This window comes from Pseudopodoces humilis, chromosome 6, assembly GCF_049639895.1.
Source record: "Pseudopodoces humilis isolate 2021_Gansu_Grassland_sample_001 chromosome 6, ASM4963989v1, whole genome shotgun sequence".
Classification (NCBI taxonomy): Eukaryota; Metazoa; Chordata; class Aves; order Passeriformes; family Paridae; genus Pseudopodoces; species Pseudopodoces humilis.
The window spans coordinates 18,605,905-18,750,083 of record NC_142205.1 but is presented as its reverse complement, the minus strand read 5'-3'; the positions used below and the strand labels follow the sequence as shown (position 1 = coordinate 18,750,083).

General features: G+C 38.1%; 1 protein-coding gene across 2 annotated transcripts; it reads right to left on the bottom strand.

Moving 5' to 3' along the window:
- Positions 1-64,643: 64,643 nt before the first annotated feature.
- On the bottom strand, positions 64,644-128,744 carry STIM2 (stromal interaction molecule 2). Of its 2 annotated transcripts, XM_088056154.1 has the most exons (13): positions 128,429-128,744; positions 93,644-93,774; positions 82,824-82,938; positions 75,812-75,923; positions 75,054-75,169; positions 73,631-73,808; positions 72,523-72,700; positions 71,791-71,958; positions 71,496-71,596; positions 71,020-71,258; positions 67,168-67,369; positions 66,746-66,894; positions 66,180-66,356 (listed from the first exon to the last, which is right to left on the bottom strand). In XM_088056154.1, the coding sequence occupies exons 1-13, from the start codon at positions 128,610-128,612 to the stop codon at positions 66,319-66,321; spliced, it is 1,911 nt and encodes a 636-aa protein (XP_087912280.1). In that variant the 5' UTR covers positions 128,613-128,744; the 3' UTR covers positions 66,180-66,318. The 2 variants fall into 2 exon arrangements, with proteins under 2 accessions (XP_005517842.2, XP_087912280.1); XM_005517785.3 differs by lacking the exon at positions 66,746-66,894 and having other exon boundaries at positions 64,644-66,356.
- Positions 128,745-144,179: the final 15,435 nt, after the last annotated feature.

The following is a 144,179-nucleotide window of genomic DNA, read 5'->3' as shown; positions in this document are numbered from 1 at the left end:
TAGGCAGGTTTAAAACATGCCTAGTAATTTATCTGGACAGGTTGCTTGCATCTCTGAGTTAATGAGTTATTTAGCATTTAAAAACAATATAACCTTAGCACCCAGGAAGAATATACTTGCTTTAGCACTTTTCCAAATGATTTTACAAAGGGTTACTTCAGTGATACTGCTGCTGTTCCTACATTTGTGTCCAGGTAGGAGCACCATGATCTGCTAGGGCAATGGAAAATATTTCCAATTATCTTCACAAGATATTTCAATTTCAACTGAAAAAGACATTTAAAAGGGTTTTTTGTATCTAAAACTTATAGATATCAGTAAAAATTGAAGCACTGAATTGAGTAATTGCACAGAATTTTAAAGAAGTGCTAATATTTGAAGTAAATGTCACCCCAAATAAACATGTTAGATGCAGACACCTTATGGAAATGCAAGCTTAAGTTATCCTCCCTTGAAAGATAAAAAAGGGCAGGGGATCTCATCACAGTCTCAAGCTTGTTATACATACACACACATGACTAGTTATAATCTGAACTTAAGACTTGAATTCTTTCTTATTGAACAAAAGCTTAATCCTCCAGACTCTTTGGGAAAATAGCATTAAACAGGTGAAAATAAAATACAATTAACAAAGAAGTGAAAGTAGATGAAGAGCCCTTTGAGACTGTAGAGAGAGGAAAAAAAAAAAAGGCAAAACAAATTAAATTCTCCAACCTGAATAAATCTGTAAGAAATAGTAAAACAAAAAAGGATATGAAGAAATTAAATAGATCCAAAATTATGGGTGCACTAGAAAACACAGTACAATAAACTTGAAACCAGCCTCTTGGGAAAAGATTAAAAATAAGAATTGTAAACTATACAAGTACTTTGTAGAAACTGCATCTTGTTCAAAGATAAAGCAATCTAACTTAGCTTTCCAGATGCAATTTTCTACAGTTTGATTTGGTAGGCTAAGTATTGGTTTTGAACTTTTAGCTGATTTCTGTCTAACTAGCTTTAATTGTTATGTTTACTTCTAATTGAAATCCAGAAATTCCATGAGTTATTCACTAAGAGGCTCAAAAATATCTCAAAGCCAGAGCAACCAACTCAAACGCTGTTCAAAATTTCTCAAAGTATTAAACAGGTGCCAAAATGGCTACAAGCTTTTACTATCAAAGGAGTAGTCCAGAATGATTTACAATCCACTTGTGTAGTTAATGGCTCCCAAACAAGAGAAGTAAAGCATACCACCATGTCTCCAAAATTGTTTATGATTGAACTGTAATTTGTAAGATAACAGTATTTCCAAATATATGTCATGTGATTAGGAATGTGCTTTTGTGCATTGTACAAAAATCACTTTTGTGTGTACAGTAATTGCTTTGAAAGATCCAAGGGACAAACCAGGTATCAAGGATTTCCAAAATAATATGGTGAAGTCTGCCAGACCAAGATTCCTTCCTATCTGATCCCCTAGGATTACAGTCTCCATAAGAGCAAATTCCTATTTATAGGACAGAACTGGCAGAGCATGGAACCACTGGAATACCAAATCCTTTATCATTAATTTGGCAGCTAGAAATTAAGCCGTGGTCTCCAGTTTATAGTTGAAATTGGAGAAAGAAATGTCCATGGGTGTCTTTTTTCTAGCACCAGTGTGCACAGTAATGCAGCACTGGCGATGCAGTCACAGACTGGTAGCCGTGTGCTTCAACTCCCAATTTGAATTTTAGTTATTAGTCTCTGTGGTGTTGTACACGTAGATACAGAGATACAAGTATATTCATTTTATTCTTAGTGTGCTGCAATCACACCTACATTTTACTTTGTAGTTATACCTTCAGGGAATAGCTTTCAGGAATATTATGCTGGGAAACTTCCCAGGAAAATGTCATTAAATGTCTGCATCTTCTGTCCTATCCCTCTCTTCCTCCTGAAATTTTCTCCTTCACATCAAAAGTTTACTGTTACTTTGAAGTAATAGGAATCAAAGAAAAGGGAGAAATCTGGCTCTATCAGAGCCAGTGTTGAAAAGTTCCCGAGGATGTGGGAGAGATGAAAGAAACTGGAATTGTTTCAATCAAAGATAAGAAGTTAGAGGTGGGAATGCAAGGATTTTTGGACAAGCCCGTGGAAAGATGGGGGAGGCATACATATATTTACACACATATTTGAGGGGTGAAAGGAAGTAAGATAGCATGAAGTTTCTGAAATCTACTTCAATATGTTATTCATTAAATCCTTGCTTTGCCTCCTTTCAGTCAACTTCTTGATACTATTTCAAAAATGAACCCAAGCTTAAATAAAAGAGTAATAGAAAATATCTGCAAAGCCCTTCAGAGTGTGTACAATAAATGACAGCTTTCTGGAGTGACAGAAAGACAATGTTGATATGTTTAAGCATTTCATCCATTTCAAACCTTCCTTCAAAAATATTTCAATCTTTATCAGTTCCGAGAGCTAAAAAGAGTGGACAAATAAATACAACTCTTTAGATTGCAACACTTTTAGGTTTAAGAATAAATGTAATCTAAAATATTCTTTTATTGCATATCAGTTTTTAGTAAGTGGAAGTCAAAGTCAGCAAATTCTGAAAGAAGGTAACCGGTTTGGCTCTGAGAAATTCAGGGCAATGGAGAGGCTCGTCTCAAAGACACAACATACAGATGTCCTAGAACTCACCTGGAAGAAATACTGTCCAATCTACTATGGATTTCTGCATGTATCAATCCACTTTCTCTGCTTTCCGTTTGCAAAACCCACTCATTGCAATTCTATAAATATCCCTTTAAATCAAAAGGAGGTGTAGTTGCTAATATCCAGACTGATGTCCCATCTTTGAAAAATCTCAGAAGAGAGAAAACTTTCTTCCTTTTCTCTTTGTCACTACAGGAATAATTAACAAAGATGAGAAAGGACAATAATAATAAAGCCTCAGTTGTGTCTCCAAATACATGTGGATGATTCCAGACTCCAAATTCATTATCCCAGGCTTCATCCAGCTATTAATGCAGCAAGACAGAGATTGCATTTAATTGATAGGAGCAGACAGAACCACAGATCTGCCAGTCATGTCACCATCTGGGCTTGTATGAAGTGGGGAAACAGTCTGGATGTTGTAGTGCATCTGGAGCACATATTTCCCATAGCCAGATGTATGCATCATAGCAAAGGAGAGGAAGTGGAACGTGTACCTTTATGCTAATCCTTCTCCTCCAAATAACAGCAGCTCTGGCTTCTCTGAATCACTTAGTCCAGAAATGGATAGAAAATGAAGAAGGCAAGCTGAAGATCAGTTGCTCAGTGATATCAATTGAAAGTGACTCCACCAGCTTCTCCATGGACCATGTATTGAATGTTCATATCTGTAAGTCTGTATCAGCAACAACAGCATGAAACTTCAGTGTTTTGCTGAGGTATAACAGGAGGAATAGGTATGGAGCAGTGGGAGTAAGGAAAGCAGAGAGAGAGTATGAATTATGCATATCATGGATGGTTCCTACACATTTTTGCAACTTTATTCTGATTATATAGAATTTCATCTTTAGGGGGGTTGAGGAGGAGAAGGCAAAAAAAAGAACAGGACTACCCATCACAGTAACAGAGAAATCCTGTAAGTTTAAATTATGTTCAAAAAGCAAGAAATAAATGCATAGATGCATGCATTTCATCAGAGATGAAAAGCTGTGCTACTCATTACTCCTTCCGTGAGCAACACCAAAGTGGAAGTGAGAGTTATACCCCCTTTCCCTCACCACAGCCTGACAAAGAATACCCAGTTAGAAACTAAACTGTGAAACTGTACCATCAAAAATGAGATGTCTCTTCTGCTTGGGGCCAAAAGGGGTAACAACCATTGATTCACTTGAATTCATCAGCTCTGAACTTTCCTTCCATCGGATTCTCTTCACAAACTTCTGCTGACATCATTACATAGATTATAGTGGTCTCCTCTCATAACCAGGATGGCAAGAAACATCATGACCAAAGATTCAAGCCTAATCAAATTCATTCATATTACTGCCATTTGATATTTCATAAGAGGAATTATAATCATCTTCTGACCAAATATAGAAGCTGTTATGTGAGGATTGTGAGGTAATTCAGCTTGGAAGGAATCTCAGGACATTTCTAGTTCAACCTCCTGCTCAAAGCAGAGCCAACTCTGAGTACTGATTCCTGGAACCTGACTCCATCTCTTTTGTGATCTCTCTGGCACTTGAAGCTGATATTAAGTGTCCTCATATATACTGTGCCATCTTTTCTCCAAGCTGAACAAGCCCAGTTTCCTCAGTCTCTCCTCACAGGACAAATGCTACAGCCCACCTACCATTTTCAGAGTAGCTGATTAGCTTCTAGATGGAAATAGAGCACATCACAAATTCCTTCATTCAGCCAGTAACAACTTACAGAAGAAATGCTACAGAAAGGTTAGAAATTAGGTAAGATACTTTTTTTTAATATAGTGGCATTATGATCTACACTGGTGCAGTTAAATACCAAACTGCTATACTGAAAATATTGCTATAGAATCTCTTATCATTCATACAATCAGGTTCATAAAAGTCAGGTTGGAAGGTGATCTAGTCCAGATTTTGCCCAAAAACAAGGTCAGCTGTGAAGTCAAGGTTTTAATTCCTCAGTCATCTATTATCACTGGCAGCAGATGAAGAATTCAACCTTATTTTCAAAAATTCCATTTCTTGCTAACTCACATTTCATTATAGTATTCTAAGGAATGAAAATATTTCATTATGAGCATGGAAATTGTAAGGCAAGAGGGAGGGGAAGCCATCTGTAGTAGAATATACTGTTCCTGTTTACATTCTCCCATCAGTTTGTTTACAGTGAACCCTCCTGAACCTCTCCTTGTTAGATAGGATGCCTTCCCTTTGTGTTAAGCAGGCTTATGCTTTAAGTCAGAATGAGCAGATGGAAGGAAAACTTTTAACAACAAGAGTGCTCTTCCATTGTACTTACGATAATAAAACAGTACAAAGTGTCAGCAGTAGGCAGTCTCCTGCCATCTACAATATTAGGTATATTTCTGGTTTTCTTCAATCCAGAGTAGGCTGTTTCTGAGCAACTTGAAACATGCAGAAAATGATTTTAAAAAAACTAGTCAACTGAGGACAAAATTCAAAGGAAGTCTTTCATTCCATGTCCTATCCTTTTGTGTATAATAAATACAAAAGAAGCAGTCAACCTACAGCCTTGGTTCAGAGGTAGTGCACAAGTACAATACATTTACGTCTCCACTTGCTGTTTTGCAGTCAGGGCACCTTAGGCACAGACAAGAAGAGAAACAAATGCCTCAAATAAGCAATTAGAACCTGCTTCTAGCCAGCCCTCTCAGTGCTGAATTCAGACACAGCAGCTTGCACAGCAGTTTCTGGACCCTGCTTCTATATCCCCCTGAACCCCTGGGATTGCTGAAGGACTACTCTGAGGAGCACCAAGGCTCCTGCTGCTGCCAGCTAAGGATAGCTACAGGAGACTGAAGTCTCTAGCAGCTCCTAGCAAGATCTCATAGCTGCTTGTGGTCAAAGGTTGTTCTAGTCCTAATCAGGATGTTAGGAAGGGTTAAGCATCATTTCAGCAGGAGCTACAGAGAGTGCATTAGTCTGTGGTTAAAGGAGCTAAAAAAATTTTTATACATACCTAGCCAGCAGTAATGACATGGCATAAGGCACAGAGACTGAGGCAACTAGTCCTGCTATCCTCTGGTTACTGAGGACTGCTTCAAAGAAGCAGGATTCACTCAACAAGTGGAGCAAAAGTATCTTTACCAGCAGGTTGGCCAGCCTGGTAAGGAAACCTTCAAACCAGGAACAAGAGGGCCAGGAAGCTGGCAACAGACAATGCAGAAAGGAAATGATGGGAGGGGGTGTTGGTAAGTGTGCAATGTGATCTGGATGGGAAACACCTCAATTTTCCTGAAGAGGATGCCTCAAATCTATGCAAACAAATGAAGTGCCAAAAGGACAGAAGATTGCATATGTTTTCTCTGAAGTCAGTGAACTGGTGCTTGTCTGAGGTGCCTGTACACCAGTTTGCAGCATGGGGAACAGGTAGGAGTAATTAGACATCTGTTACAGGGCTACAACCTCCTTTGATTAGAGATGTGGGGTAGCTCACTCAAATGTTGCAATGGGTGAACACAGGCTTATTAGGAATGGTGGATCCAGATGTATCCACCATTTGGATGGTCAGGTTGGTGAGAAGGGAGAATTGCCCTTGATGTGAAAACAGCAGATGGGTGATGAGCCAGATGACAGCTTGTAAATCAGAATCATTGGGCAGACCAAAATCAGTAATATCATGAGGAAATACTGGATATTGTGGCCTTCTTCAGAGAGCTGTAAGAAGCCTCACATGCACAGGCCCTCTTGCTCATGCAGACTTTGACCATTTTTCAAGGATCATTTCCCTCCAAATTCAAGAATGGTCCACCCCAATGTGCAGAAAGTCAAACAAAGGTAGCAGAGAGCTCCTGAAAATCTCAACTATAAAAAAAGAATAATAAGAGGCAGCAGAAGGAACAGATGACCAAGGAGGAATAGAGATACAACCCAAGTGTGGAATGATGGTGTTAGGTACAACAAAACCCATCTGGAGCTGAATGTGGTACTGACCCATTCACTTCTACACACATCTACAAGCTAGTCAGCCTCACTTCAATCTCTGGGAAGGTAGTGAAGCAAAAATTTGGAAGTACTTTCCAAAAATATGAAAGAAAAGGTGAGAATAGGCAGTACGCATTTATGATGATATTTTTGTGTTGACTTTAGCAAGGATTTTGACACTTTCTCCCATAACTTTCTCATAGACATATTGATGAAATACAGAGTAGATTAGTGGATAGTAAGCAAGGTGGATTGAAAACCGGCTGAACTGGCAGGATCAAAGAGCTGTGATCTGCAGCACAAGGTCCAGGTGACACCAACCCCTAACAGTGTCCCCTGGGGTTGATACTGGGTCCAGTGTTGGTTAACATGTTCATTAATTACCTGGAATATGGGCCTGAGTGTACATGAATGGGAGGAGTGGCTGGTAAGCAGATGTCACCATTTCAGAGCCACCGCAATACCCTGGACAAATGAGCCAACAGAAAGGTCATGAAGAGGGAAGAGCAGAAGTCCTGTATCTAGGGAGGAATAATCCCATCCATCAGCACAGGGGGCCAACTAGCTTGGAAGCAGTTCTGCAGAAACTGCAGAGGAAGGAATGAACAGCTTGATCATTAACCAGCAATGTGCCTTAAGGCAAAGGCAGTCAGCAGTCACCTGGTTTGTGTCAGGGAGAGTATTGCCAGGAGGCTGAGAGAGCTGATCTTTCTCCTTCACTCAACACTGGTGAAGCCACTGAGTGCTAGCCACAGTCCTGGAATCCCCAGTGCAGGAGAGCCATGGACACAGGTACAGCAAGTCTGTTTACAGGCTGAGGGGACAATTAAGGGTTACGTGAGGAAAAGCTGAGAGCTGGCACTCTTCAGCCTGGAGAAAAGAAGGCTCACCTCTGATCCTGTCAGTAGAGAAGATGGAAACAGATTCTTCTCAGTGGTACCAGTCACAAGTTAAATACACTAAGTCCTGTTTAGCCATTAAAAAAAAAAAAGAGAGAGAGAGAGAAGAAGACAGAAACCCCACATTTTTAGATGAGGGACATGGACACTAAGCATTGGAACAAGTTTCCAAGAGAGGTTGTGGAGTCTTGGCCCTTGGAGATACTAAAGATCAGATGTAACACAGCCCTGAGCAACCTGCTCTATCTGGCCCCTTCTTGGAGAAAGGGGGCTGGATGATCTCCAGACATGCCTTTCCACCTCACTGAGTCTGTGGTTCTGTGATCAGTTTGGTCACCTTCCCAAACACACAACCAAAGTGCAGGGACTTTTCAGTGTGTTACGTGTAGACTTGTGTTCACTTGATGGGAACACTAATCTGTTTTAGCTACATTACAAGAATGCATTCACATCCATAACAGAAAAGGATCATGACCTATAAGCCCTGGAGTGCTGTAGGAACATGTGTACGCCGCACTGCGCCGGAAACATTGGGAACTGCTGATGGAGTAGATTCTTCTAGTTAAAAAGCCTAAGCAGAGACATTATAATTAGCTATGGACTCAAAGCTATATTTGCTGGCAGTAGAACTCCCAGGAAGAATTACTCTGATTTACAGTAATTTTCCACTGAGGATTTCAAACTTCAGCAAAAAAAAAAAATTATGAGTTTATAATATAACAGCAGAGATGAGAAAACTCCCCAGGAAAGTTTTCTGTGCTGGAATATTTTTGGAATATTTTTGCATCCTTTCTCCACTCTGATTACATACAAGACTGTATCTGTGAGCAAAAGGATTAGGAAAACTGAAAAACTATTTTCATACTTTCTAGAACCAGTGGTAAAAAGAAATGGCTGTCTAGTTCACAAAATTTCTGTTAGTCAGATTTTTTTTTTTGACTTTTTTTTTGCATTTTTGAAACAGAAAAGGTGGGGTAAGAAGGAAAAAAAAAATACCACTTGAGTCTATTCTGTTGACTGTGGTACCTGCAAAGGAAAGTAAAGCTCCAGGTTCACTCTTCTACTCTGAAATAAACAAAGGACTTGAATTTAAGTCTGAAGTTAATGCCGTATGGGTTAATTTAGAAGACTATATTAGGCAAAATAAACCAAAATTCTATGGGGCTAATATGACTTTACTATGCCTTTACAATATCAAACATGAAAATAAATCAAAAACTGGCACACTTCAGCTTTTTAGCAGAAAATAGCCATTATATTTTTTAACATTTTATGGAAAAGAGAAAAACAAGCAAAAAAGAAGCTGAAACCTGAAAGGAGGTATTTCTAGGTGGAAGATTGTTTTAGCATGAAATCTTTTCCATCACCAAGCACATTGTACAGGATGATAACAGTGCTAAAGGCAGTCCTTTATAGGAGAGCAAACCATTCTGTGGGATGTTGATTTAAGAACAAAAGAGAACAAGACAAAATAGGAAGTACCAACAACATCAAAAAGGTAGAACATAAAATACCTGCTCATGAATCTTACACCACATGGTACAGTTATATGATATACATACACATACTTGCACATATGCACTGCCATGTCCTGCATCACTCCTGTTCACACAGACACACCAAATCTATCTTTAAGATACCTACATAATTGTTGCTGTCAGCATAATCACAGCATCTCAGTGCAGACTGGAGGACCTACAGGAGAAATTTACTCAAGGCCCATTGGTAATCTGTGCCAAGACCAACACTTCCAGAGCAATACTAATAACTATATTTGAAATAGAACATTTAACTTCATATATTGGCACAAGACATACTTATTCAATACTACTGAAAGATATTCTCTAACACATAATTCATCATGGACAGACAAAGAAAAGGAGCAGATTATAAAGCTGACAGTGAGGCAGCAACCTTGTAAGTTTATACCGTTTTTACCATCACCTAAGAAACATCTATCTGCATCTTTGTTTGAAGGTATCCAGCACAATATTTCAGAAGAGCAGTCTCACCTGGCTAGGAAGCAGTCACAGCAGAGGTCGAGGAGCCTGTAAGAGTGAGACATTAATTTCAGACAACCAGACATTCTCCAGGATCCCTTCTTACTCAAACTGTCTGGTCAATCTCTGTCTTTCTCCCAAGTCCAAGATACTCAAAGCCTCAAATACCATGAAGGATCCCAGGATGTGGCAAGAGCCATGAAATTCATGCTCTTCAACCTAGCTTTCCCTGCAGAAAGGAGAGAGGTAAACCGATCAACATCTAATTGTTTCAACCACCGTGTTGTTTAATCACCAATTAGACCTCATTTCTCATCTGCTAAGTTCAACCTATTGATTTCCAGTCACACTCTTCTTGTTTACTGTAAAGACAAAGGCATGCCTCCTGTCTGCTCAGAGGAAGCAGTAGCTGTGGCCCCATGTGTACCCCAGCAGCCCCAGCAGCACACATCTCTGTCTGTGCTGTGCCCAGATGCCCATGTCAGGAGCAGGGCATTTTATTGCAGGCGTAGCTGCACAATAACAGGACTGAAAGCTTCAGGCTGAAGCTGGCTCAGAGCAAACATCTGACTATGCAGATACTACAGTCAAAAGCTGCCCTGGGGTTGTGCCTGCAGAGCTCTCTGTTCGCATTAGTTTTCTGACTTTCTCAGACTTTTCTTAGAATAATTTTACATAACTGATTGGGATGGCACTTGGGGTAGGTGCAGCTACATAGCCATTTATATAGGGATTGTGTAGAGGCCTCTCTCCAGAATAAGTAGCAAACTAAAAGCAACACTCATCTTCAGTGCCTGGCTGTCAGCTGTTCTTGGTGAACATATTTTTAGCACTTTGTCCTGATGCTCAGGCACCTTCCTGAGAAAGTTTTCAAAATAGTAATTCCTGACCAAAAAAAAAAAAAAAATTTACATTCATTAACGTTGAGCAGTCCTACCAGTGTCTTAAAATAAGCAAAAGTAACAGTATCAAAAGCAGTGAACTGCAGCCATATGCATAGTAGAGGCAGGAAAAAAGGCAAAAAGTGAAAATGTGGCAGAACTCTAAAAAAGGTTTGCATTTATTACCTAGCTATTTTATATACTGACCAGCATAAACCTACTGTTTTTGCAAGACATTAATTCATCTTAACTACATACTGTACATTTTCTTATTGCTAAGATCTGAATGGGTCATTCTTATCTACCATTTCACAGTTTATACATCTTATTGATACTACAAAATCAGATTCTTAGCAAAAGGTTGGTCTGTCATTTTGTGGAAAGTAATCTATAAAAAGCTATGCTTCTGTTAGCTTATCTGTACCTATCAAATTAATCTGATTACTTCTAAGCTTCCCTAAACTATTCAGAAGAAGAAAATTCTGTTAGAATTAGGAGTTATGATTTTTATGCCATTCCAATGTGCTTAACAAGATAAATCATTACAGAATTCAAACACTTTGGCAACACATATCTCTGGCAGGGGAATGGACATTAAAATGGCAACAAAACCAGTTTCTCATGCTCAGGAGACACCCTAGAGGGCTGTCCTGGAACAGAACTTCAGTTCTGCATGGGCTTAAGTCAGATAAAACCAGTTGAAGGAAATAAAATAGAATGTTGGAAAACAGACATTTCAGCAGTTCCTATGAAGAAATGAAAAAATTGCAAACCTACCATCACAGATAGCTGTAGAGACACAGGCTGATTAACGAAAAAATATAGCACCTGATCCTGTGTTTGGCTAGATGCTGAAAAGCGAAGTCCATTTATTTAGAAGAACAAGACGGCAAAGATACAATCTGTTTAGAACAAGAATGTAATTTTCAGTTGCATGTCCACTTTCAGCAAGTGCAGTTGCTGCGGGAAAAACAGAAATCGAATCACACTTGCTGCTAAATACATATTTAATTGCTTATGGTTTTTTTATATTTTGTTTTGCACCAGACTGTTTACTCTGCTCATGATGATGTGGAATTAGTGTTGCTAAGTTTTCTGCTTCCTTTAACCAGTCTTAAAGTGCCGCCTAGTGCACATTTAAGGCAACATCCCCACCTAACACAGTAGTGCCAGGGCTGAGCGTGCAGAATATTCTGGCAGATTTTATTTCATGTAAAAACATTTCATTATCTTCCTCCCATCAATTTCATCAAATTTTCAAAATTCATCAAATTTTGAAGTGGATTCTGCATCTCTGGGAATATGTGTTAGTAGAAGTTAATCCAGTAAGACTTTGGACTGACATAACATAAGATATTGTACTAGAGCTGTCTAGTCTTCCAACCTGCACAGCTGTGACAGAGGGGGAAGAGCTTGTCAGGGAGGCTGGAGCACTCTGGGACCTGCTCTCAGCACCAGCTCCCACCAGGACACTTGCAGTAACATCAACCTAGCCCAGCAGGCTGGATCTTGCCCAGGGGCCATCAGCCCACAGAGAACATTCAGGCCCCACACCCTCTGTCCTCTACTCAGCAAGAAAGAATGAGCCCTATGGCTCTGTTTGGACTTAGGAAAACAAACCTTAAGGAGTGGATTGATCTCTTCTGAGGCTTTGGAAGAGAGTGCCAGGGATGATACCCTCCCTAGAGTCACAGCTGCCTGCATCAAACTAAGCAGCTACAGCAACAGATATTGCTGAAAACCGCAGTTATTTAGCCACACACAGACCTAGCATTGTACATCATCCTAACTGCTCGTGTTTTCCTCGGGAGTGAACAAATCACCAGTGCTCTGTGGCACAGTGAAGGAAAAGAAAATAGGAGTTGATCCTTGTTTTTAATCACAAAGATAAAAAGCTGAGACTTACTTAGAATCCTGTCAAGAATTACATGAAAAAATCTGAAATTACCTGAGCTTTTAGTTACTGACATTTGCTTGGGCCCCTGTTGAGGGTTAGGTGTCCTTTTTTTTTTGTTTTTGTTTGTTTTGTCGTTCTGGCCTGCCCGGGGAATTTTTACCCATTATGTGCTGGGGCAACCTAACTACCGGTACTTAGGGGTGATTGACAACGGACAAAGAGTAGCCGGGCCCAGGGAGGAGGGGAAGGGGGCAGAAAAGGAGGGTGGGGACAGTTTTTTAGCTGGTTTTTCTCCGGCTTCGGGGAAGGACGTTCGTGTGCTGGGTCGCGGAGCTGCTGCGGTGGAGAGAAGGGATTTTCGCCATCACCCAGACGGAGCAGTTGCTTCTTCTCCTTCTCCCCTCTTGGTTGGTGGCCTCGCATCCCCTGCCCTGCCGGGACGTGTGGCAGCCACCGCCGCAGAGCTGCTGATACACCTCATCCACCGGCCCAGGATCTCAGCTCATCCCTGCTGTTCCAGCCGACTGTTCCCCGGAGCCCTGCAGGAGCACCGGGACTGACTGCCCGAGGGGTTTGTGAAAAACTAAACCTCTCCTCCACCCCATCTCAGCTGAGAGAGCTGTCCCGGGGTCCCTGTTTCTGTGTTCTTGTTATTGCTGTAGTTATTGTTTGTTTGTTTGCCTGGTTATACTAGTAAAGAACTGTTATTCCTATCCCCAGATCTCTGCCTGAAAGCCCCTTGATTTCAAATTTATAATAATTCGGAGGGAGGGGGTCTACATTCTTTCATCCCAAGGGAGGCTCCTGCTCTCCCTAGCAGACACCTGTCTTCTAGAACCGAGACAGCCCCAGACTTCTTTCTTCCTTACAAAACCATGTATTCTCAAAATGAGGTCTGCTTTCTTTTCACTAGTGATTTTAACACTGCAGTGTATGAAAGAGCTTGTTTCTCAAATGCTTAAATATTACTCTTGATGTATAGGGATCTACCTGTCTTTTGTGATATGTTGTGATAAGCTAATTTCTTCTGCAGAGCTTTTCTGACAATAAATTGTACTGCAGGAAATCACAGAATAAGCTGAGTTAGAAGGGACCCATAAAGATCCTCAAGTCCAACACGCAACCCTTCACAGCACCTTCCCCAAGAGTCGCACCATATACCTGAGAATATTATCCAAACACTTCTCAAACTCTGTCAGGCTTCGTACTGTGACCACTTCCCTGAGGGGCCTGTTCCAGTGCCCAACCACCCTCTGGGGGAAGAGCCTTTTCCTCATATCCAACCCAAACCTTCCCCGACACAACTTCAGGCCATTCCCCAGGATTCTGGTACTGGTCACCACACAGAAGAGATCAGTGTCTGCCCCTCCTCTTCCTCTCACAAGGAAGTTGTAACTGCAGTGAGGGATCCACTCAATCTCTTCTTCCCCAGTCTGTGCAAGCCAAGTGACCTCAGCCATTCCTCATACAGCTTCCCCTCAAGGCCCTTCACCATCTTTGTTGCCCTCTTTTGAACACTCTAATAGGTTCCTATCTTTCTTACATGGCAGTGCCCAGAAGTGCCCCCAGCCCTGGAGGTGAGGCTGCCCCAGCTCAGGGCAGAGCAGGACAATCCCCTCCCTTGCCCGGCTGGCCATGCTGGGCCTGGTGCACCCCAGGACACGCTTGGCCCTCCTGGCTGCCAGGGCACTGCTGACTCGTGTCCAACTTTCTGTCAACCAGGACCCCCAGGTGCCTTTCCTGGCACTGCTTTCCAGCATTTCACTCCCCAGTCTGTACATACACAGAGTTACCCCATCCCAGGTGCAGAATCTGGCACTTTCACTTGCTGAATGAATCTTTCACTTTCACATGGTTGGTGATTGCTCAGCCCTCTGTTTTGTCAAGGTCTCCCTGCAAGGCCTCCCTGCCTTTGAGGGAGTCAAAGCTCCTCCCAGCTTTGTATCATCTGCAAACTTGCTCAGTCCCTTCCAGTCCTGTGTCCAAGCCAGTTATGAAGATGTTGAAAAGCACAGGGCTGAGGATGGAGCCCTGTGGAATCCCCCTAGTGACAGGTCCCCTGTCTGATGTCACCCCATTAACTATAACCCTTTGTGCCTGACCCATGAGCCAGCTGCTCACCCACTACATGAAGTGTTTATCCAGCTGTGTGCTGGAAATTTGGTAAACTGTTACAACATTTTCAGCTGGATAATCATAAAAAAGTATCAAGAGAGTCCTTCGGTCACCACTATCATAAGCAAACCCAAAACCAATTGAGGATCAATAAATACATACAGCTGGCAAATCTCAGCGACAAGATGTCCATATAATTAGAACAGCAGCATCTGCTTTCCCCCTCCTGCATCACAGAAATCACTTCGATCCTGCCTGTTTAGATATTTAGCATTTACATTGATGAGATGAATCTAAACTCCCAGGCAGAAGTCACTGTACATATACATCAAGAATATTTTAGCTCCTCTTAGTTTTCTCTTCTCTTTCAGATTAAATCAGAGTTCATAGTATGCCTCTGCCTTTTGTGGTTTTATTAATTTGTGCCTAATTACTTAAAGAGCTATTTTGGTTTGACATTATTCCTACTTGGGTTCTGTTAAAAGATCTTCAACAGCTGTTCCACATCAGAGTAAGCATTATTTCACATCCACTTTATCATTAGAATTAATGAAGAGAAAGAAGCACCTGATTTATTGTGTAGTCCAGGGCAAGGGGTTTTCTCTCTGCTTAGTTTCTACATCAGTATCACCTTCACAAAGACTTACCAAAAATCACATTTTTCCATTCATACAATACTAATCACACCCAAAAAATGCCAAGAAAATAACCAGCACTCTCATATGTGTCTTCTAATGGCATGTTTAAAATTGGTGTAGTGTAGAATTCAAATATTTTAAAGTGTCATTAGACTACAGATAACAGGACCCAAAAGATCATTATTCCATCTGGTCAAACCAAGACAATAAGACTTAATACTACAAGATTTGAAAACACCCTATAATGTCACAGCAAGAACTGCTATGCAGTAATGAATTAATTTATTTATATTTGCCACAAGCAGCTTGTTCGCTCATTCTCTTCCCTGTAACCAAATTACATATGCAAAGTAGGATCTGGTAGGATTGTTTTTCCCTGCATAAATATATACATGCTGCTGTGTGCCTATTTTAGAGAAGTCAAGGTCAAAAAAGTATACTTTCCATTTGAAGCAGCAACTCCCACTGTGGTTCCAACAGAAGATCATTAAAAAATCTCTGCTGAAATTAACCTTACTTGCCTGACAGCCAAAGTGACAGTGAAGGCTCTGAAACTTGTACTTGGGTGGAGTGCTGAATGGACTCAGCCTTTAAACACCTTCAAGCTCTTAGTGGTTCAAATTTGGTCAAGGAGACTGAGAAAAATATCACTGAAGGGCTGTTTGCAAGAGACCACTGAAGATGTCCAGTCCACTCTGACCCTCCAAGCAGGATTATCAGCAGAACTGAATCAGGTGATCAATAGAAAATGCCCCAAAGATAGCCACTTGGCTGGGTGCTGTACTGCATTCCTGGGATGAAGGGCTGGCTAACTGGACCCTCCCCATGCAGAAATCACTGCCTCTGATACATCTCTACCTTCTGAGGAATTTTGGTTCTCTCATTTTCATAACTCTCCATATTGAAGTAGTTATAAATACCTACTAGATCACTTCTTAATGTGACTGTATACAAGCCCAGCTCCCTCAAAGAGCACATATCCTGCAGAACATCTTGGTGGCCCACTGACAGACTATCAATAAATAATTTATGCATTTACTTAATTGAAACATGTCTGTGTTCTGAATAAAACTTCCTAAGTCACTGGGATTTATGTTTAAACATGCTCTAATGCTGTAGACTCCACAGCTGCATCATCTGCAGGACAGCACAGAGAATGATAGAGGGTCTTTCATATATTATTATGCAAGAATATTCAGATACTATTATGCATGAATACACACAGAGAATTCACCCTCCCCACAGAGAATACTGAACTGAAATTACTTCAACATACACTTCAGGTCTAGACTAAAACCCTTGCATGCATCTTTTTAACATTCCTTATGGTTGTGGTTTGGCCCCCATTCCCAGATCATTTGGATCGGAGTCATATCACTTTATACAACTGAAAAATGCACTATACCATGCATTAAATTGCTCATATCTTAGCTCAGCTCTTTCTAGGTATTGTCAGGTTGCACAATGTCAGAGTCAACTACACCATCCCAATGGATCTTTGTAATAACTCCAGGTAAACTTTCCGTAGGTCTGGAAGGGGATTGACCCTCTTGAGAGGATGGAGCCATATGAAAGATCAGTTAGCAGAAGCATGCTTCTTTTGATACTATTGTTTGTCTTGGACCAAATATTTACAAATTCAGGATCTACAACTAAAATCTAAAGAGAACACATCAGTAGAATCATCACAGCCACAGCTTCGTTAAAAAACTGAAAGGCTAGAAATTAGAATGTGGAATGTCTTTTCAATATACAATCTAGTGTTTAGCTCAGAGCAAGAGCAGCAGAGTCTGGCCTGCAAAGTACCCCTTGAATGCCACCTAACACTTAGGCCAACACAGGATCTACCTCTTACAGCTCTTGTGTCAGTCACTTCCTTTCCAGTCATTGGTCTAAAAATTGCCTTTTTATCCCTGAACATTTTTACTTTAGAAAACCACTTAAGTAGCTTTAGTTCAGGACTGTGTCAGCTCCACTCTAGCCTGAGCTATATCATATTTTCCTCAGTCAGACCTTTTTGATCCAATGCATCCAGTTCACTGGTTGCTTTGACATCTGCATTCTGAGAGCAATACTCTTCCAAAATGGCAACAAACAAAACAAATTAAAAAATAAAAATAAAATATAAAAAAATCCACAAAAAAACCACAAAAAAACACAAAAAAACCCAGACTGACAAATTAACATACTGCTAGAAACAGAGAGAATCTGCAACAAGATTTATTATAAGCACCACATCTCAAAATTTCATGTTAATCATTGAAGGATGGAATTCTATTCGTAGGTTGTATGGTCCAATTTCTAATTGCTTTTCTGTACTTTTGCACATGCATGCAGGTAAGTGAGAAAACAATATTTTACTTTTCTGTCCCAAAAGAAAAGCATCTTAATCCTGGATCTGAAAGTTTTCTGGCTGCTTAAAGACAGTGATAAAAAACTTAACACCTACCCTACCTGCCAATATTTGTGTGCAGATAACTGAGCTAGAATCACCAAGGGTTTGGCTTAGTTTTAATGTAGCAACTGTTTCAGAGGATTTCCATTACTTTTATACAAATGTGAATGTTTTCCATGCATCATTGCATACCAGCAACATTTTCCAAAGTCTTTCTTCAATAAATTTTTACAGAAGACCACAGCAGGAAATTCTGCATGCCCCATTGGGCTAGCAGTCATTAAATATACAACATCCTACTGAAAGGCAGTTTAGAGTACCAGCAAAGAACTTTTCACACATTGACAACCAGTTTCTCAGCTTTTGAAAGCCTCATAAAAAGGCTTCCAGCTGCCATATAGTATTTGCAACCAAACAAAAACTAATCCTTGGCAAATGTCTTTGCAAAAAATAACTACAGAGGATAATAAAGTGGTTAAAAATGGAGTCACACCAAGAGTAAAAACAAACAGTAAACCAATCCTTTTTAGCCTTCATTCCTATTTCAAATTGATATGACTCATTCTTCCACATCATTCTCCCACCTGTGCAAACTTGGAGGCAATATACCAATTTTCAGCCCTTCAGCACAGACAAATATGATAACAACTGTCCTGTACTCAGCCAAATTTCACACATCTCAGCATTCAATAGTACAGAACCCAAATTTAGTTCAGCTGAAGTCTAGTACAGACTGACACAGTAGTATTTTGACATTCAACTATGTTTTTCATAAATTTATGATCAATTCATGAGTAAAACTCATTTCATAAACAAGACAAGGGAGTGCAGTTTCTCAAGGCTCTTGCCTTCCCTTTCCCCTTGGCTGCACAGGAGCCTGTGACAGCCCTCAGGGCAGCAGGACCATGATTATGGTCTGGACATCAGCAATAGAGAGCAGAATCCTTTTACAAGTGCTTGCATTTCAGTTTTTCAACTGCAGAAGCCAATCAGCAAGGCACACAGCAGTATTAACCCTCTCCAGCACAGGAAGGGTAAGGCCTGCACCCTGAAGGAGAACGCCAAGGGACAAGTGAGGCCAGGAAGGTTGGAATGGAGAGTTTGGGGTTGGTATGGGCTGGGTATCAGCAGGGCAGCTGGGCCTGTGCTTGGCAATGCACTAATGTACGAATCCAACCTGGCAGGAGTAGCAAAAGAGTCAGATGATTTGAATCAGCATCAAAGGCTTTATCACAATCCCCCATCCAAATCCTACCCAAAATGTATCTTGGCATTTGGGAAGGGAACTCAAGATGATACTTGTAGAAGAAGGCCTTGTGGTAGCTGGGCTACCATGCCACACTCTTTAAAAATCAGTCCTTTCCTCAGCCCAAGCCTGTATTCCCAGACAGCAAGCTGCAACTTTCTCAGAGAAGACAGTGGGTTTGAAGCTATGTGATAGGACTCAATACACAGCCGAAGGCAATGGCACATATCTGACCTATTTTAAACCGCAAAACGTGGGAACAACTCTCAGCAAGAAAATATGAGCTTTACTTTCAAGAGCAGGGAGGCCAAACTAGTTCAATTATTTACCACCCAAGATGCTAAGGAGGAAAATAAGTCTCTCGCTTCCAGCGTTTTTACACAATCTCAGAAATATTCATGTCTCTAATTACTAGACGTTGTCCCTAATATTCATCACTAATGCTCCCCTCTCGTTTTTTAACTGGTCACCAGCTAGCTCAAACTACAGGTATCTTGAACTGATCCCATTTAATATAGGAACATTTTTTTTCTGGATGGTGTTGCATATTTTCTTATTTACTTTGGAAGTAATACATTATTTAAACATAAATTAGTTTGGATCAGAAAAGTGCAATTTTAGAAATATTAGAAAGACAAATGTATGTTTAACTTTCAGCTAATTTTTAATTTTGTAGTTCCACAAAAGAAAAACAGGATTTTCCTGCTCCCTATCAAAGTAAGCAAAAATATCACTAATGCAGAAACAGTATAGAGTGTATACAGCAAGTGTATAGAAATTGTTTCTCTAATCCTTTTAGCCTACCCCAAAGAATTCCATGTTAAAAACGAAACAAACAAAACAAAAGGAAAAAAACCCACAAGTAGAGACTTGTTTTAAGCATTTTTTATTTAAACTTTTTCTATTTTGCATTTTTAAGTATAGGGAACAAAATTTTTATGTGGTGAATTTGTAACTTGTGCTTAAAAAAAAACCCAATGGCTATGTATTTTTTCATTTCCTTCTCTCTCTCTAAGGAACTCATGCAAGAATCACCTTTTTAGCATATCTGCTAAGCTTATTGGCCTAGTCATAAAAAAAAGCAAAATAAAAGCACAGATGTCTGCCACTAGAACTACCTAAGATAGCAAGAGTCAGCCAGGAGCTTGCCTCCAGTGACATCTATGAAGATGTCCTTTCAAAAAAAGGAAATGTTTGCTCCCTCTCATCACTGGTTTAATAAGATTCATTGGCTGAGACAGCTATTCATGCACAGCAGTTATGATCCCCTCAGACTTTCACTGACCTTCAGGGAATTATAAAAGGAGGAACCAATTTCCATTCCTGTAAAGGAGAAGGGAGAAAGGAAAGCCCCATCTCACCGTGCAAAGGTAAATACTTCAACAGAAAGAGCTCTGATGTTATAAAAGAATTCGTAGCAGCAGGAAAGAAGGCATCAAATCAACTGCTGTCATTTTAAATATTTCCTACAAAGGAGGAAATACACTTTAGTGCAATGAGATATCCAGCAGTGGATTTTTATGTGGCATGCTCAAGAATTAATCTCCATGTTCAACCCTGCAGTACTACAGCTGAGTCAGCACTATTCTTTTAAATGACCTGATTCTGCAATCGCATTATTAATATCATGAAAATTACTTTCTTCTTTGCTGTTTCGTGCTATCAATGGAAAGCCACAGAAGCAAAATGCATTAGCTCTCACAGGTCTCCTCCAGGATTATTTGCATCAATACAAACTGAATTAATCATGGAGACATTTGAATAATCACCAGTCGCGTGATAGTGCCAGAGCTGCGTTAGGAGCTGTGGTTCACTTCTGTAAAATGTTGCATTTTATTTGTGTTATTGTCATCTGAACCATGCATATTTTATCATTCTCTATCAAGATGATATCTTGCAATCTACACTGTTATTCCTTTTTCTTTCTTGGCATATTTTATATACACTGCCTGCTTTGTGTTCCCTAATATTCAATCCTAAATTTTGAAGTGGCTTATACTTAAATTTATGAATCTGAAGAGGAGAATTCATTGCAAGAAACATCAGCATAACAGAGACCCCCTTTGTTCTGAAAGACATCAACTCAACCTTTGATTTGTAGTATTTTGTATAACAGTAGGCTTTAACTGCAAAAAGGAGAGCAACTTGGAACCAGAGGATTGCTCCAATAATCAGTTAAGTTTAGCTCTTATTTCTGAGCACTGCTATAATTCAAGCAGACTGCAAATGTTAAGAGTAAAGTACTTTGAAAAAAAACACTCATGACAAAATGGACCAACTCTAATCCTACTGGATTGGTAACCAGTGGGTTCAAGGCAATTAGTGGAGACTGTTTAGCAATCTAAATTCTAACAACTTCAGCCTTTCTAGAAATATATTAAAAAACATTTTAAATTCAAAAGAGGTTCAGATAGCCAAAATCAGAATTCTGATGAAAGTTCCGTAGGGTTTGTCAACATATGTAATCTGCAAAAGGAATTTTTAAAGATACTTCATGACTTCTGTCATGGGGTGACTTTACCTTTAAGGTGGTTTTGGGAGCTAAGGAAGTTGAAACTGCTGGTGGCTGATGGGAGTCTTTCCTCCTGACCAATTATCGGTCATTTCTAAGAATTGACAGCAGTTTTAACCATTAAAAAGTGAAGTCAACTTGTAAACACCTCCTTAAGATGTAAAGTCAGGGCACTTTTGTGCTCTTTGTTTCCTGGCTGTGAAAGGTAACAGAGCTCCGGCTGGCCTCCCATTCTCTGCCAGGCCATGTGGCCTAGGCAGGGGCTGGGCTGGGCCCAGCAGCTCCCGGCCGGGAGATGGGGCCTGCGGGGCTTGCCCCGGGCTCTGGCCGGGCCAGGCCGGTCCCTGGCTCGGCTGCAGTTTTTGCTGTGACTGAATTGACCAGAGACTGCCAAGTAAAGAAAGGAAAAAGCTCTAGATCTCCGGCAAGCTGAGACAGCGACCACACTCTCCAGAGCAGCCATGAGGAATCTTCTGTCGAAGACAGCTCCAGCTCCTGCACCGGCAGAGATCACAGACCCATCTACAAAGCTTGGGCAAGATTTTAAACTTTTCATTACCCAGATGAGACTTGTAGATTAATCTTTTTTTATCCAGAGAAAGAAAAAGAGAGTAATCAACATGTAAAGAGACTTTATAAAACTATCAGAGACAGTAAAGAAAATAATTAAGTTTCAGAAAAGGTAGAGAATAAGGAGATGCTTTATGAGCTGAAATACCTTTCTGTTGAGGCTATGGAAATGGACAATAAGGTCTTGAAAAAAACTCCTTTAATTCATGACAGTATATAGGGAGGAATAGAGTGTTCAAAGTGTAAATTTTGAGTAAAAAGTAGAGTGATTGTGATACAGTGAAGTGCTGGAATAGAGTGAAGCGAAGATTTGAAGCCTTGGGGGGCAATGAGAAAACTGTTTTCTAGTGAAGTTCACAGAGACAGATGAAGAAGACTTTTGCCTTTGAATAACTCATCCTTAAAATGACATCCCTAGACCCATGGCCCATACACACCTCAGAGTGAGGTGAAATGGGAGGAGTGGGCTCTGATGACAGGATTTCTGGGCAGCTGACATCAGGACAATAGAAAACTATAGCAGAAATAGTTTTCTTGTGAGAAACTCCATAGATTAACAGAAAGAGACTTCTGTTTCTCTACAAAGACTGGTGAAAAGACTGTAGCAGGAATTGGGACTGTTCTAACCACCAAAGTTCCAAAGTTTTTGTCTCTGTTGTCATGTGAACAAAGGAATGATGGCTAGTAAGGGATAAAAAGGGTTTTCTGAAAGTTTATTCTGGTCTTCTTATTCTTGTAGATTGTTAATAAACTTTCTTTATTCCTTTTAAGTTTTAAGCCTGTTTTGCTCTTGTTCTAATCCATATCTCACAGCAAAAAAATAAGTAATTTTTTAGTTACTGGTTTAAAACCACGACACCTTCTCATAAGACAAAGAACATACTTATCAAACACTGTGATATACTGCTAAAAAAAATGCATCTTCCTCAAAAATAGTTCATAAATACATATGAAAAAGGTACAGCAGGTATGAGTGGCAAGCAGTCTTACACACACCCGACAGTAGGAGTAGGAGTCAAACAAATTACTTGTACTGAAATTTACCACAGAAACATACGTTTACATCCCAGTTAAACATGATTCTTGTCAAAGGGAATTCAGAATAACCAGTGTCACATGGTTGCCACAGGCTTTGGAAGAAGGACAGCCACAATCCCATCCATCTTGCCCACCACTTTTCTGAGTCCTTCCAGCTTCCAGGCCCTTGTCCAAGCAGTATGGCAACATAAACATGAATTCCCAGAGACTCAAAATTTCATGATGCAAACACCCTCTAAGCAAAACTATGGAAATAATATCACCATACCAACAATAATAAAACTGAAACAGCAAAACCAGCAATGTACTAAAAAGCATCCAATCAAAGCAAACATTGACTTTCAGTGGAGTAAATATATTCATCTCTGCCCAAAAGGAGACAAGACCTGTCATTTGAGAGGGTAAAGGCATTTCATGAAAGTACTACAGCCAATTTATCCAAACATTCAGCTGGGCTATTTTTCCTTAATTTTCTTCTGAAATGTTTTTTCTTTCTTGTATGTGGAAAACAATGCTTCACAGAAGTCCACATGGAGAAAAAAAATCAAGTATTTAATCCTGCCCTGTTACTGTACAGCTCCAGTTACCATAACAACTTGCTGTAGCTCTTCTCATAATGGGCTTAGGGTAGCTTGTCCATAAAACCATTTTCTGACTGGAACTACAGCTAGTATACTATTCTGCATCCATGAAGCCCCTCTGTTGCCAAGAGGCAAATTTACTTCATTTTAAGTGTAAATCTAATTTGCTGTATTTGAGATTTTATGGCTAGAAAAGCCAGACTACAGGAAAGATAGCAATCACATCACTTACCAGTCTGGTACTGCATTAATCATTAAAAAACTCCAAAGCACAGCCTACTGCTGTTCATCAAATGCTTCAATATTTCACCATGCTTATAACGGGAAGTAAAGTATTTTAAATATGTGTGAATTCGTAGCTGTATTTTCAGTTTCATCACCAGTTCATTTACAACAAATCTGTAGTGCTTTCATTTCTACATTTGAAAATTAAATATTATTTAAACCTGCACTATATAGCAACTCTTTTTCAGGTATCTTTTATCTCTGTTCTTTCAGCAATGGAAAATGACTGTGAAATCTGCCAAAATGCTGTGGGTAAAGTTGGAAATCTGGTGCTATTTTTTTTTCTCCATTTCACAATACAGAGATTCTTTCATATTAAATGTTTTAAAAACATTTTCTGTTAAATAATAGCTTCCCTTTAGCATAATTTTGGTAGGAAGTGTTTGTACAAAGGCTAAGATGGAATTTGATATCAAAGTACTAGTTGAAAGATCCTCAAAATATCTTTTAGCTGTTCTGAGCACTAATAATTCTTTAATGAAATTACACTATCTATTCAAGATAATTATTCACAGTGCTTCAATGCAAGGGAAAATATGTACATCCAGGATGGTCTGCTATTTGTTGTTCCCAGCTGAGTACATTGAAGTAAAGGTGCCAGACAAATGCAGCTTTCAAACATTAGGAGTCTCTTAGACACCCTCTACTGTCAGGCAGGGTAAAAGACTGAATTTAAAGCTCCAGAATTTTTTCTCTTGAAGGAGAGAATAAACCTTTTTCTTCAGATGACAAATTTAAATACAGACAGGTCCACATATTTTGCTCTGCAGAAAGCCTTAAAACCTCCTTTTAAGCAAGTCATAAATGGGAACTCATAGGTTTGCCCATGTAGCTGATGATCAAGATCCATCCACATCTCCAACACAATTTTACTCTTCTGGCTCAGGCCCTGGGAGCAGGCTGCACTCTAATCCTGTATCTGGTTTTAGTGCAACAAATCTAGCAAATTCTTACCAATACCAGGAATCTGCCCATTAGATCCGAGACCCAGGGGCAAAGTAGACAAGGAGTGGTGCCCCCTCTAATTCTACAGGATAGCTTTCACAAGATCTGTATTTGGCCTGGTTGCTGCCTGCTCCATGTGTAAGGGGACTCTCTCAAAATGCATGTGCAGGTGAGAATCAGGATGAAGGTGAGCCTTACTTACAGATATGAAAAATCCTCACAGTTTCACTGGTTTTCCATGCAATTTTCTGAGCTCTTCATATGACATTTTCTGTATCTTGTCAACTGTTACAACAAAATTAGAGTCCATTTGCTGTTATTTTTAATTCCTTTGTTTCTTTTTCAAATGCATTTCCTATTTTAAATCCTCCCCAACTGAAGTTTATTTCTATCCAAATAATTTGTATCTGCAAAGTTCTCTGAATTATTCGGATTTGAGGTGTGTATTTTATGAAGTTTGAACTTTAAATCATTCCTAAATCAAAGCCAACAATGTGACATATTTGGACTTAATTTGATGTGCAAAGACTATTTTTATCTTGTTGGCAATCTCCTCTCAATTTTAAGTATTTTTAAAAGATCGCTAAGGGAAAAATTCTGCAGTGTTTCAGTCAATCCATACAAGTCATTAGCTAGCAGAATGTCTGACCTTAACTATGGATAGAATTTTGTCTGTTTAATTAACAAGTGATGAAGAACAGCCAGAATTTTTGCATGTAAGCATCCTAAGTGGCTCTAATCCAATTGATTAGTATTTCCTGAGCAGGAGTGGCAGGCTAGCAAACAAAACTTTGCAGATGTCAGCTCAGCTCTGGCACCAGTAAAGCCTCTACTAAAAACTTAGAAAGTCTCTACTAAAAACTTAAAATGAGCAGATCTTTATTTCAGACCCATTAAAATGCTGGAAATTGCACTGTCAGTAAAACCAGCAAAATGGATATGAAAAGCAATTATTTCTACCTTTAAATAAAAGTGTAATTGAATGCTCCTTGGAAAAATAGCAGTATCAAATTCTTAGAAAATCACTAATCTGTTCAACATGGTCCAACTTAATACTGCAAATTCCTCAATATGCAGCCTTCTGTGGAAGGAAATTCAAAGTGAAAGATCAAGAAGAGGTGATGAAATGGTATGGTACAACCTGAAGGTTACCACTGCCTCACAATTGTAGTTAACTCTATGGTCAAGTTAACTGGTTTTTACCGTATACAAATTAATGCCCTGTTTCTATTAAAAAAGATGCGTGTCAGTTGCTGGTCAGTCCATTTATATGAGGGAACAAATAAACATTCCTTTAGGAACACATTGCAAAATCCAAAGCTGTTGTCCAAGACACCTCTTTGTAAAACACCGTCTGAGCACAGCTTGCAGGCAGGGTAAGAATGAACTTCCTGAGAATTCTATGCAAATGCAGGATTTGGAAAAATGCATGGGAGCTGTGAGGTCCTGGCACAAGGAATGGTAGAAGCCAAACAGAATTTTAGTTAGCAATAATCTTAGAAGGCCTGGAATACGCAAACAAAAAAATAGTTTCCTGTCCAGTAAAGCTAGACTTTCATACATCTTCATACACCTGTCATACATGTGTATGGGACACTGACAAAGAAATGCATGCCTCATCCCAACCCTCCTCTGAAGAACCTCAGTGGGGGCAATCACTAAAAACAAGAATGCCAGAGGCATTCATATCCTGAGATGCTGCAACAGCTATATATCTACAAAAAACATTGAGAGCAAGGTGCAAAGCCACATCCAAATATGCATGAAAAGTCTGCTCTATGGTCATAGCATGAACAGTGAGTTTGGCCAAGTGAGCTTACCCTTTATGCTCTTCTAAACACAGGCGTTTTGCTGTATCTCTTACCAAGCAGCTAGATGTTGCACCAATTCATAATACCCTGAGTATTACCACTTGCAAATTACTTCCAAGGGGATGAGTAGTCAGGAATTTGTCGGAGACCTGATTAGATGGTGAAATGAATCTGTGTTAGAACCGCAGTAGACTTTGATCAGTTTAAAAATGGCTTGTTTGAACATCTGAAATCATTAGTGAGGTGCAAATGGGAGTGATTTAATATTGTGTTGAGAGCAATTAGATTGGAGTTCATTTTGTAGTGTCTATTGAGAACATTATTTTTATCTGGTTTAGAAACATTATAATACTGGCATAATAGATGCGACACCCATTCTCCTTGAGCATTATTATAGATGTCTTTTCAGTAATATTCATACATGTGAAAGCAGCAGTAAAAATAGTATTTGCTCTTGATCTTTTTTGGGAGAAGGCTGAAGATTTCAGTGGATCAAATACTTATTCTGCCTTCCAAGCTCTTTAGACATTTATCCAAAGATCTACTAAAGCAGTCAATGCAGATGGAAATGAAACTTTAAGACCTAGCTCTACAAGGCATTTATATTAAATTGCTTTAGAAAAATCCAACTACACATATTAAAAAAATGCACCTTCCTTACAAAATGCCATTAATCTGTAAGCTATGCCTCCAGTTTCTCAAAAAATTATGGCATTACTTTTAAAATAAAAACTAGTAAAATGAGCAACCTCCAGAAAGATCCAGTTCAGAAAATATAGTGCTCAAAGTCCCAGTTTTCCATTATTTATCAAATTGATTGCCATGTGAAATTCTGTGGCTGCCTTCTCTCCTCTTCCCAGCAGCCTTTGTCTCCAATAACAGAAATTTGAAGCTCTTTGTTATATCATTTTGCTGTAAAAAAACAGTTAGGAAATATAGCTGGTTTAATGGTAGCCTGTAGAAAAAAAAAAAAAATATATATATATACATATATATATACTGATTTTATATCTGACGATCAAGATATATAGCTCAAGGAGTGACCTACTGACAAACAACAGGGTTTTCAAAGTGTCGTCATTCCATATAGTTTTATATCTACTTGCATTAAAGTAGATCACATTAAGGGCCTGAGCCAAACCAGTTCAAACTCAAGAAGTTATTAGCAAGCTTGGAAGTCTATACAAAAGGAATAAAAAGTGCCACTTAAAAAACAGTAGTAGGTCTGCCTCCCTGTAATTTATGTGCAAAAGCAAAATCGTGCAGAAATAGACTAGTAAATGGAAGGCTTTTGTTTTTTCCTAGTGGCTGTGTTCACCATGAGTCATTTCTAACACACGACACTTACTAATAAATGGATCACTTCAGGCTTTCAGGTTGTTTTCCTTGTAGTACCTGCATGTGATGTATAGAATTAATTTTATCTTCATTTACATACAAAAATTTGAGGCCTAAAATATGCTCATAAACAGAAATTCTATGACAGTAAAGGAAGCTACTATGCCAAAATAAGAAGTTCATATAACCAGCTTTTTCATTCCCATCTATTAAGTATCTTGTTTATTCAGGCATTGCTGAGATATTTGTCTCTTTGCCATTCCTAAACAAAAAGCTATGGCTTCCTTCAGTGGTAGTTTATGCCAGTGGCATGAGCACGTTCTGCACTGGTTCTGGATGGGGATTCATCCCAAATCAAAGGATAAGTGCCTGTTTCTCAAAGTCCTATTCCAGGTTCCACAAGTAAGTTTTGGGTTTTCTAGGGCAGCACTGACATGGGAATCAGCCTTGGCAAATATTGCAAACATTCCTCATCTGCCAAATAATTTATGCCTTTTACTGATGCTAAATCCTTAGAACAAACATATTAACTGTATACAGAAAATAAAATGACGATTTCTCCCCCAATGCCAAGTTTTCACTTGGGAGCTTAATTTTTTTTTTGGCCAGGCAAAGCAAAAACTGCTGTTCCCCCCATTAGCACTCCACAGTTATTGAAGGATTACTTCTCATTCAAATACTTCCTAAAAACTCACCTTGCTGAAATGTGTGCACTTGGGGGCCTAAGTGCATGATCTTTCACTAAACTTCGTTCATCCTGCATTTTCAGTCAGGTATTTTACAGGAGCCACATAACAATCTTTGTAATATGTTTTATAAAGCACAGAATACACTAATATTCAATAAAAGAAATAATAAAAGGTTAAGAAACAGAGTAAAACTAATGAGAAAAAAGAAGTTGTTCCAGTATCATAGGGATTTCCAATATTTATTCTCATTGGTTTTCTCTCCTGCAGGCCATGATGACATGGAAGAGAGAGCAAAGCAAAGCAATTCAGCTCATGAGTTACATCTAGTTCCCATGAGGGAGCTGATAAGAACAAGATCAAGTGGAATCATCCAAAAACATTTGAACTATGAGTTGTTTTTCTGAAGCACAATGTTTCACTGCCTGTGCAAAACACAAAATTTTATATATATATTTAAAATTCTGTAGAAAACTGACCATGTTTGAAAAGTAGCAAGAATTATATTCTTCTGCAAATGGCCAGACAGAAAATAAACAAACAAGCTTTCAATGTGAATTGACCCTATTAAAAAGTTTCATTGTTTTGGGGAGGGAAAGGGTTGTGATATTATTTTATTTCAAACAATCAGTCCTTCAAGAACATCAAGTCACTTAAAGCAGAACCATTAAAATAAAATTAAAAAGAAACCAAAGTAATTTCTGCCCTTGTTCTAAGATGGGTAATTACACAAAACCCAACAACAGTGAAAGCAAGATCATTACAGAGAGAGTTAAATAGAGAGAAGCTCCCAGAGGAGCACGTAACAGATGTGGATGGTATATTACACCATTGTTATCAGGCAAAACTATTCTCTTTGCTTGTAAATTAAGTTAATGTGTTAGTATTAATACTTAGGGATTTGAAAAATAAACCAGATTTCAATTACCATCACATTTCTATACGTGGTGAGGATCAAGTCCCTTGTGTCAGGATGCATCCTGCAGAGTATTAGATACTTAGAAGTAATTTCTCTGGGTTTTTACCTCCACTGCTTGCAGGATAACAGGGCAAGAGCATGGCAGGGAGGGAAGGCAGATATGGGTAGCAGCAACAAAAATTGTGACTGGCCTCTCACTGAGACCCCGTGTAGGCTCCCAACACTACCCATCCATCAACCCAACAGGGCTAAAGAAAAACAAAATTAGGGCAGGCCTTAAAGCAGTCCATTCAAAATATCCCTAGGACTGATCTGAACAGACAGTGCAGAGCTAAGGGCTGTGTCATGTGCACGAGTAGGAAGAAGCAACACCCAAGGGCCCCAAGTCTGACCCAGTCAAGAGAGAAGGAATAAAAACATTTCCCCACCTCCCCTACTGCAGTCTCACAGCCCATTTGTGTTCTCCAGTTTGACCCCCCTATGGGCCTTGCCAGGGGAATCTCCTTGCATTTGGGCAAGGACCCTGAGCCTTTATATCCATCTTTCCCTGCACAGCTTCACAAAGAACCTCCCCATGCTAGATTCAAGTGATACAAACCATGGCAGAAGGTTCCTCAGTAGTACAAGGAGCCTTCCTCCCACCTCTGCAGACAGAAACAGGAAACTTACATAATTAGTTAATTTAGACCCTGTAATGAGCATTGTTTTATGTTCAGACATTAAAGAATGTAGGAATCATTTAAAACCTGGAAGGCAGATTCAGTATTGGTGCAAAGAGCTGACTCCAGTGACATTCAGCTTGTTTATGCAAGCAGCGAATTTGGCCTGCGTGTACTTTTTGCTCAATGCTTCTGTCAGACAATGCAGAACAAACAATATTTGGCTTCATCTCACTCTGGGCAGATCAACTATTTGCACCCAGGACTTTTTTCTTTGCCTGCCAGTTTGAATTTTCCCCCAGCCCAGGCTTTGATGTACCTTTATAACAGCTGCAAAACACATTTCATGCCAAGGAGCAATTTGCAGGCACAGCACTAGACATTTCAGAGCATTGCTAGTTATTCATACAGTATTTTTTTGGCAGCTTTTCGAAATATAATACCATAGAACTGTCGTCTCTCCCAGTAACAAGTATTTTCATGCATTAGTCTTTTCTGTGAAAATAATTTATAATTTTTTACCACAACAGAGAACTCATCCTAGCAACATAGAAATTTTAAATCCAATAGTTTATTTTAATAGTGCTAATTCTAAAGCAGTCTTAACAAATGCTATGTTGACATAAGTGTACAAAACATCTCAGGTAACAAAAAGGAGGAAAAAAAGAGGCAAACCCATGAAAAGCACCTTACATCCCCCATGCATGCTTTAGCTGACCTACCTTTTCCCGGGGAAAGAATGCAATGTCTGATAAATCATATACATGCTGCGAAAGCAAAGGCTCATTTCTCTGTTCCTGCTTTTTCTGTACAAAACATACATAGAAATACTTTTAATTTGGATAACAATTCCCCGTAAGAAAAGACTTCTGTTAAGCAGATGTAAGTCTTATGTACCTCATTTACTTGAAACTCCTAAAACTAGGCTAGGAAGGCCTTGCACTTTGTCTGAATTTATGAGTGTTTACATAGCAAAGATATGGTATATAATCTTTTTTTCAAAAAAAACCCAAATGTATCTCACCCCCATAGTTTACTATCAGCAAAAATTAAAGCTCCTCGTATTGGCTTTGCTCAATGAAAACAGTTTCCATCACAGGCTTGATTCTGTAATATGAGAGAATGACTTGTTCTTAGTTTAGTTGCCTTTTAAGATCCAAGTGTATCTCCTACAAAGTTGCCCAAGGACAGTTTCATCACAGAATTTAAATCCCATTGATATTCAACTACTAGTAATCCACTCCTACAGGCCAACAGCCCCAAGGCACCATTTCTAGCCTTCTATCTTTCTCAGTTCAGCAGGCACATCACTGTTTTCTTACTTTGTGTTTCACATCACAGGCAGACTGAGCCATCACCCTGAGCTACATTTTCAACATAGAAATCAGACAGTCAAATCTCATATTCTGGAAGACATCCATCCCTGCTCACCAAACCGTCCCATCTCATTCACCTTGTCAAGAAGTCATCTCACCAGATTTAAAGGCATCCTAATATTCTGGCTTTTAGGAATGTACTAATTCATCCCCAGGATCGGTGCTGCAGGCACTTCAAGGAGAACATCCAGAGAAGTGCCACCTGCAGCAAGTTTCAGCTCACCAGCATAAGTCATTTCTGTCCTGGAAGGCAGGTAAACCCTGTTTCTGCAGGAAGGAGTGTCTTCCTCCCATCTGCTCCAGGCCCAGAACCTCTTTGGGAAGGAGAGAAAAGGATAACTGCTGCCAATTCACCACTCTGCTCCTGCCCCCTCATGCACCGTCCCCAGCTGCCAGGCAATTTGATGTTTAGCTGGCAGCAAGCATCTTGTTCTCTCAGAAAAAGTAAACTAATTGCCTTCATTATTAGTGCTGTTTCTCATCCCATTTCTGCTTTGTGCCACTTGGCTCTTTTGATCATTCATCTTAAATATACACAGGCTTCAATCCATTTAGATTTATTAGTGTTGTATTCTGCAGGTTAGTACTCTCTCAGAAAGCAAGTTTTCTCATAGTGTAATAGCATTTGGATAAGTAAGGAGTCAGTGTCTCCCTTTGCACCTTATTTAACTTTCCCCTCCCTCCACATGTCAGTTAATAAAAAATATGGATGCAAAGCATAAGAAAATCTGATAACAGCACCTGCATAAATATAGAGAGAAGTTAAACACCATTGCCTAGGAAATCAATAGCAAAGTAAGAAGAAGATCCAATCTCTTGATCCAAATCCAACAGTCTCAGAAAAGTACTTTATGTCTAACATCATGCTGGTTTCCTTTATGACATATTTCTCATTTCTGTTGCTTGAAATACCTTCAACAGGGAAAGAAAAAATAAGTGATGAGCTCTCCTTTATTTTCCTGGTTAATTTTAAATTAAAAAGAACCTTGCATCATCCCTAAACCCTATATTTCAAAATTTAAGTTTGCTTAAAGAAGATTCAATGAACAGCAGAAATCATGGATGTTTTTTGTTTAAAAAGAGGAATTTTTTATTTAAAAAGTAAGAAAAATATGTACAAGTATTTCTCAACTGTAACTTTCTAGACATAGATATACAAAATACAAGTATTTTAGTTCAATTTAGTTGACAGAATAGTCAAGCCCTAGAGACTGATTTTCTGATATTTAAAACTTTACTTAGAAGCATTTTTTGGCTATTGGGTAGGTGAAAGAGATACACATATCCAAAATTATCAGAGCATGTAGCACAGCAAGCAGGTAGCTTTCGAATTGTCATTTAAGAGACCCAAACAGCAAAATACACAGCCAGCAAGGCAGCTGGATGCACAATTTATTTCCAGTCCCCTTTCTCATAATAAAGACTACTTTTCTGTCATAGCAGCAACATTCATTATATCGGAAGCAGTGAAACAATGAAAACATCATCACCCTGTAATTGGCCTGAGGGATGCTGGCATGTCAGTTCTTTCAGTCAGAGGAACATTGTGGCTCATTCCTCCAGTGATCCCCAACCTGAAACAGCTCTGCAGCTGAGAGCTCCCACATCTTTGTTATAGCTGTTAGTCTGTCCCATCAGGGTTAAATATCCTAAAATGGAGTAAGTAAACTCAAAACTAACCATCAGTCATCCCTACAGGATTCCACTCCAGCTTGTCAGAAATGGTGGGGCTTACAAGCAATTACAATTAAATCATTTTATGATGAAACTGCTATTGAGAGACACTACAGAAACAAAACCAGCAGCATAATTCAATTTGTTTTCTCACCAAAGATACATTGTTGATCAGCATTTTTCAAATCAAGGCCTTCCACCCTTGTGTCTTGTAAAAGACAGAGGACATTTCTTTAACCTCATTAAGTTCTCAACAAAGACCAGAAGGAATACTGCCTTCAGTTTTCAAAAGATGACATATGGTGTGTTCCACAGGATTGTCAGAACTAATCTCTGAAATCTTCACCTTAAATTGGCTGACAACTGTGCTAAGATAAACTTATTTTTGTATTAACCCTTAGGAATACAGATTGCCAGCAAACAGTAAAACTAGTAACCTTTGCAATTCCTTCTTGCTGTGGATCTGAAAGGCTCAAGGCATTATACATGTGCCAGCCTTCAAAACATCCAGTAGGAGAGATACTAAAGCCACTTTAAGGTAGGAGCATCGAGTAACGAATAGAATAGATGGCAAGAGAAGTTTGCAACTCAAGGACAGACATAATTTCCCAGTCCTAGCTCACAGCTGCAGACAGTCCTGTCATTAAAGGAAGTTATTTCCTGAATGTTTTCCAGACCCACTACAATATCAGCACCAGCCAGTTTGAAAACTTCTGGAATCTAACATTCTTACATTCACAGAAAAACACACATAGAAGGCACTCGCTCCAGTTTTGTTGACTTTATGAAAGTTTTCCTGGTCAGGACTCAGAAAAATACTAATTCCTACATTTTTGTTGATCTAAATCAAGAATTTGATGAAACCTGGAAGACCTCTGCCTAAATAGAGAATTAAATTGCTATTTTCCTGAGCAAGGACCTAAAGCAAGAAGGTCAAAAATATTAAGTAACTTCCCCGCCCCCCACAAATCTATAAAACATCATTCTGCACTTCACAAATCCCACAGAGAAAGCTGATTAAACACTAACATAGTTTTTACAGCCAGTAAATCATGTAGGACAGGACTTTACTAAAAGGAAACTTTTTCCATAAAGTACAGAGTCACCAGGTACAACTTCTTCCTCCATAATTTCAGATGGTTTCTTCTAGCTTTTGCTGAAGCTTGTTTCTAGCATTACTCTGTAAAGCATGTGAGGCTATCTAAAAAGATCAATAAGTTGAGTGAAGACTAGAAAAATCTGTCTTAACAACACATCCAGACTAATTTTTCTCAGAAACAAGACAATATAAGCATTCTTTATCTTAATAGTAGAGAAAAGGAAAGCTCACATCTCTAGAAATCATTTCTCTTTGATCATTTCTTGATCAGACACAAGGTCTTCCCTCAATTCTATCTAGAGAAGTTGCCTTAAACCTTCCTAGATTTTCTTTGCACTAAGACATATTGCAACATACTACCGCTCCAAGATGGGGTATTTTTCCCATAAAGCACTTGACTAGAAGAAAAGAAAAGCCTTTTTGGAAGTAAGGAATATCTACTGTCCCCAAGACATTTTTGTGTTAGATTCCTACATATTTTTATCTCTAAACCTTGCCCCTCACAGCTTCTTCCTAGCTGTATTTCCATAAACAGCTACAAGCCATGCTTAGTTTTGATCTGCATGTTCATTGTGCTTGACTGTAGTGTTAGAAATCACAGCCCATCTGGGTATGTCTTTTTTCTTTATCTGACTACTGTTTACAAGAATTTGCCTCTGCATATTCCCCAAGCTGTGAATATGGTTATTCAATCATGATACATAAAAATCATTTCAGAGGAAATCTCAGATTCAACAAAAGGTATAGGCAGAAAGATAGGCATTCCTTTCATGAACAACAAGAAAAAATCTTCAGCTGGTTTTGTTCAGGCAGCAACATCAACTTGCACATAATCTTTGGGAGACATCACTCAGATTCTTGTGAATAGAGAGTCATCAGAGCCAGAGACTCTCTGGCATGCACCAAACATTATGCTTGCAAGCTCCTCTAGGCAGAGAGAAAGAAACAAAGAAAGCATTCAAGTCCCTTTTATATCACATACACAAAATACAAAAGTGAAGGAGTCAAAATTACACCAGTATAAAATCTTCATCTAGCAGCTCATCACCTCCATGGGAACAGCTATAGCCAAAATTTCATGTCAGCTTCATATTGATCAGATGAAAATCAGTTAACCATTTTCTCATCACAAAGATTTTTGTCATGAAACTGCAAGAATGCAACTTCTATATCTTAGTGATACAGAAGTTTCTTGCCAAAGACAGAAGAGAAGCTTTAACTTCAACAGTCCTGAAAATTAGGCCACCAACTGCATTGTGCTGCAGGCTATTTTCAAAACTCACTGCATTCAAAGGAATTATAAATGTCTATCATTCAAAATTTTATCTGTTGGTTTTATGAGGTTTTTTTTTCTCAGCTGTACAGTCATAATAACATAAGTATGCCTAGATTTTTGCAAACTTTATTTTGATTATTCCCTAAAAATTAATGATGATTTTTTGCAGTAGGCCAGTATAAGTTCAGAATCTGTGGACTCTCTTACAGATCTCTGAGAAGCATTCTCAAAAGAAATACAGACATTGCTACAGAAATTCACATCACCAGAACACATGAAGTGTTATACCTGAGAATACCATAAGATTGTCAGATCAGCTGGCCTACAATTAATAGCATTGCATTGACAAGCATATGCATGCACATATATCTTGAAATTTTTATATGCATAAAACAGCTTTATCTTGGATATATTCATAACATATAAATTATTATATAATATAAATAATACTCTCCTACAATGCTAAAGATAGTGGTTTCCAGTTAGACCTCATATACAGTAAAAGCTTATGCCTTTGCCAAGTCACTATCAGAACATGCAACACTATCTGTGAAGCACTGGCAGCTTGCAGGCCCTAGGTTTGCAAACATCTAGAAACTCAAGCCAGCTACATTGGCAAAAGTGGTTTGCTTCTAAACTGAAATCTTGACCTTTCCAGGGCAACAACACTTTCTACTCTGCATTGCCATTTCCAAATATAGGCAAAAATAGTCCTTTCTGCAGTAAGTTTATAGGAAGACATTCAGTGCATTTTCAAATGAAATACAAATCTATTTTCCCAAGTAAAGCAGTGAAATTCCAAGCTTAGGGGAAATGGTTGCTGCTGGCCTTCAGTAAGATGATGTTTGTTATGTGAAGAGACATGGATGGCCAGGGTCTAAGTGCCCCAAGACGTGTTTGTGAGAGCCTCCAAAAATCATAGACTGATTAGATACTGTTTCAAGGGCATCTGTAGATCCTAGTCCACACCACCTTTCCCACTGTTTTCAGTGGTCCTTTGGGTTTTACTGTGCCCGATTTGTGGCTACCCTCTGGTGGGTTCAGACTCCCCTGGTGAGTCCAGCCCTGACTCCTTAGGTGGGGAAGCAGCTCTTTAAACAACAGTGCACTCCTGTATGAACACGTAACTGCCACAAACACAGACAGCCCAGCATCAGGGGACACTCTCATTCCTCCCTCATCACATCTCTTGATGTGTTTTATCAAATTCTTCATCTTCATGACCATAGCATTTTTAGAATTCTCCTGGCTGCCTACAGAAGAGCAGGACCCAACACACATCTGCTGCCTTCTCTTGACTTTTGATTCAGCAAAACTTTTAATAAATCCTATCATTTAAATAATCATATTAACATGAGCAGTTGCCACCACTATGTTGCTTCCTCTCCTTGTACCTCCATCAGGCCTCTTTAACACATACCATCTCTGAGATGAGGACTAATTATTGCTTTGTGTTTGCACTCCAACATGATTGAGCCCTACTTACAAGCATTTAAAATAATAATTGCATACTTTTATAAACAGTCACACATACAATTCAGGCACAACTACTTTTCTTCAGTACATGTAAAAAAAAATCTCACTTTACAGTCACTTGGAAAACAAGATACAGTGCTGAGGACAATAATAATTGGCAATTTTGTATAGATAGAGATATAGAGATAGATATACATTTAAATCCCTGTCTAGAAACTTCAGGACCTAGGATGAACTTTTCATGCCTAAACCTGTTCATATCTCAACTGACTCTCTAGTGAATAAACAATTAAATGAAGCTCATGGAAGCATCGTTGAAATCTGTCTTTAAGACTAAATAATAAAAATTGCATGGAATTTCTTTTCCACTATTTGGGGTTTAATTAGCTTAACATTTGCAAGATATAACATCATTTAGTCTAGACTAGACACTACATCTGATCTGGCCTCAAGTATCATAGACACAACCAATTCCACAACAATTTTCCAGGGAAGCAGATTTTTGCCTGTAACACAAGTTAAAGTGTTAGTAGCTCCATGTTTACCCAAGACATCATATAAATGATATCATACATTAATGTGACATGAGCTTTCCAACAAGTTCATGAGAGAAACACTTCCATGCTCATGCATCAGTGTGTCAAATTCCTTTCTAGTTGTAGCTATAACATTCATTGTTCTCTCCGTCAGACTATGAAGAATTGTGCTGGGTCAGTTTGGGGTTCTCATAAAGCAAGGAACCTGAGAAACAGTGGATATTTTGATCTATGTAAATATTAAACTAAAGAAAATGATGATGAGACTGTTAAGGTGATACAGGTTATTACATTAACCCACCTCAGCAATTCATGAGGAATGAAAGCTGGGCCATGAAACTCAGCTGTAATTGTTTAATGTGGATGAAAACCAATAATTTAGAACCGATCACATAACTCACAGTTAGTGTGCAGTGTTAATGTGCAACATCTATGAGACAATAAAAGGCAAAAAAATCTATTTTTTTGATCTAGTGATTGTTTAGAAAAATGTAATTTAAATCTGAATTTAGCATCTTAAAAAAGCCAATTCAGAATTTGAACACATTAACGTGTCATTGTACTTTATACCCCAGTATTTTCAGGGAACAGGAGTATGTTTGCTTAATTTCCTGGGATGTTATTAGGACATTAAAATTGCATGGGAAAACATGGCTGTGCCCACTTGCACACATTAGTAATATTATCATATGAAGATCTTGCACATACTTCTCTGCCAGCTTAATTTTCAGTTCATGAAACATTTCATTGAATTTAGTTAACTCTGGGAATAAGTCCATAATGAGTAGCACAAATGTGACAGACAAGAGGCAGCAAAGGGAGATGCACTGTGGGCCAGCCCCGCATCCCTACCGCTCACGAGCGCTGTTTGCCCGTGATACCCCCAACACCGCTCACAGGCAGAGGAAATTAAAAACCTGAAGTTAAGCTGAAGGGAAGAACAAAGTACAATATGCCTGCAGCACATGACTCACTCAATATCAGTACCCCCAGGCCAGCAATGTTGAGGAACATTGCTACAGGCAGATTTAATGCCGTCTTTAATATGCTTAGCATAAGCTTTTTTTTTTTAATTGGCTGTACCGAGTGGATTTTTTTTTTTTTTTAATTAATAACAATGGAGCACAGTCTCCATAATTCCAAAGAGTTTTTCCATATAAAAAGTAGCTCTAAGGACAGTCTCTGAGCTTTTTAAACACAGCGAAATAAGGTAACTCCAGTGTCATTTGAAAGTGACACTGGCAGCAGAATACTGCTCTGTCTACACCTCAGGAAGAAGATATGGAAAACCTTCTGGAAAATTTGTTCCCCATTCAGAGTCACACGACTAAACACCACTTAAATTAAGTCAAAACCAGAAGTTACTGATTCTCTCTGTTTTTCAACAGGCTAATTTTGGCATGCCACATGGATAAACAGGCTACTCAAGAGTCTGGCTGGGTACAGAACTAGAGTTCATTCCCTTCCTTCTCACAAGTACTTTGAAACATACAGGATTTTCAGTTAAGACAATATAGTTAAATTTCACAAAAATGTATGTCCAATAATAAGCAAAAGGAAAAAAATAATCCAAAACACCACAGCAACAAATTTTAGGAAGATTCCAATGCGTAGATTAGGAAATAGATTTTTTTGCTCCCTTCCTGTATCCACCAGAGTATTTATACTCTTTACACAATGTCACAGAGCAGTACTTTAATAAGTAGGATAAAATTGCTTTAAAATATATTTCAGTACTGAATAGGTATGACTAGGATGCAAACTCACCACAAGTGGTGGTATCCAAATTCTCCACAAGAGAAGGGAGTCTTCACAGATGAGTGCTTGACTTTTGTAGGATGCTAAAGAATATGTTAGACCATTTCCTACCCACATATTCTGTTCTCCCTATTATTCTTTGTTTGGTTACCATAATCAATAAAAACAAAGAACTTCAGGTTGAACAGAATTCCCTGTTATAGAAGTAACATTGCACATATTGGGATTAAGGCATTGAATACAGGCTTGTAGTCCCCAAAATTTTCAAGGATAGTACCTAGAAATCTTGAGAATGGGTGTGAGCAGATTCTCACATAGAGACATACGCACTCAAGAGAGTGAAGGTGATACCTAAAACACCACATGACTTTCAGAATTAATAGGATTTGACCCTGGAAAGAAAGAAAAAAAAATTCTGGGAAAAAAAAAAAGAAGTGTCACGATGAAAATACAATACCAACCTACAACCACAGAAGCTGCTCTTGATAACTGTTATATTCTCTTCTCTTGTGTATGTGATCTCTAGAGTCTCTCCAGAGACACTCACTTCCCTGAGAGGGTGTAAGCTGTTCTCCAGACTGAGCAGACACCCCTGCTCTGTAGGACCACGTGTGCTGCTTCAGGAGCTTCATTTGAGATACACAGATACAGAGAAACCAGAGGCAACTGTGCCAGGTAAGCTGCTTTAGGGGCTTACACCAGGCTACTTTCAATCTCCCCTGCTTTTACCTTCCCCCTTCCAGCAACCATCACACAAGAAGAATGTAAAAGGAGAAAATCCCTGAAGCCTACAAAAGAAAAATTAACAAAATAGAAAATCTACATCTGCAGTAAAGCAGGCAGACCCTCACCGTCAGAAAGGGAGGAGCCTGAGACAAGTTCAGCCACCCTCAACATTAGGAGGGATAGGTTTCACTGCTGTCTAAAATCCTTCCATTACAAGTACTATGAATAAACCTTGTATTTTAAGGATCTGTTCAGATTAAGTGCATGGAAATTATTTTTCTAATCAGATTCTGAAATACTTGGGGTATTTTTTCCACACTGATTCAAATACTAATGTAGTCCTCTTCAAGTAAAACTTCAGGTATTCATATATATTAATCAGCTGATATTAGAAAAGTAAAAAACTACCAAAATAAAAGCAAATTTTTATTGAGGTACATCAAGAGACCCTTAAAAACCTGTTTTATGAGACTGAGTTTTAGCATTTTGAACAAACTTTAAAATCCCATTCTTGTTCTGTTTGCAGAAAAAAAAATGCAAACTATTCCCTGCAGCCAGAGAGTCTGCTCTGATAATAATTTTATGAGACTAAGCATAATTTAAAATGGAATAGACTTTTTTTCTTCATATAATTTGCTGTTTCTCCCCATTCTCTGTCTATCGCATAACTTTATTTTTTAGAAGTAGTTTTCCTTTGAGTTGGATTTTAAATAGTCATCATTACAATTCTGTTAAGTAAGTCTGCAAGTAGAAATGTTGCTCTCAGTCACGAAAAATATCTAGTGACAAGTAAAATTTTAAAGTTGCTTAGTTTTCAGGTAGTATCTTTGCTTAGGTTTTAAAAAAAATACCAGAAGAACCCCACCACTAAACAAAAATTTCATAACTCCTTGCAAATCCAGCCTATAAATGGATCCACTCCATTCAAGGATCTCCAGTCCACTGTTGACACAATAATCCTTTGTGATGCTTCAGTTTCCAACACGTGCCACCTATCCAATCTCAACTTTGCCATTTTTAATCATTAATAATGTTCTAGTATCAAACATTGTCTGACAACAGATTAATGATGATTCTGCATGGATTTTGAAGAAGGTTAAATCTTTATCAGCTGCAAGGTTATTCCTCCTCTTCCAAAAACCTTTCACCTTACTGTACCCAGGCTGAGTTAGACGACCTCTTTCAACAGGCAAGGAATCACAGCTAGCACTACTAAAGCAAATCCCTTGGTATCTCTCCCTCTTATGAGGATAAGAATAAATCAGCTATCCCCTAGGACTCTGTTCATTATTTGCACCTGATTTTCTCAGCATGCCTTCCTTACAAAAGTTGTAAATTGATGAAATCTATCCCTGTAACATGGATATATGTAACACGGATATATGTAACATGACAAGCCCTATTTGCACTTCCCTTTGAAACAAAACTGTCCCTTAAAATGCATGCAATGACATAAGACGTTCTTTTTCTTCCAGACAGTGAAAAACACTTCAGGCCAAAAATATACAGGCAAACCAGGCATTAGGGTCTAGGCAATATCTGCACTGCATAGGAGGACAGGCAATGCTAGCAGAGCAATTGTCTGATTCTCAGGAGTGCTCAAATGCAGAAAAGGTTTGTCAGATTGCCAGTGGCTGCAGGAAAAAGACCAGGCCCCTCCTCCTTCAAAATGTAATGAGAGTTATGTCTCATAAACAGCACATTTTAAGGGCAAGGATATAAGGCAACTTCAGCTAGGGACACATTTTAGGTACTGCCAAACACTGATGAAATATTACGATTAATACCCTAAGCAATGTTCCAGCTTAGGTTTTGCATCAAATGCATCAAACTCCTTTGAAACACCTTTTAATTTTAATTCCAAAATATTTATCTTTATTCAGATCAAACCTTATTAATGCAGGGGTTGGTCAGCATTTACTTAATTTTCAGCATTTACTGTGTTATACTATTCCCTTTTAATAACTGGGTTTGACATGCAGCAATATTTTGACAATATTTTGAAAACTTGCCAACTTCAATTTTTTTTTTCTGCCTGTCAGGGTTCTTTGTAGGGCTAAAATCATCAAATCTATAAATCATTATATTGCTTTCTTATGCAATCACAGATTTCTCACACCTCTCTTTTCTCTGCAGGTCACGCACATACAGTGCTACAACCATTCCCTAAAATGGCTTGTGCTTCTGTTAAAATGTGTTTTCCACAGAGAAAAGCTCCAAATTGAGAATAATAAAAAACTCTCTGAAAACTGACTTCTGTCGTTTTATTAAAAGGCAAAATATTTGAGCAAATATTTACTACTAAATTGTCTCCAGATTTTTCCAGTGAAACTACAGCAGCCCCACCAGGCAGCCAGCTTCAGCTTCTGGCTACACCCCTGCACAGGTTTTTCCCTGATGGGCTCTGCAGCAGCACAGCAGCTCACCGAGGTGGGCAGTCACCAGCACAGCACATCGCTTTCAAGAAGGCAGGCAAACCTTTTCAGTCAGCGTTTGAGTAGCAAAATACTGAAATGATATTTCTGGAGGAAAATGAGGGGAACATTGATATAAAGGTCAAAGCGCACAAACTGACATCTCAGAGAGGAGCTAAGACACTTCTGCCTGATGCTGTGTTAATAAGGGTGGAATAGATACCAATACTGTTTGCAGCTCACATAAATAAAATTATGCATAGTACTTGGTAAAGTGGTGGGTGTTAAGGTTTCACTTATGCTTTCACTGGGAGAAAATGCAAAGTCAAAAACCTTTTGTATTATAGCTTCACAAAACACAGTCAAAAACCCTTTGTACGATAGCTTCATAAAACACAGTAAAAATCCTTTTGTAAGATAGCTTCATTAACATTAAAAACATGTAAGAGTATGACATTCCTCTTGTACAGGGAACAGCTACAAAGGTAGTAACCCTCACCTCCTGAACATCACTTTATGTTACTTGATAGCAAACCCCTGTGGAAAGCACATTAAACAATATTAGCATAGAGCTTCTTGCTTCACAGAGAGCAGAATCTCCTCACAATGACTAGAGCAAGTAGAAGAAAAATGATGTCACAAAAGGTGACCTCTGAATAGTTTTATAGAGGGGTGATAATATAAATTTATTCTCCCAAAATAGAACAGCACAAGAATTGCTGTTACGGCCTAAGGAGGATTCGTTCAATTCTCCTATAGCAAGGAGAAAGTATTTTGTTTAAATTTAAGAAACTACAAATTAAGAAATATGAATACTCGAGGAAAAATTCAGTTTTGTATGACCTTTCCCATTGACAACAAGGTATGAGTAATCTATAGAAACACCAGTCTTGTCATATCAAGCAGTGCATAGCAGCATTAATGCTGAAGACCTTCAAGACTCCCTAATGATAAATGGTTGCATTGTAGTAGCACTACTAGTTAGCATGCAGAGTGCCAAAATCCCTCAAGAGTCAAAATATTCCCAAAAATATATACCACAAATTTTGGAAAGCTTTGAAAAGTAAACACAACAGATTTCCTCCAAACAAATCAAGCAATTGAAGGCAGTCTTCAATTTTATTTAGTAATGGGGTTGGTTTATTTTTTTAGATAGCAAATTCATACAAGTTTTAGTCAATAAAATGCTGCTTTTATAGTCTATAGGAACGCTAAACTTACAAGATTTAAGGATTTATACATAAATAAAGATGAAGCACAGAAATAGACACAGCATTCTTTCATTCATGCTTAAAAATATTTAGGAGCCTTTGAGCCAAGTTGAATGATGGATAAATTTCATAAATTCAAGTACTCATATTTTCCTGAAACTCTTACATTAAAATTTTTAGTTATTTATACATACTTTTGCTTTTCACAGTTAAAAAAAAAAAAGGCAGTTAAAAAAAAAAAGGAGGCAAGAAACCCCACATCAGGATGGTTCTCCTCATTTTTCCTTTAACAAGAAAGCTTTCTTAAGGGTTGCTGGGAGCAACAGTCACTCCAGCATCTCCAGCCCAGGACTGTATCCTGGTCCCTGGGGCCCAGCCCAGTGCAAGGGAACCCACGTCTGTGCCCAGCCCGAGGGATGCGGCTGCTGCTTCTCCAGTTGCAGGTTCAGTCACTGGCAAAACTGCACGCACATCCAGAGCTACACTGACACTGCCGCTCACACAGGCTGCCACAGACAAGGTGCTGCCTTCAGCATCTTCACAAAACACAGAGCAGACAGCCAAGTGCCTCCTCCTCCCGAGCTGGCAGAGTCAGGAGGTCACTGGTGAGAGCACACACTTGGCTGCCTGCATCCCCCAAATACCAGCTCAGCCCCTCTGCCCACCCAAGGTCCCTGCCCACATCCTTCCAGCCCTCCCCACAGGCCCGTCCTGGGTGGCTGGTCCTGGGTGGGGCTGGCAATGGACTCGCCCAGGCACACCTGCTCTGGGGGACACACGCCAAGAGAGTGGCGAGTGCCGGGCACAGAGGCTCTGAGCCACCCTCCAGCCGTGGGCACTGAGCCCCACTCGCTGCTCCTGCCACAGGGGTGGGGAGAAGGCCTCCCCACCACTGGTTCCAGTGGCTGACACAAAGATGCCACTGGCTCCAGTGGGTGACATCCCAGGCCAGGGGAGCCCACAGCCCACTCTGACTCCAGCTGCTCCACATCCATTCACACAGCACCCAGCACCTGGTCTTTGCAGCACTCCCACACCGGCATTTTACAAAGAATCAGAGCAGAAGATCAGATAGACTGTGGTGATCATTACAGGGTTCAGTCAGGCAAACGTTCTGACCAGCTTTGTTTTACAAGTGACCAACTTGTAAACTTCTGTCTATATCCACATTGTTTCTTTTTGACTCCCTTCCCCGGCACATTCCCCCACCAGTTTGGGCAGTACCAACAACCCTTTGCAATATCCTGGACCCTCAGGTTTACAGCCTTGTCAGTTTTAAAGTGCCAGTTTGTTTGCAGATAGCTCATTAATTTTTGTTTGCCTCTTGTCTTTGTCCCATTACGTTTGTCTGCCAGGTCTGTCTCTGTGCTTCAGAAATTGCTTCCCTCTTCTCCTTTTCATCACATTTGACAAGGTCCTTGACCAGATAACCTTAAAGAAATGTGTTCCCATGTTCTCCACACTCTCAGTTAGTTTGACATACCTCTACATACTCCCACATAGTCTTACAAACTGTTGCTTGAAGTGAAAGCAAGTAAAAAACACACTTCAGAAATATCCAGGGATAAATTGCCATGGGAGCCTGCCACTTTCTATTCTTGCTTCTCGTGTGCTCAGACAAGGACTGCATTCATAGTCTTGTAGAGGACTTCTATTCCCTGCATCTACAAAGCAGCTCCGTTTTATTTCAATGGATCCTCCAGGAAAGAAAGTTACACTCAGCATGAGTAAAGAGTGCTTTCAAATCAAAACACAAAGCAGATTATACTCAAACAAGACAATCAAAGAAAAGAAAAAAAAAAAAAAGTCTAGATGCTCCACAAACCAAAGACAAGCATGTAGTCAACAATTCTACTTTCTATGAGAAGGAGGAAAAAAATTACACTTTCTCCAACTTCAAGGAGATGCTTGCAAGCCAATGCTATAATTGCTTTAATCTCGTTTTAAACCACTAAAAATATAGAAAGGTTTTGTTAAAATGTAGTATAACTTTGAAAGGATACTTTTTCTTTTCCTCATATTTCAATATTTACATTTATGTGCCCAGCTAACACTCCCCACCTTGCAAAGATGGGCAACATCAATCTTGGGAGCAGCACTACAAAATAGTGTTTTAACTCCCACAGCACCAACCCTGCTACAAAATGCAGAACAAATGGCAACCACTGAGAAGATTTTTTTCTAAATAGTTTTCACTTAGGAGTAGTAATAACATACTCACCATGGGTGGAGAGGGAGCCTAACAACGTGGGCAATGAAAACACATACTAAACAGAAGCAGCATCACTAAAGCTGGGGAAGGAAGAACATGAACATCCTTGAAATTCTCTATGCCCCCCTCCACAGCTCCAGGAAGATTTTCTAGATTTGAAATGTCTGACCACCTAAAGAGTCTAATTTAAACCTCCCTCATCCTGAAAGCTTTCACTGCCCCCCTTTTTTCATCCTATAATCTAAAGTTCAGAAACAGTATCAGGAGGACACAAGAAGTTATGCTTAAAATATATTATACTGGCCGACAAAGAAATTATATCCAATGCTTCAAAATTCTTGGAATTAGAGGATCTAGGGTGGAGCTTTTGTCATAGTATCTAGGTAACCATTAGAGGGGCTCAATCCTTCTAGGCTCTTACAATGCACAGAGCAGTTTACACAAATGTATTTCAGCCTGAAAGAGCAGCTTCCTTACAAACCTGTTCAAAGTGTCCCATCTCCCTGTTTATCATGTGTTTTGTGTTATAATTGAATCCCTTCATATGCAAAGAATTTGACATTGTTGGAAAGATTAGCTCTTCCCTCAGCCTCAACCCCTTCCAGGAAACTATACATACAGTTCATACACATTACCTCAAAGTCACTTCAAGAATCAGCATTTAATAGCAATTATACTTAACAAAAAATTCTGCAGCTTCTAATTGAACCAGGCACTTTTCATATAAGAAAACACTTTATTATTTTTTCCCCTTTAAAAAACACAGCTTATGAATTCTACCTGCTTACTGATACATTTGACACTATTGGAAAAATAAGGCAGCTGATTTAGGAAACAAGAATTATTCACACTAGGGAGATCTATATCATTAACCATTTTTTGTTTCTTCATTTGTTCTTTGTGTGCTGTATATAGAGCAATTCTGCCACCTAGAGTAAAATCCAGGTCCAAGATTAAAATATTTTTGTGAACATATCTGCTAGACTAATTAGAAATGGAAGAGATACCTTCTTTGGTAGATAATTAAATGCAAATACTATGGGTTTATTCTTTTTTTTTTAAAGCATGCTACAAAATATTTAGTTGGCTGCTTGCTATCAAAATCAGCAGCATTGCCAGAGAACCAGGTGAAATATATAATACAGTTGAGACAATTTACATTTTTATTGGCCCTTTCATTACACACTTCTTCAAATATTTCCACAACTTCACACAGAAGTTATATGTTTCCCCATATAAATGGAAGATAATACCCTTAGCAAGGTTTTTAAATTAATTAATCTATCAGAATTAATCTATTTGGGCAAATCATAAAATTAATTATAATCCAACTGAACATAAAAATGGTTCTGGTTCATTCATATATATATATATATGTGTGTGTTATATTTCCAAATATTTCTATTTTGGAGGCCAAAATCTGCTGCCAGTAGATACATAAAACACTGTTAGCTGGGAGGGGAAAAGTGAGGCAATGGCAAGGCAAAGTAATTCCTTACATAGAGCAGATGATCTTTAGTTTAATTTATATAAAAGCCAGGATTTTAACATCTCATTAGTATGAATTAATGCCTCTACATCCAGTTGTCTCACTCACAAGAATGAAGAGCTTATGTCTCCTCAGATAGGAATCCGTGGTTTTAAAGATTCTAATAAATTTAAAGCAATAAATCATCCCTTTCTGAGGGCTGAAAGGACATATGCTGAGCTCTTCCATGAGCAGTTATGTCAAAGTACCAAATACCACATAATTTTTACTCTAGTGACTCAAACACATTTGTCATCGTAGTGGATGGGGATTTGCTTGCAACCAAAAAGACTAAAAATATTCCTCTATTTTCTCTCTTTCAGTCAGGGGAGAACACCCTAAAGAGGGTGTGCAAGGTTAATCCCTTGGCTCACCAAGCATTGGCTGAAAAGCAAGGACAAGAATTCCCTTCAGAGGCAAGTATTGGATGTAACCTTCAGATCACAAAGTCTTTAAAAATTTGTTTCTAGAAGCCAGAAGAGTTTGCCAGATAAAGCCTCTATCTTTTGTGTAGATCTGTTCCTTAAACACCTGCTACTCCTGAAGCTGAGATAGTGTGATAACTGAACCTTGGAATGACCCTTCCTGGCCATCCTCATGTGGTTGTTCTTGTGATAAAAAAAGCATCAAAAATTAGTTGTTGCTAGAATTAAAAATAGCCTCTGCTTATTGGCAATAATATGTTGCACCGAATGCACATAGCACACTTCATCTGAGGATCTAAGTGTTTTGCAAACATTAATTAAGCTCTGCACTGCTATTATGATTCACAGAATGCCATTATCACACCCAAGGGATGCAAGAAAGAAAGCCATTGAAGCAAAGTATAGGGAAGCAAGTCCTTGAAAGCAAAATGATTCTGGTTCCATTTCAGATCACATCAACCTATATACACCCTAGAACAAAGAAAATAAAGTCAAGGATTACTCAGAACAGAGCAGTTGATTTTTATGTGATTTATGAAGCATAGATACTTTTAAAAAGTACTGGTTTCTTCTGACCTTTCTTCCTTTTCTTGTCATTTGCAGGATTATGTATTATTAGCATTTCCCAGTCCTACTATTATTTCTGTATATTCTGTTATCTTCCTAACCTTGAATACACTCACCTTTCTTTTCAAATCTGCTAGTCTCAACCTACTTCCAATCATTTGACCTTTGAGTATCACATTTCTTCCAAACACCCTATCCCTCAAGTTCTTTCACTTGACATTTCCCTCCAGGAGTCAGAGAACATTTTTCCTCTCTCAACCTTTAGCACATTTTTCAATACTGCACTGATCATTGCTGACTCCCTGGGGAACAAATCATTTTCTATTCTAGGAACCAGGAGTAAACAGGCAGATCTTGGGAGCTGAGAGCAGTAAGCACTCATTGTCCAGTACTATGTTCTTTCAGCTCATCTCCATTACAGCAGAAACACACTGAAGAACATGTTCTGAGGTTCAATAACTGGTGTGTTCTGTGTTGTGATAGGTCTTTGTAGTCATGTTATCAACAAGCAGCCAGGATGACTGAGTGCCCCTCTGAAGTGCCTGTGCACCAACGCTCAGTGAGCAGACACAAAGACTTGGAGGCCTGAACAAAGCTGGCAGGGCTACGATCTCACTGGGACCATGAAACATGAGGGGGTAACTTACACAGCTTCTGCAAGGGCTGGATATGATGGTGAGGAGCTGGAGTTGCCCTTGAAGCAAGAGCACTGCAGGGAGTGGACAAGAGTCCTACCTAGGGAAGAATGATGAGCCATCTGACAGCTTATGGGCCCAGAATCACCGCTTAGGTCAAAACTCCTAATGCTGCAGTGAATGTCTGCTACCAACCACCTGATTTAAAGTATTGGATTTCTGTGGACTTCTTCAGGCAATTGCAGAAGTCCCCCATGCACTGGCCTTGATGCTCATGCAGGCTTTGACCACCCCAATATCTGGTGGGGGGGATAATACAGCAGAGCACAAGTAACTGAAGTAACTGAGGATGTTTCAGGAGTGCGTTAATGATGACTTTCTGACACAAGTGATCAACCAAAAGTCAGCCAAAAAGGGCAGATGCTCTGCTGAACTTCATCCTTGCAAAGAAAGACCAACTAGTCAGGGGTGTTGTGATTCAAACCACACAGACATCTCAGCCCCATGCAGCTGTTCACTCACTAGCCTCCACAAAATGTTCTGGAGAAAAGGGGGCAGCTGTTGTATTTTTGTTCAAGGGTCACCTTCAATCTCAAGATTTGTCCCTCTCAATGTGCAGAAAGGAATCCTGTACAGATGAATAGTGAGTTACTGACAAAATTCACCTCAAAATGAAAAAATAAGAGCTATCAGCAGGGACAAGTGGCCAGGGGAGAGCACAGAGACACTGTCTCAGTGTGTAGTAATGGAGTTAGATACACCAAAGCCCATCTGAAGTTAAATCCAGTGAGGGACACAAAAGGCAATATAAAAGGCTTCTACAGGCGTATCAGGAAGGAAGATTAGGGGCAGTGTGGGCATGCTGAATGGGCTCTATAGTAGCAGTCAACACAGATAAGTCTGATGTACTCAATACCTTCCACACTGTGGTCCCTTCTAGCAAAACCTGCCTTTCAGAAATCCCAGATTCTTGAAATCAGTGAAAAAGTCTGGAGCAGGGAAAGTAGTGTCAGTAGAGAAGGGATGCACCCACAATACTGAGGGAGCCAGCCAATGTCATTGTCAGACCAAGGTTAGTGATTTTTGGAAGGTCATAGATTGAAGAAGGTTCCTGAGGACTGGAAGACAGCAAGTGTCATCTTCCAGAAGGGTGAGAAGACAGATATGAGAAACTACAGGCCAACTGGCCTCACTTCAAACCCTAGCAAGGTGCTGCACCAAATAATCCTGGCAGCTATTTCCAAGCACACAAAAGGTGATGATTCAGCATAAACTTACAGAGCAGGACTCATACCTGAGCAGCCTGACAGCCTTCCACAACAAAGTGATGAGCTCAGCGGGTGAGAAGACAGTCATGGATGTGGTTTTTGTTTGCTTCATCAAGGCTTTTGACAGTCTCACATAACTTTCTGATAGATACACTGACAAAATACAGACTAGATAAGTGGACAATAAAGTACATTGAAAAGTGGTTGAGCTGCCCGGCTCAGATGGTTGTTGTGATTAGCAGCACAAAGCCTGGCTGAAGGACAATCACTAATGTATCCCTGAGGCTGATACTGGGGCCAGTACTGTTTAACATCTTCATTAATGAACTGAAAGATGGAATGGAGTGTGCCAACAGCAAGGTTACAGATGACAAATTTTGGGGAGGAGTGGCTGATACACCAGATGGCTATGTCGCTTTTGCTGCCATTCCAAGGGACCGCAACAGTCAGGAGAAATAAACCTCATGAAGTTCAGGGAAATCAAATTTAAAGTAATGTATTTGGGGAGAAATAACCCCATGTACCAGCACTGGCTGTGCAGGGCAAATAGAAGGAAAGCAGCTCTGGAGAAAAGGGCTGGGGGATCCTAGTGGACAAGGAGTCGAACTTGAGCCACCCTGCACCCTTGAAACATTCTGGAAGCACTACGCAGAGCCAAGCCAGCAGGCACAGGGAGATGGGACTGCCAGTGGCAATACACAACACAGCTGCTGTGAGCAGCACTGCACTCCCCATACAGACACACAGCAGAGATGAACTGCAGCAATTCCAGCAGAGATACTGTGGAATCTCCATCTGTGGAGATACACAAACCAAACTGAATATAGTCCTGAGCAGCCTGCTGTAGTAAACTCTGCATTCAGCAGGGATGTTAGATTAGACAGTCTCCAATGGTTCCTTCTGCTCCTAAAGGTTCTGTGACCCTGTGACCCATGTTCTGGTGACTGAATAAGATGTAAATAAAATGAACCCTTTTTTTTTAAAGAGAAACTGACTTTCCCCCAATATGTTTAAAACTCAACATAGAAAAAGAGATCAGAGATAGTCAGACATTCTCATATACTAACTGCAATCCACCAGCAGGTTAAACCTGCAGACATCTCACCCACAGTAAGAGCTCAGAACACTTTTGAAAAACTAGGAGGGCTCACTGAGCACATTGAACTCCAATTAAGACAAGCTGCAAGACTCTTTCAAGAATGGAAATACAAACTGAAGAAACAGGGACTATGCTCTAGCAGAATACTTACGTTAAAGTTGTCAGTTAATGAGAAGAAATGAGCGAATAAGCTTGAATATTCCTCTCTCCTATTTGTGTGGACACCATTAACATATACAGGGTCTTAGACTAACTAGAATACAGATGTGAAATACATAGAGAGCACTACTGAAAGTCCTTTTGATGTTTTCATACCACTTATGTTTTACATTCTCAATACTTTTGTATCTTTTCCATTCCCCTATCATGTCACTTTAGTCCCTGTTTAAGATGAAGGAAGGTGAAACCTGCTTTTTATAATATACTCTTTCCTGGATTTTCATTTTACTTTCCATTCACTCCTCCCCACACCCCCACCCTCTAAAATATGAATAGCTTAGAGTATCTTTAATGACAGAGGAGAGTTTAATGTAGCTTTGAAAATTAACACTTTTCTTTGCAAGAAAAAAATGCTTAGCTCTCAGAAGTTCTATCCCTTAATCTGGTGAATTACTAATATCTAGAATTCAAAACAGTACTTTTAATTAACAGAAGCTTAACATCTATTCAACCCCCTGAAAGAAGCCAATCACTATTGCCTTTATTTTACCAAACAATTGAACTGTCTAATTAAAAGTCACAAAACAAATAAGTGGCAATGAGAACTAGATTTCAGCTTCTGAAGCTTAGCTAAATGTATTATGTTCTCTATTTATATTCATTAGAGGAAAGATCTAAAGGCACTGTCTTTGCTGATGCACACCTTTGAAGGGCCGGAAGACAAAAGAAATCTCTCACTTCAAAGTGACAATAAACAAAACAACATAATTTTTCACTTGAAAGATTCATTGCTCTAAAGTATTAGTGGGAATTTATATAAATACTTAGCCATTTATTTCTACATACATAAAAATGTATATATATTAAAAATACACACACACACAATAGCTGATGTTGAGCTTGAAGAAGACAATGTCAATTTTCTTTTAAGGAAGCTTCTGGGGTTTGGGGTTTTAGGGCTTTTTCCCCCTGTCACACTAGTGTGAAGATTGCCGTGCCAGGCAGTAGCTATTTCATCTACACAGAACCTGGTTGAGCCGCTCAGGGTTGAGTTTTATCAGGTACAGCCCTCACATCACACAAAGCACAGCCAGCAGCAGCCTAGGCAGATCAAATGCTAAGCTGGGGTGCAGTGGGAAACCGCAGCAGGGACTGCTTTATCTGTCTCCTGAAACAGAAAGAACAAAGTCCTACCAGTTCATTAAAAGCAGCTTTGAAAGTCCTGTTGTTTTCTCAGGTATTTCCAGACCCACTTAAGATGAAGAAGGCTGTAAAAAGTTGTGTAAGGTTCATGAAGCAAACTCCTCAGTTCAGAGCAAGACATTACTGTTATGTGTCATCCCTTAAAAAAATGGAGAAATAAACACCACACCAACTCATTTTCACTAAAGACAGGTAAATGACTTGTAATAGGGCAGAATATAAATAATAATAATAATAAATTATGTTCTTCCCCAGTGAGACTGCACCTTGTGTTTTCAAACACAACAGACATTTTCTGTGTATTTATACAGTCCAGTTCAGCAGTGTTATGGAAAGAAAGTGCAACTAAAGATTCAGTGATTAAGGTTTTAGTTGCACTTCCAGCAGGACTTAGCAAGAAGCTGACCATACCATACTAACAAAGATGGGGGGAGAAGTGGAATAGAAACATTAGTAATAACCTAATTGGAAAACATTCTTTGGAAAAAAAACTCCCAAGCTAACTTGCATGAGCTATCATTTCAAGCTGGCAAGTTGATTGAGCACTATTTAATTTTTTCCAATTTATAGGGTAATTTTTTAAACCAAGTTAAAGTCCCCAGGTGTTGATAAATCTTTCTGGTGTCCATACCAGTAAGCTATAAAACTCAAGGAGTAAGGACGCTTCCAGCTATAGAGCCACAATCCAGCAGTATTTTCCTGAGAAGTAATGATCTTTGAATTCTTGCCATTTCTATTATTCTCTGTCCCAAAAATTCTTCATTGCTTCAATCACACCCTAGAGTACAGTACTGATGAAAGCAGATGTCCCTTACTGCTGCAATCCCTTATTTTCTTATATATAGGAAAGCATCCCAGTAGGACATACAGATTTCCCCAAGTCCTGAGCAGGATAATTCTGCATCTGCTATGTCATGAGCAAAGCATTAAAACAGTCATTCACCACTGCAGGACCCTGAAGAAAAAAGAGGAAACAGCCAACGTTTCAGCAGAGCTCAGACTGCACATAAAGTGAGGGAATTATTTGTTTAATTTCCAACCCTTTCTGTTTAAATGAACGTTTGACTTCTCCCAGACAGGGAATACGGTAAAAAGGCTTTCTTCACAAAAAGCTAAGAAATTGAGCTGCCTGCCTAGTTTATGTAATTCTTTGCAGAGAAGTCATCCTCTAATGTGAATACTAATTTCCCTTGTGAAAAGGAGCAGCAATAATAACCAACAAGTTGAACGTTAACATATTTGCGACCTAACTGTCAAATCAAAATGTGTGAATTACAGTGCTGCTTTCTCCACTGATGTTAGAAATCTAACATATGCCAGTTTACACAGTGCTTGGAGATGGAAAGCATCTTTTAAAGACATGGAAAACATACGCCCCCTTCTCCCTCTGGAACAAAAGAAGAAAATTAATGTTTGGTTGTAATGCAACAAAAAAAATCAATCACAGCTCTTTGATAAAGGGTTGTCTGATATCCCCTGGAAAATAGGACACTTGAGAATTCTTAACTACAGTAGATAAAAATCCAAAATAGTTACAGCAAATTAGTGCCAAGGAAGGCTGAATTATTTCTCAGAATACAAATCTCAGAATACTTTGGCTCCACAGGAATGCTGAAAGATCTGGCAGAAGCCAAAAAAGATGATCACCTGAACCAAGAGGCACCACCTTTACCTACTGTTGTGTATGGCAATTAAGTAGCATGGGGCAAATATTCTTCACTATTTTAGCTAAGGGCATATTTAAGATAATCTAAAGAAAGGAGTGAATATGTGTTATTAGAGAGTCTTACACTTGGTTTCAATAGCTCTAGATAAAATGGGGAGCATGAGCAGCAGAGTTGTATTCCCTGCACACAGGAACAAGGCATGGGGACTTCTATATTCTTTACCTGAAAATGCCAGCTAGAGTTTCTGCTTTTGTGGAGCTCCCTTTCACAGTACTTTATTTTTAAAATATATTTTAAGAATCTTTATTTTTAAAATATAGACTCTCCAAACAATTCTCAAATTATTACCATACAGTGTTACTAATGAGGGTCTGAACAGCAGGAGTCTGGTCAGATATGTGGAGGAGCCCCACTTGTGATTTTCTTTAGCTTGCTTTAACGCTGAAGAGTATATTACATCTCTCAATGTGATGATTCAAAAAGAGAAAAGTTAGCTTTTACAAGAGAAATTATTACTAAAAATGTCTTTATCACTGTATTTGTACACATACAATCCCAATCCCAACGCTGTGCAAATTCAAGTTGATTAGCAGCTCAACACCAAATTCTACATGAGGCTGCCAGGTGTTTCCTCACACCTAAATTGCATCTAGAGGATTCTATGGGATAAAGTAGTTGATATTAACAAAACTAATAATCTAATTGCTCTTGTACACTTTTTTATGCACATTCCACCTTTAATGAAAATAAAAACTGGAAAATCTAACAAGAGCCCTTCACTGTTCCTATCAAGTACACAAACATATTACTCCTTTCAGTTTCTTAATTCTTGGCTGCCATGCCATGAACACTGTCACAAAGGGTTTGCAGAACTCTAAGAAGAACTAGTATGTTTCCTTTTATTCACACTATGGGATATGGAAGAATAAAATATTACTAATTTTTTTCTCATTCAAGACTGCAGTAACTAGAGCTCCTTGAAGGCTTTTCCTTAATTTATGTTGGCATGATTTAGGTAGGAATTGGAGAATTTTCTCCACTACCTGCAGAGCCTCAATTGGTATATTTTTCTCTGGCTAATACTAGCAATGGTCCTGAGTAGCTACAGCAGCCCTCTCAGACGTGTGATCAATCACTAGCAATCCACAGTAGCTCGGGCCAGACCTGCCTGGACTGCACACTATTCCAGGCTCAACAAAGGAAAGCTCCAATTAAAACCCTGGGAAAAAAATTTCAAGCCTTAGATTTGCCCATAGGATGAGGAGATACACTGCTAACAGCAAAGCAGCAGAGGTGTCCCAGAGCTGCTTTAGGAAGCAGAGGCTGCACAAGTCCATGGACTGCAGAAACTTGGCATTGCAGTACACAAGACAAAAGCCAGATTCACTACAAAATATAACCTCACGTTGAAGGTGATGCTGGGACTGATGGGCTGAGCAGATGACTGCAAGAAATCAAGATCACCAATACACAATTAATTGTTATATTTAGTTAGTCTACACTAGAAATCTTGACTTTAAAGGATGTATTCTTTTCTATAACAAGTTTCTGAACTGAGGTTTTTGAAATTTATTTTTTTTTAACTTTTACATATTAATTTTGGAATTTCTAGTGTTTACAAATCAGAAGTCATACATCAAAGCAGAAACTAGACTTAAAGCACACCTGTGGCACAGCAATGCCTAGATGCATGAATGCAAGAACTCTTCAAAGTGACAGAAACCTTGATAGAAAAAGTTCACATTCAGAAGCCCTTTGCTTGTTAAATACTGGAGATACACTAACTTTGTCAACTTTATCAAAACTCAGTGTGTGTTTCTTACGTGTCTACTGCTTCTTATGAAATTAATCAAAATCTCTAACAATGTAAACTGCAGCTATACAGGCTGTTATATGCTCCAACTAGGGAACAGCAATCTGAAAAAAGAAAATACTTTAAACACAACAGAGTTGGGGTTTGAGGGGATTTGGAAGGCAAGGGTGGGGGAAGGCTGTTGATTGGTTGGTTTGTTTGGTGGCAGTTTTTGTTGTTGTAGATATTTAGGCTAGTTATCTACCTTGCAGTGGTCGTGGTAGATGACATTCTATCTCCAGAGATATATCAGGTGTTATTTCTGATGTTTTATTTATCTTTCTCAAACCACATTATCTAAAATTGCCATAAAAATTTATGCACACTATAGATTGAGCAGAAAGCACCTTTTTTTTTTTTAAACACAAAGCAGTATTTCTATTGACAATCATCCTCCTTAGGATCTTATATCTACACTTTAAAAAAGGGTGTATTTCATAAGAGTAGGAATAAGGGAGGGGGGGAAATCCAAATATCAATTACATGGTCTGTGTTTGAGCTTCCCTCATACATAACTTGTACCTTCCATCATTCTTCCTGCACTCCAGAGTACAAACAATTCATGGTATATCCCTTCTTCTCCTGTGCCCCTGTCCCCTGTCTCTTTCTTCACCCATACAATTATTGATGTGCCTTCACCCTCAGGCTGTAATTGTGACGATTTCTGGTGTATTTCTCTATTGCGAAGCATCTTCTGTATAAAACTGATGAGAAAAACTGGAATGAGTAGTTTAGTAATAAAGAGAAAACAGGAAATCCACCATGAGGTTCAGGAATTACTTCCAGAATATGATTAGCCATAGGCTGAAAGATGAGACCTCTTAGAATACAGCCAAAACCTAGCCTTTAGAACTTAAATAGTTAACTTCCTCTTTGAAAAACAGAAGAGGAAGAATTGAAACAGACAAGTACTCCAACATAAAGCGGACAGGAAATTCAGCTAAACTTCTCTTTGAATATAAATAAATTATTTGAATAAAGAAATATTTTCCACTGTATTGATATATTTGTGGATACTCAGCACACCCTTACAAGGCACTCAAAGTAAGAGGGAGTATGTGGTAGACTTTTCTGAAACCGCTCCAGAACCAGCATAACCAGGAACGCTCTACACCAAGGAACAGCTAAATACCCAAAAAACCTTATAGGAGATTACCTGCCCTATTTCAACCCTATTTCACATCTTCTATCTCACTTAGGGCAAGCAAGATACTATAGAATTTCACAAGTGATTCCATCACCTAGTGAAACTGGAAAAACTATGAGTTTAAAAGCCTAGTTTTTTCAGGGTAAGGCAATGACTTTGATTCCATAGTAGTTAAATGCAGTTCATCAGAAAAAGAAATCAAACCCTGACTTCACTGACTGCATACCAGCTTGCTGAAGCTGTTAATTAACCAAAGCTCAGTAATGTCCTTTGGGATTAGAATGCTCTGTGTTCCACTTGCTTGGGTGCCAAGTCTTGCAGTAAAATAAGCCATTTCTTATAAGCAATGCTATAATAGCTCAATCAACATTTGCAGAAGAAATTAACAGCAGGTTCCCAATACTTTAGCTCTCTGAAGATGCTGATTTAGGCTTTGCCAGCCTATATGATTTCCCCATTGATAAACAGTTAACACTGTTTAATCAAGAACACTAAGGACAAATTGAAGTGAAACAGTGACCAGCTCACACACACTAAACTATTGCTTCTGAATATTTAGTGGGCTGTATTAGACAACTACAGCTGAACACAATTTATATACAGATTCAATAATGGATACCCATTTTTATCTGGAAAAAACTAATTTAAATCCTTTAAACATGATTCATACTGATCCTGTGATTCACCTGTGTTGTCACTCACTGATTTACCCCACCACAATCCTGTCACCTCCACATAACCAGGATTTTTGGTTACAAGAGAAGCTGCTTTGAAAAAGCTCTTCTTGAGCTTCCTCCTCCAAGCTACAAGTTAAAAGAAATATTAAACAACAACATGGATTTTTTATTTTTTTTTTCTGGTAGAGAGCCACAGGCTCTCAAACCAATCCTCATGTTCAAAATCACAAGGCTACATATTATTCCAGCAGTCACTTGGAAAGGCTTTTCGGCTTGTTCAGAAGGGAAAAGAAAGAGTGGGAAGAAAAAAAAAAAAAAGCAGCACAGCACAAGCCCAAAATCCCAAATCTTCAAAATGTTAAACAACAGAAACTCAGAAAGGCTCTTTCAAGCAAAAGCAGGAAGATTCAGGATTTACAAGCCTGACTGTAGCACCCTAGTTGCCAAACAAAATGGTTTCCATCTTTCCCTTCCCAGTAATATTGCTGTCAAGCCTAAACAGAACCAAGAAAACTTATCTCAAGATAAAAAAAAAAAATAAATTAAAAAATCCAAAGTTTATATACTCAGGGAACAGGCTAAGATCAATTAAAATTGCATAACATTTTCACTAACACAGTTTCACTTTTCAAAATGAAAGTCAGATTTATTCAACATTAAGTGCAACAACACATCAGAAATCAATAAAATCAACTTTCACTTATAAAGTAAAGCAAAGTAACATGAATAAACACAGGAAAATACTGTCTGAGACTCTCCAAGCAGGACATTTCTCATAAGACTCACAGAAAAGGAAAAAAAAGAAAGGATTTTTATATGCAAACAGACTAAATTCCCCAAAATTCAGGGTTTTTTTCCAGTCATAAAGCAATATATAGCTAATGGGAGGTAAACTAGAAAAGGGAATGAAATGCATCATGCTGTACAACACCAAAGAAATACTCCAAATGCATTTGTGTACAGCATCAACAACATGCAATAGGTGAGGTTAAAAGCAAGTACAGTGTATATATTAGAGACAGAAACTAGTCAGTCTGAGGGCTTTGTTTCTTATTTTAGTCCAACTAATGAAAACAAACAGAAGCCAAGAGCAAACAGAGGAAGAGAAGAATCTGCATGGAGAACATCTCTTCCCAGAACAGTAAAGCATCTTAAGATTCAAATTTTGCACATTTACTTGTCTTGGTCCTCTTCTTGCTATGTCATTAAAACAACCAGATCCAATGTGCTTTATGCAAATATCTACATTTTTATAAAGCACTAATTAAACAAAACAATGCAAGTCATTCAAATGCTGCTAATCTTTTAAGTCAGGCATTAATATGCTGAACACTCACTACAACTCAACGTTATTTAAATTAAAAATAAAAACAGGGCAAGATATCTCCCAAACAGCTTTGCTGAAGCCTAGGGTATTCTAATTATATTTGTTGCTTGGAGAAAAGCAATGTGAAAACAGACGTGCTACCCAATTCATTTCATTACGAATTATTTAAACAATGCTTTTAGACAACATCTGGTCTCTTTGTTCATTCTATTCAGTTCACAGCCTGACAGATTTCTCTTGCCAGTCTTTTTTTTTTTTTTAACAGCAATTTTTTAAGACAAACTCCCAAGATCTTCTATAGATTTTGTCAGCTATTGAAAAGCAAGCAAGCATAGCACACATGCAAGTTATTAGAATTAGAGAGCCAAATATAATTAACTACAAAGTTCCAAGCAGTAAGTATATCTTCATTCCCCTGGGGAGATCCCATCTTACTAGGAGATGGATTTGAAAGCTGATCAAGAACACAGATTACCTACTTCAGAAGTTCTCTGCCTTTCACCTGAAGACTTACCAGAATCCACTCTACTACCCAACAACCTAGTACAAATACTCAAGATTGTCATTAATTTCTGTAAGCATGGAGTGATGGCTGATAACTGAAGACTGACTTTTGCAGGGTTGGACATACTGACCTTAATTTTAAATGAATTCAAGTCTGAAAGTAATTGTGCAGCATTAACTTAAGACACAAATAAACAATCAAAGGATAATTAAAGGATAACTTTACATACACAAATCACACTAGCCAGTGCTCTCTCTACCTCATCTGCCTGAAGTACAGCAGTGTTTTTACACTAATATCCAACTGTGACAAAGTCTTTAAAAGGCAACTATTTACGATTTTATCTATTATTTCCCAAGTGAAAAAAACCAACCTGTAGTACTCTATACTATAAACAACTACCAGTACCTGCTTATGTTTTTAACAGGAGAGGGATCACAAAGAACTGAGTTGAATTAAAATAAAAGGAATGTGAAGGACAAAGTTTTGATTCAGATGTCTTTAGCACATACTGAACCAAAACATACATTAAGACATGCTACTAAAATTTATCTGAAGCTGCTCTAAGGTCTGGCAATCACCCTGGTTAGTACTGTAACTACTAAATTTAATGCTGGGTGAAAAGTAGAAGAGAGGTTAGAAATAAGAAGGTAATGCCCTGAAGAGTACACCTAAAGAAGAAAGTGGGGTCTTTTGTTGGATAAGAAGTTACTGATCTGAAAGCCTTGAAATCTTATCTCCAGCAATCTAAACTGTGAGTGTCCTTTAGGAGGAGATTAAATACCACTGAACATTTTTCATCCTCTCCAATGAGCAAGAGGCATTTCTTTTTACCTTGCTCAAATGTGTTATCCTTAACATCTAAGCAGAAATCAACCTTCCCACTTTCATTTCAGTGAAGCATTAAAAACACAGAACACACACACAAAATTTGGTAAACTTGAGATTTTAAGTTGTTAAGAAAACCAAAGATAACACAAATCTACTTTATTTCTGAATGCCTGAAGTGGATTGAGAAGTAGTGCCATCTGCTTAAGCAATGTCAGATGCAAGAGCACTCAGGAATAATAGTTTAAAACTTGATATGAATTGCTGTGTTCTGTTTACGTAACAGAGGACTAAGTGGAGAGTCAGAAAAACATCATGTGCACTGGGCTGGAATCAAAAACCATCTGTTGAACACCTGTATGACACACTCGAACTGCTACTGAAACCCTGAAAAATGGTCACCTAAACATCTACACACTGTCAGGCAGCCAAAATCTGCAGGCAATTTTTGGTTATTAGTTATCCCAACATCTGTGTCACTACCAGAAAATGTTAGCAGCACTTAAGACTCAACCTGGCATAGGGGGCTTCACCATGAATCACAAGAAGATGCAACATCCAGGATTAAAATGCCTACAAGCAATTTGGAGCAGTGATTCAAACATGAGATAGTAACACACCCCTATATAGTAAGGGCAACTGGAACAGAATAGAAAAATGAGTTTATCCTACTTAACATATTGCACAAGGAGATAAGCAAACAGACAAGCAGTCCAAGAATTGGTAAGTCCTCTATTTGGCTTTTAAAAAAAATTATTTACATTCTCCACTGCTCATAAATATGCTTGTAATTAAATTGAAAAAAAATATTTCATTGTATACTAATGAAATTAAGGTAGCAATCCCTCTCCAGCAATGTATCGTGGAAATGGAATGAAATTATCCTGAAACTCTAACAGCTGGTGATACAAGAAATGCTAATCAGCTCATTTCCCTCCTGTGCATGCCATGTTCCCGTATTTTGGGAGGCAAAAGGAAAAAATCTTGAAAGCTTTAATTCCTTATTAGCTTTATCTTTTTAGGCTTTCAATCAGTTGTAAATTACTGCCTAATTCCAGCTGGCATCCATAAATATTGTAAGAAAACAGAAATCAAGTATTCTTGGCTTCATCATCTTCTAGGCTTCCAAAAAAGGAACTATATACTTTAATATTACTACTTGAACTATGATTGAGAATTTTTCCTCTTTCAGCAAACTGCCCTTCAGGAAATAGAGGGTAATCTGCTACCTAGGTACCAGCAAGGGAAGAAAACTGGGCATATGCCTGGAATTGTCAATGAACAATTTTAAGTTCCATCACTGAGCAGTAGGAATGAGGGATGGAGGAGAACCAACCAAAATGAAAAACCAAAAAACCCAAACACAATCAACTGTTTTAATCTCTAAATCCATTGTAAGATGGTAAAAGCATTCCCCATGGCAACCAAAATGCCTTTCCCAATACTTTTATGCTAATCAAGTATTATACAGCTCTAGTAAGAATTCTGGAAAGGTTTGGGTTTGCTTAGTTTTGGAAGAACTGGGATTTTTTTTCTTCTTTATATAGAACAATACATGTGACACTTCTTCATTTTACAAAAGTGACTTAAACAGCAGCCTTAAACAGGGAGAAGTCTTTTAGGCAATTTCCATAAAGGAGCTGCTGTCCTAACAAAGTACTCTAACAAAATACATAAATAGCAAAGAGCCTCATCTTCTGAAATACCAAAAAATTTAAAAAGAAAAAACATGTATTTTAGCTGTAAGAGCAAAAAAACATCCAAAACAAACAAACAAAACAAAAAGCCCACAAACCAATCTCTACTGACACTAGCTGACTCTCAAGTGACTGATATGTCCTATGAATCTTAGCAGTTGGAATGCTGGCTGGACTCCCTGCCTGCCAGCGAGTTCAAGTTACACTGTGAGCCAGTGGAGCTGGAACAGAGAACCTTTTGGGGCATGTTGTCTCACTTCTCAGATGTGGGCATATGCCAGGTACTTCAACACTATGACTGGGTTTGGTGGCCGCCAGTGAGGATCTGCCTTACAGCCAGGGCTCTCAACGTCCCTCGGGAAAATGACTTGAACCACCTGAAGACAGGAATTTCTGCAGTAGGAGCAATGGAAGCCACTTTAATTGTGGACAAATTTAAATGGCAAGAAATCCAAGTGGCTATTAAAATAATAAAAAATAAACTCAACCTAAAATTAGTTTGTGCTCCAACATATAATACTCACCACTTCTGACTGTATTAATTTAAGCTTTTTGTTCTCTAACACTTATTAAGAAGCAGTTATAAAGTTACAGGACAGCTGGTGATACACTGAGCGTTGAGAGTGTTGAGTCTGTGCTCCAAAGGTTTGCCATTTTGAAGCCAGAATCTATCATTATGCTAACCTCATCTGATTTGTTTGAACAACATCATGAAATATGTTTTTTCCAGAAAATAGTTAAATTGTTTTTTTAAAAATATATTTAACTCTTGAACTCTCAGCCATGAAGAGCTCAATACCTCCTCTATTTCACTTTTAGTTATACTTACTACAGAAAACTGAATTTGTCTGGTTTGGCTTCTCAGGATTTGAGTCTGCCCAATTTTGATATCATAATTAAGAAGTGCTGCCCTTCCATTACTCAGTACCAGCTTTTTTTCCATGTGTAAATGTTTACTCTCCAAAAATGCTTGCTGTACCAAAACGTCACTTTTTTTTCATCTTTTTTGGTAATGATAGAGACAGAGTTACTCAAACCTCACACCAAGATCTACTATCCAGCCCCAGATATTATTTTAAACTCAATTATTGCTATAGCCTTCTCAAGTGCATGAAGATTTTTCTGGTAGTAGTCTTCTCTGTGTTGTTTGGGAGGCACAGTGACTTCCCTACTTGCATAAAATTGTTCCCTTTGTAGATGTTCAAGTACTTCATCAGGCTTTAAACTGCAGCTCTTGAAGGCTCAGCATTGAGGTGGTTCTTCAGCACAACATTTTTCATCACTGCTTTTTGTTGTCTGCCATGTCCAGATGTACAATCCTTGTTCAAAGAGACCATTGTTACCTTGTGATTACATTGGGTTTTCTTTTAAGCTACAGCTATTCAACCTGATGATTCAGAGAATAATGGAACAATATTATGTACTCATTATTTTCTGTTCCACCAATTTTTTCTTCTCCAAACTTTACCACACAGTTGATTTGTCCCATGCATTTCTGCATACATGGCCTACAATCAGTCAGACAACAAAACTCTGGATTATTTCCGTTCTCTTAAGGAATTAACCAGTGTACCAGAACATCTAAAGTACTTGCACATGCAAGGTCTCCACCCCATTTTATAACCACTCTCTTTCAACCATGTCACCAACCACAATAAACTGTTAAAATCACCACCACTTCTTGAGGAGAGAAGTACATTGGCTATGTACAGTGGAACCTAAAAAGAAAACTATAGAAAAGACACATCACTTGATTTCAATTAGCTACAGGTTTTGAAGGCTCCTTACTAGAAAAAATGTAGGCAGTCTGTGAAATAATTCTTTCATACAGTACATCACACACATATTGGCAAGAAGTGAGCCCCTAATCACAAGTCCCTGGCAGTGGCACCTGCTGCTGAGGCAACTGGAACACCCCCATGGAAGATCCGAGACTGTTTAGTCATCACTGGGTAAATTGCTTCTATTGACTAGAACAGGAAATATTTCTTTGGAATGTACCTCAGAAGAAATTCCTGCTCAGTATTAATATTTTCAAACTGAATAAAAGGCACTGTTGCTTAAGCCATACATTTTTTGTCTCCAACTGTTAAAAAAAAATAAAAAGATGTTTTTGAACAACTAGCTACTGCTATCCTAAGAAGGCTTCCTTGTTACCTCACAGTAATTTCATCTCTCCCTAAAAAAGCTTCACAAAAATTGCTTTTATCTGAAGCATGTCATCTCACCTTTATATCTATCTTTATATGTAAAATTATGAGTTAGTATAACAGTGTGCATTATAAAATTATACTATTTACTTCAGACATCTTTGAACAGCTAAATCTTCAAACTATACAAAAATAAAGTGTATGAAATCTTACAAAAGGAGGACATTAAGACAATAATAGCTAATTCAAAAAATATAATAACTTATACACAGCAGTAAGCATAAGCAATGTAGCCTACGACAGCTTCCAATTAACAGGACCTCTGAAACACGTCTTGAAACAAGCATCAGCTAAAATTGGAACATTCCCAAGCACAATAACGTTTCCAATTTATTATCTTTACCACAGTACAAACTTTCGCAACCCAAATGTCCATTGTCTGTCAATCTGTAAACAAAAGCTACTATCCCCCCTCCTCATTTTGAGAGGGTGAATTTTTTCAGTCTTCAGTCAAGTTTCACAACCATCTTGCATAAGGAATCAAGAGCCTGTTCTCTTGGTAATTTACTTTTTTTCTTTTTTCCTTCCATTTTTTTCTTTTTTTTGTTTGTCATACAGCCTGCAGTGAATTAAAATCACAGTGAAAGTCCTGGGAAAAAAATGATCTTTACAGCAGGACTTGAACCATTCTAATAATAAATGCATCTAACAAAGCTTCCCATAATAAAAGCATGACATTTCCATTTCCAGAAATCAAGTCAATTAGAAATGCTAAATTCTACTTAAAAACCCCAAAATATCTAAAAGTGAAAAGATTCCTCTTCTCAGTCAAATACAAGTCTTTCCGTTTCACTTGCAGAGACTGTTCCAGTCTGTAAAACAGTAGTGCAACTCATTTAGTTCTACTTCTTTTATTTTTGTTAAAGTCCAGTAGATAAATGTCCTATTTCTATGGAAAGATAGGAAGATGCTCCAGTAAACAAGAAACTTTGGCAAGCCCAAGAAGGCTTACTAGTCCATTAAAGCTTAGGAGTCCAAAGTGGCTTAAAAATGGTTTATGAATAGACTTAAAAAAGCCCAACAAATCAATTAAAAAAAAAAAAAAAAAAAAGGCTGAAAAAGACAAACTAAAAAAATAAAGAAATAAATAGGCAGAAATTAATGTAAACTGTCTGAAATTTTTAATGATTTCTCATTGACAGCTGGCACAACCGTTGACAATACAGTCATTAAATATAGGTGACCTACAGAGTATTCCATTAGGGCATCCAGTCTGGAATGCTCAAATGGAATTACATTCCTAAAGATTTAAAAAATAAGAGTTCTTATAATATTACTATAGGTTCTTCTGCCCACCTCATTTACACTTCTTCTTAAAGAGGTTTTTTATTTTTGATGGCTTTTTATTTTTTTCACCATTCTGGTAGAGGTCCTGTGGGATGCTGCTTATCCTAGGGACAGAAGCAGCTTCATGGCTGGGTTTACTATCACTGCCGGTCGAAGAACATGAGGTGTGACGAGGCTTTGGGACTGGGATCCCAGTTGAAAGCTGGTTCATGCTGCAAGACTTCTCCAGGATTCCATTATAAACTTTGCTTGCAGGACTAAAGATCATGCTCTTAGTTTCTGCCATGCCTACACAGTCAGGAGAACCCCTAGAAATATCTGCAGTTAGAGAAGAGGAGTCTCCCATAGATGATTCCTCAAGTAAGAATTCTTCTGGTGATACTTTCTGAGGAGAAATTGTCTGGTACATCTCAAGACTTGCTGGAGGAGACTGTTTTCTTCCAATGGATGAATTTAAGGAGTCACATTCCGAACCTGTTTCCTGTACTTCCCTGAGTCAGAGCAGAAAGAAGAGAAAATATAATGAAGCTACAATTTCCTTCATACAGTTGAAAAGGAAATTAATTTAGAATCGATAACATTAGTCAAAAGCACCACCCACACTTTTTCTTAGTAGTAAATTAAACAAAAAAAAAACTTAAGTTAAACATTTTATGTTACAACTTGCATTACATCATTTTATTATCTAAACTTAAGGGAATTAGTTTGTGCAATCTTGCTTTTGTGGGCAGCAGCATCTGCCCAGAATCAGTCATTTGTATCTCACTTCAAAGAACAAAATCTATCTTTCTGGCACGTGAAGTCAGAAAAGTTACGAAATGAAAGAAGGAGATTTAAGCCTATCATACATGAAAAGTTTCTTCAGGACAAGTGTCCCTACCTTTCAACAAGCTCATTTGCTCCTTCCAAAAGGAATTTAACCTTTTCCTATGAGGCCATGTAACAAGAGTAGGTACACGCTCAACATGCTGTAAGAATTGTGTTACCATCCATCTCCTCTTCGCCCAGTAGCTGACATTGCTTTTGATCCTAGTTTCAGATGTAAAAGCCAGTAACATATTGTAATGGAGAATCAGGGTTAGTTCAGTGCACCCTGGATTGTAACATTACTTTACTGTACATGACATGCTAGCTATTTACATACACATACCAGACAAGAACTCTCTGCTCCATGTAGACTATATTAATTTATATTATCCTATAGATTACTTTAACTTGTGGCTTGGTTTAACCTCTAATTCTAAACTGTTAGTCTCAATAATCCTATCAAGAGTTCCAAGTGCTGTTTGCTAATCTCCGTACCATTGTTTATCAGCAGAGAAGTAAATGGCTTCTTCCTCCTCTTCAGTTCGATAGAGAGCTGGGCAGCTCGACACAGAAAGGATGTCAGGGTCAGGGGACTGCAAAGCGTGCTGAGACTGTGGAGATGATGGCACAACACTGCGTCTTGATCTACACAAGCTACTGCTTCTTGCCAGTGTGCTGGAAGGTTTTACAATGGACCCTGAGGCAGAGAAAAAGCAAACCAAACCCTCCAAGTGACATTGATGTTAACAGTATCTACTCTGAAGACTAAGTAGCAGATCTCTGCTTCAGTGACAGTGACTTTTAAACAACTTTGACATCGCTTGACAGATTCAGAGGAAGAAAGACTGGCACACCTCATACATTCTACAGTTAGATGAAGCAGCTAATCAAGATGCAACTGCAGAGATTTTGTGCCTGACCAAGTACACCAAAGCTCTGGTTCACTCTGCTCTTTTGAGAACAAAAAGAAAGATTCTACTGAAACTCCCAACCCTTCATAAACTAAAAATAGCAGTGCTGAAATTAGTATGTTACACAATGACCTGTATTTTAATTGTGTGGTGATTTGCAGGTTAGAATAAAACGTAAAAGTTTTGCAATGTAGGTATGACTAACCAAACAGCCAACTGATACACACTACAGTAGTTGAAAAGTAGGTTAGACAGAGAAATTTCATTTATGTAACATGACAGAAAATACATCATCCAACCTCATTATAAGCTCAAGACCTTCCTCTTAGATAACATTGTCTCTTGCCAGGCTAACTATAAATTTCCAGAAGCAAAACCACTAAGAATCAGTGGGGACAGCCTCACAAGACCTCATCAGCAAAGTACCCAACAGGAAGTGATAAATCCAATTCCTCCTTCAAAAGATTATTAGGCAGCAATACTTGTACAGAAATAAATCTACAGACCTGTTTTCAGGCTAGCTGCTACAAGTCTCAGGATGCTTCATACCCGTCCTCAAACTGTCCCACAGAATGCATCACTGCTTATGTAAGATATATCAGACCCTTACTGGTGCTCAAAATTGTTTAACAAACACAACATGCTAAAAATCCTTTCAATTTTTTTTCATAGACAAGGATGTCTAGCCTGATAAAATACATTTTATTTTCTGCAATGCCAGTTTATCATCATGTAAGTTACAGTTTCCCTTCCTGGAATCTCAGAAAAGGACAAGTTGTCCACTCTCTTAGGACAGGAAATCAAAACTTTCACTAAACAGTAAGTATCTGCACCTTTACCGATGTATAGATTTATTTCCACTCCTGAGAAAGAAAGAAAGGTTTGCACGTCTCAACATGAGTGTTGCCATGTAACTCCAACTTCTAATTTTACTTTTGAGGAATTCCCTACTGATCTTAAAAGCATGTTGGGAGCTCAAAAATCATCTTGTGTCATTACAAAAAAAAATTCCTCAAAGAGAAAAGGTGGACTGAGACAGGAGAGTAAGAATCACTTTAGGAAATTTGTGCTACAGGTCCAGGTAAATCAGATGCCATCCTACTTCCTGGTATTACAAAAAAAGAAACAAAACCAAAAAAAACACCCCAAGGAAAAAAAAAAAAACAAAACAAAACCAAGATTGCACCATCAGTGACTTTTGAGAGAAGTAACAAGCATTTTGATTCTTTGTAGGTGTGTATATACACACGAATATGAAGAATTCAGCTGTGACAACTTAACATGTAGAATTTTCCAGTCCAAATGAAACTCAGTAAATCAAGGAACCAGCTGAATCCTACTCTGCCAATGGAAAAGTAGAAGTTCCACTATCACCTTCCCACTGTAAGGACTTTTTAAGGACTTTTTTCCAATGTCAGACACTATTTCTTAATCCATTTTTGTTCTTCAGCTTGAGATTGATCAAACTCTATTACTTGACACCACATTAGTCTACCAATGCAATTGCTCTGGCACAAAGAAGCCTGTCCAACAAGACTTCAAATTTTGTCAGTCTTATAAGTCCAAAGGATGCTGGGGCAAGGCAATAGCCCAATCCACTTTAGATCCAGTGACTGAAATAGCCCCTTTCTTAAGTGACCTCCTGTACAATGAATTTTGCCTGAAAAAGACCAAGACCGGTAATTTTGCTTCTGTCCTTCGTCATGTGCACTTATTTTTGTTTAAATGATGGAAATAATTCAGCAGTTACTGAACTAACCTACAATAATTTGACTTCTCAATGCTAGTTTCAGTAACAGATCATTTAGCATATTTTCGTCTCCTTTCCCACTCCCAAGTGTTTCCATGTTTTATTTACCAAAAAGAAATTTTAAAAGCTAGTTAAGTAAGGACAAGCTACTTCCTTCATATGATAATTTTGACAACACCACGTTCTTGTGCCTTACCAAAATTCAGGAAGGAAAAAAAAACCAGAAAAAAAAGTATCTGTAGTGTTACTAAGGTTGAGATTACTATTATCACTGAGAAAGAAATACTTGCAAATTAACTGATCTTTAGCAAAAAAAAAAAAAAATTAAACCATAATTGCAAAAGCATACAGTAAAGTTTCAGCTAAGTATGCTCTTACAAACAGTACAGTCCTTTTCTAATTGTAGTTCCTTTGAATCAACAGCACTCTCTTCTCTGGCTTCACTTCCAAGCAAGAGCTAAATGAGAAGAGTGACTAAAAAAATCCACCATCTGAAGTCTTTTACACATATCCAAGTGCTGTCATTGTAGACCATTTGGAAAATCATGACAATAAATGGAGCTCTTAATTTTGAAATCAGACCACAGGCTCCCCTGTATAGAACTGGAAGCTTAACTCTAGGCATCCGTATTTTATTTGGTCTCCAATAAATTTGTTACTAGGGTTTAAATCAAAGTATTTGCACTGAAGACAGCTAGAGTAACACCATTCCTCAGAAGTGATCAGAACTTGCAGTTAGTAGTGTTGCAAGAGGATTAATGAACTTTTCAGTGTGCTCTGCAGAAAAAAAGGTTGGTACATTTAGAAGGAAAACAAGTGCCCAAGACACATTAAGTGAAGCCAGCAAAAGGGCAATCTTATGCTATTTTAAAATACAATTTGCATTTCTTCTGAGAATCCTAGCCCTGGAAAAAAAATATACCCACATTGACAGTTTTCTTTCCTACTCATTCATCAGCTTAAAACAGCTTGTTTGAATAGCTGCATGGGGGCTCATCTTTTTGATTTGCCTCTAGAGTCCAGTTAATCACAACCTCCACCAAACAGGCTCTTGTTCTCATGACTCATGATATCAGGGTGGTCTGAATCCCCAGCGTGTATCTTCTGATCATAGTTTAACCAAAGCTGGAGCTCTTTCCCTCCAGAATTTGGTCTCTCTGATGGACACTCAAACAACCCACTGTATCCAAACACAAACATTCTGCCTGAAAGCTTCCCTTGAACAACAACAGGATTTTGTTCCAACCACTAAAGAATGTGCGCAAGGCTATGTAGCATGGGGCCCCCCCAAAGGATGTGATCTTCCTCAAAGCTTGAGGAACCCTGGACTACATCCCTTCCATCTGATAGAATAAATGAGCTAACAGAAACTCAGCATTATTCATTACAAACTTTTCTCTAAGTAGCAATCCAAGGTTGACAAGCACTTTAAAAACCTTAGCTGAATTTTCCCGACTCCTACTGAAACAAAATAAAGGCTTTTTCTTCATGTTATCTTTATTGCAAAACCCAAGTTTTCATTTATGTAAGTCCACTAGATCTAATATCTGAAATGCTACGAAGAATTTTGGTCCTTTTGACTTGGACCTAATCCTGCTTGATTTCTTCTACTCTTCTCCCACCTGACTTGAAAATGCCATGTCCCCACAATTTTTCCCCTTTCTTTTTACTGAGCTCATCACTTACCATGAAACTGTGAAACTATTGGAGGAGTGTCTTCATCTAAGTCATCGACTCCCCCTGCAATTGGGTAGGGAGGAATGGAAACTCGAGGCATAACTACCCAGCTGTGATCAGAGTAGAGAGAGGAGGTCAAACTTGGTAGCCCAGAATTGTGTGCAATTTGAAACCCGCAAATCTTCTCAATCTGTTGCCATCGATAAAGACGCTCTCGCAAACACGTCGTCAACTCAGAGAGAGCTTTCCTGAAGAAAGGCACATATTAAAATTATATACACTGTTCTTATTGATAAAGCAAAGCAACATATTCATTCCAGCATACCAGAAGATCCATTACATCTGTTGAATTATTCACATTTTAGTATTTTTTAAATTGCTTTTCTAAAGTGCAAAACCACTAAGACATTCTCTCAAAAATGCCATTGTTCCAGGAATGGAATATGAATATAAGAATATGCATCCTGTCCTGATAACCCTCTTACTTTGCTTCGAGAATTTTATGGTCCACTTCATCCAGGGAGGAGCTGTGTGCAACATGTAATGTTCCAAATACAGTGCTTCTCTTCTTTTTTATCTTTTCTGCCTAAAAAGCAAAGTAAAGAGAAATGCATAAAACTAGTAGCATACTTAACAGATGACAAAACACTAGTGATACTGACAGGTAGCAAACAATTCAAAGAAAAAAGCACAAGTGTTTTACTGCTTTGTGTTTACCTTTTTCATATCTCTAGCAACAAATCAGAAAAATCTTTAAGTAGCTGAAGAATCATTTATTACCTCATCTTTAGCAATTGCTAATTGCATTTCTGCATGCTGTCTTTTGATATTGTAATATTGTACTTCGACTTCATGTGTTAACTGAAGCCACTTCTGCAAAGCTTCAGGAACAGACCAATTACTTCTCAACTCAAACTCCTTCTCAGCCTTTTTCAAAGCCATACGAACCTAGCAATCAAGAAGAAATAAAAGTGTCACCAAAAGAACTAACAGGTGAATTACAAGCACCTACTTTTTACCCCACAGCAACATACCAAAGCTTGACAGTTTTGGTGTGTGCCAGTTGTTGTCAGGTATGCAGATCTGGCATCTCTGAAATCCAGCATATGACCTTCCACATTTTTTCCAATAATATATCATTCCTAATTCAAAGTTCAAATATTTTTCTAAGATGATAATTTTTTTAGTACAATAAATCCAAATTTATTGCTGCTCAGATGAAACAAAGCTACTCTTGCTCTTCTAATAACAAGATTAAAAAAACTTTTGTATATATTTTTGTTCAGCGAATCCCAAAATATTATGATAAACTAATATACAAAGTTTACAGCTTCTAATAGTTTCAGGATTATCTTTTTAGATAATGCCATGATTGACAATCATTAAGTGCTCCCAGAATTTTTCCATTCAAATCTAGCATTTGGGGAATGCTAATTTAAACACTACTGAAGATCTAATAAAACTAGGACTGATTTAAAGTCAACACTAAATTTATAAACGGCTGGCAGATACCTGTACTAACTCTTCCTCTGCATATTTGAGCCTGCTGAGCTCACATTCCGCTCCCTCTCTTAATTCCCTCAGGCGATGAGCTTCACGTTTTGCATCATTGATCTCATCCATCATTTTGCGCTCCAGATTTTGCTTTTCAACAGCAACGTTTCTATTTTCTTCTTGTGCCTTCTCAAGCCTTCACAATTGAACAAAAAATATGAGAAAATACACAGCATATTTGTTAAAAGTTGCAGTCCTCAGGATAACAAAATGCATCCAGCAACAGGGCAAGAGGCAATGGGCACAAACCAAAGCACATGAGGTTCCGTCTGAACATCAGGAAACACTTTCACCATGAGAGTGACTGAACACTGGCACAGGTTGCCCAGAGAGGTGGTAGAGTCTCCATCCTTGGACATATTCAGAAGCCACCTGGACATGTTCCTAGGCAACCTGTTCTAGATGATCCTGCTTGAGCAGGAGGGGCCGGACAAGATGAACTCCAGAAGTCTCTTCCAACCTCAACCACTCTGTGATAATAAAGACTCTGCAAGCTTCATGAATCAGCAGCAATTACATCACACAACGTGATATCCATACCAGGCAAAATATCCAAGCTTTTAAGTGAACCATCATTAAAAGTGTAGTATCAAAATACAAGTCTCTATAGACAACTATGTTACAGGTGAAACACAAACTATAAACTCCCACACTGCTATGTATGCAATAGAAGCTAATCAGTTCAGGTCTGCTTCAATCTTAAAAGCTTAAAAAGAGAAAAAATGTCCTCATTCCCATGTATCTAACTATTTAAAATCAACTGTGGTTATATGAAAATAACAATACAATACATACTTGTAAATCTGTAGGAAAAAAGACTGAGCCTCTATTCTCTACCTTCATCCACAAGTTTGCATTGCCTGCTAAAATATCCAGGGGCAATCTCTACCCAAGAAATCAGCACCACTGAAATCACAATTTCCATGCAAAGGGAAGATGTACAAAATCCAAAGGCAGTTAATGCAAAAAAATTAAGACAGTAAAAGATCTCCATTTGTGTTTAACCTCAAAACAAAAGGACAACTTTTTTTTTTTTTTTTTTTTTTTTTTCTTTTAGGTTTTATACCTTTCCTGCAAGTCAAGAAGACTTTGCTCTGCTGTTTGGAGACTTTCTAAGTCCTTCATCATTTTTGTGATATGTTCTCTTGAGGTTCTGTTCTGTGTATATGCAAACCAGCAGCCTCCAAAACCAATAACTATAGAAACTGTTAATATAAAATCCTTCATCCAGTTGTGAGGGGGACCTGTGCAGAGAACAACACCATCATTAACTAGTTCATTAAGACAGACAACAGACTAAGGCCTTCCCCCCCTCTCCCGGCCTATAAGGTGACCTAATGCTAAACAGAATTCTAGCTCATTTACCTCAAACCACTTCCAACAACTACCTTCCAAATGTATTCCACAGCATTTTCCATACAAAATAAACAGCTCTGCTCTAATACAATTTACCTAATCTATACTAAAACATTCATTAGACTGAGAAAAGCTTACTAAACCCCATTACAAGTACACACTCTGTATCCTTATTTAGAGTTAAAATAGAGTTCCACAATTGCACTTTATCAGGCCAGTAGTAGGTGTAATTAGATTTGAGCAAATTCTCTCCAGCCTGCACCCTTTTGAATGCCCTATGCCGAGTTAAAAATGCACTCGGAAAAAATAAAGTACATTTTAAAATGGTAACAGCAGCACTTTTTATAAGTAAAAGTTGGATTGTCAATTTATCATATCCAAGATTCACATAACAGATCTTCATTAGTACAACTTTTATAGTCACTTGCACCTCTGTAAAGACAGTTTCTGTGAGCATTAACAATCTAATACAAAGTGCTTTTTGTTTCCCCCCTAAAATTCCACAGCTCAGATCTGGCCTGACTAGTTCAGGAACACCTGACACACACAGTACCAGAGCAGAGCTGTAACTGTGTCTGAGCGAGCATGCAGAGCACTGGTGATGTGGTATGGACATGGCTGCACATGGTAAAATGGGTCAGATGTGGGACTCCTGCATTAAATTTAACTGCACTTAAACTCAGGTATGCACAAAAGACACAGGTGTTGGATTTGCATCACCATCTCCTTTTTCCTTCTTGGGGAAGGTCATCCCCTCTCATTTCAGCATCCCAGCTTCACTGTCCAAGCTAACTGAGAAGTGAATGTAACCTTAGCTATAAACGTAATTTAAACACTCAAAAATTTAGAGGACACTTCTTGTGACACAAAAGCCAACACCCACTTTTCAAGTGAGTTTATACTAAAATTTCTACACGGTTTTACAAACAGAAATGAACCTCTGTCCTGCTCACAGCACCTAAACAACCTTTTTCAATTCTTTGCAGAGTTCCACAATGCATGCCAAGCAATCAATCAGCACATCCACAAAATTGATAAGCTATCCTATCTATACTATCAAGTGCCACAGAAAATATGCTCTGATGAATTCTTACAATCAAGAGATAAGAAAAAAACTCCAAAAAGTTACTAACGGGTGAGAGGTCCAAATAAAACAACGTCCAAGGCTTTAAGCTGAAGCTTCTGTCTATGGCTCCGGTCAATTATTTTCAAGTGGGAGATCATGAAAGCATGTTCATTTACTGCTATCCTGTTAATGACAAGACAAAATATTACCTAGTCCATAAACTATATTCAAAAGCAGTCTATGCAAAACAAAACACACCAACAGCATTTCCCACTGTTATATCAATTACAGCTATGCAATTAAGAGTGAGAAATACAATACAACAGTAATGCTACATAAACACATATCAGCATGTGGCAAAAGAAAAAAAATAGCATCATTTCACTATTATTTTCCTTCTGGAAAAAACCATTAAATAAATCCATTTATCATAGTTAAAGGTACATTTACAGACTTGTGAAACCAACTCTCAGGTCTGGTATTCGTGCTCTAGGAATGGTATTTTACAGTTACATCATTGTATATACACATAGAACAGATCAGAAGATGTTCAACAGGAAGTTTGCAACCACACAAAATTATGTGACCTTTGATAAGAGCTTCCACAGAAAGAAATAAAACTTTTATGAAAGCTGTATTTTTAAATATGCTGGCAGAAAAAAAAAAAAATGCAGCTACCTCTTCAAAACTGCAAGGACAACTTCTCTTTTCTTGCATTTGACTGTATCTTGTTAGATTTTAGGTTCACATAGCTGTTCCTACCATAAAGACTAATGCAGCAATCCAAGGGGAATTATCTGAAACTAATCTAGAAGTTATATTCACCTGGGAAGTGTTGTTCCATTGACATTGCTGTCTCTAAAATTCTTTTCATATTGGGGCAATTCAACAAAATCTGAGAGCCACTGAAGAGTGTCCTCTTGAGTCCAGTTATGAACTGAAAAAAAAAATCAATTACCTTAGGTTTTTATAAAAATCAACAGCTTAGAAGAAAAGCAGTAGAAAAGCAGGTTACAATAACCAAGAAAGTTTAGCCAAATATAATTCCAGAAAAATTAGCATGACCAAAGTGTTTCTGGCATTTTGCCTTTTTCATTACATGCTCCCCTGTGAAAGCTTAGGCAAATTATAAATAAACAAGCATGGAACCAGCAGAAGTATTTCTTTATTAAAACTTTCACAGAACAATTTAGTCTTTTGCTTTAGTTTAAATCAGGACAGAATCTTGTGGCTTTCTTCTACTTAAACCGATTCCAGCCTCAACCCCTCCGTCCTTGCTACCCTTGCAGAACTAAACACACATCAGCTGGTGCTGTAACCATTTGAGGCACCTAGATCTTAGAACTTGTTTTGACAAGAATTTTCTTAGAGGCTTTTGCTAACTAACCACAAAATGTGAGCTGACAAGAGAAGAAGAGAGGAGACTGAAAGGAAACACCAAAAGACAGAAGAAATTTAACAGGAAAACTATTAAATCTCTCAAACATGCCCAAGTAGAATTACATGCAAAAATAGTCTAAGAAAAATTACTTAAAATATGTAGAGAATAATTAACAATTTTCCCTAATAACAGCAACACTCTACATAAACATTCACAGCTACAGATGCGCTAAGAAAATACTACCCACAGATAGTACAAAAAATAAAATAAATTTAAAAATATCATATTTCTGTCCCTTACAAACCAGCTGCTACAGTTTACAGCTTCATACTGACAAAACTGAAGGGAAATTGTTCACTCCATATATAACTCTGTAAAAGTCTGTCTGCATATGAAAGAAACAGGGACTGTCTCCTTCTGGACAGACATGTATTCACATGAAAAACTGGGAGGTTTTTTGAACATTTCTCTATCTAGAACTACTTGCATGTGACAGTGCTGGGCAGAGATTATCACTTGGACACATTCTCAGTGGTGATTTTTAACAGTAATCCTTTAGAAAGCACTGCTGAAAGCTTGACAGGTACAGCTGCAGGCAATGGAAATTTTTATGAGTTCAAATTCATATTTCAATTCAGTGTAACTGAAATAAGGACTTCTAGGTCTCTTGTCTACACTAGCTCAGCTGCAAAATAAGCTTAAACATTTTAGATTATCATTCCAGATAGGCAGAGACTGAACACATTTCACAGACTCACAGCTTCAAGGAACAAACTCACAGTACAAACCTCTTGTTATCTATCCATATGAATGGCTACACAACCTTCCCAGTATGCTGTCCCATTTCTTTCTCTCCTTGTGAGATACAGTCTGGTATTGATTTGAAACAGATTTAGTTTTGTCATATTACTCTAAATTTTATGCAAAATGTCTGGGTTCCATTTATAAACAGGTAGTTTTCCCACTGCAAAGAATCTTTACTGTTTGGTGAATGATAAGCAATCAGATTTACAAATCAAAGTCATTTGACTGCTCATTACAAGTCCCAAAAGAGTGATAAAATCATCCAGAAAAATATCCCTAACTGCATTCTAGAATTTTGTGCACAGACTGATCTAGAATAAAAGCATTGCTTTGTTGTGACATGAGAAAAAAAACCACCAAAAATAGCCACTACACACTACAGACTATCATTGACAGTACAGAACACTTCATTTCAGAAGCCACACAATTCACTGAGTTTTTAAGTTGGGGGAAGGGTTAAAAATACCATTGAGACTTTTCACTTCTACTGCTAAAAGATTTTCGTAGACACTCTGCCAAATTCTACATAAATTTATAGGTTTCCACAATCCAGTAGTAATAGTAAACATATTATTATGAAAGAAATTGGGTACACATTTAAGTGGTTTACCATAGAGCAAATCACATCTGTTGCACTGCTTAGACTGGTGTAATATTTTCTTCATAGACTATCAAGGAAATTTTCCCAAACAAATCAGTTATATTCTGGAAAAAGCACTTTATTATTCATTATCTATCACTGTATCAGATACCTCCATTAGTATTAGTACAGAAACTGCAAAAAGAAGCAACTACAGTCTATCCTAAAGTAGAACTGAAACTTGTACTTTCCGTACTCTTATACTGTTACTCATTTATTAGAAAATAAAATCAATTACTTCTTTATTTATGCTGTATCCCTTTAATGAACCACTCAACCATTTAAGCTGGTGAATATATGAATATATACTGTCATCTCTTATTCTGGGGTGTCAAGATCTGAATCTCTTCTCACATACATATTTTGCTAGAAATTTAGTTTTATTATGTAAACTAATTCTTCATTCACAGAATTCCAGTGCCCCTAAAAGTGCCCAAGTTTTCCAGGAGGAATCAGACTCTAAACTACATTGCTCTTCCTTTCCTATTCTATCAGTGAAAACATTCAGACCCCCTCTTTTTGTTGATATCTGCCACAAGTTGGTAGGGAGTATTACCTGTCTCCAATAAGACTTCATGACATACACACGTTTGTTCTGCAACAGCATGAAGTACTGAAAAGCAAACTGGCCTTTCTCCACAAGAAACACTTACAGTCCAGTGAAACATGACACAAGGCAAGTGTGACATACACCAGGTGTACTGAAGGGCAAGCAGGCCAGCTGCAACTCATCTTGATCAGCACTGCCAATTAGAATGTGCCAACTCTCACTAATTAGCTGAGGTTGTAATTTTTCCACAGTTCAATCACTAAGAAAGAAAGCAGTACTTCAGACAGCAGAGTAGCAAGTCACAATTAGTGTAAGTTAAATGCATTTAGCATTACAGAGTAATTTTAACATCCTTCTCTCTCACACCTCTTTTCACAAAGAGACGCCTTGAGAGAGAGGATGTCAGCAACATGCTTTGGGCAAGCAGGTACAGAAGGCACAGCGTTCACAGCCCAGAGCAGCACTCAGTCTCTAGACCTGCATCAGCTATTTCACTTTAGACCAAAAAGTTTTCAGTTTTGGGGAGGGTTTCCTAATTCTTTTCAACCGTTCTACCAACATACCTGAAGGTGAAGATAGCAAAAGTAACTTTAAACCAGCCCTGTATAAAAGTCTCTCATTGTCAACCCATATTAATTAGAAAATCAGGCTATTTACCAGTTTTTTGTGTTAAATTTATCATGTTAAGTTTATCACACAAAAGGATTCAAAAACTTAGTTTTTAGGACCTTCAGCAGTGTGCAGCATTACATAACTCATCCTTAGCCAAGCCCTGCTTGCATGCATTTCCAACCTCCAGACAAAACCTAAGACAGCAAATAATTAGAGAGCAAGGCAACCACAACAGTTTATGGTATGCAGTTTAGTCCCAGCTGCTGCAAGAACACTTGTGCAGTAGTACATCAGAATACAACAGGTGATCACACATGCAAATATAGAGCTATTTTTGTATCTTTTTACCCTAATAAATAATGTACCAGACTTTAGTTCACCTCCTATTTTCAGAGAGAAAGAGAATTAAAGGCGGAAGAAAAAAGGTACACATACAAGGCAGTGAGGTTTTTTTGTATTATAGTGCAGTCTATAGGAGATACTATAAAGCTCAAATATGCCATAATGATAAAAAATAAGAAAAAAAGAAACAAGCTACTTTGTAGTAGATGTTTGTAACAACCAGGTTTTGAAAGGATTCAAATTAGTCTGACAATAGCCAAGCATCCATGAACTCCAGATTTGACCTCAGCAGCTTTTACTTCATTACAAAATCAAGTCCCAGGGGACAATGCTACATCACTAGAGGATGCAGCACCCAACCCTACTCACTGAGACAGGTCAAAGACCTACCCAGCCAAAGGCCTGCACTGATTTTACAGCCTCCTTGCTACTGAGAATAAACACCTATGCCCCACTCTTTAGACAGCAAATTCACATGACCACAGCCCATTGCAGGGCCAAAAAGAGAAGGCAGGTGCCATTGAGTGAGAGAACTCCCAAAGATCATTGTACAAAGACTGGTATTTGGACATCAAACCAAATGTTCACCTGTCCCCTTTTCCACACTCAAAACTACTACCTCTTCAAGGCTTTTGCAGAAAAAATACTGAAGATGCTCCTTCGATATTAACCTAACAGTAGCTATCAAGTGTTAGTTTTGAATAGCTGAAAGACTCTGTAGTACATGCATAAATACTGCTTAGTTAGAAGAGGAGACAGTCAAAGAATAGCATACAACAAGCACATACTGGCATTTACATTTAAGGAAGAGTAACACACAGTAACTGAAATCAAAAGACTTTCAGAGAGCAGCATCTTCTATGTTTTAAACAGCTATGATAATTCACAGTCACTCCTCTAAATAGAGAACTCTGTAGAATTAGATAATGACATTAAAAAAATTCAAAGGTCATAAAAAGCACATTCTAACTAAACTAAATTATAGTCTTGTTTTGTACCAAATGAGCCCTTTAAACTGAGTGGCAACACAGCAGCAATAGGCTGGATGCTGATTCAAGCATATGACTCCTTCCATGCAGGTAAAACCTGTAACAGCCTTGAACTTCCTTTAATTTGCACCAGCAGAGACTATGCTTTAAGGTTTCTGTACCAGGTAGGGACATCAAAAACCTGCCCAGTGCCAGAAATACTAAAAAGCAATATTCTGAAGCCCTCTTTTTTATTACCCAATTTTTAGAGCTTTGAATGCAACCAATCCTTAGTGTTACATTCAGTGTATAAAATTCTTCTCAATCAATTATTTAAAAGCAACCTCTATTTTCCTTAATCCTAAAATGAGACACAAAACAGCAATGGCATTTTTTGCTTTCTTCCCTCAAATCTTATCTGTCTTGCACCACCAACATGTTAAACAAAGAACACCTTTAAGCTATTTGACAAATATTTAAGACAAACATTCACATAAAGCAAGCTTTATGTCAAAGAATGGGCAAATTCTACTCAGCATAAACTACGCAGCAGTAGATCAAGATATTTCTGTATAAGAACAGAAACTGTCAAGAGCACTAGACTTTGTAATTCTCACACAGATACTTCAACAGATAGTGTAAATGACAGTATTAGTAATTTGAGACTTTTAAACAATCTTCCATCCTCTTGTTAATGTTGTCAAATTGCTATAAACTAGTGGCACATAAGCAACAAACAAATCAAAATTTTCTAAAACATACAGAAATGAATGGCAACATTTTCCATGTCACCTAAAATCAAATTAAAGTAGTTAATTTTCTGAGGGGCTTCATGCTTTGTAACATGAAGCAGACCACTGTTAACCACTGCTTGGGAGTGTCATTCTAAAGGTCTCCCTGTGGTGCAATTTCAGTTCTCTCAGCAGGATACACAAATAAAGCCACTATAAGCAGACACAATGAGATGAGACATTCCAAGTCTTCTGAGTCTTACTCACTTTACTCACTACATTCAAGAAAACCGGAATAAAGATAAACACAACAGATAAACTATACTTCTAGAATCATTATCATCTAAATTTTTGAAGAGTTACACATGACTTTTGAGGAGACGATAATTTTTTCTGATAATTTAGTTGAAATACTTTCAGAGAACAGGATCTTCAGCAAATAAGTATTTAAAGACTATTTGAAGAGGTGAGGCCAAAAGTTACTGGTTAAAACATGTATTTACTATATACCAAACACTTCATGCATTACCTCAGCATGCACTTAAGTGACTTCCTGCATTAGCAGAATGAACCAATGCCATAATCCTGGCTTCATTCCCCTCCTGGTCTTACTTTTGGTTGTTTGACCCATACCAAGTTTTAGATCTCTCTATGCTCACCATTAGAACATGTTGTGGTTTGGGAATGGCATTCTCAAATTTAGTAGTCCTTCGAAAAACATGTGTGTGGTTTCCCCTCCCCCTCCAACTGGAGGCACAAAAGGGCAAAGATCACAGGTTGAGATAGGAACAATTTACTGGAAACAGCAACGAGATAAGAAAATGAACACTAATAGCAATTAGATATAACAAAATAAATAGCAATACAGTAACAAAAAGTATAAAAAAAATAAAGAAAAATACTTACATGGAAAGCCCCTGACAATAAACAAATACCAGATGAGTCCATTCCCCATGTTTCTCAACCAGAATGAGCCTCTTCTCCCAGGAAGAGAGAGACTCCCATTCCCAGGCTCCCAGCAATGATGTGAGCTGGTATAGGATAACACCCTTCGCTATGCCCCCTTCTGACTACTGCTGAAAACTCATCCTGTCCTGGCCAGAACCATGACAGCACAGCACCTCTGGAATGAGGGGTGGGGTGGGGAAGGGGGAGAGGAAATTAGATATTTTTCTCCTAACGATTCTAACATTCCAGATTTCTTTTTTAATCACTATATCCTGGGACATATTTGGCAATGAACACTCTACTGTTGATTAAATGCTGTCCTTTGATATTTGGAATAGTTGGCTCAACTTACTTAATTCATTTAAATCAAAGTGAGGTAGGGCTGGAGGTGTTGGGTTGTCAGTACATTTTACTGTATCCCAAATTTAAGATTTTAAAAAATGCTTTGGACTAAATTCTAGATCTTTGTAGCTCAAATAAGTGAAAGTACATTGAATTTTCCACTTAATACTATATAAAAAATATTTTAAAACAGCTTGAAAGAAACCCTTGGGATTTATTAAATTATTAAATATGCTAATCTGGAATTCAGCACTTATACCAGTCACCTTGATAAATTAGAACCTCATGTAAGCTATCTTAGTTTACTCACAATACACAAAACACATGAAGAGGAAATTACCTCTGCCTGGACTAAATGAGTTCTTAGGTCTATGTGTGCCTATAAATAACAGTGTCAAAACAGATTCATGAAGATGTTTCAAGAGGTCATTCATTCACTACTCTATATTTGGTGGAAAAATTGTTGAATTATAACTATGTCAATACCACCATCATGTTCAGTAATACTTCTTTACCTACCTTCAGATGTTTTCCAGCGTTTCCACAGATCCTCAATGGTGATATGCTTGTCTTCTCTGTGCAGGTGACTATGTTTATTTGAGGCATCCTTGTATTGCATATCTTCTCTTAGAAACTGAAGAAAAGGGAAAAACATCATCTTAAATGCCTAAAAGACAATTTCTGAAGAGAAACTATACAGAAATCAGGTAGAGGCCTTACTGTCTCTTCCCCATGCAAGCAGCAGAGAATTTCTACATCAAAGATTCGGAAAGTAAGTTAAACACTCTTGCAAGACTTGTTTTTCACAATTATTAAATCCTAGAAAAACTGATGATGCAGTTGGTAGTATACTAAGTTTAACATTATTAGAATGGCTCAGATTTACAGTGATTACAGGAACACACCACACAGTTGTAATGTACACTTCTCCATTCTGACTTTTAACTTCCCCTCCTTGAAAATAAGACCATGTAAGATTGGAAAGTGTGCCAGTCATTTTTGGATGAGTAATGCCTGAATCCTGACATACCAGTTAAATGCAACTGCCTGAGGAGGAGAGTAAGCTGTTTACTAAGTAGTATTGAAGTCTTTTGATTAGACAACAAAAATTTGACTTCTATTCATTGAATTAAAAAACACAAATCATCTGAAGGCAAATTTTCTGCTTGCTAATCATTCCTCAGTGGTTACACTCCAAGCACAGAATCATTACATAAAGCTGCTTCATTTTCAGTAATTAACAGGAAGCCTTTTAGCAAACATTATAAAAAGGAAGATCATGCAATCATGCCATACAGAGTGGGTGGTGAGGCACTGGCACAGGTTGTGCAGAGAAGCTGTAAATGCCCTATCCCTGGCAGCATTCAAGGCCAGGCTGGATGAGGCTCTGAGCAATCTGATCTAGTGGAAGATGTCCCTGCCTACAACAGGGAAGTTGGAACTAAATGATCTTTAATGTCTCTTCCAATCCAAACCATTCCATGATTCTATGACACAATTTTATGATGGCAGTGTTGTATCAGTATTCCACAAGTTGCTGCAAACAGTTCTCCAAACACATACCCAAGAAAGGCCATGGAACTGTAAAATTAATTCTATTTTTTTATTTCATAAAGCCCTAGAAAAGTTGGAATACTGGTCGGCAAATGACCTCCCATTAACAGTGGAAATCCTTCATAAGAAATCTCTGAAAGCATTGTATGAACAGTCTCTGTGGGTGAAGACCTTAGCATTAGTATCAGAAAACTAGTATCTGGTACTAACAGTACCAGAAAACTAAGTAATCTTCCACAGTAAATAGCTTGCTTTCTTTAGTTCATGAAAGATAAAGCTGCTCCAACAAAACCAGCTACAGATAGTCATGACAGCTAAGTCAAAAAACAGCCTTTTATATGGCTGATCCTATGTCATCACCACTTCAAGTGAGGTGAGGAAGAAAGCCAAACTAATGATGCACTGCAGAAGAACTCAATTCTTAAAATTTAGTCCAGGTAAAAATTTAAGTTCAGAGCATCCTGCAAAGGCTCCATTTCTAACAAATCTAGAGATTACACTATTCAGAAACTGCAGGAGATACTGAAAAGTAGCCAATGTTAAATAATAATATCAACTCTTAATAAAAAGAAATGGAAATAGCAGAAATAGCCAAGCAAAAGCTAACACTAATTATCCCTAACTAAAATCTTTTTACTAGAATGTTAGGGAATCTCAAACTACAAATGGATTCAAGTTTCTCCTCTAACTGATGGATTCAGGACAAAATACTAGTTGCTCTCCTTAAACAAACCACAGATCCATGGTATCGAAACACTGATTGGATGTAAATCCTATTTATCTATTGTTTCAAAACTTTTTCTGATTGTCAGACATTAGCTTTGTAAAGCCTTTTGACTCCTAAAATAGCTCCATTTAGCCCATACAAACTGCATAAGCATTTTTAACTCCTCTTCACCATGAGTATAAGAATGACATAAATTGAGATATATAAACATATATGTATATATGCACACACATGCATATACAGGAGAAATATGTAAGAAATTTTTGAAATATATGAGAGCTGAAAATAGTAGCCTGTTGGGGCAAAGGCAATTACAGAACTTTTGAAAAATCATGGATCAGCAGCAGTTAAAAGGTTTAATAAGCACAAGACTGTATGTTGTAACTGTATGTAAATGCAAAAATATCTGCTGCATATTTCATTGTCCAAGTGGGAACTCTGAGTATTTCCCATATTGGCAATACTACCATGAAGCTGGTAAATTCTATAATTGTCATGCAACATGCAGCAAAAGACGGATTGTCTTGTTCATTCCCACTCCATGTTTATTAAAGGCTAAACTGAAGAGCAGGAACTAAACAATAAGACAACAAGCAAAATAATTTTCTTATCCACTAATGTCCCTCAGCCTTTCCAGATTACAGTACAGCCTTACAGATGGAACATCAGTATAGAACTGATGTTTTCCCACCTTACCCTTTCCCTCCAACCTGCAAGTATCTACTGTCAACTGACATCCCCAGTATGCCTTTCAGGAATTTGCAAAAAACATACTAGAAATGCAGCAAAAACATGTATTATATGTCCCTGTCTGTAATTATTACCTCTTTTCACATGGGGGTTAAGGTAAATGCTAATACTCACTCTTCAGCTTTCTAGTGACAGATGATGCACTGATTTGATTCCAAATGTCAGGCATGGACAGGTTTTTTTTCAAAAAAAGTGTTGTAGGGTGATCAAGTTGCTGAAGAAGGAAAGAGTATGTTCTATATACAGGGTTGAGCCAATTTTGTATCTTCTCAGCTAAAACTCGGATCACTTTCGTGTGTACAAACATGCTACCTTTACTGATAGTTGCCAGTAAAGGCTGTAAAACATTGAAGGATGAGAACTTTTGTTCAGTTACAGGTGCTGCCAAGGAAAATCTAAATTGCTGATAACAATATTACTCACACTGTTAGAATTAAAGAAGAGAAGGAAGATGCCAACTGAAAACAAGAAGCTCTTGTTTGTGAGGTGTTATCCCCCTCCCCACCCTAACACGACCAGGTCCTACAGCCCGAGTTAACACCGGGACCCAGCGCAGGCTCCCCGCTCCGCGCCTCCTCCTGCAGTTCCGCCGCGCCGCCCGCAGAGGGCGCCGCGGGCCCCGCGCCGCCCGCCGCTCGGGAAACACGGATCCATCCAGCACCTGCTTCGGACCGAAACACGGATCCATCCAGCACCTGCTTCGGACCGAAACACGGATCCATCCCAGCACCTGCTTCGGACCGAAACACGGATCCATCCCAGCACCTGCTTCGGACCGAAACACGGATCCATCCAGCACCTGCTTCGGACCGAAACACGGATCCATCCAGCACCTGCTTCGGACCGAAACACGGATCCGAACACCTGGCTGGGACCGAAACAGGGATCTGAGCACCTGCTTCGGACCGAAACACGGATCTGAGCCTGCAGCAAGGCATTTCCCAGGAGAAGGAAGGGGAGTGTGCACCTGGTTTATACCAAAACACTGGCTAGAATATTTGACTAAGGCCCTTTTTTAAAAGGGAGTGTCAGCATACAAAATGGAAAGCAGCTTGCAGTTGTTAGTAACCAGTACAGTTACTCCTCAGGGGCAGAAATAGTACATCTATGAGAACTTCTTCCAAGTGAAAAGCCCCTCTTCTGTTCTGTCCTATCCTTACTGCTCCCAGACCTTGTGAAAATAAACACAACGACTTCCTCAAAGAGGTCCTACAGTGCAAGCATTTGAAAAGAGGTCATCGTATTTCAAAGAGTAAATGCATTCACTAACGAAGAGGTATATAACAACATCAAACATCTTTCTTTTGTATAAAAGATCTTTGTTTCAAAAGTGGCCTAATATGGAAGTGTTGCTTTAAGAAAAAGAACTGAGACCTAAATTGAAGAAAGACAAAAAAATAGAACAACTCTAGTTAAAAAGAGGATTTTTCTGTTCCTTGTCATGGCAGTTAATCTCTCTTCTGTTGCCCTGGTCATTAAGTATACAAAGAAAAGGTTAGAAAAATAACTCTAAATAGGGAGGCTAAAAGAATAAGCTCTAAGAAAAACACATCTAAGTATTATCTTAGCCAACATAATTACTCAGGAAAGAGAAGTCATTTTAAGACTACAAAGTTGAAACCAAGAAAGCAGAAGATAAGTTACCTAAAACTCTGTATGAAACAAAAATAACCATTTGTCAAAGCAGCTACTTCAAAAACAAGTATGAAATTTAAAAAACACCACACCTAGACTTGAAACTAGCATTTTGATCCCAGAAGTACTGTAACAGCTGCACCTCTACAAAGACTAATATCTCAAAGTCCAAGGTTCAGCAGTGTAATAACTCCAAAGGAAACTTTCTCCTTCCTGGAGAGGACAAGACCTGTGGAGTCCTGGAGAAGTCCAAGAATCAGGTACACAACCACCTTCCTCCCTCTTCAGAAAGCCTTTAGTACCACAGCTTTCACCAAAATCCAGTCCACCCATAACCAAAGACCAACCTGAAGCAAGACCACCAAAGAAAAACAAAAACAAATTGGGGGGGGGGGGGGGATTGATGATACAAGACACGCAGGGCAAAACAAGCAATTGCATACTTTCAAGAATGCCACTGGAAAAGTAAAATTAACCACACTCACTAACTGCAGCAGGAAGCACTCTCATGCTGTTTATATTTTGTTCTGGGTAAAAGCTCAAGTTTATAATTTTCAGTTTCATCAACTTAAAATAGACCCTCTAACTGACAAGTTTACTTTAAGAGCAATTAGTAACATCCCCTGGCCAGGTATTACTCTCACCCTTGAGCATCTATTCCTCAAGTAGTGTTATTTCCTTCGGGTTTATTCCTTCAAAGGGAAAACCTGCAAATGTGACAACTTCAGCCTTTTAAAACATTTCCTCACATCTATTTGCTACAAGATTTGTTGCAGCTATTGCAATGTCACACATACTGACTAAATTATGATGGTAAATGTGCTTTTAAAAGGCAACATACTATGATTCAGTTATGACTGCCTACCCTACAGAAATGGCTTTTAAAGATGCTATAAAGTAAAATAAGGGAACATATTTAATAATATTAATAATTAATAATAAAACATGACTAGAAAAATGTAGGACGCAGCCAAGAAAGTGTTACCAAGTATATCTTAAGTAACCTATACATTCTATTGGAAAAAGTTACTGCAGCTCAAAACAAAACTGTAGCTATCTACTGCAAAGTAAACTTTGCAATCTCTGCAAAGCCAAGATAGAATTTCCAAGGGATCATTCCATTGTAGCAGGACTAAATAAAGAGGTGCAGACAGCTACATATTAGCTTAAGCACGTCCAAGGAGGCAAGGCGTGAGGTAGGTCTAGTCCAAGCCACTTTGGAACAGGTTTCTATGCAACTGTACCCATGATAACAGGAGCTACCTCTCTATAGGGCTTCTTTGCACAGGCACAGCTGTGAACTAACACCATCAATGTTTTCACACAAGACCTGGCTCCTTATCCTGCTCTGCAAAAACAAATTGTCTAGACATGTTCAGAGTTGCTTACAAAACTTCAGGAGACTAAAACACACTCTGCCTGGGGACAAATACATTAGCAGTTAAATGCAAAAAAATTAAATCAAACAAGACCTCTATTAAGAGAGCCACAACAAATTAAGGAATTCAAAGTAACCCAATAGCTTTGGGGGCAAAGGTTTACTGCACTGGTTAGGAAGCTCAAAATCCTTGTTTGAAAGATTATACTGTTCTGTTTGTAACAGAATGTCTTACACAGTGAGATGTAAAACACACTCAGGAGCCATCCCAGTGTCATGAAAAAACAGTTCTAATGTCTTCAGTTTCTGAACCACTGCAGCACATATTTTTCCACATGCAGAATTTTGTCTAAACAGCTGACACCAAGATATTAAGTTGTTTATAGAAATATGAACTCCAGTTTAAGGACTTTTATTACATAAATAAAAGGACAAAACCAAAATAACTAAGGGAACTTGAAGGGACATTTAACATCTTGCTGAGTATATTTCCAGAGAACAAAATGAAGCCTATCCCTGTCAAACCTACTACTGCCAAAGTGCTATAATAGTATTACCATTCCAGACCATGCAAGCTACTTTTCTCTTCTTTAATCACTGAATCATCTTCCCTGGTTTAGGCCACTAAAGTTCGATTCAATTTGATTCTTGCCCGCAGACAACATTTTTAAGTCAGTCACTTTGGTATATAATCTCTGAGGTTCCAACTTCTTTGACCATCCTGCTAAAAGCTATTCTCTGATGCTTTCAATGCTGCAATCTCTTCTTCTTACTGTATTTTTTGTCTTTTTTTTTCTTTTTGGGGCAGGGGGAGGGAAGCATGGAGCAGGGTGTTGGTGGTTTTCCATGGGGTTTGCTCAGTTTCTGGTCTTTTTATAAAGCAACAATTCCAGTTAACTCCTTAAAAAAACTTAAGCAAAATATGAAGTGATCTATCCAGAGATCCCACGCAAAACCGTACATTTGTGCCTTTAGCTTGGTGAGACATTAGACACACAGTAAGATACTAATATTTCAAAAACATCAACTTACTCTAGTACTGCAGAGAGATTCCTTGAAGAAATCACTTTATGTAGGACCTACTTAAGGAAGTTCTTTCGAAACAGGAAAAATCTATGTAAATAGTGCACACATGATAAGTCTGTTTTATTGCTTGTGTCTCATCATTAAAACAAAACATGTTCCCATGGTGCAACAGATGCTTCCTGAGGCAGATCGCCTCCCACCAACACATGACTAAACCCTCAGTAATACCACGTTCTCCCTTTCAGTTACCTGTTTACAGCCTACCTCTTGAAACCAACTTCAACAATTGCAATGCTTGATATATAAAGTAAAAGTATCAGCAGCTAGGTCTGATAGGAAAATTCGTATTAGCCTGCCCTCATAATAAGTATAGAGGGCTTTTTTCCTTCCTTTTTCCTCTTCTCTGCTGTACCATACCAAATAATAAGTAAAAACTAACTACTCCATGCTCAGACTAGAGCCCTCTAACTTCCTCAGAAGACTTCTACAAAATCCCTCATGTTTTGCTAACTGTTAAATCCCATGCCAAAAATTTAGATCAGGATTCTTCACATCAAGCTCATCAAGGCCAAATTCAAGTTTCTTTCCAATCCGTACAAAGCACGTCCAAAGGTCTTCCAGTATCAGACAATTTTTGAGGAAATAAGAAGTAGCTTCATTCAAGTTTTCTAATATCCTTGAAAAACTCCTTCTTTACAGAATGGTTTTAGTGGGCCTTCATTTTACAAGGGAAAAACAAGCTACAACCTAAAGCAGAGCATGAAAACACTAGGAAAAATTAACTGCATGCAGATGAAATGGCTGGAATCACTGTTGGGAGTTAACTGGATTACCAAATTTAAGAAGTTAAAATAAATAGTTCAACATCTTTAGCTCTTTCTACCTTCCTGTCTCAAAATAACTTATTTACAAGAACTTCCTTCCTTGGTGTAAATATACACTTGTAACACTGTTGTAGTGCTGGTAAAACAGCAGAAAGTTATTCTACTTTGTCACATTCCTCCTGCCAAGTAAAAAGCTAATGAACATCTAATCAACATACTCAATACGATGCTCTTCAGGAGCCTTGCAAGTAAAAACCATGCAGCATAAAACAGAAAATCCATTCCCTGCTGTTAAGTAAAATCCCTATATTTCATGTAAGCTTTACTCCTAAAAAGTGGGGTTTTTATTTCAGTCCTCATTCTTCATCAAGATAAGTAGCAACACCCACTGTGACAGAATAAAAAAAAAAAAAAAATCTGCTTCTGAAATGTAAACAGGACGTATTTGCTATATATTCAGGCCTACTGTAGTCAGGTAACTATGTAACTATATTGTGTAAATGTAGATCTTTTATGATAATGGTAAAGATTAAGTAAAAGCACTACAAGAAAAGCAGAAGTTACTAGCTGAACTTGCAATTAAACTGCATTTCTCATTAATTTCAGGTTTGCATTTAATGTCTTAGAAGAAAAAACTCCATGCAAATACATATTCATCACTGATTTGCATGGAAATTATATCTAGAAAAGTGCTACTTTGCAGGGAGTGGGTTATTAAATATTTCTTCAATAATTAAAAATGAACTAGCAGAAACAAGGGCTACAATTAAGTCATCTTATTTTATGCACAATGTGTAGTTTGAACATATAGTTTCACTCATCTCTAATTACCCCAGCTGAACAGCATGCCTCATCAACTATTATAATTTCAGCCATTTAAACAGGTTTTTAGAGTAGCTTCTGTTGCTTCCTTTGGAACAGGAAGAAATTTAACATCAGATATAAAGATGGTCCACTGGAAACCAGGACAAATCCTCTGAACACTAATAAAATATTTCCAATGTATAAATGTTTCAGTATTTTCTTTTAACTTTCTCAACTTCAATGTATAAAAAATGCAGTACAAGTCAAGAGAAACAATCAAAGTACTGAGAAGTTCCCCAGGAAGCTCACACTCCATCACTAATGTTTCAGTTTGCAGACTGTCCCAAATCTTCTGCAATAACAAAGGTAGACTATATGCATTATTTTTGAAAAGCCATGGCAGTCAGGTGAAGTCCCTGGTGATTAGGAAAAAGGAAACATCACTCATATTGAAAAAGCGAAGAAATGCAGACCTGAGAATATAAATAAAGACCATTGAGCCTTGCCTCTATGTTTTGGAAGACTGTGGAACAGATCCTCATGGTAGCAATGTTGCAACATACAATGAGGTGATCTGAGAAAATCCAGCTTGGCTTTACTAAGAGCAAATAGTGTCTGACTGATCTGGTGGCCTTCTATGATGGGGTGACTGCAGTGGTTGATGAGGGGAGACCAAACAAATGTCCCCTACCTAGACCACTGAAAGATCTTTCACACAGTGCCACATAACATCCTTATCCCCAGACTGGAGAGGGATGGGTTAGAAGGGTGGATCATTTGATGGATAAGGAACCACCTGAATGGACATAGATGTCAATCATTCTATGTCCAGGTGGAGGCCAGTGATGAGTGGTGCCATTCAGAGCTCTCTCTTGGGACAGGGACTCCGATACCCTCATCAACAACACAGACAACACAACACAGTGAGATCAAGTGCACCCTCAGCAAGTTTGCAGATGACATGAAACCAAAGAACACAGTTGGACTAAAAGAAGGAAGAGATGTCATCCAGAGGGATCTGGACAAACCTAGGAAGTGGGCCCATAAGAACCTCATGAAGTCCAACGGCAAGGTGTTGCACCTTGTAAGGCAAAACATGAGCACAGACTGGGAGAAGTCATTGAGAACAGCCCTACCAAGAAGGACTTGGGGGTGCTAGTGGATGAAAAGCTGAACATGAGCCAACAGTGTGCACTCACAGGCCAGAAAGTCAGCTGCATCCTGGGCTACATTCAAAGAGGAGTGGCCAGCAGGTCTAGGGAGGTGATTCTGCCTCTCTACTCTTGTGAGATCCCACCTGGAGTGCTGCCTCCAGGTCCTCAGCACAAGAAAGACACTGACCTGTTGGAACAAGTCCAGCCAACCAAGATGATCAGAGCACTGGAGCACCTATCTTAAGACAGACTGAGAGAGCTGGGATGTTTAGCCTGGAGAAGGTTCCAGGAAGATTTTATTGTGACCTTCAGTACATACAGGAGTAGTATAAAATAAGAGAGAGAGCAACTTTTTACACAGTCAGATAGTGACAGGATAAGGGAGAATGGTTTTAAATTAAAACAGGAGAGATTTAGACTACATGTTAAGAACAAATTCTTTACTCAGAGGGTAGAGAGGCACTGGAACAGGTTGCACAAAGACATTGTGGATGACCCAATGCCTGGAAGAGTTCAGGGTCAGGTTGGATGGGGCCTGTTGATGCTGTTTGCACATAGGCACACAGGAAAGTAAGTAGCATCACATTTAATATGACAATGATTCATAGCTTAACTCATTCTGGAAGAACAACCTTCCCCTAGATGTTATAGAAAAGGATGACAAAATGGAGCTAGATTCTTCTCCCATTCATCTACAATGAGAATGGGTATCAGAACCACATGACAGTACCCTCATTTTTAGGGGACATCTTCACTCCCCTCGGTTCTCAAGCGTGTGCCTAACAACAGCCAGATAGCAAAATAAGCAAGCACAACGAAATTACACAGACATTTCCATTCCTACCCAGTAATTTTGAGAATCTCAATGGTCAAGTTGAGTAAATGCAAGGGCAAGTTCTTTGCCAGGACCACCACCAGGAGCCTACCTATCAAACTCATTCAAGCACAGACACAAAAAAGTTCCTTAGGTTGTAGGACTTAATTTACCATTAGTAAGCACAATATTCTTAATACTTGCCTGTAAAATGTAAAAAAAACCCAGAAATCTTTCTTCTAGATTGCTCTCTGTAACGGGTATTGCTTTACACCATGAAATGCCTGCAACAGATCTAAGGTAAATAGGATAGCCCAGTGATGCTTTAACCAAGATGATTTTGAGTGAAGAAACTTTAACAGCAAGCAATGGATCACTTCGCTGCTTTCCTGCAAGTTAGATCTTTCACCTTTGCCCACCTCTTACACCGACCATGAAAGTAGCAGCTTTTATAGAGTCATACGAAACTTTCCTTTAGGCTAGAACAGTGGACAGGAATATCCCATTTCAGACAAATATAATAATTAGACTTTCCTTCCATGTTTTTCTGAGAAAGGGGCTGAATTAAGAATAGCAACAACTACTCAAGTGCTGAAAGATAAAGAGTAGCTACGCAAAACAAAAGGATAAAAAAGACTTCATGTATGCACAAGTGAAGTTTTTTTACTCCTACCTCATCGCTTTCATCTACTTCAATACCACCATCTTTGTCATCATCCATTTGCTTATGGATCATGCGGAGAGCTTCTAGGCTGAATCGGTCCTCCTCGGTAAAGCACGGGGGGCTGAGTGAACTGCAGGGATCTATAGTGAGGAGGACAAAAAGCCACAACACAACAGAAATGTTATTTACTTTCACTTCAGAATAGAAAACATCCAAGCAAAACAAAGGGTTTAAAATTCTGTATTGTGTACATGTAGTTCACTGCACATAATCATCAGGTCACAGATATCAAATTTAACTGTAAAATAGTAATTGTACTAAAAAAGTGAAAGGCTTGTGTGTGCAAATCAACTTTTTTTTTTTTTTTTCCCAGGAAGGAGTCCCAAAAATAGGCTAAAATAGTTTTGGCTCTTCAAATTATTTCTTCCATCCCAGTAACATACTATATCAATTTTTTCTTCTATCATCCACCTTTAGTTTATGTCAGTGCAGTGGCAAATAAAGCTACTGCATTTCCTAATCTCCCTCCTGAAAGTCTGAACAAAACAAAGAACAAAGGAATCATACAATCATAGTTTCATAAACAGGTAACAAAGGGGGATCATAATCACATTGCAGATGGAATTCTAAATAGGTAGTACTACTGAACACAAAATACTCAAGGACTGCAAGAGCAGAAAGCACACTGCAAAGAAAATTCAGCTGATAGTATTACATGATGTATGTAAGTCCTGTACACTCTGATCACAAACTGCAGTCACTGTAGAGCAGGATTCCAAGTCAAAAATAGTACATTTTCATTTGCATTCATTACTGAAGGCTCATGATTTGAGCACATCTGATGGCTCAGCTTGCACCACATCAAATTGCTACATCTGTGTTCTCTCCCTTCTACAAGGTACATGCCAAATGCTCTGTAGTTCTACAATGCATGATGATCAACCATCACCACAGTTGCCTTGCACAGGCCTTGGCATTAACTAATAGCAGCTATTACATGAATTCTGATGTACTGAACACCAGCAAAGAACAGAAGGTGGAGAAGGATACAGAAATCATTTTTTCAAAGTTGAACTTGAATAGGGTAGTGAATTCCCACTGTAATAGGAATTATAAAAATGCACTGATGAGTTCCATAAATTGTAACACGACGCTTAAATCATATCAATGCAAGCAAAAATTGAGGGAGCATATGAGTAATTTTTGCTTCTTCTAATCTATCAAAGAAGTAAGCTTTCATGTTGCTATAGAATTTATTAAAGTCTCACATAAGTAAAGGAAGCACATCTACAAAAAGAGAGGAATCAAATGTTTTCAGAGAAAAATAAGTTTTTTGGTTTAAAATTTCACATCAGCTGGATTAGCATGATTCTGCTTTTCTGTCTAATTTAAATTTTAAATTAATTAAAAATCAAAATAAAGGAATGCATAAGGTTACAAATCAGGAAGTGCAAGGATAACAACCATGACATAGCTGGAATCGCAGACATATAATTAAGAGGACTGATTTCCACAGCTAGACATGAGTCAATGCATTCTTACTTCATACTTGAGTTTTATTATACAGGAGTTAATGGAAATCTGTTATCTGTTCTCATGAATCAATTAAAAAAAAACAAATAAAAGAAAGTCAGCAGAAAAAACCGAAAGACTTCACTGACACTGTCCAAGAACTGAGGTATTGCTTTTAGAACTACTTCACATAATTCAAAGAGATATTTCTATATTTATTAGTTACTAAATATTAATGAATATTAATTAATAAACCACTAATAATTATTACTATTAACATAATGCTAATATAATATTAATAACAAATCAATACTAAACCAGACCAATCACAAACAATATAATTGTCATCTTTAGAAGGCAATTAATATTTTATGAAGTGGGGCAAGTTTAATTTTAAATATATGTATTTTATTTGTCTATTTTGGGTTTATTACAAAAAGTTTAATTTGCACAATACTAAGCCTTTAGATTTTTGCCTTGCAATGAAAAAATACTATCCCTGTAGGGGTTAAATGACCTATCCCTGAAATTACAGGGTGCTTCATATAGAAAGGTTTCTCTTGCAATATTAATGAATCACCTCAAAGTTCTTCTAATAATTAAATTTCCATGGCCATGAACAAAAAATATTATTTTACTAAAATACAATCATATCAGAAGAACAATATTTTTATTATAAATTTTGATCTACACCGTATCTTGTTAGAAGAAAGCCTAATTGTCAAAACATAAACAGATCCCTCAAACACACCAAACTTGTTTAAATTGTACTTAATTCTATTACAATATGGAATTAAATTTCAGATACATGTGTTCAGTTTGCAAGCATCTTCTCAAATGTTTTTTCATTTTGTTCAGCTGAAAGCCCAGTTTTCAAATCAAAAAGGTTTTCTCGGAGTACATTTTCTCCCAACAGAGGCTGATCAGTCCCTTAATCAGGGTATTTATCTTAAATATGCCTTTTTAGGATATTTAAGCATGAAGGCACATTAAAGAGCTATGGCTTTTCTTGAGAGAAGTAAACAGGCTGCTTGTGCTTCAAATGTCCCATGTGCTGGCTCCAAGAACACTTGATCTCTCTCTCAAGAGCCGATAGAGTGCCAATTGCTCTTTTTGGGACTGCCAAACAAAGTAGGACCACACATCAACTGTAATAAAAATTAACCCACTCTAAAGAGAACCCAGATTTAATTTCAAGCTTGTTTTCATCTGGAAAAATTAAGCATTTAGACTAACAACACTGTTCTCTGAGGGAGGGGATGACCAATCTCAAAACAAACTACAAAGCCACAACCTAAAGAATAAGTGAAAAGCATTTCACAAGCATACCTATGGAGCCCTACTAAATCCAAAAAACAGCTGATGGAAATTTAATCATCTGTAGTTCTGCAGAACATTCTATCATGAAGTACTTTGCCTCAATTGCATGGCAAAAACAATTCAAATTAATACTAGATGAAGTATGGTTACTTAACTAATGTCTGGGAAGTTTTTAAGACAAAAGCCAAGACAAAAAGTCTCAAGACAGCAAACACGATAAACACAGGGCTGAAGCCCCACAACAAATCATGAGACTAGTTGATATTTTTTTACTTTGAATCAACACTATTGAAGATGCTCTGGGATTCCAAATCTTCTCTCATACTTTAAGTACAAGCCTAATTTAATGTCTAGACCAATTTCTCCATCCTAGTCTGGTGTTGCCATAAATACACTTAGTCCAAAATCATCACCACAGGAAAGAACAGATATGATAAATTCACTCATGGAGCGAACCAATTTGAGCTTTCCTTCTATGAAAAGCACAGAATTAGCAAAGGAAACAAAAGAGACAAGGTGGGAAAGAGGCATAAAAGCACAGCAGATATCACTCCAGGCATGAGTTATTTTATAATATAAGTTATTATATTATATTTTTCATGTTGCTCAGAAGTAACAAAGTTTCAGAAATATTGGAAGAAATAAGGAAGGAATTTTCTCCTAAAAAACTAAATGTCAGACTCGTGGCTCAACAAACTGTTTCAAAGGATTTTGAAACAAACATTCTTCCTGCCTTGAGGCAGTAACTGCCTCCCAGCTCTAAGGCAAGGGGGGCAGTCCTCTCCAGTCCATAGGAGACAGTCTGATGATGCACCAAGCAGTTATCCAACCCAGGATAGAGCAAACTTTGTATTTATAGATAAAGGGAAAATAACACTTCACACCCTTTCTCCCCACCCCTCCTTTCCCCCACTTCAGTTTTCTTCAGTGAGACTAAAATAAGGTGAGACTACAAAAAGAATTTCAGTTTGAAATTCCCCTCAACCTTAGAATTATAGCTCTTTACTCAATTTCCTAAAGACAACAGAAGTTAAAATGTGACATTGTCAATAAAAGCCAGTAAGGGAAATTAATTACACCTTTATCTTCAAGTGCTTATCTCAGAAAAGCCCCTGAAATTTATTTAGGAATACACCATCAGAAGAGACTCCAAAGCAAAAGGGTATATGTACCTCATAGTCTTTCATCCATCTTATATTTGCTTCTCCCTAAACAGCTGCAAATGTTACAGACTTCAGAATAAAAAAGGACTGACAGACCAACTAAAGGGGAATAAGCCTGCAATTCTCTCACACACCACCTTTTGCATACAGACACCGGAGCACAAGAGCCATGGCTGTGCCAAGCCTGACAGAAAGACTCCAACCAGGTGTTCACAACTGCAGTCTGGAACTTTTCAAAGCATGAAAGAGCCTTTGTAAGAATACAGGGACACACAGAAGCTTCATGATTTTTCACAAGTACCTGGAATTAGGTAGATACTTCCAAATCTAAAACTGAAATGCCTTTAAATTTTCCCATTGGTTCACTCAAAGCAACGTAGCAGTTGGGAGTTATTTCAAGAGACTGACTACCACGCATCATTTTTGTTCTGTGAGGATGTTCAGCATTTACTAAGAAAGAAAAGCATGTTTTTTATAGTAACATATGGCAGTCCTATGGAAGCCTGCAGGGTTTCCATGCCTGTATTCTACTGCTGAATTCAGAAGTGTACCATGTTGTGCTAGGTTTATGATTCCTCATTCCTAAAAAGCCATATGGGATAAAGGGAAGCCTCACAGAAAAGGCAAGCACTATAAAGCATCAGCTTCCTAAGTATGTACTCTCATCTTAAAATAGCTATGCTTCAGTATGCCATGATGACAGAAATGGATTTCTTTGCATTTTCCAGACACAAAGGAGGCCCACAATATGTCCAATCCCCTGCCAGATGAATATTTACCTAACTGGGATTCCTATTTCCTCACATTTCTGTTTTACATGAATGTTAATATATTGCAGTTCCTTAGTCAATTCAGTGACACCTTTCAAGGCAAAAAACCTTTACAAGAACAACAATTTTTGAAGACCTGAGTACAACCTGGAGTGTCAGCAGGGTTTAATGAAAATACTGAAAAGAAAGTGTTTTCAAGAATTTTACCTGATGTTCAAAATAAATTTATTCACAGTAAAGGCAAATATGTTTTTATGTTAAATCCTTACATAAGGTGTCACTAAAATCTTCAAATGCTTGAGACAGCCTCAGAGTGAGCTTCTTTAAATCTTTCAATTAAAAGCTCTCAAAGCAAATCACTCCTACTCTTAATAATTAAACTCCTCCATATGGCAAGTAGGCTGAGTAGCATCTAACAGTTAACTTGACAAAGTAATTTGTGACATTATTTTTCACTTTAATTATTTAAACAGAAGTTCATCATTGTAGCACATCTTTCCACTAAAAACATTTTAAAAAACTGAAACAAAAAAAAAAACAAAAACCAGACAAAATTTTGACAAAAAGTGTAGAATACCTCATCTTCAAGCCACAACAGTGATGTTATTAAATGAGCTTCCTGAAGAGGAAAATGGTATAATAGTCATGATAGAAGGGCAAGGGGAAAGGGTGCAACAGGAAAGGAAATTCAGAACATTGTTGTCCCCAAAGATTTTGAAAATCTTCACAGTAGGCTTTCACAGTAGGCTTTTCCATTGCTCTGTATTAGAAATTCAGGTGACTGCTATAAACTCATGCAATAACAGTAATTAAATTCATAAACTAAACTCCTGACAGTTAAGTCTGGTATCTGAAGCACTTGTTCCTGAACACAGGTGTAATGTTTAGTGACTGGTAACACTGCAGTTTAACAGAAAAAAAAGCAAAACGAAAATCAACAAAAGCCCCAAACTATTTGCAGATAAGCTGAATGAAAACTGTCATGATTCTTTCAAAATACACTAAACACCTTCAGTAAAAAAATGACATTTCAAACAGCCTTAAAATAAATCATTACAGCTTCAATACATAAGAAGCAATTTTCAACTGATTCAAATCTGATTTTGTCACTATTGAACAGTGTCCATTTATTCTGTTTTTTTCAGTACCTTTTCATGTATACAGATCAATTAGATTCTTTCCCCCACACACAAATTTGACGAGGCAAGCAAGGCTTTGCTTTTTTCTTAAAACATCACTAGCTCAACTCTGCTTTCTCCACACCCACAAAAAAGCTGTCTAATTCTGAACTTCATTCTCTATACACCAGGAAAAAAAAAAAGAATATCAGTGAGATCAGTTTATTTAAAGTAGATATTCAGTCAAATATTGTTATTAACAAAATCAAGTGTTAAGACAAGTTTATTAAAGTTTTTCTAATCTTTCCAAGATAAAAGCTTCAAAAGAAGTAGCAAGCACTTAATTTTCTGATCACTTGTTAAGACATTCAAAACATCACACACTATATCAGAAAAATATTTATGAACTTCATACCCAGATAAACAGTAACTCAAAGGAAAATATATGACAGGAATTCCCTAGAGAACTAGATTTGATGGCAAAATAATTTTGCTTTAATATAACTACATTAAAAGCAACTATTCCAAATCAGCAATGCTTTAAAAGGGGGGTTGAATATGTTGGTCATGCCAAGGATCATTCTGTCAAGATGAAAATTTCAGTATAAATACTTAATTTAGACTGATAGGAAATTAATTATTAAAATTACAATGCTGCCCTCTCTGACTAAATAAAAATCAAGAAGATGAGTTCATGGCTTTTCCATCTCCTTCCCACACCCTCCCTGAGCAATTACACAGTTTGAAGGGAAGAGGAAGTTCGACAATTATAGTATACAATGGTCAAAGTAGACTGATTTAAAAGAGGAACTCCTGCCAACCCTAACAAAGCAGGACGAGAGGAAACTGGGAGATGCATCTTACGCAAGCCCCTAAAATCCTGTTTTTTCCTCTTTCTAACCTTACTTGTACTTCTATGATAAAAGGATTTTATATTAAAGGATAGTGAATTTTGAGTTCATTTATCAATAGAACATCAATTAATCTGATAAAAAAAGTTACAGATTTGTACTCATATGTACTTGGTGACAAGACATAACACACATCCAAGCACATATAACAACACACTTCTAAACTTTCCTGTGTATTTTAGGCCTGACTGGTTCTTTACCGGTCTTCTAACAACTTTCTCCCTTTTCTAACAGGAGGAAGCTGGAAAAGATGCAGTATATCCTTGATTATATACTTTAATCTGCCAAAGAATTTGTCAGCTCTTAAGAAAGAGCAGCAGCATAGCATTTAAGCCACTTTCTTAATTTGGTCAGGAAAGGAGAAAAGTGATATATACAGGTGACCTTCAAATGTCTGATAACATGTCCATGTGATTTTGAAAGCAAACTTGCTGGCAACCATTTTCTTACTAAAACCTCATTTTCTTGTTTAGAATTTCATCTTTATTAACACATTAACCTGGAAGCCTGATCTCCAGATGCCTGCTGAAAGCCTATAATCAATATTGAGTGTACTAATTTCTATCCAAGTATGGCTCAAGAGCTATAAAGAGCATGAACTCCTAAATTCCTTTTTGGAATAGAGTGTCTGCAAAATACAGCAACCATGATAATATGGCTGATATTAAAAATTCACAGATTTTTTCATACTGAAAAGGTATTTTACAGCTTCCAAGACTGAAAAAGGGGAAGTCAAGGAAGCACTGGAGAAAAGGATTTTAGCACTTTATTTTTATTTTTTTTAATTTTAATGAAAAGCATAGACAGTTTTATAGATGTGGGTTTAAAATTTAAAAAAAAAGTCTGATACTTTCAGACAAATAAACTGAAATTTTCTAAAATTAAGAGTTTATTGAAGTCAAAATCATTATTTTCATATAAAATTGTATATGTATATATCTTTAAACTTTAAATCGTGTCAGTGTTTCCTCTGATATATTTGTTTTCACATGTGATTCATAATCATATCCTATATCCATGAATCAGGCATGTAAGCATGACATTGCTGGCATTACTGAATTACTTCACTCTTCTACACCATCTGATCTAGTACGCATATTATTAACTGTTCCAACCAAGGAATCAAATTTAATCCTCTGTGAGCACCATCTGTAGCATCATCAGTTCCCTCACAGTTCCTGTAACAACATGTTGTCAAGATGTATTTATACTTTAAGAGATAATATCAGAATTATACAACTGAAACCTGTATTAAAAAGACATAACATAGTACTTACAATCAAGGAAGATTAAAACAAAGCACCAGGGCGCTTTTTTCTTACTAGACAATCTGTTAGGATTCTAGCATTTGAGTATTAAATTTGCCAGCCTATGTTTATACTTTTGGAAATAGAAAGGCACTGAATGCATAAATTCACTTTATTTAACAAAACCATAATGAAACACTTCCTTATAGCCCCATTCGACATATCAGTAATTTTAAGTATGTAATAATATCATTTTCTTTCAATAGTCCCATTAGCTTTTGTGAAAATTTAGTAGTACAGATAGTTGGCTAGTTAAGGACTATCCTACTTCCAGAAGCTTACGTGAACTGCTCTGCTGTTAGCACTCCAACTCCAGATTGCATAACTGGCAGTTTTGCTCCTACTAATATGCTGCTAAATATTTTTCTCATGATGAATTTCACCAAGTGATAAACCAGGCTGACAAATCTACTTATGGTGTCTCAGTTCACCTTGGCTTATTTGATGGAAATTAGACTTAAAGAACCTTTTAAAAATCCCAGTTTTATAAAGAAAAAAAAACCTTTAAGAATTAAATAGTTATGCATCTCGGGAGATACCATTTTATCATTATGCTTTCTCAAACTCAGCACAGATAGTAAGATGTACAATTATCAGAATGTTAGAATAAACCATAGCCGCACATATCTTAGATATATGTTGGCTGATACCACTCTAGCAAATGCATTTCTGGGCCCATAAAAACAGTAGCAAATGGTGTACTTTTCCAGTACATATTTCATAGCTGTCGAAGTGGTGAGTAATATAGAAGGCAGTTCTTACACAATGAGTACACACTGAGCATATACTCTGTGCATAAAGTCATGTAGTGGAATCACTCACAGTAGAAAAAGAGGAAACTCAGCAATTAAACAAGAACTCCAAAATCCAGAATAAGCTCTATTGTGTTAGATTTAGCACAGACTGATTAACTGTTAACTGATTTAACAAGAAGTCCATGCTACAAACACGTGGCTCTTGGCATCAAAATGAGTTAGATAAAATTTGCATAAAAGTTTAAAGTAGTACTATTCCACCTCGAGAAAAACCTCAAGTCATTGCATACAGAAGAAAACAATAACAGAAACTCTACATTTGCTTGAACAGCACACCTTGTACAAATACTACTTGTACAGCTTCAAACACTGTCAGCTGCTCCCCAATAGCATCAGCGTATTTGGGATTCAAGGAAGAGCCAAGTGAATAATTCCACACATGCTCTAAGGCAGAATAAGCCAAAGACGAATGCTAAAACGATTTCTAATTGCTCATGGCCCTGCTGCTCATTTCTGTCCCTGTACTATCTCCTTCCTGGGACCAACACAAACATATTTGTACAGTCCTGCCGCAGGAAGGACCAGGAAACGTTCTGTCTGAATTTGTTCTTTATGCACCTGCACAAACACTTTTGACAGCAAAGGTGCAGGGGAGGAGGAAGAAACCCAGGCAGAAGCAGAGATGCCCTGTACAGCCAGGGCACTGCTGCTGAGCCCTGGTGCTGACACACCTACACTACAACTGAATGCAGCCAGCAGCACGGCAGGGGACCAAGGCACTGAAAAATGGAATGGAACAACAACCATGCTGCTCGGGTGGAAAACTCCACCTCATTTTTTAGATCCTGGCTTTCCCTAACTCCACCTCATTTTTTAGATCCTGGCTTTCCCTACTAGGCAGTACAGGACAAGAATGTGTCCTAGACAACTTTTTGCAATTAACAACTATCAAGTGGGATTTTTTCCAAGTTTTTTTTCGAGTGTATTTTGTAGCCTTACAAAACCAAAAACACTACAGTGTACAGTGTTTGCAACACTATAGCAGGAGACGAAGTAATAGCAAACTCAAAAAAAACCTCTCCACAACATCTCACAGAGAGTTTCAAACACCACTGCCAGAAAGCTCACAATCTGTCCTTTCTCCAAGGCCCTCCCCACGAGCTTAGAGAAGTCTCATCTCAGGCATCGCCCACTTGGGCAGCAGTCAGTCCACATCATGAACAGCAGACCCTGACAGACTCCACTTCAGACAAACACACACCAGCAAGCTCAAGGTGTCTGCTAAGTGCCCCAAACACTGCTCTAACTTATGCTGTGCCTTCATTTAAGCTCCAGGTTTTTTGACCCTTTTCCAAAACCTTGGCGCCAGAACGTGCATTAAGAGCTAAATACACAAGGCTATAAAAAAAGCAGCATAACAGAATCTGTCCCAAAGCTGACAAACTATGACACTTGGCTACACAAAGCCAAATGGGTTTGTGTTTGGGAGTGTTTTGCTTTCCTTAGGGGCTTTTTAAAATTTTTATTATTGGCAGACAAGAGGACAGCTTTCCAAAGAGAAGAAACAGACATACTTAAGGAAAGCTCAAAGGAAAGAGAAAGAAAATATAAAGATCTTTTAGTATTTAAGACTGTGACAATTGAGGTTATAACCAGTTGCAAAAGAATATTGATATCAGATATCCTTAAAGGTAACCAATGACATTAAATGATATATAATCTACTGAATTTAAATCATTATATCTTCCTGACACACACTGGGAAAAGACAAGAAGAAATGAAAGGCAGTGTGCTTTTCCCAGATGATGACACTTTTACTTCCGAGATTCATTACAAGTACTTTTTGACATTTATACGTATTATTTATTTAAACATAAAATTTTAGTATGTAGTCTTATGTCACATAAGAATTCACACACTAACACTGATTCATCTCTATCATATTTGAAAATACTAAAGCACGAAAAATAATATTCTAGATTTTTTTTTTAACTCTCCTGGACACATACTGCAAATGGATCTGTATCTCCTGCACTGCATTACCAAAGGTTCAGTTGCTATTTACTTTCCCCACCAGACAGTAGTAGGAAAATAGGCACCAAGTCAAACTGCAACAGACAAGTGTTGCTACTACATTACCTCCTCTTAATGTATCAAGTATCAACACATACAGGCAGTCCATCATTTTCGATATCAAAAAGGAAGCAACTTCCTGAAGTTAAAAAAGCCATTTGTCTGCTGTTAAACATAAACAAAAATAAACAAGAACCATGAAAGATTAATTCTACTTGAACACATTCAATTAGACTCTATTTTCAAAAACCACAGGAAGTTAATTTCACAAGAAAGGTGACTCTGCTTCCCACAGAAATACACTACAAATAGAATATACAGAGAAAAACCCCTTTCAATAAATTAGAATTGTTTTCAAGTATGTTGACGTTTCTGTCTTGTTTTGTTAGGTGTCTTGCTGCTGGGCAATGGCCTTCATAGGCAATAAAATACATCTGAATTTCTTCATTCACATCTCTGAGAAATATGTTTGGTAGTACTACACTGACTTGTAATTTGATTTAATCAGATATAAGGAACAGAGATACTCCAGGTTTTATCTCCAAGATCTGTTCTCATGCCCAAAAAGCAATACCCGACAAAGCTGACATCCAAAAAATTATTCCATGTCAGTCACATCTGTCAACCAGCAGAAATGTTTTAATATTTTCTATACCAACACCGTGATTTGTAGGCTATAAATCTTTGCTTTAAATCTTTTTCTGTCTTTAACAATTTTAAAGCAATTTTTATACCAAGTCATCTGCTGTGGGCAGGGGGACGGTGTTCTTCCATTTTGTATTACTGAAAAATACTGAGCAAAACTGACATACAGCTGATACCAGCAAATCGGTAGCATATTTATGCCTTACTGCCCCTAACAATAAGTTACATTCTCTCTATTTGCTCTACCAAACAACAAAGGAAATAGTTTTCTCCCTTCATTAACTTAATTTCTTTACTGAAATTTTAATTAACATATATAAGGTAACACTTGAAAAAGTTTCCAGTTACTATGAAAACAGAGAAACATTAAAAAATCCTATTCTGACATTTAAAACATTTTCTGAAGTTCTCTTCATGCAAGTGAAATTTTACTACCAATGTCAAACCAAAGCCAGATAATGCAGCCTCTAAAATATTTTTAAACTTACTCAGTTAACACTACAAAAAAGAAAAAAAAAAAAATTCAAACTAGGGGAACATGCTTAGAAAAATTTCATTCCTATTGTATTCAAAAATTCTCTCTAGAGAAAGCACACTGGAAACAGACCAAAGAACAGCAGTATTTGCATATGTGACAAAGATCAGGCTATCATGAAAAGAGAACCCAACTTTGAAAACCATAGCTTTAATAGTTTATTTCAAAGTGGCATCATTGTAAATTGAAAGTTTTAGTACACTCACCATATTGTAAGCAGATGCAGGTTTTTCTCACTTCCTTTACCTATGATAACACTACACACAACCTACACCAGACTATGCTACTGACTCACTCTCCTACTAGCTTAGTAATAATCAATTAAGTTCTCAATTTGTCCTTCCTTTCTTCTCTAAAATTTAAATTTGGTATTCTTAAGATTTATTTAAAGAAGGAGGTAGCAAGCTATTAAAGTCTTCCATCCAGGCATGTCAGAAATTCAATTTCTGAATGTCTGTATTCATTCATGCATATAAATAAACTTCTCCTAACCACTGCTTTGGAAAAATCTGTATGTTTTTACCATCACATCAAGTAGAATCAATACATTGTATATCATGAAGAGAGACGAGCTGCAGTGGAATTTAAGGCATGCTAAGAGAACAGAGTGTCAAGAACTGGTATGCCTGTAGAAGCCAAGAGCTTGAAAAGAGGGCAATAATCATCCAGAAGAAAGAATTCATCTCAACAAAAGCAGGCGTGTTCGTTCAAGAACGAGGATTTCTGTAAAGCTACACTATGTTGTATAAAATTGTTTTGCATCTTGCAGCTCTTAGCTACTTTTTGAACAAGGAAACATTTTGTATGCACAACCTTATAAGGGCAAAAACCTAAAAACCTACTTTCATGGCCAGGTCTAGCCCCAGATAAATGATAACCCACACTTTTAAAAGATCTACAGCAAAAGTCTACACACTTGTCCCATAGCTAGAGCAAAGAAACTCTCTGACACCTCTAGTTTTCTAAAGTTCCAGTAAAATTCCATGTTGTTTTGGTAAGAAGCCTCAACTCTGCTTTCAGTGATTTAATAATTGAGACATCTGAGATTCTCTGGGGATTAACACATTAAAAAGTTTTATGACATTTACCAAGTTTTAAAATATTTTGAGAAGAATTAGCAATTTTCATGTGCAGAAGAAGAATGGAAGAAAAGACAGGGTTTTTTTTCAAAATGTTTTTACAAGCCAAAAAAGTAATTAACGAAAAAGTGTTACGTAAGTCACTGCACTACAACTGCAGTCATGATCAAAAATAAGATTCAAGATGCTGTTAGCGAAGTTGCAGTCAAAAGCAGGGGGAAGGGAAAGAGAAGAGTATGGAAATAGTAGAAAAAGAGACAAGATAGTAAAACAGCAGTTTTATTGATCTGCTTAAGAGCAGTGTAACAAAAGCACCTTACAAAAAAACATTCAGTGCATTGCAAAAATTATTTGCAACCCTGGATAACCTTCGACTTTATTCATATTTTGACTGGGATGCTGTAGAAATGATTATATATATGAAGTGCACTAATAAAGAGAAGCTAGAAAATCAGATAAAGTGGAATTGATATACATAATTAATGCAACCAACATGCTGAAAAACCCACATTGATCCCAACAGACTTCAGTTCTTAAACTCAAAAAATTTCTACCTTAATTTGAAAAATACTCAACTAAGAGCTCATTTGTTTGTAGCTACCCACAGCAACACGTTACAGAAGGTGCAAAAAAAAAAAAGAACACTGAAAATAATTCCAACCTCTTCTGAACAGCATCAGCTGTTCCATGGAACTGCACACTGAACTTGGGCATTGCCCAAAGGTAGTATTTAATGCAATCAACCAAAACCTTGTGTCTCACATTTGCCAGGAGTAGCTTACCTAGTAAGCAGAGTAAAACTATTAACATTTTTAAGTAACAGTACTTAATCAGTCTCAGCAACAAACTAACAGAGAAATCAATGCAACAAACATTGCGTAAGTTTACTAAATGCATTAGTATAAACAACTGCAAGTTTCATTAGGCTTTTAAATCTACAGGTTTTGAGAATACAGAAGTCAGCAGATAATATAAATTATTGGCAGTAAAACTTAATCTCTGCACTAACTGCTTCTTTATTATTTTTTTTCCCAAGAAGTGTAATTATTTCAACAGAAAAACACAAACTTACTTATACTTGGGACACAACACATAAGTTACAACAAACAAACTTTAACAGCTGTGTTCTTTAAATTCCCTTGTTTGATGCAAGACCACATGGTTATTGATTTACTGATCCCTTACAAAGGTTTATCTGTTGTATTAAAACCTGATAAATAGAATTCCTTTAGCTTGGTAATTAAAATAAATATCACACCACTATTAAAAGCCAAAGGCAGAACTGCAAGAGCACTAGACTCAGGCAAAAATTCAGTATATACTATTCCAAGTACAGATAACCAAGAATTTACAGAAACTGTCAAACAAGTGAAAACACAAAACCCCCACAACTTTAATAAAAGGAAAATTGAAAGCCAAGTTCAATTTTTCAAATTGCAATACAATTTTGCAAATACATGCACACACAATAAAAAATCTACTAAAAGTGCAATATATGATGCTACCAAAGCACCGCCTTTAAATGAATCACTCCTTTTGCCATCATTTACATGTGCCTTTCCAGGCCAAACAAGAATAAGTAATTCCATAAATGCAGACCAATGAGGTGACAAATGAAATAACTATCTCCAGAACATGAATTTTCACAGCTTTTTATTCTAAAAGCTAGCATTAATTTTATTCTAAAAATAAGTAACAGCTAATTCCTACCTACTCTCTAGCATATTTGACTTCATATACATTTCTATAAAAAACTCCTTTAATAAACACAAGCACATGCTTTACTTACCTGAAAGAGCTTTCTAGCTGGAGGCCTATTTGAAATGGCTCCAAAAAACAGAGAGCAAGAGGGTAAGGACTTGCATAAAAGGATTTTATATGCTTTAACATCCACTTCTTGCACTTTTCAAATTAGATCAGCATTTGTCAGAATTGTATACTTCTACAAATGCACAAAAAAAAGTACACACATGAGCACAAAGAAGAGTGTATATAATTTCTAAATAAAAGATAATAGAGGAAAACAAAACACAAGCATTTACAAAAAATTAAAATGAAGACAAGTAGGATCTTGATACAAATGGGATCTGAATATTTACAGTATTTTGTTTTTATTCCCATATGTATTGCTACATAATAAACCACATCAATATATGCCAAGTTCATATAACAATACCTGAGCACAGGCCCATTGACCTACATATGAAAAACACCTGCAGTAACCCAGTGAAACCCAGAAGGGAGGAACAGTTTTTGAGAATAGTTTTCTACCTTGTTGAAAATAAGCCAGATGGCAGCTTAAAAAGAACAAACCTGGGCAACAGTTTCATGTTACATTTTTCCTTCAAAAAATGCCAGTTAGAATTTGCTCACTGACCCTATTATCCTGATCCAAACCTACGAGTGCCACCTGTATGCTGCTCTGCCTGCACACTGCACATGAGTCTGATTAATCCGTTTCTGCAGTATAGCAAATTACCCACCCACATGAAGATGTGGCTGATAGAAGCCACACCTCAGAGAGGCTTCAAGCAGAAACAAGGAAATCAGGTCAATCATACAGCCATGCCTGCTGCATTGTGTCTTCCTGTCACCTCTGAGACTCTGAACTAACTCAAAAACCTCTCTCTTCTCATGAGCATCGTCCCTACTCCAATCAAAGCCCAAAACAGGAGCACAAAGTGCAGCACAAGCTGAAGCTGCAGCCTTTGGTGCGTCATTAAGTAATCAGGAAGATAACAGAAAGACAATTTCATAAGTCAGTTTTGAGATTTTCTGTATGGATGCAAATATTTAACTCATCTTGCACATGCCTCAGGCAGGACTCGCAAAGTGAACGTAATCACTTTTAGCACCTCGCTGAGCAGTCTACAGGGAGAACTACCAGCCTGTGGTTTTGTACACTCTATTCCCAGCCAGGAAAATCCTTTCCCTTCTGTTAGGGAACAAGAGAGAGACAAGAAATGTGTTGAAACTTAAAAAAAAATAATATCTCCGTAATTACATATTCAATTGGAGATACAGTAACTCACTAGAATCTAAGCAACATTACCAAAGAAGGTGCATGCATAAATATGCATAATACATAAATAAAGTGTTGCTACTTAATAGGAGTTGCCTCCCAAAAAATATGATACCATTGATCATTTGATATGTGAAATGTTTTGGCAGAAATCGGGAAAATTTTGCCTTGTTTGGATCCACAGGAATGCTTGGTCACACGGAGCCAACATTCCTGACACAATGTCCTCCCAATTGTTTGCTATTTAACATAACATATTTACCAAATATGGGAAAATAACCCCTCCCCCCAATAATGGGCGTTTTTAAACTCAGCCTAAAAGAGTGCCTTTTCTCTTCCCTCATCAATATAATAAATATTGCATAAATATGTTCTAGGAGAAAAACAGCTACATTCAATTCTGTGAAAAATGTTGACTTTGTCTCTTGAAGGTAAACTGTATTTTACCTGTAGACAAATTCAACAGCCAGTAGATCATACAAAATCCTTTTCATAAGCTGTTGTACTCAATAGAAGAGACAGTACAATATGTAAAACCAAACAAAAGACAATTTTCAGAGACAGGATACAAATACATCAGAGAAATATTGAACACAATGTATGGAACACTTATTTTGTACTCAGAGGCTTATAACGAGTTTATGCCTGAAACAAACACTGACTTCCTTTTTTACTGCTGGAGAGCTACAACTTCAGTTGCAGAACTGACACTGAGCATAACAATCTTCTTCCTTCCTACTGAATTTTGCTGTTGGCAAAGGAAAACATGTTAGCAGAAAACACCATGTATGACAATTTGCAGAGAAATTCAAGTCTGAGCTGCAGAAGGAGATGTGGAGGGGAAGAGGCAGAACAGCTGACCACTGCTGACTGGCACACTAAGTCACCTGAGGCAATTAAACATATTGGAATGTTTGTGAGAACCTCTTATCAGAAAGATTGCTAATTGGTGTTAACTCCATTAAATTATTTGCTTAATAAGCAGCTATTAAAAGTTGCTAAACAGAGAAAAGCAGAGGTAATTGCACCTTCCCTGCTTGAGTACTGTGTACTGCTCTGCTCATCTCTAAACAGAATGAGCATAATTGCAAAGGAAGAAGGGGAAGTCTTCACAAGCAAAAAGGACAGGCTAAAAAAAAAACTAGAGACAAACTGCCTTTACATAAATGCCTTAATACACAGTTATAATAATGAGTTCTATTGATCATCACATCCAAGACTCCAATTTTTTTCCAAGTGAGATCCACATGATGGGAACATAAAGCCATGTTTATATTGGGTAAGATAAAAATCAAGCAGTCTGGAACACATCTTCACAGTTCAGGACACACGGTGATTGGTAATCATTTTTTTGTTAGGAAGAATTATATTAAATTGCTGTATGCTAGACTTCCTGCAATACCCTTTCTCAAGCCCCAGGCAGATGGTTATTTCAAGATATTAGATAAGCTATTTATTTCTCTTAATTTGCAAGGTAATGATTAGGCTGTTAAACAAGGTTTTAACCATTTATTTATGGACCAGTGCAGGGGGAGAAGCACACAATAACATGTCTAAAATCCTATTTGTGAATAGCATCCGTTTTTGCCTGAAAGAACAGTCTCTGGAAAAAAATACAACTCCCTAAAGAGCCTCCGTGGATTTCTACATTACACCAGCATGGACAATAAATATGGCTTTTTGCTTACAAAAGCAAACACCAATGTTTTAGTTAGAGTTTACCCCACAGGAATTGAATCCTCTGTCCTATCATGAAGTGAAATTTTAGCAATGTTTCTGAATAACAGACAATAGTAATAGATGCTCAGTAGAAATTCAAGTAAGTTAATTCTTTTATGAAAGCAGTAAAAATAGTGCCCAACTTCGTACTGAATACAGTATTTTGATAGTCTGAAGATCTACAGTTACATCCAAAATTTGATTGCATTAATTCATTTCTTTAAAATGAGTTAACAGAAGAATGTGATACATGCATCCTCCTTGTCTGTCATCTACGTCTTTGGAAGAAAACAAATAATTGCAAGTAAGGCTAAATTATGTACAGCTAAGTAAAAAACCTTTAGGGTTTCTTGTGGCATATTTTCAGTACTAATGATTTTTGGACAACCTGTTTTCATGTGTACACAAAAACAAATTCCGCTAAACCAAGTTTTTTAAAAAAGTAAACCTACTCTAAACACAAAGGTGCTTTGTCAGTGAATTAGCTAAGAACTTCCAGGCACGTAACAAAAGCATGCAAGAATATGCCACGAGTGGAATAAAAAAATACACAGTGTAACCTGTCAGGCACCCTCAGAGTGGAAAATTTCAAAATCACCATATTTCTCCTACAAAAATAAACAACATAATTAAAGATGCTTCTTAATTTAGCATTTCTGTTTTGCTTCATAATTGTTTCTTAAACAGTTATAAAATTTATACAGCTAAAAAGTATTATTTACTTACATGAACAAGTACACCAAAAGAATGGGAGACAAGGAATAATCCAAAGCAACATTTCACAACTTCCTGACTTGTTTACTGCTGGGAACTGTGCATGCAACCCTTTAACCCTACACAAAACAAATCTGTCACCTGCCTGTCTTTAGGATAGTATGCCATTAATGGCCAGGGGTTTTTTTCCTAAACAAATGAGAAAATTACTCAAAAATTTTTACAACTGATTGTGCAGCATTGACTATCTTTGCTATCCTCCCTTGACAGAGCTTTTCCCAACTCATGCCTTACTCCACTGGCAACTTTTACTTATTTGCTCTATCCATGCTCAGTCAGTCTCCATCTTCTGTGGGACACTCCTAAAGACTGGCAACCTCTCCTTAGCTACTCTCCTCTTTCTACAATCTGGTTGGGCAACAGTGGCAGCTGGTTGGGACATCACACACTGCAGCAAGCAGGTGCATGGAAAGAATGGCAGATTTAACTCTGACATAACTTTTGCTGAAAGTTGACTGTGCTACTTTCACCTATGGAGTATTTCATATCTGTGGAACATTCAGTTACTTACTAGCACCACTACACATAAGCAAGGTCCCAGTTCAGAGATATTAACATTGTCACACTGCATAAAACAGTCTTTTTGCATATACTCAATGATACAGGCATTCAATAATTGGGTAGAAATCACAAAAAGTCAAAATAAATTCAGACAGTAATACAGCCTTAACTAATCTAAATGGCTGTGAATCATATTTATTAAGAACAAATTTCTCAAGTACTCACCCTCACATCATTTACCCTCTATCTGAACAGAACTACTTTATAAACAATTTAAAAGGAAAACCTGCACAGAAATCTACCTCTGGAATTTTTTAACTCATTGCTTAGCAAGTTCCATTGGACATTCAGCTGAGGAAAAGACCAAAAGTAAAGGTAACGTTAGATAGGCGTCCAAAGCCAGTTTTCCCCAAACAAAATCAAAAAGACATATTTTAAAAATTACATGACAAAGTAAGTAATTCTATACTAGAAAAATCATTACTTCTAAAAATATTTCGTTATTAAAATATTTGTGTATAAAGATCTAGATTTCTAGAAGCCCTAATTACATGAAACACATTTGCTGTGGTCAGAATTATAGTACAGAACCTAGACATAAATGTCATAAATGTTCATCTATTACAACTTGCATTAGCCAGAGAAAACAGGCAAGGGCTCCTGCAGATTCCAACGTTAGTCCAAAAAAAGTGAACAGCCACTCAGGAGAATCCTGTCAGATATTCCCAACAACTTCTAAAAGATCCTCAAACACCGGACAACTGTAGCCTCCTAACAAGCTGCAAATTATGTTACCAGAAATTCTTGAAGATTCTGGGTTTTCTCTGTCTCTCTGATATCTTTCAAAAACAAGTCTATGCTATCGGAAAAAAAAGGCACTGCCCACAACTCTCATCCTTCTGACTGCAAAAAAAATATGAACAGTAATAAACCACTCAAAGCACCTCCAGGACTATGGTAGCTTCAAAGGCAGAGTGGGCAGCCCAGCATTCTGCCTGTGACTAAACCAATCACAGCTGCACAATACTGAACAATTGTGGGCGAGCGTATCACTATTTCTAATTTAGCACAACATTCTGCTATGAAGTACAAAGTGTAATTTTAAGCTCCCTGATGCAATTAATGCAGAGGTGGAATTGTTCTTTCTTTTTTCCATAGCTCTGCTTCAGTCTTATCTACTAAGAGTTTTCAGAACCATGTTGGCTGATGGCAGTCTACCCTTTACTTCTGACACTCTTTATGAACATAGGCAGAGGGGTCTAAAACAAGCTGTGCATCTTATATGCCCCCCCAAAAAAAGATCTAGTAAAGCAGTGAAATTCTTTCTAGAATCTACATGGCATTTTCAGTTATATACTCTTGTACCCAGCATTTTACAATATCTACACAATTCTTGCATCAAAGGTTTAGCATTAGAGAAATGCTGCTGTCTTTACCTTTTAGTATTCCTGTTCCATTCTTCGCTTGGAGCAAAAAATAAGTGATAAAAAAAATAAGTAAATCAAATGAGTTGAGAAGGCCTGTTAAGGACGCTTGAGGTACACAATCAGAACATATAAAATACGTACAGGATTTGTTGGGGTGAAGAAGGCAAGGCAAGACAAATGCAACAAATAAGACATTTTAAAAAGAATTCCATTACACTGCAACTCAGATAAGTTTGTAAAACAGTTCAAAAGCTGAAATCAATTCAAACATTGATCTTTTCTAGTAAATAAACCACCTACTAGGAAGTCTCAAACCTCCTGAAAGTAATAAATTATTGCTAACAAGGCCATCAAAGATGAGGAGAAGGCGTTAACACCACTTCCCTTTTTCTGAGTAATGTATTACTGTAGCTTCCTAGGCAGTATTACTGACTGTCTGAAACCTTATCCTGAAACATTTTAAAACTAAATAACAGTGAAAACAAAACTTAAGTGCACTTAGTAAGCAGTGCAAACATAAATATCAAATGAATTATTCTGTAGCATTCAAAAAACTTAGACATTAAAGAAATATGGCAAAAATACCCGACTCCAAAAACATTTAAGTTTACATATAAACATATATCCTTAAACAGAATAAAGTACTGCTTTTAGAACAGTTCTCATATAAAGCCAGGAAAGTAATATCTTTTCCTCTGTATCTGAGCTAAGTGTCATCTTCACACTCAACAGAAATCTGAAACAGTGAGCAGACTTAGTGGCAAGGTCCATATGCCCACACAGCATTTCCTATCTCACGACAAAACAATTTTAGTTTATTATAGAAGGAGCCCAGATGCTGACACCTCAAGAGGGATGAAATTAATCTTATCCCTAAAGATTCTGGTCAGTAACACCATGGGTATGCACTTCAACACCTCTGGGCCCCACAAACTCAACACTGTTAAACAACAAGTTCAAATAATATGACTAGGTGAAGCAGGAAACTGCACAGTAAATGCTACCCAAATAGGCTTTTCCAACCACATCTTGAAGTGAGCATGGTCTGAAACAGCAGCAGCTCCCAAATGATGCTGCATTCTCAAAGCCCAGTACAACAACAATAGCCTTGGCATGAACAACAGCCATTCAGAAAAGCCAAGAAGGAAGCAAGCTCACTGCTGGATATTTCCAGTGTGAGAAGTAACAGCTGCTACTGGAATTGCTGCTTTTCTCGACTCTGGACCCTGTGCCCCACCAGTAACCATCACAAATGCTTCACCCAGCACTGCAAAAACAAACCTTTCTGCCTGCCCTGTCAAATGCAAATCATTATTTCCCTATTTCCTCTGAGAGGAACAACAAGCAAAAGAGAGAACTGAAGGATGCCTGAAATCCTTTGGATGGTGACACCTTAACAAAAATAAAATGTAATTTCTGATAGAAGGATTTAACTCATATTCAGATATTTAGGTATACTCACTGTCTTTAAAATCTTCTAGGTTATGAATAAAATATTGAAGTTGCTTTTCATTACAATTAAACTTCATATCCATTTCAATTGCTGACAGAAAAGTACAACCTGCAAAATCAAGGGATTATGCTTAGCTCCAACTTGTACTTTGAAGTAGTCTCTGTTTAACAGCAGCTTGAGATAGGCCAAAGAAGTAGCCAGTTTCAAAATATTCATAAGTGAGAAATCCAAGACTATCAGTTGAGACTACTTCATAAAGTAGGTGAACATGTCAGAGACAACAGCTCATTATTCATGCAAACATTACAAGCTACTTAAAACTCTTGGGCAAGATGCACAGGACAAGAGCAGCATTTACCTTGCCCTAGCACTGCAATACATTGAGAACTTCGTTACTGGTGTTGCCACCTGTACTTGACACCAGCATGAATGCCATAATTCACCTTTTCCTACTTACTCCTAGTTCACATACTAACACTAAGATTCAGGAACTATCCTCTCCACTAGGTGTTAAACAACTCTGGGGTTAAGCAGAATACTTCAGGGAAATTCCTTATATGCTTTAGCTCCACGCAATACAGACTGTTCTGTAGTCAGGTGCTGAGGTCAAATTCACTACCTAGACAAACAAAAGGAGCTTTGAAATACCCAAGTAGTAATATAAATGGCAGCCTCTGAGTTGATCCTAGGACATAAGATGCCATTTTCCATAGTGGTTTATCACTGATTTTTCCAATTCTCATCAGTGTGCAGAAAGAAACAAAGGATTTCACATTTAAGTCAGTCTTCTTCAAAATTCTGAATGCAAAACTTGTCAAGAGAAACAATTATAGGCCTGTCTTGATAGTTAAATACATGCCCCTTTCCAGCTTCTAACCAGACTCTTACTACATTCCCAATTAACATAGGAAAATAAAGCTTGTCCTTTATGATCATTCAATCTACAGCGCAGACCTGGAAAAGCAAACATAATTTTCACTCCTTTAAACATCATATTTCCCTTAATTTTTATGTGCAAAAAGTCCTTGTTACCAGCAGAGTGTTTCACTTCCACTTTTTGTTTTGTGTACACTAACAAAATTTTGAAGAAGGCAAACTGAAGGAGAGACATTCATGAAACATTTCTACAGTCAGTTTCCAATGCAGAACCCAAGAAAAGACCAGCTAGTTTCACTTCAAGTATTCACAATCATATGAGAAGCAGCGAAAAAATTCTTTTCATCCCAATAACCCTTATAAACCTTTGGGGACTGGGCAGGTGGTGGACTGAATAAAAAAAAATACAAGAGGCCACAAAGTCTGAGACATTAGTAATGTTCCTTCAGTGTCCTACAAATAACAGTAGCCTGGTAGTAACTACAGAGCAAATGCCCATTTTCCTAAGCAATCTGGATGAATGATCTTCAAAAATTAATTGATCAACCTGTAAAATCATATCTATCACCTAAAACCCTACAGCTGCCTAAAATCTCCACCCATGGTCAGATCTGAAGGTAAAAGACCAAAGACAGATAGCAAGCCACAACATCTAGTCTTTAAGCAGTTACTCTATTCAGTTGGTATGCTTAGTTCTCTGCCTAAAGTCATCTCAAACACTTCACAGACCCCAAAAATACAGTGCCAAACAATGAATGACCAGAATTAAAGAAGCACTTCTTAAAACTTTTCTACTAAATCATAAAAAACATCTATTCAAATGAATAATCAACTATTATATTCAAAGAATAAAAACAGTAATTTGGGCAACAAGGCAATGGCTGTCTTGTTCTTTGGCTTTTGTAAGAATATTAATGCACTGCTGACAGCCTTTTGGGCACAGAAAATTAAGTACAATAAAAGAAAATCAAAACCCAAAAAGTCATTATAATTTTTCTAGTTTCTGGCAGGAAAGAAATTCCAGTGTTAGGAGACTGCAAACCAATACAAATCAACAGCAGAAACACAGTTCAATAAAATTAAATTTAAAAGTGAGCCAATGTCAGCAAAAATTTTGCCAGCCCTCAAACTGAAAACACTAAATTAGTTACACCTCCCAAAAACTAACCACATAAATTATGATGCAGCTTACTGCAACATTATGACATTCTCCTTTAAGTATTTTACCCTTATTCTTTCTACTTCAGCAATCACTTTAAACATTCATACAAAAAGAAAAAATAAAGCTAATGGAAATTGCAGCTATACTGAGAAATTGTTTTGTCTCAAACAACACAATCATACCTTGCAGTTTCACAGAAGATTAGCAAAAACATGAAATAGCCATCCTTAATCAAAGGTGTCCACCCAATTCAATCTAGCCAAGGACTATTTAGCAGCAAATGATGCAGTACAGAAGGTGATGGCAACAACAATTTTTCCCCAAAACAACACATTTTTCTCTTACCAAACAGCCACTGTAATGAGATTTCTAGCTCCATAGTACCTGTCCATGCAGACATATTCTCCCACTTCACCCTGGAAACTGGGAAGTAGGGCAGAGATATATCTATTTTCAAACATTCTGCTGTCTTTACAATTAATGCCTCCAGGTGTCATAGCATGAAAATAAGTACCAGTTTTCTTGTACTTGCCTGCTCTACAATATTCATTTTTTCAAAGAGTCCTACCACACCCTTGCTGTCTCCCTCCTAAGACTCAAAACCCATCTGGCTGTCACAGTGCTTTTTCATCCCTCCTTCCACCTTCTTGGCCTTCCTTGCTTCCAGCCCAGTGTTCATTCAACCTTTGCTTAGATAATTTCAGCATGTTATTTCAGTAAAAAATGAACCCAACAATTAAATTGAAATAGCTCAGCACGAGGAAGAAGACAGGCTGAAGGCCTAAATTGCAGCTGCCTTTAGCTTCTGACAAACTACAGCCACAGGGCAGATCTTTTAACACCAAAAAGACCTACTAGATTATCTTACACAAAAATATGTATATAAAAGCACTGGCAAGCTTGATTCAAGTACCTTAACTCAGCTGGTTAGAGCACGACTCTAGGTTGTGGGTTCAGTCGCAGTATGGGTCATTTACTTAGGGGCAGGACTCGATGATCCCTCCAGACCCCTTCCAACACAGAACATTCTGTGTGCTTCTGTATATTTTCTAGTTGTACATATCCTTTCAAGTGACAATGATGAATACTCTATTCCTCTGTATTCATAATTCGTAGTATTCTTTCCTGACCAACACCCAAGCTTTTTCCAAAGAACAAGCCACAATTACTCACAAAATTCTCAAGTATAACAACTAATCAGAGATCCATTTAATCAGTTAAACCAACTCCAAGAATCACTAAAGCAAGCTCCTTCCTCTTTTCTCTCCCTACATCACTTTTTTGCGTGTCAACACCATCATCTCATCACCCTCACACAGTATCATGAAATACTTTCAGAGATCTCTGCAAGCAACAGCAGCTTAGATTGAGTCCCAGTTCATCACCCCACTACACATCAAACTTCCAGTAATTTCTGATGCTCCCTCTGTAAACATCTAGTACTGTGAAGTTGCATCCTTTTTCTTTCCAGTAAGACAACATGGTTCCTGTGATTGTTCATCACTGTTTTGTAAGATAATAGTTAATTTCTGCGAACCTGATCACAGACCAGACTGCATACAGAGCTAACACTCTGTTGGAATAAGGAAGTCTTGCCACTCCTCAACATCAAGAGAAATTAGAGCCTGGACTACTGTTCATGGGATACTATAAACAGACATGAGGCAACATGAAACAAGCTTCCGAGTGCTTCAGAGGCAAAAGAATAACACATCACAGATGCATAGTTTCTTAGGATGTTGACTTAATAAACAAAACAAACTAGTTTCAGTTGGATTCTTTTATAAGAGTGTTTAAAAGTAGTCAATTGGATGCATTTAGAGTTCAGAGAGGTGGGGTTTTTTAGCTTTCAAACATCTACAGCTCAATCAGAATGGGACATGCTCTTATTATCCTGTATTAATAAAATCACATTTCACCAGTTTCATTTTATAGAAGTAAATAATCATGCCTGGCAAGCAATTTTAATTTTCATATATAAACTCTTACAATAAATCAATAGGCAACAAACAAATTAACTCCCAAAACAAAAGCTTCATTCCAAACCACCAATTTTTCTGCAAGCTAAGTTATTATTATCTACGATAACTAATCTCTTTAGGAAGCCCTACTAAAATCATGGCTCTAGTGCTAATCCAAAAGCCTATTTCTACAAGTATGATGGATAGCTGAAGTACTTCCTTATCAATTTTGAATGCTATTTTTCAGATTCACAGTTGGTAACATCTGGGTAAAACATCGCTTTTTGTGAGTACCAAAGTCCCCCTTACGCACCTTTCTCAATTGCTATTTACTTGGCACGTGTGGGCTTCCACTAAAATGGTAAATAGTAGTTTCCCCCAACACTTTTATCTCCTCACAAGATACTGTTGTGCAGCTGTGTACTGAACTGAAGCAAAGACCTGATCCTAATGAAAAAAACCCCAGCTTTCAGCTCAATCAATTCCCCCAAGCAGCCCAGCTTCAGACATGATAAGTGAGCAGCCAGAACACACAGAATAGGTAAAGGGGAGAGAGAAAGCAACAAGTATAAAGGAGGAGCATCCCTTCCTGCAGAAACAGCCCATTAGGTCAGGTTAAACCAGTCACAAGGTTAATATCCTCTAAAGCTGCAGCTACAGGTCCCCAACCCCTGCCTGCAATACTATCACTGTAAAACCACTGTAAAACAGCTTATCAGCAGTGGAGCTTCATAAGACCAAAACCAAAACATTCCTTTACTTCAAATGCAGACTTGGAACGAAATCCCAGCAAACACAAAATACAGGCTCATACACTGAAGTCAATGGAATCCTTTTCAGAGGCCCTTATCTGTATTTTAGACTGACATACCACTGTGCTGTTTCCAAAGTAACTAGAATACCCTCTACAGCATTGATGGTTTCAGTAAATATATTCAGGGAACATGAACCAGGTATGAACAACAGACTGAGACAGCCAGGTTCCATGAAAATACTGGAAGTTTTTCAAATAAAAATTAAAAGTATACTCTGGGAAACACAGAACTGTCTCAATACATTTCATTTGCAACTAAAATCTACCAGTAGGAACGGATAAAATATATTTTCCCTTCCTGACACTTAACAATATGAACTTTGGAACTATGGTATTATATAATCTAATTTTCATACTTAGCAAAACAGTAAAAAGTATGTGGCACTTAAAAAAAAGCAATTTCATTTTCACTTCAAAACAATTTTTAATACTTCAGGCAATGAAAATAACTGAAGTCAGCAGTATTTTCACATAGACGTACAATGTTACAGCAAGAAGCTACCTTGCAACCTTTTAAATATAGCAATCTAGAATTAAAATATGGTAGAAGACTCCCTCCTCAGAATAACTACCTTTCATATTTGTTTCAAAACCATCACAGAACACCTGATTTGCATATGCTCTTTGTTTGTTAACAGTGCACTATTTCTTGTCTGTTCTTCTTAAATGAAAATACCGTGTAATATTTCAAAATGAGGAAAAGCTAATTAAGCTTGTAATTTCCAGACTACTAGAGAGAAATAACGTAAGATTCTTTTTATGTTTTAGATCTAGGCATGAAAACAGAAGACCCACCTACTTATTGCATCTAGTGAGGGCAGAAGGGAAGAACGCATTTCAAGCAAAAGCCTGCGGCTGGGACAAAAATAAAAAAATCAGCAGATTGACAAAAGTTATTAGTCAAAGCTTAGAATTTCCTAGCAAAGTTCACTGAACATACCTCTACATGAAAACTGAGTATATCCAAAAAATAAACATTTACTAAGCCATTCACACATTCATCAAATGCTATACATATTTAAAAAAAAAAAACAAAAAAATCAGACACATACACACCACTCAGGAGTTATTCTTGACAAATCTCCAGGGGAGCCACAAGGAGTTACTTACTAATAAAAATAAAATAAAAGTTGTTTGAAAATGTCCTTTCTAAATAACATATTTAACTTGCAGGAAAGTCTGAATTTAAATAATTCAGTTCACAGAGCCACTAGATGGAACTGAGAAAAGCTGTTCCTTTATCTCTGTGATATTATCAGACATGTTTAATAATTGCATACAATTCCTTTATTCTAAACCACAGTTAGAAGGAGCATTCAGACCACACTTGCATGTGTGAAAAGTTTCTCCTTTTAAGGAGAAAGTACACAGAGCCTAGAAAACCAAAACATCTTCAGCAAATTTTTATTCAACAAAATCTTGCTTAAGTTAATACTCTGTCACAAGGTTTATTTGCTTTTAAACACAGCTTTAAATAGGTTAAGGTAAACTACTGTTTTTAGTAAACTACTCATCTCAGTTCTAGAAGCTGAGCACATGAGAATTTCTTACAAATGAACATTAACTACAGAAACACAGTACACACACCCAAAAAATAAAATTAAAAAATCAGGTATTAAAATTTTAGCTGGAGACCATACCAGAGGGCTGGGCTGCTGACAGTTTTTAAATGATTCATGATGCACAAGAAAAGGTAGGAAACAGAAAGTGTTGCCTAGAGGAAAAGGATCAAAGCTATCTTTGCGTTCCTATAAATTCTGAGCTACTGCAGAAGTTAAGCTTCACACAATCCAAGCAGCCTCAACAACAATTCCAATTTACACAAGCTTCTGTGGTGCTGCTTGTGATTTGCAATACAAGCTGCAGTAACTCAGCGACGGGCTCCCTTCCCATACCAACATCAAGGAATTACTGGAGAAGATTCACCTGCAGTAGCATAACACCATCTGTATAGAGAGAAAATCTCCTGATATACTTAAAAATCTTGGCTAGAGACCATAGGAATGAGATTGAAAAGGTCAATAGTTCTTACCTCTTAATTTGAATTCTGTTGAATCAAATGAGTCAACAGTTCTGAGTGCTGCAAGCTCAAATTCTTAATTGTACTGACAAGCACATTATCTTCAATTTCTAAGATGAATTTTAGTTAAAATTCTACAGTACATCCCATTATACAGATTTAAAGACGCCCGCCTCTACCAGGTCTTTGAAAAACGCCATGGATTTTTGGGATTTGAAGGAAAATAAACAAGATCCAAAAAGAAAGGGCAGGGGGAGGAAAGGTATAAATAAACTCTCTTCAGTTAACTTTGAATTGCTCAGAGAAATCAAGTAAGCAAGGGCAAATTTTTTGACAATCATCATATTCTGTTTGTGCTGATTCTGAATTTTAACAACGCATTATAATTTTATTCACCCCTCCTTTTTCAGATATGCAGTTTCCATAGTAACTGGAGATACTTAGTAGTAACCAAAGGCAGAATAACATTAACTTATGCAATAACTTGAAACCCACCTTGGTTTCTAAAAATGTGTATATGCTTATTTTAGAACAACAAACATTGTGGCTATTTATTTTTTACACATTCCCTATGTAGTCAAGATAAACATCTCAAGTTCCTGTTTTATAAAAAGCCAGTTTCACAGACAGGATGTAACAGACTAATCCCAATGAAGTCTTCCCATACATCAGGATTTCTGCAGTAAATTAGTCAACACTTAATGTAAAATAATACACTTTCAACTTCTGAAGAACCTTTGACCATGCACTAGAACAACAGTAATTTTCTTAGCTTTCCCACATCACAGCTCTTGGCTACACGTTCCTACCTCTAAATGCTGATTGAGAATGCATACTAAACAAAAAAAAGATTTAAAGATGTACAAGTTAGAGAACACAATCTAAAAATCAATTAGAAGGCTATCAAACTGCTTACTTTATACAAATGCTAAAAATCCCCAGTATTTTTGGGTGATTTTCATAGTAACAGTATCATCACGGGAAGTCTTATCAAGACCAACGGCTCCTGTCACTGGGTACAGTCCTCTCTCAACAGATACACGGCAGCTCAACCTAGTTATGGTAGATCAGTATCCCTGGAGTTGGGTAGAAGAAAATGAGTCATGCCCAAGTTGCGTAGGCCCAGCTTGTCAGAATCAGGTAGGAGGTCCTCAGAAAAGCAGAGCTGTCTTCAGAAAGCTTAGAGCTGAAAGGGCAACAGAAAAACCTGCTGATGGAGAGATGACAGAGTTCAAATATACCACGGAGCGACACTGGGGGTATTAAGAAAGGGTCTGCTACATACTACTGCTCTAACACAAGAAAAAAATACCAGCTAAATAACCTGTCAATAACAATACTTAGACTGAATGCTCAGAAGAGGTGAAGGAAAAACCTCACAGGACACCAAAAGGTGCAGAACACACTGGCAGAAGCACTTCTTCACCAGAAGAGTTACAATCAAAACACTGGAAGGCTGTAAAGTAAAAAAGCTCAGTTAAGGGCAGGGGAAGTTACAAGTGCTTGATGTCTTATCTCCGAGTGGGAGTCCAATGCCACGCAGCTACATAAAGGTCAGGATTTTTCCTGGTTAATTGTTTTTTAATATTTTTTTCAAACCTGTCTATAAATCCAGCCATTCACAGCTTTTTTTAACTGTATCTCGTAGTTATGACAATGCAACTGCTGACTGAGCTATCAAAACACAGATCTCTGCTGAATTTCTTCTATTCTTCATCACTAAAAATAAAAAACATGCTAAGAAATTAAAAACTTAGAAAACTGAGAAACTGATTATATTTCAAAGACAGGTAACAGTATTGAGATGCTATCAAAAAGTAAATGATAATTTGAAGTTTACACCCTTTAGAGGAGACAGGACTTGAAATTTCTGTCCTCCCATCAAAAATAGTAAAACTAGATTACAAGGAGCTTTACTAGAGACAAACAGAAGAAATGGAATTGCAAAAAACTAACTGAGTCTCCATCACTAAAGAAAACTACTAGCAGTTTACTAAAAAAGTAACAGAAGTCTAATAGCTCACAAACTTTCAAGACCGGTGCATGCCAAACTAGTTACACAAAAGCATTTTGCTATGTGCTCAGATTCACCATCTTCTTTGTATTAGCTCACCATACATGAAGTCTCACACACAACCACCAAATTTCAAATGTATTATTCAAGCCCCAAAAAGGTCACTGATGCAGTTTCACAATCAGCTCTGTTCAGACTATCACTAGGTGCCATCACAGGAAACAGACCATCCTTGTTCCCCTCTCCTGACACCATGGTCCTCCCTCTCCTTTGCACTGGTGCTAGGCTTAAAGCAAGTCAGGAAAGAGTCTGATAAAGAATTCATACTTTTACCTGTTGCCTGTGGTTCTTGACACATTCCTGCAAGCCAAAGCAACAGACAGTGCCCATCACAACATCAGGGCAAGTCAGGCAGTGCAAAGCAGAAAGGGAGCGTGAAACTCCTTCCCTCCTTGCGTGTTTCCAGTAGCGGGATAAGCATGCCTACTGCTACCAGCTCTCTTGTGGTAACAATATTGCGTGCATGGCCAGCTGGGGTCAACTCCAGAGCAAAAAGCCCCCCTTAAACAGCCACCCACGTTAGAACAGCTCAAGCAAACTGCAGAGCTGCAGCTAAAAACACATTTTCTAAAACCTCCACTTCTCAAATGCCAAAGTCTGATCAATTTGAAGAGCTCAGTTTTAAGATGATGGCTAAGTTCCAGAACAGAATCATAATTAAAAGAAAAATCGTTGAATTACTTAAAAAATAGGTTACATTATGTTGCCTATTGTTTGTTCAGTAAATACAATGCAGTGCTGTAGTTAAAACTGGTCTCAAATATTATAAGACATAATTTGAGAGAAAATTATTAGTCAAATACAGGTGCAGGTTCTCTGCCACACCCAAAGGCAGACAAGTTAATCCATAATCAAGGATTAAATTTAAACATGAAAAGAATCCACAATTTTCCAGAATTACAAAGCAACTTAAAATTGGGTGAATATGAAAATGTGAAAACCCAGTGTTATCTTAAAGCTTAGAACAGAAGGTTCCTTAAAACCTTCTACCAAATTAAGTAGTGAACAAGCAGAGCCGGAGTGAACAGCAAACATCCTCATCATGTTCCCTCCAAGGGAGACATAGTTCTATTGGTCCAATTTTCATAATCGTGACTAAATACCTTCAAGCACAGTGTCACATGTTACATATTCAGCTGTCATTTAAAAATACTGTTTAACAGGCACATACACATAAGACAAGGCAACGCTAATGATAATCTATATATTCAATTAAGTAAATACATTAATACCTGAAGAAATACAGCAAAAATAGAATAATAGGCTCTTCCCTAGTCCTAAAACTCATCACACATCCCTTTTCTGTAAAGCATCTAGATTATCTTTGCCAACTCCTTCTCTAAGCCAAAACATACCTCTAATACTCGGAACCTGTTTAACAATCTACGTAATTTGACTGTTATAGGTAAAAAATTTCCAACCTATATTTAATCTATATCACACCCACTAAAATTTACTTCCTTTTAACGTACATCTCAACCACAGTAAAAAAAAAAAAAAAAAAAATTAAAAAGTCACACTGCTTCCGTTAACCATTTCTTACATACCCATCCCACAGCCTTTTCCACCACATCAAAGTAATGCAATATTTTCATGAAAAGAAAAAAAAAATCATAGGTTCTGAACCTCTCAAGCCACATTGATACATTCCTCTGTACTTTTTGGATTTAATACTCAAAACTAGACACAAATGTGCAATCAAAAAGAAAAAAAGCCTTCTGTAATTTAAACTTGATCAACATACCCAAGGATGGCATCTACTTTTGCCAACTGTATGTTTGTTGCTCATTTGGACCGATTTGTGACTACAAGTCCTGAATTATTTTCTACAGCTCTGTTTCCCAAACATCTTTATCTGAACATCCCACAGCCTCTTCCTAGCACAGCATTTTATATTTAGCAGTTCTTTATCTTTTGGATTGTACTTCTCAAACCAGTCAAAACTACTGATTTAAAAGTTTATTCTGTTGCTCTCCAGACAAGTGTTGGCATTCTCTCCTAACTCAACAGCGAATCTGCAACTTTTACCTTTTAGGAAAATGGTAGCTAATATGACTAAAATTACCCTCTGAAAAAGTAATCTGTTTTTTTCCAAACCTCCAAGAATTCTTCCACCTTTGTAAAAAGTAACTTAGAACTATTTGGGAATCAGTTAGTTAGATAGGCAAACAGCCTCCATGACAAATTGAAACATGCATTTATATTAAGTGGATGAACACAGAACTATCCTGAAACCTCTTAAAATTTAAAACTGTTTGTAAGATGTAACTTACATGTTACTACAGATGTAACTGTTTTTAAGCATATGTATTTGCCAGACCACACTGTCATGTAATACAATAAATCCACTTATAACACATTAGATTTCTCAAATAATTGTATTTCTTCTTCACCAGAGTCACTACTAAGTGGGAGAGAACACAGTTGATAGGCATCTCAGTACATTTACAGTTCATAAAACATTAAAAAAATTGGGTGTTTTCCATACAGACTGACACATCAAAATTGATTAAGCACAAATTGTAGACAGCGTCAGTAGTATTCACAGTAAGAACTGCTTAATATCAGCTACAACCAGATCAATCACAATCAGAAAACAAAAAGAGAGAGAGCTGTTCCGATACGGCACTTCCACAACACCTTTGGGAGGTACAACTGCTGCTTCACAGACTGCGGATGTTCCAACTTCCTCAGTTTATACAGCAAGCCAACAGATTGGACAATTCAGATTTCAGAAATGCCACATCCTCAAACAGGACCGCGAGATCACGTAGCCTTGCACCTCTGCCTCGGAGTTATTTCATTGCTACTTCTGAAGTTTCATTAACTATAATTAAAATTCATGTCTTTAAGGTGTTGGGCTGAGAAGAAACCCAGGTATGTGTCATCAGCGGAAGTTCAGCACTTTCAGCTCAGGCTGTCAATACCATTCCAAGCAACATCAGAAGTTTTTCTCTGAGAAATGCACACTACTTTGATTCTGAAGGGATATGGGTTTTTGTTGTTTCGTCCACCTTCCATGTTCTTTCTTCCAATTACAGAGCTTTCTGAAAAGCACCTTATGAGACAGGACACACTTTTAAATGTTTCTGAGAATTTCCTAACGTACAAACCCCATTTTCTTAAGTGAACTGTCTACAGACAGTAAAGCCTCTTCCTGTTCATTACAAGATAGATTCAGAATGTGTATCAGCAATTCAGAGCCATTAAAGCCTGCTGAAATTGGATTACTCTAAATGTTTGAGTACAACCGCTGGTTTTTATTGCAGGCATTCCCACTTGCCCTAAGCACGGTAATGTGACTTTTCTTTAAAGAATTAAGTGAAGGCTGGAATGCCTTCCACTTTCTAGAGAACTAAACCCCCCTGGGGGCAGGGATGGACACCTCTGCCTCGGCAGGAGCAGAGCTGGATACAGCGGGACTGGCAAGTCGGCTGTGGCGGGTCCCCCGCCGTCCCCTCCGGAGGCCGCCCCGCGCTCCTCGGCCGCGGCCGGCGGCGCTCCGGACACCCGCACGGGCGGCTCCGGATCTCAACAATATCGCTATTCAACAGGATCCTGCACACATCCTGCGGCGGGCTCCTTCCCGGGAAGGGCCGCGCCGGGCAGTACCGCAGTGCCGCCGCCGCAGCCGGACCCCCTGCAGACCGGCCCGGCGCCCTCTGCAGAGCCGCACCGCGCCCGGCCCCGCGGCGGCGGGAGGCAGCTCGGAGGCGCCGGGGAGCGCCGCGGAAGCCGGGAGAACGGCGTCCCACCCCTCCACCGACAGCCCGCCCGCCGCCGGGACGCGCGGGGGCCGTTACCTGTCACCGGCTCCGCCGCAGAGGCGGCCGCGCCTCCCCGTCCTCCCCGCCGGCCGCCGCCGCCGCCGCCGTCCGCAGCCTCCAGCTCGCACCCCGCGCCCGCGGCGGAGGCGGGCAGGAGCAGCCCCAGCAGGAGCAGGCAGGTGGGCACCGGCCGCACGCCGGACGCTCGGGGCCCGCTCATCGGTACCGCCGCTGCCGCGGAGCGAAGGCAGGAACGCAAGGACGGACGGAAGGAAGGAAGGAATGCAGGGGCTGGAGCTCCGCGCTGCGCCGCTGCCGCTCCGGCGGCACCAACCCCGCTCCGCTCCGCTCCGCGCCGCCTCCCGCCGCTTCCGGCGGCCCCCGCGCCGCCGGGCGGCACGGCACCGCGCGGTGGCGTCACCGGGGCGGGGCGGCGAGCGGCCCCGCTGCCGGGGTAGCGCGGCCCGGCACGGACGGGCCAGGCCGGACCGGACCGGCGGCAGCCGCAGGTGCCGGGACCGCGCCCGGGCCGCCTGCACCGCCGGGCGCCTCTGTCCGGGCGCGGGGAGCAGCCGTCGGGGGCCCGCGCCGGGACCCGCGCAGCGCCGGATCCCCCGGCCAAGCGTGTCCCGGAACCCCTCAGGTCCAGACCGGCTGGGCCGGATTCAGGAAAGGCACAACGTGAAAATAAGATACTTTAGATACAAGGCAAAACGAGACCTGGGACTCAGTTAAACTTGCTCCACCACTGCGGACACCCGAGGAGAGCTTTCTGGAGTTCAGGTTCGGTGTGTACTACAGCGCTCTCAAAACATCCACAAAACGAGAAGAGTTTCAAATCTGATTCCACACAACTGAAGCTGGGAAAACTAAGTCTTCAAAAAGATTCAACCGCGATTTCTATGTGCTTAAAAACTTCAAAAATCTTTTAAATCTTTTAAAATCCTTAAAATATTCACAAAAGAAAAAAAAAATCACTTTTGCTTATGTTTCCATCTTAGCCACTGAATGGCTAAAAAGTCTGTGTTTTGTTCTGTCCAAACCTGTGCTACTTTACAGCATTCTGTTTCGAGCCATTTAATGAGAATAACACAGCCTTTAAAGACCAAATTCAATCTAGTATCTTAGATACACAATGCGTGAGAAAATAATACAGCCCAGATGCTAAAGGCTATATAAACATTACATTTCCTACTAACTACTGCAATTACCTGAGAAATAACAGAAGAGGGGTTGAAAGAGCCTTGAGAAAAGCCTTTGCCTGCTGTGTAGACCCGACAGGAGATAGGAGCACAAAACAGATTGTACAAGCTGCTTCTGCGGGTCAGCAAAATCCAACAAGCTAACTGTGAAATCATTACAGTACTATTAAATGCAGCAGGAAACAACTTCTCTAGTGACATAGTTGGCATGCAAACTCCATCCCAGGTGAAACATTTTTATGGGAAAAAAAATGCAAAAACTTTAAAGTAATCATATAAAGATTCGGAAAATGTGTCTAAACCTAATGAACTCTGATTGAATTGTGAAGTCTGTGCATTTCTGCTGGCGAATACAACAGCTTTTAAAGACCAACAGTATCTGACCAGATCTTGTGCAAAGAGAACAATGAAAAGCCTGTATCTTAAGAAAGTTTGTTAAGTGTTGTTTAACTTTAGGGAGGGGAGCTGGAGCAGAGTAAATTTTCCAGATGGAAATAAAGAAACCAGCTGTTAATTTAATTAATTAGTTAATGTTGTACTACAAAGAGAGAGGAATGTATAAAGGTTACATGAAAGAGGCAAGTTCCCTGCACAAGTGTGAACTGTTTTAACTGGAAGTTAGTGAAGTCAAAAGACTGCACAAGTACTGTAAAGAAAAGCCTATTCAGCATCAGAACAGCTGTGAGATGGGGACACTCCAAGAAAAGGATGTGGGCCTAAAATAATAGATGATGCTTACTAGAAGTTCTCTTTCAATATTGGTTCATTTTCACTTCCTACTTTTAATTACAAGTGCTCAGATCATGAAGCTTGGAGAATGGATTGTTTTCAAGCAATGCATGTGTTCTGGAGTTGGGGGGATGTCACTGCTGATCAGGACACCGTAGCAGAAGATCTTGAAGTGAGAAGCTTCTTAGCTGGAAATGCCTCATGGTGCAGTGCCACTTCATATCATGCAGAATCAGCTGCATGAGCTCAGAATCAAGGAAAGGCTGCAGTCTAACCCATTAATCCACAGAAACCTAAATAATTTGTGGTTTCAATACGAGGACCCAAATTCTAAGGAGTGTCCTGCAAGATTTCATCACAAAATCAGAGGAAAATGTATGACCTCTAGAGTTCCTCTAGTCTAACTCCCCTACTCAGCCCCGAGGAACATCACTCATAACCAGATGCCAGTTTCATTTCAGACTGGTCACCACTACTTTTTAAGTAGAGTGGTTCAGACTGCCATCCACCTCATCTACTTACCCAGTCCCTACTGGACTACAAAGTAGTCCAAAATGCTGTGGATGTCACAGCAAAAGACCCTTGCTAAAATCAATATGTGCTGCTCTTATCACTTCAGTCATAGAGCAAATTTTCTCATGATCAAAGGCAATTGTGTTGGTGGAACTGTGCTGGTTTTTCTGAATTGACTCGTCCTTTGCCATCCCAGAAACGGCCTCCAGGAACATTTCCTTCATTATCTCCTCTGAGAGAGATACTTGGTAAGGATGACTACTCTGCTGTTTCCTGAACGTTGCTTTGATGATGGATGTGACATTCGTTTTTTTCCAGTAACCGGAAATCCCATCTAATTGACACAGCCTTTAGAAGGTGATAGTTACTCACTGTCCTCAGCACCTTTACAAGCAGCTCCTGTTCAGCCCTAAGGACTGACAAACATAATTTGCCAAATCTGCTAAAGTCTCCTCCTCCAAACCTTGCCAAACTAGGCACAGAGCTCTGTGAACCCTAAGAGCTGACCTTAGCAAAGAACAAGGGAAAGAGAGCTTTGAGCATCTCAGCCTTTTCATAGTTCTTCATCACTAGTGACCTGTCCCATTCATTAGCAGAGATGTGTGGGGTTTGGGTGTGCTTGCTATCTAGAATGTTTTCTCTACCTCTGGATGTAAACAGTTCTAACAGAAAGGCTGGAATTTGCTGTGAATGGAGAATGAATGGTAATGTCTAGGCATGGGGTCGCTGGATGAAGCACACAGCAGCAGAAGAGTTGTCAGCTTTGACTATGCTATTAGCATCCAAATTACCCAACCCAGCACATCTGAGTGCAGTTTTGCAAGACACCCATTTCTGGAGAAAAAGAGCAGTGAAGAAATCCTGATGACTCACAGAGGTGAGATAGGATGGGGACACTGAGTGCTATCAGCTGCTAAAGGCTACAAAGAGGAGTATCCAAAATCTCTGCATTGCTGCCAGCCAAGAGGAACCAAAGAGACATGAGGAGAACCTCAGAGCTGGTGTCGCTTCTCTCCTGTGTGACTGCCATGGATGCTGGACCCGGCACCGCGGTGGAGATGGGCAGCCTGGTCCCCAGTGCCTTGGTGCCCCGTGGCTGCACGGGCTTCACGGGAGCACTTGGGGACATACTGAGAGCCTGAACAAAAGTTGTTCTGTTCGGAGGTCTGCTCTAAGTACAGCCACACCCCCCGAAGAAGGTCTGGCACTGGCACATGCTACATTGTTGATCGAATGTTGCAACAGCACTTCCCACAAGTGCCTACGTTTATCTTTTTGCAGGGAGCAAGCTGGCCTTGAAGCCTTAAGAGTTCAGCCATTTATCTTACTTTTTGTCACGAATCCTGATGAGTATTAATGGACTCCTACAGTCTTGGTTGAATTTTCTGAGTGTTCTTTGCTGTATGGATAACCTGAGGGGCTTTTGAGTCCTGTCCTGCATACTTCCATTGATCTTCAGAGCAGAAAGCTTTTTTTCCCTTTTATTAGTATTAACTGCTTTGAGTTGCCTTTCCTGTTAGCAATTTTATCATTCACCTAGCCTTAATCACCACATTGATTTATCTGAACAGAAAAAGGGAGAGGAAATAATCTTCAGAGTTGTTAAATGCCAACAGTTCTTTCCAATATGTACATTCAACCAGCCCTACAATAACCACGAAGCAGGTTTGAACAATAGAATAAAGGAAAAACAGTATTTTTTTCTGCTCTTTGGTGTCATTTGCAGTCTCTCCAAACTACAAGCTATGAATGCTCTGGGTAGATGAGAAGACTGATTAGGAAAAATGAGCCAGACTAATAATAACATATGAGAAAGAAACCTGGTGGGGGAAACAGCAACAAAGCATGAACTTAGGAAAAAATGTTACAAGGTCACCTTACAGGAAAGAAGACTTAGAAATTAATACAATAATTTATTTTTTTTATTAAAAAACAATGCAAGTACAAACTGGCAATAAATTCAAATTCAGATAAGCAATGACCACCAGATTATTGGTAAGTTGTCCAAGAAACATTTGATTCCATTAGTGCTTTGAAAAGAAACATTCAATTTTGAACAGGCTTGAGATTAAAATTCAAATATCTTCTCTTGATTAGAGACGTTATTAGTATCTGCACCCAAATTACAAAACTTTCTAGTTCTCAGATTTCATGTGCTGATAAAATATCAAATAAAGGTGGAATTTTATAAGACTTATATTCGCCAAGATGAGAGGATCAGTTTAGGAACCCCTCCTCAGTTGTTCCTGGATTACTGAAATTTATGTTTTGGGGAGGGAAGTTAGTTCAAGAGGAAACTATAGGAAGTATTTTAAGTGTTCCTCCATTTCCAGCTGTTAGTGGACTAAGAAACTATGGGTCATAGATGTTATCTCAGTCCAATAAGAAAATTGGAACGTAGAGAATGGAAGTCAGTGAAACATCTTCCTTACCTGATGGGAGTAGTAGCCCTTAGGATCTTCTTATCAGTGACCATGAGTCTAGATATCCCTCAAACGAGCAAATTACCTGGTAATAGGCTAAAATGCTGCAAAAATTACTAAATCTCTTTTGGTAAGAAAGAAGAAGCAGCCATTAAGGGCAAATCAAGAGCTGCAGAACTGCAAAGAACTTTTTTATTAAGTTTCCTTATATAAAATTGGTTTTTTTCAATCAGCATTGTCACAGGCATTCCAGAAGATTTTTTTTTTACTTCACTTTTTTTCTTTACTTATGGAATAAAGACAAATCTAAAGTCTTGGAACACACAAGTGTGTTCAGCAAGTGTTCACTGGATCTGAGTCTTGTATTTGCATAGAATCTTTGCTTATCCTTTTTTCAAATTGTTGAGTTCTTTATGGGAACAAAGATGCCATTCCAGTTAGAAGATGTTGGCTAGGCAGACTCTGGTTGGATTCTGTTTATTTCAAAAATAAACAAAGACTCAATCTGTTTACACAAGATCTGGAGGCACATCCGGAGATAGGGAGCCTTAAGGAAAACAATGGCAGAATGACTGAATAAAATATTCTAGGCAGCACTTTGATTTCTGGAATCTGTAGTAGAAGCCAAACAGCTTGTCAGGACACAATCTTACTGGTACTGCAGGAGCAGGGAGGGATCTTGCTATCTTGAATATTTTGGCTTGTCAGACTACAACAAAGTGATGGGTTGTTATATATTTTGACAGCTAAAGACCATTTGGAGCAACACAAAAATAGTTGTGGAGATTAATTACATTACAGATTTAGGTGATCAGAAATATGTAAAAAACTACCAAGGGACAATCCTGGAGATCATGATGTGACAAAGTTCATCATCTGATCTGCTTAGAACATACATCACTACAACTGGTTTTGCCAAAATTGATTGCCAGGCTGTAAAAGTCCAGGCATCTTATTAAATTTTAAGAAGACTTGGATTGTGGTAATTTTGCATTCACAGTAAAATCATAATGCATTCATTTGTAGTTCAAACTGTCTTTAAATGATCAGTGTAAACATTCCTGATGTTTAATGAGCAGCAATATTAACACAACAAATCTATACATTAAAAATAAATTGCTGGCTTTTTCACTTTTCAAGCAATGTGAAAATATAATTTCAACACAGAACTGAGAGCTATAGACATGACTCACCAAAAAAGGCTATCCTAGAGGGAATGGAGAACAGAGCATTTTACCACCAAATGGAAAAAAAAAAAAAATCCCAGTATGTACATAATATTTCTTTCACTTTCCCTGAATCTCAGCAAATCTCTAAATCTGCCTTTACCTAAGCAGAGACAGTGTTTTGTGTCTTCTTACTCCTTCCTTTCCTGCTAGACAGGAAACAAGGAAAAGCACAATCAGAAGGCAATGAGAGTCATTACTGCACATGACTACTTTTTATCTTAGAACAAGCATATTGATCGACTATGTGAAAAAAAATAGAATAAAAATCACAATTTATAAAGAATATTATTTGGACAGAGTCATTTAGCACATTCTTGTGAAGGCAGCAAGTATTGAAGACTGCCTCCTGGGACATGTTTGGGTATGTTTGTGCTCAGAGAAAATAATTCCTACTCACATGTAATATGAACTGTCAGGATGAAGTCTGCTTATTCAGGCTAGTAGAGGCATTCTGGGGATCAGATTAAATTTTCTCAGTGTCTATAAACTGTTCCATTAGAAATAATGTGAGTAGTAGCTTTCAGAATATATTTTTTTTAATCTAAATCAAGTATTAGTTCATAATATATTGAGCTGTTCTTCACCTGAATGAGCATGGTCAGAAAAATGTTGTCAGATTAATTATTTGCAATGCGAATAATTTGTCCCTTTAAGACAATATTTGGGATAAAAACAAAGACTATTTATGACCTTCTGAAGCAGCAAGAGGAAAGTGGCAAAAGCTTTTACTTGAAGTGTGGTTTTGATACTTTTAGAAGCTGTTGATTGAAAAGTGGAATGAGCAATCACTCAATCAGAGGTTTTATACTTTTAGAAGCTGTTGATTGAAAAGTGGAATGAGCAATCACTCAATCAGAGGTCAGAATTTAGGTGAGTAGGAGATTATATTCTCATGATCTGTGACTAACAGAGAGTAATAAAAAGCCTAGTGAACATGTGTATCATGTAAATACAATTCTATTGTCAGATGGTTTGTGGTACATTGAAATGGCTGCTCTGAGGTCACAGCAAGCAGACTGTTTCCTGGAATTTCTGCAGGCAAGTTGCACATCCTGTAAACTGGAGCTCTAGATCTGCGGCACTGCACTACCAGGTACAGTGAGTGACACAGACTTTAATAAATAAGATCATTCTGCAGAGGCAGAGAAAGATGGTCTCAAATTATCCAGAAAGCTGAAGGACATATGGAAACCACTGCTGAGAAAATCAAATAACAGATATTTTTTCTTTGCCTCAGTTTTTATATGTTTTAGGTTGTTGGGCTGGGTAATAGAAAGCATTGGAGACTGCATCCTCAGTTACAAGGTCATTGGATACAGATCATTTTCCTACTGTCAGAACACAACCTTGGGCATTTGATGTTATGACATTGTACAAACAGCTCTATTTCTCACCAAAAAAAAAATTTTAAAAAAAGAGTAAAATTTCATCCATTGCTTACGTTTTCAGAAGGAGACACATAATTTGTAATTTGTTTCTACTTGCTTTGCAGCTGTGGTACTCGCAAGATCGTGCACAATGCACTAAGCTTCCTTGAGCATTCGAGTTGAACAAGCTTTCATGATCTTCCTTGGATCTGGACTTTTTTATTCCTTTATCTGCCCATTATGAAATTGTGACCATTTTGGTTAGGGTGGGACAAAAAGGTTGTGTATTCAGTGAAGTTTTTCAGCTTTCTGATATGACTTGTATAGGACAGGTCATGCTTTTTATCTTCTACTTAATGAGTTTGAGCAGTTCTTTCTATACTGTTCGTAGTTAATAGGAAATGCAGGGAAGGGCTCAACTATCAGTCTAAATCAGAGACAGTCAACTCTTAACCCCTTAGAATCAATAGAGAGTAATGGGAACTTCACTTTGTTAATTTCTTACTAAAATAAGCATCTAAGATCTGAAGCTTTTCAAACATGGAGAGGAGAGGCAAATCAACTTTAAGGAAAAAGAATGTATCTTCTGTCTCATCCATTAGGAAATGATCAACTAAAAGTGCCTCTGATGCCTTTCTTTATTTCATGTTCTTGGGACATAGGAATCAAAATACCTTTTAGGCCTTACTGATACAGCTAGAAAATAACCATGAAGGAAACTGTTCACTGCATGAAGGAGCTGGAATGCACATCCTGTAGCAATGGGTAAACTTTTCCTAATGTTTTAGAATCTGCTTTCATGTTTGTGCTGCAGTAATTTCAGAGAATATCTTCAGAACTAAAATGACTAAAGAGAGACTCAGAAGAGTATTTGGTTCCTAAGATATGCTCCCAGTGGAATTATCTAACACCAGCAGTGTTCTCCTTCCCTTGGAATTAGTGTCTGTGATCATTCAATACTGAAAGTTTCCGTATCCCTGAAGAGCAAGTCTCCTCTAGACAATCTTGGTATCTCTGTAATCTGTAAAAAGAGACAAGCTCAAGAAACAGTTACCTACATGATCCAAAAAACTGAGTTCATAGAATCACAGAATGGGTTGGGTTGGCAAGGACATTACAGGTCACCTTGTATGTTGCTAATGGCTTCTGAACTATTTTATTTATTTTTTGAGGCAGATCTGACACCTATAGTTGCTGGAGAGAGATTGCAGTAAGCCACAAACTATGGCAGTGGGTGCTGTTCCTTAAGGCAGGGCAGTTGTCTTGTCCTGAGAGTATTAAGCTGAAAATAAATGAGTGGTGTACTTCTTAAATGCTATCAAGTTCCCTTTTTAGATCTAACTGATCTCACAGCCTGAAAACTCACAGTGAAATTAAGTAGACTAGTGAAAATTTAAAATATATTACATTATGGAGGAAATAAAAAGCTTAAAGGCCTATAATTAATCCTCACTGAAATCATAATAAAGCATTGAGTCTTGAAAGAACATTTCTGTTCCATAATAGCCCTGCCTTTGAATGGCCTGGTCCCACCAAAAGCAGAGTGCACAGTACTGACCTGTTTGCATTGGAACAATATCCTGAGTAGTATCAGTAACCATCTCTGTTTAAATATCTGGATTGAAGTCAGGAGAGAGTAATTTATTCTGCCCTTGTCATTTAAAAATATCACCATGGTGTTTCCTAAGAAGGAACAAAACCTCCACCTAGAAAAAATTCAAAAGATGGCTTATATTTGCATCAGGAACATACTCATTTCATTGGGTTGTGCCCAGTTTTCTGAAAGACATACAGTAAATTCTAAAAAAAGAAGACTAAAAAAGCCGGTTCAACTCAGAATATTTTTTATTAAACTGTTTGGAACCTGTAAACAAAAGATCTCTCTCTATGAAGAGCTATTTCTTCCACATTTTACACTGTAGGTATTTATGCTGCTGAAAAAGAAGGTGATATTTTCCTTTATAAAATAAAACAGACTGAACCGAGATTTTATAATAATGTTCAGAACTGCCTAGCAAGAATAGTAGCCTTGAAAACACAGAGTAACTGGGAGAATTACAGTTCAAGCTTTTAAACTAGGAAAATACAAAAACATATAATAATATACAAATACAAAATTCATTATTCAATGAAAACAAACAAAAAAAATCTCATCTGAATGGGCCAAGATGGATCTTACACGTCAGAGAGACTCTTGCTCTTTATATTAAAAAAAACCTCTCCACAGTTTACTTAAAAAAAAGGAAAAAGAAAAAACAAAGAAAGAAAAAAAATTACAAACCTCAGGGGCAGAATTTCATAATTTTGAAGACCAGGAAAAATCTGACAAACTAGAAAAAAGTGTCAAGCCACTAACATTATGAATTAGTATTGTAGATACCATGTAAGATGATACTTGGCTTTTTTCTTTGCGCATACTGCTAGGTTAACTTAAGTCTAATCCTAACCTTAACATTCTCTGTCTTTTCTCTGGAAACAGTATTTCACTTTGTCCTAGTCTCATGTTCTAGAATCCTAGGTAAAGATCTTGTGTATACAAAACAAAGTTTATTTGTACAATCTATCATCTTGGCCCTTCCCTCACCCAAAGTCTAGTAGTAGTAGTAGTCTAGTCATTAGTGACTAATGTTTTCCATTATTTACTTGCAAGTTAGAGCCTAATACTCCTGTGTGTGTGATTTCTTTCAAAGCCAAGGTGGCCAAGGTCTTAGACAGGTTTTTTCCAACTTTGAGTTGGAAACACATAGGTTATCATCCAGCCTGAGGAAATCTGCACTTACTATGGTGTCTACGACTTCCCTGCTTCTCTCTCACTACTCCCTTCTAACTGAAATCCTGGCAGGCAGTGTAGCACCCCCTTTTGTACAGAGCTCTCCAGTGTCTGCATTCAGAATGGTCACCTAGGATTCTCAAGAAATCACCCTGGGCATTACTTCCTGCTGTTTCTGGAGGACTGCACTGACACAAGGTCTGATATATTTGGCTTTCTAAGATTGCAAACCTCTATTTAAGTATTTTTTTAACCTAGATTGTTGCAAATGCCAACACCTACCACTTCCACCTTTTAATTGTGTTTTCAAGACTGAATATTGATTAGCTGCCTAAATAAATAATACTTGCCATAAAGCAACTCTCCACTGTAATACTTACGCCCTTATCGCTATTACCACCTAATACAGGAATGGACTGATACCAAATTTATTTTTTTTCCAGGATTTCTTTGTAACAGAATAGAAACATTTGTCAGGGAAAGAGAACAACCCTAATCAGAAAGGTTCCTATTTTCTGTAAACTGTAAAGTGTAATTCCCATAGACAAGAAGCCCAGATTAGACTATGTAAGGATATTTGCTGAAGATTGCAAAAAGAGAGGAGAGAAGAAGATAAAGCTCTGGAACAGAAAAATCTAGTGATACAAGACTGAATGTCAAAATTTATACAAACATATGAAAAAGACATTTTATCTTTTGTATGGTTAAAAAAACTTACCCAAGCTTTCAAAATTAAAAAAAAAAAATGTTGAATAAAGATGCAATATAAAGTCAGTAGAAGAAAGTGTTTGTTAAACATACAAATAGCAAATGATGGCTTTCTGTGTTGCAGAGGTCACAGTCTACAGCGTTTGAACACCTTTTTCCACACACCCTTTTCCCACACCTTTTCCCTTTCTTTCAAGGATTGCTTTCCTCAGAGTGGAAGTGCATTGTGCAAGGCAGAGGTGGTAAATGGGCTCTCCTGCCTCTGTGGAAATGGAAATGAGGCCCATTAATACTCCTAACACCCCTTTCCCAGGAAACTGGGTAGGGTTAGAATGTATTACAAACTAAAATGAAACATCTAATTATGTCCTAAGATCAGAAATGATGGAGAGAACTTCACCAGTAATGTGAGTGCTGCTAGCAACTGGAACTTCTTTCACAAGCTGTAACTATGCCAGTTTTCCACAGCTAGAATTTGAGGTTAACATTAATGAACCATGATTGGGCTTCAAAGAAATGCTTGTTTTTGTAACCCAGATGCACTTGGAAAAAAAGGGAGAAAAGGGAAAATGTTGTGACACTAGACTTATTATCAAAAAAAATTAGATAAGGAATGGTGAACACATATATGTGTTCACAATATATGAACACATAGAAAATGAAATATTATTGCTTTTCATAACATATTTTCTGCTGATTTACTATTTATAATTAGACTTACTAGGGTGTAACTATCCTAAATAGAGCTTTTCAGAAAAAAACCCCACAGCATGTAACATTCAGAGAACATAATTCTTGAATAAAATAAACAATCAGATACCTACTAAAACATATTATGTGAATAAAACATAATATTTTGCCATTGACTATCAGATTCCAACTTGTCTCTTAGCAACATGATACAGACTTTTTTGTTTAAAGCAAAGTACAGAAATTGGTCGCATGCTTTGTCTTGCACAAATTGTGTCTTTAACTCTTTTGTTAAATATTCCATTTATTTTGGTCGTAATTCCAAAAGAAATAATTTGTTTGAACTGTTCAGCCAAACACAATGTCATTTGGCAAAGTACTGTGGTCCTCCATAAAGCCAATTCTCTAGAGATAATTGTTTGCACATATCAGTAGTCCAACATCTACAACATGCTGATTTTGAAATGTGGGCACATGGAGGCGTCTCTGCATCTTTCTTCAGAGAATCTTAAGTTCACTTCCTGTAACCAGCAATGTCTGACAAGACACAGAATCAGGTGAACCTCCCTGGGCTTAAACAAAGACTCAAAAAAAAAAAAAATCCAAAAAGGCAGTATTTCTCCCTTTGTAGTAATTTAATAAGACTGATTCCTGGTTAGTATTTAGCACATTTTAGTTGCAGTCTTACAAAGCATGGTGATGAACCCAAGACAAACGTCATAAGCACAGACTCACTCTGTCCCCATTAATAACTGCTGACTCGTGCTGCACTGTGTCCTCCACAGAAAAGACAAGTATCCTGAGATGTTTCTCCAAAGCATAATTGGCCAGTAATGCCTTAATTTGGTAGGTATACTATTAGTTGACTAACTAAAAAAATACGGAGACATTTTAACAATGTTTAAAGCAGAGCACAACTGTCACACTGCTGGATCAAAATGATCTTCTCTGCATTAACTATTTTGTTATGGTACGGAAAAAGCTGAGCAGGAAGTGTACAGGAAAAGAAAATCTTTCAGTGATTTCAAACAGCAGCACTCTGGGTTCTAGAGATTTCAGATTATTTCATGGTTCTTTGCTGCACTAAGTGGTTCAGATCACAGATGTGCAACCCCTCACTACATGAGTGACCTTGTGCTGAAAGCCTGGAGCCTCCAGAAGGGTACTTTTCACCTTCGGTACTGATTACTAGAGGTGTAAATACACCCTGAATCCCAAGTGCTGGAGTTGTCCCTCAGCAGTACTTCTGAAAGCACCCCCAAGAATGATACCCAGTACCATTGCTATGGCTACTGGAGGGGGAATTATTGGCAGGGGCTGTTCCTCCTGCTGGTGCTGCCCAGTCCGACGGGAAAGCTGGCTAATGCCGCTCTGCCCGCCACTCCCAGCGACCCTGACCTGGGCCCTGGCCCTGCTGCACTCCCGGCCCAGCAGCGGAGCTTCCTGGGGCCGGAGGAAACCTGTCGGAGCTGGCTGGGCACCACAGACAGGCGTTTCAGCTGACTGCCCCTTCTGTGCGGATGGAAGGCAGCACACGCAAGCCGCCAGGCACAGCCAGAAACACCCTGGAGGAATAGAGGGAAAAGGAAGCGCCCAGCAGCTCCCACCGCCCCAGCTGCATCCGTCCCCTCCCTCCTCCATTTCCTCACATAAAATACTGGACGGAATATTTTACAGATTTGTTAAAATACGTTGAAAGGCTCTTCCCCTTCCATACTGAAGATACAGCCCTTCAGTTTTGCAATGTACTTCAATATATTTTATAAAATGCTTACTTTATTGTTAATTAACAGCTCACTGTATTGCTTTCCCCAAACCGATCTTTATACAGCAATTCTGTTTAAAGGAATGTCTTTGGTCTTGTTGGAAGCATTTTATAAAATTCATTAGAAGACAGTAAAATAGGTGCAAGTTTCGGTATATTTCTTTTTTTGCTGTTTTCTGGCAACAAGTAGAAATGTATCTTAAACTGGAGACTCCTTGCAGCCTTTTCCCTTTACTGGGATATCTAACTGTTATACAGTCTTTACACTCTTGTCATTTCTCATAATAAAATTCGTTACTATGACAAAAAAAAAATCTACTAAAAATTATAAACTGTTCTAGTTATTCAGTTGTTCCATGACCCAGCCATCAAGATTTGAGCTTCAATATATTTTTGGAAGTACTGAAGGAAGATAACTTGGGTACATTTTTAGACAAGCCTATTTACTTTTGCATTTTTACAACAGTCTATTTGACATTACAAGAAACCCTTGATAGACCATAGCCAGAATCCTAAGGTAAGCAGCAAAAAATTTGATCATTATCTATAAATATGAAGACAACTGGTTCTTGTACTGAAATGTCTGTTTATATTGATTTCAGATAGGGAGGAACAGACCAAAATAATCTGACTAAATTGAGCCACTGGACATTAAGATGAGCTTGTTTAAACCAATGTAATTATCAGCTTAAATATGATTCTACAATTACATCTGGCCATTACTTAAAACAGAAAAAATGAAAAAGGAGTTTTAGGAATTTGGAAGTCAAATGACAGACTACAGCTGTCAAGAAGTTTGAACTGATCTCTAAAGTTAAAGAATTAAAACTTAAATAATTGATACTACCTATATATACAAGAAAAGTATCTAGCTGCAAGATAGAAACCAGTCATTTTAGTATTAAAAAGGTTGAATTAGCATTATTTAAGCAAAGGTGATTAAAAATACAAGTATCAGTCAGAATCTGAAACAGAGTATTTAGCTGGAATTAAATTAGTAACTGAGGGGAACACAAAAACACTACCACTTCAGTAAAAGCAACATTTTTAAAATAGATTTTTAAAAAATATATAAAAATAACAGCACAGTTTAAGGCGAGAGTCTAGTTCATTTTTTAATCTCATCTTAATCTCATTTTAAAGCACTTATGCTCAGTATTCCTATATACAAGAAGGCATGTGGGGACCCTCATGAGCTCCAGAGAACAAGATCCCCTGTCCAGTCATCAGGAGAGACACTGGTGCAGGTCAGAAACATTTTAAGGGCCCCAGTGGGGAAGATGGAGGGGATGCAAGGGAGATGGGAGATAAAAACATCATATTCTGTTAGTCATGGAACTGCTTGTTCAAACAAGAACACAACAGTCTCTATCTCTGCCTACTTAAATAATTTCCAAATTTATTGAAAATGAAAAAGAAGAGAAGATACTGCTCAAAAATTCTAATCTGGAGAAGATTAAGGTACTGTTCAGATTCTGTGCCACGTACTAGCACAAAGCAAAGGGAATTAGAGGGTCAGCAGGCCTGTAGGGAATTTCTCTTGCTATTTAGTAAATACTTTTAATTCTTTAAAACGCCATGGTAACCTTGTCATGACCTTATTGAGCAGCAATCCTTGTGCCTGCTTTGTAACATTATAATTTCTGAACTGCTACCCAATTTATGGATTTTAAAAACTGCAAAATGCTGCATTTTTAGAGGTAGATGTATATTATGTGTTATTCTGAAGATTAAATAAGAACTTGTGGTTTATACACAAACTGAATATCCAGAAATGCAAGCAGAAACTCAAGAGAGGAGAGGCTGCTCACCTCCTTTAGGAATTTGCTCCGTAATCTTTAGCAAATCACTTAATCTTTCTATGCCTTCATTTCCCATATATAAAACAAGCTAATACTTGCTGTAAAGAATAAAAGCTATCATGCCTTTTTAAAACCTTAATGTCACAGAAAAACCTCTAGTTAAACAACTTCTTGCAAATACTAAGGAAAACATCAATTTTCTCTGTTATCCAGAGCAAAATTTCCCAAATATTCTCACCCATTATATCTGCCATATATATATATAGTTTGGCTCTTTATACAGAAAGTTATACCACCAAGTCCACAACTTTACCTTTTTTTAAATTAGCCTTATAAATTTACTAGTTCAGTAAGTTTCTACTACATTTTCCTGACAGAGACCAGATTCACAAACATACAGCTCATACCTCTACCTGAGACTACAGCTTAGATCATTTGTCAAATTTTGAGCAAAGTATGAAGGATTCATGTTTCACTGATTTACATTCAGTATGGCAAATAATGGTAAGTACACGTACATAAGCATGTACATGTTCATAAACCAGGCAAAGACAAAAGTCCTATTGCAAGTGCAGTGAATATATAACCC

What these genes read in the sequence shown, in the direction of transcription:
- STIM2 (XM_005517785.3), bottom strand. Translation starts at nt 128,612, where the DNA reads ATGAGCGGGCCCCGAGCGTCCGGCGTGCGGCCGGTGCCCACCTGCCTG. An exon ending in CATAAAATTCTCGAAGCAAA is followed by an intron (nt 71,259 to 71,495) that starts GTAAGAGGGTTA and finishes GCCTTTCTTCAG; the next exon opens with GAAAGCTCTCTCTGAGTTGA. An exon ending in TTCTCTGCTGATAAACAATG is followed by an intron (nt 66,357 to 67,167) that starts GTACGGAGATTA and finishes GCTCTGACTCAG; the next exon opens with GGAAGTACAGGAAACAGGTT.